Source organism: Esox lucius, chromosome 6 (assembly GCF_011004845.1).
Source record: "Esox lucius isolate fEsoLuc1 chromosome 6, fEsoLuc1.pri, whole genome shotgun sequence".
Classification (NCBI taxonomy): Eukaryota; Metazoa; Chordata; class Actinopteri; order Esociformes; family Esocidae; genus Esox; species Esox lucius.
The window spans coordinates 2,076,252-2,216,374 of NC_047574.1; the positions used below are offsets into that span (position 1 = coordinate 2,076,252).

At 44.3% G+C, this 140,123-nt stretch overlaps 10 protein-coding genes across 27 annotated transcripts in view; 3 read left to right on the top strand and 7 right to left on the bottom strand.

Moving 5' to 3' along the window:
• LOC105027420 (C-reactive protein-like) overlaps positions 1-2,049 on the bottom strand; it is a 7,385-nt gene extending 5,336 nt beyond the window's left edge. The window contains exons 1-4 of the mRNA XM_034292816.1: positions 1,992-2,049; positions 1,816-1,918; positions 1,395-1,676; positions 870-1,013 (exon numbers count right to left, since the gene is read on the bottom strand). Coding sequence (XP_034148707.1) covers positions 872-1,013; positions 1,395-1,676; positions 1,816-1,918; positions 1,992-2,049 — 585 coding nt within the window. The 3' untranslated portion in view covers positions 870-871. The remainder of the gene's footprint in view (positions 1-869; positions 1,014-1,394; positions 1,677-1,815; positions 1,919-1,991) is intronic.
• A 2,498-nt stretch (positions 2,050-4,547) lies between these two features.
• On the bottom strand, positions 4,548-22,028 carry exoc7 (exocyst complex component 7). 13 transcript variants are annotated; one of them, XM_013134046.4, is made up of 22 exons: positions 21,790-22,028; positions 21,322-21,387; positions 20,597-20,781; positions 20,150-20,255; positions 19,494-19,716; positions 18,508-18,675; positions 17,508-17,519; positions 15,422-15,514; positions 14,734-14,802; positions 13,934-14,079; positions 13,202-13,354; positions 9,911-10,009; positions 9,696-9,758; positions 9,150-9,216; positions 7,681-7,719; positions 7,087-7,152; positions 6,858-6,978; positions 6,529-6,624; positions 6,048-6,111; positions 5,875-5,916; positions 5,464-5,597; positions 4,548-5,031 (listed from the first exon to the last, which is right to left on the bottom strand). In XM_013134046.4, the coding sequence occupies exons 1-22, from the start codon at positions 21,847-21,849 to the stop codon at positions 4,929-4,931; spliced, it is 2,175 nt and encodes a 724-aa protein (XP_012989500.1). In that variant the 5' UTR covers positions 21,850-22,028; the 3' UTR covers positions 4,548-4,928. The 13 variants fall into 13 exon arrangements, with proteins under 13 accessions (XP_012989500.1, XP_012989501.1, XP_019903150.1 ...); XM_013134047.4 differs by lacking the exon at positions 17,508-17,519; XM_020047591.3 differs by lacking the exon at positions 15,422-15,514 and having other exon boundaries at positions 21,790-22,027.
• A 1,310-nt stretch (positions 22,029-23,338) lies between these two features.
• tvp23b (trans-golgi network vesicle protein 23 homolog B (S. cerevisiae)) lies at positions 23,339-28,043 on the bottom strand. Its single transcript, XM_010899502.4, has 7 exons — positions 27,912-28,043; positions 26,128-26,207; positions 25,845-25,989; positions 25,163-25,252; positions 24,654-24,779; positions 23,900-24,028; positions 23,339-23,757 (listed from the first exon to the last, which is right to left on the bottom strand). Exons 1-7 carry the CDS (start codon positions 27,921-27,923, stop codon positions 23,731-23,733), a joined length of 609 nt encoding a protein of 202 aa, XP_010897804.2. The 5' UTR covers positions 27,924-28,043; the 3' UTR covers positions 23,339-23,730.
• Positions 28,044-28,978: 935 nt separating this feature from the next.
• Positions 28,979-36,811, bottom strand: trim16 (tripartite motif containing 16). The gene is made up of 7 exons (XM_010899520.5): positions 35,937-36,811; positions 33,094-33,189; positions 32,607-32,687; positions 32,332-32,484; positions 31,515-31,686; positions 30,831-30,926; positions 28,979-30,619 (listed from the first exon to the last, which is right to left on the bottom strand). Exons 1-7 carry the CDS (start codon positions 36,729-36,731, stop codon positions 29,979-29,981), a joined length of 2,034 nt encoding a protein of 677 aa, XP_010897822.3. The 5' UTR covers positions 36,732-36,811; the 3' UTR covers positions 28,979-29,978.
• A 3,719-nt stretch (positions 36,812-40,530) lies between these two features.
• Positions 40,531-51,154, bottom strand: fads6 (fatty acid desaturase 6). The gene is made up of 6 exons (XM_010899501.5): positions 50,604-51,154; positions 44,608-44,774; positions 44,174-44,354; positions 43,650-43,837; positions 41,875-42,054; positions 40,531-41,293 (listed from the first exon to the last, which is right to left on the bottom strand). Exons 1-6 carry the CDS (start codon positions 50,920-50,922, stop codon positions 41,144-41,146), a joined length of 1,185 nt encoding a protein of 394 aa, XP_010897803.1. The 5' UTR covers positions 50,923-51,154; the 3' UTR covers positions 40,531-41,143.
• A 1,198-nt stretch (positions 51,155-52,352) lies between these two features.
• Positions 52,353-60,194, bottom strand: LOC105027401 (Usher syndrome type-1G protein homolog). The gene is made up of 6 exons (XM_010899500.3): positions 59,841-60,194; positions 55,808-56,033; positions 55,409-55,636; positions 54,663-54,824; positions 53,763-54,490; positions 52,353-52,772 (listed from the first exon to the last, which is right to left on the bottom strand). The coding sequence occupies exons 1-5, from the start codon at positions 60,002-60,004 to the stop codon at positions 53,774-53,776; spliced, it is 1,497 nt and encodes a 498-aa protein (XP_010897802.2). The 5' UTR covers positions 60,005-60,194; the 3' UTR covers positions 52,353-52,772; positions 53,763-53,773.
• Positions 60,195-63,823: 3,629 nt separating this feature from the next.
• LOC105027400 (proton channel OTOP3) lies at positions 63,824-73,291 on the top strand. Its single transcript, XM_010899499.4, has 8 exons — positions 63,824-64,412; positions 65,053-65,200; positions 68,534-68,670; positions 68,914-68,972; positions 69,470-69,618; positions 71,408-72,072; positions 72,165-72,332; positions 72,524-73,291. The coding sequence occupies exons 1-8, from the start codon at positions 64,197-64,199 to the stop codon at positions 72,692-72,694; spliced, it is 1,713 nt and encodes a 570-aa protein (XP_010897801.2). The 5' UTR covers positions 63,824-64,196; the 3' UTR covers positions 72,695-73,291.
• A 474-nt stretch (positions 73,292-73,765) lies between these two features.
• Positions 73,766-91,687, bottom strand: LOC105027417 (protein HID1). Of its 5 annotated transcripts, none has more exons than XM_029120492.2 (20): positions 91,460-91,681; positions 89,886-90,035; positions 88,644-88,814; positions 84,630-84,749; positions 83,147-83,253; positions 82,891-83,007; positions 82,230-82,449; positions 81,821-81,877; positions 80,561-80,701; positions 80,188-80,278; positions 79,902-80,053; positions 79,531-79,609; positions 78,664-78,828; positions 78,018-78,109; positions 77,530-77,677; positions 76,354-76,595; positions 75,268-75,357; positions 74,708-74,799; positions 74,337-74,495; positions 73,766-74,173 (listed from the first exon to the last, which is right to left on the bottom strand). In XM_029120492.2, exons 1-20 carry the CDS (start codon positions 91,523-91,525, stop codon positions 74,110-74,112), a joined length of 2,523 nt encoding a protein of 840 aa, XP_028976325.2. In that variant the 5' UTR covers positions 91,526-91,681; the 3' UTR covers positions 73,766-74,109. The 5 variants fall into 5 exon arrangements, with proteins under 5 accessions (XP_028976325.2, XP_028976323.2, XP_028976324.2 ...); XM_029120490.2 differs by having other exon boundaries at positions 82,212-82,449; XM_029120491.2 differs by having other exon boundaries at positions 82,212-82,449; positions 84,630-84,746; positions 91,460-91,680.
• Positions 91,688-93,705: 2,018 nt separating this feature from the next.
• plaub (plasminogen activator, urokinase b) lies at positions 93,706-99,101 on the top strand. Its single transcript, XM_010899498.4, has 11 exons — positions 93,706-93,963; positions 94,116-94,170; positions 94,294-94,395; positions 94,914-95,067; positions 95,279-95,376; positions 95,693-95,743; positions 95,943-96,180; positions 96,947-97,098; positions 97,891-98,031; positions 98,380-98,528; positions 98,704-99,101. The coding sequence occupies exons 1-11, from the start codon at positions 93,898-93,900 to the stop codon at positions 98,875-98,877; spliced, it is 1,380 nt and encodes a 459-aa protein (XP_010897800.2). The 5' UTR covers positions 93,706-93,897; the 3' UTR covers positions 98,878-99,101.
• Positions 99,102-107,221: 8,120 nt separating this feature from the next.
• vclb (vinculin b) overlaps positions 107,222-140,123 on the top strand; it is a 33,982-nt gene continuing 1,080 nt past the window's right edge. Inside the window, exons 1-22 of one of the 2 annotated variants that reach the window (XM_010899496.5) lie at positions 107,222-107,612; positions 120,407-120,477; positions 124,590-124,740; positions 125,036-125,144; positions 125,504-125,626; positions 126,046-126,206; positions 129,979-130,072; positions 130,238-130,385; positions 131,296-131,449; positions 131,679-131,854; positions 132,204-132,394; positions 132,902-133,101; positions 133,457-133,585; positions 134,788-134,937; positions 135,095-135,203; positions 135,464-135,642; positions 135,760-135,883; positions 137,484-137,611; positions 137,725-137,910; positions 138,194-138,397; positions 138,866-138,970; positions 139,222-140,123. The exon at positions 139,222-140,123 is cut by the window's right edge and continues 1,080 nt beyond it. In XM_010899496.5, coding sequence (XP_010897798.2) covers positions 107,445-107,612; positions 120,407-120,477; positions 124,590-124,740; positions 125,036-125,144; positions 125,504-125,626; positions 126,046-126,206; positions 129,979-130,072; positions 130,238-130,385; positions 131,296-131,449; positions 131,679-131,854; positions 132,204-132,394; positions 132,902-133,101; positions 133,457-133,585; positions 134,788-134,937; positions 135,095-135,203; positions 135,464-135,642; positions 135,760-135,883; positions 137,484-137,611; positions 137,725-137,910; positions 138,194-138,397; positions 138,866-138,970; positions 139,222-139,368 — 3,207 coding nt within the window. In that variant the 5' untranslated portion in view covers positions 107,222-107,444 and the 3' untranslated portion in view covers positions 139,369-140,123. The remainder of the gene's footprint in view (positions 107,613-120,406; positions 120,478-124,589; positions 124,741-125,035; positions 125,145-125,503; positions 125,627-126,045; positions 126,207-129,978; positions 130,073-130,237; positions 130,386-131,295; positions 131,450-131,678; positions 131,855-132,203; positions 132,395-132,901; positions 133,102-133,456; positions 133,586-134,787; positions 134,938-135,094; positions 135,204-135,463; positions 135,643-135,759; positions 135,884-137,483; positions 137,612-137,724; positions 137,911-138,193; positions 138,398-138,865; positions 138,971-139,221) is intronic. The other variant, XM_010899497.5, reaches the window with a different exon arrangement.

Here is a 140,123-nt window from a genome sequence, read left to right on the forward strand (position 1 = left end):
ACAAGCTGTAAACTCACTACATTATAGAAAAGTGTATTTCTTCAGTGTATTTCTTCAGTGTCTTCAGTGTCACATGAAAAGATAATCAAATATTTACAAAAATGTGAGGGGTGTACTCACTTTTGTGATATACTGTACATTCCTCTGGCACACCTTGTATAATCCATGGACAATGAATTCATGCACTGCTGAAGAGAATGTGGGATTCAAAAGAATACTAGACAGGCGTAATAACCTAAGTGTGATTTGTCATCATACTGTGAAAACTAAGGATGTTGTTAGGGAAATTATGAACTACAGATTACATGGTCCTGTTCATGTCAGAGCATAATGCTAGAGTACTTGAGTTGCCTTAGACACGTAAAGCCTTCTATCAGTAATCTAGTCGAAGGAGGGTTTTTCAATAATGGAGATCAACACCAAACTTCAAGCCACCCCAACACAGACACAGCCCCCTATATTTGAGTTTCTACCAACAGATCAGTGAAATGTTTCCTGCATGACAGGAAGATCAGGTAAACAACCTCATTAAACACAATTAGACTCCTTGGATCTGTCCATTACAAAAGCCTCTCACACAAAGACTTCATACAACTGATGTTGAGTTAGAGAGGACCAGAATAGAGAAATAATTCCAGAATAATTGCCAATTACTGTATCAGGCAAAAAAAATAAACTACAAACTGTCCCCTGATCTGTGGGTAGGTTATCTACACCAACCCAAATCAGCTTCAAAAGGTTCAGTTTCAAACGGTTCAGTACAGATTCAATCTGCAATATTTCAGTCAACTTTACAGCAAACATGATGCACTACGATTCTAGCCAAGCCTTAACTGACTTCTGTAACATCAGCCATTAAAGAAACTTACATTTATATTTTCACTAATTTCATGTTACAGACCAACATGTACTCCAGCACTACTGGTCCTGTGATCTGGAAGTGTAGGGCCCTCCAGGGGAGAACATTTCCCGGGGTGTTGTTGGTCTGCTTCTTCATCAAACACATCCTGCTCCTGAGACAGAAAGCAACAGGTGGAGTTCAAAGTAATCCTTAGACAGGATGAGGGAGGGAACTTGTCTTAAAGTGCAAGTGATAAACACCCCTGCCCCGCTTAGGAGGAACGTGGACATGAACTTGCAGAAATCATGGACAAAGGCACATATACAGGCATTTATATTAACCACATTGTTGCATTATGACATGCATGTCTGATTAATATTTGGCACACATGTTCAGGGACACAATCAAACCCACATGGATGTTGAGTCTAGTTAGAGTCTCTGAACAACCCAGGAGGGTCATGAGATGGACTAATTTAATGTTGATGTTAATTTCTCAGAAAACCTACATACCCAGCAGTTATATAAACAGTTTAAGTTGTACTCTCACCGGCCCAAGAATGATCCGCTGGGCTCTGACGGCTCCAGAGTGAAGGAGCTTCCTGGCACTGGGTTGACCATCCAGCCACAGTTGCCCAAGGCCAGTCTCAGAGTCCCAGATGGAAAAGAGGGAGTGCCAGGTGTTTTGGGCGAACGCTAGGCCATCGAAGACTGCCGTGCTGTTCTTGGACACCTGTTGAATCTCACTTGTGCCGGTCATCTTGATGACAAAAGCAGCATTTCCGTTAGTGGCAGAGGAGAACAGGACATGGTTCCTTGTGAGATCAGTGAAGAACCTGGAGAACAAGGGCAAGAGGGAGGAACAGTGAGAGGAGGAGTGTTAAGTAAAATCATATACTCAAAACTGCTTCACAAATCATCTAATCTGGTAGGGATTAATTTAACTGAGCAACTTGGTTTGTACATTTAATCTACCTGAAACAGATTGTCACAGCATTGAACTTCTCTCTAGTAGTATTCAATCTCACATTAGCCATTTTCATCTCTTGTGGAAAGGTCAACATTTTACCTGACAGGTCTACAGAGAAAAGCAATTAAGTCAAACATTTTTAGGTTCCTTTTATATTGAAAAAATGATTTCAGAAACTTACCTTGAGTTAAGACACAGCATGTTTTAACCAACACAAGCGCTAGCAGGAAATTCTCCATCTGGTAACACTATCAAATATATCTCTAACAACACCTTCACTTTCACAATGTCAGTACAGAACTGAGAGAGACGTGTGGTGTGTTAACTTAGTCAGGTATAAGTAGTGTGTGCAGTGATCATTAACATCCTTAACGAGAGTGAGAACAAGTGAGAACAACAATGGAGCTAAATTCAAATCTGATGAGTCCTCAGGCTCACCACTGTCTCATTCTAAATTGGGTTAACTGGTTAAATAAAGGTGAAATACAAACATTTAAGAAATAATAAAAGCAATAGACACAATGTATTGCCATGTGTTGATGCTACAAATCAAGATCAGATAGTGATTGGATCATTTTACTCAGGTGATTATGACAACCGCATCTTGAAACATTACCAAGCCCTGTTTGTACTTTGTTCTGGAACATGCATCCTTGGTCCAGATACTGTCCACATTCTGATTGGGCTCACATTTTAGACAGAGGCAAAGGACTAAAACATGGTTTCCTAACCCTGTCCCCTCAGACACAAGTGGTTTAATTAGTAAAGTGCTTGGAAATATCTTACTTGAATCAGGTTTGCCTATTCAGGGGGCTACAAGAGAAATGTGAAATCTCTGGTTGTCCCTGAGGACAGCTTTGTGAAACCCTGGATTATTTCAGCTGCACTGGGTCTCAACGTTCTGAGATACAGTTGGACTGTGTCGATACTAGTCGGCCATCTTGACATGAACTTCCTCCAGTGATTCAATTTCCATCAGTGATTAAGTTTCCTCCTGTGATTCAGTTACCGGTAACAAAGTTGGCTCTTTGACTGGTCCCCTGATGACAGGAAGTGCCAACTCCAGTCATATACAAAATCCCTTCATTTCAGGAGTTATCATCAGGACAAATTGAAGTTGTCCAATCCAAAATCTCAGAAAACTGCAAATGATCCATTTTGCTACAGCAAGACACTTTGAATAAATGAAATTAATTATCTGGATTAGAATTAATGTTCATTGTTGCTACGTTGTCCATTAGGGCAAATTAATTCTGACATCACTGGTCCCCAGGAGCAGAGCCGTCAATGCCTTTCATGGACTCTATGGTGGGGACAGATGCCAGCTCACCAACGGTTGGCGTAACTTCTGCTCTTTTACATGTTTTGGTTGTCATTGGTTTTGGCTCTCCAAGACATTGCTGATTGTTTATGCTTCATCTGACTGAAGACATTTTCAGAGAAGCCCTGTTCTAAGCAACAAGAAGCCCTGTTCTAAGCAACAAGAAGCCCTGTTCTAAGCAACAAGAAGCCCTGTTCTAAGCAACAAGAAGCCCTGTTCTAAGCAACAAGAAGCCCTGTTCTAAGCAACAAGAAGCCCTGTTCTAAGCAACAAGCCGTAGCCAATTCGGTTGTCAACAGGGTGCATTTCTGAAGCCATGAAGACTGGTTAGTGGTCCGTCGTTCACATTGATCAACCCCCAGCTCTCCCCAGCAGCCTGTCGTTGGGTTTGAAGAAGCCAGAGGGACTTGTTACACCTACCTTCAGAACGACCCTGATGAACCCTGGTCCCATCACTCCGTCTCCTGAGTAGGTCAGCAACCCAAAGGCTCCCCCCGCTTTCCAAATGTCACTCGGCTTCTAATGGTGCACCGCTGATGGTAGTGTACTAAAGTGGCATTTGGACCTCACACTTTGTGTCGGGGGAGGGGGGCAGTGAGCGGAGTTAACGACCTGGTAAACAGATGGCTCACTCTGTGTCGTGTCAGGTCAGGCATCCCTCGGCCCGGCTGGCCTAATGTGGTCTGATTGAGGAATCGTGTTCTTCAGTGGCGCTGACAAATCTGCCGGTGGGCATGACGCCGCGTCAGGCCGGCGGGGAGCGTTTTGGTAGACAGGCCGAGGAGACGGATGGAAGCTCTCCTTCCACACAGACCTAGTTTCCAAGGGACATTCTAATGAAACACAGGACTTAGTGTGTTTGCTTTTCTGATTCCTTTCTAAAACTCCATTAAGGAACCAAGCGAGGTGTAGTCCAGAACTTGTACACTGGCTTTCAGAATTGCAGCCATGTTATCTGTGTTACCTCAGGGTTCTCCCAGTCTAAATGTTCTGAGCGGCTCCAAATACTAAACATTAGATAAAGTAGCATGAATTTTGTTCAGGTATCTACAGGAACTGGCCGATGACAGGTTTGAATGGGAAGAGACTTACTATTGAAACTTTTATTCTGAAATGGCCTGGTTACACACAACCACGAGATGTTGAACATTGTAGAGGGATAATGGCTACACCCAATCTGATCAGACAAAGTTAGTCCATCTGAAGTGAATTTCTTAAAAAAAAATACATGGTTCGGAGACAAATCGCAACCATAATTTGGTATAAATGAGAATAGGCACTGGCAATTCCATTTAACTTTGGACAGCACTTTTATTAAATAAGTTGTTGTATACAGAATCACACTTATGGACCGACTCCCTCTACTATACTTTAACATTACTGTATAAGACAACATAAAGAAAACAAACAACATCATTGCAAATCAAATTCAGCTTTATTTGTTTGAGATGCTCACTGATTTGGGATGACAGGTATATTAAACATAAATACATTAACATTTTTTTATACACAACAGAGCCCAGAGTAAAAGACATAAAATAATGGATGTCTTGGAGGAGGGGGGCCTCTGGGTTTATTCAGTGATGGGAAACATCTCAGATACAGAATGAATAAAGCTGATGACTTCCTGTGCTGACAGACAATCATATTAGTTCTACACTCTGTGTTTCTATCTGAATGTTCTGTCGAGTTATATCCTCTTGAACAGGACCCAGGACTTTGTGCTGAGCGTTGTGTGGGCCAGGCGTGAAGTTCATTGGTGGATGTGATCATTAGGGCGTGGTCAGGAGGTGTGGCTCAGGCGGATGTGTCAAATAGCCTGTCAATCATCTCCTCCACCTGCTCTGGGCGGTACTTGTAATACTTCTCAGGGTTTTTGGTGAATGAAATGTTGACATATCTGTGAAGGAAAACCAAATGACATTCAATACTGGTTTTAATTGAATCTCTGAAGTATGACATTGACGACAAATAGCGCATACCAATAAAAAGCCCACCAAAAATTAATTTAATAAAAGAAAATAAAGAAGCCATATAAAAGAGAAGACATATATTCAAATGTAAAGAGAAATGATTGTACAGCTGTGCATATTTTTTTATTTTAACCCTATTTTTCTCCCCTCCCAGTCGGAACGCTGCGACTGGGATTTGAACCCTGGTCACTGTGACGCAGCCGTACTGCCGGGCAGAACCTTAGAACAAAGGGGCCCTAGCTGTCTCTACCAACTGAGCTACTGGAGAAATCATTTTAGCGAGGCTTTGACTAATAAAGCCCCACAATGAGTACCGTTCTTCACTGTAGAATTTGGAGGGGTTGCCCTAAAACCCTGACCTTTGCAGGAAAGCCCTGTAGGCCTCCGAAACCATTCGCCTCTGGGCTTGGCGGATGGCGTCTCTCTGCTCCTTGTCCGGGATGGCCCACACCTTCTGGATCTTACACAGCTCCTCCAGACCGTCGTTGAAGCCCTAAAACCAAGACATCCACAGGCGGAACCTACTGTATTCTGAATATCTTATTGTGTGTACATTATATAACAGTACAGTATATTACAACAGGGTTGTCATAGCTAGCTAAAGAAAATAATGTTGCCATGACTGAATGCTTAGTTCCACAACCCGAAGGATTTCAAGACCAAGGCATCCATTCCATTCACATTTCTGAATTCTTCTGAACCCCCTCTGACTAGATGGCCAGAGAGGTTCTCCCACATCGCTGCAACCAATATGCTGTCGGAGATCTTACCTTGAACTTCTCTTTGATCATCTGGCGCTCTTTGTCTTTCAGCTGCAGGAGGGAGAACACACAGAAAGGTCATTTCCGTCACTTACGCAGATGAAACGGTACAGCTAGCTAACCAGCGCAGACAAAGACGCGTTCCGTCCCTTCCCCAGACAAGCGGCACATCAAGGCCTCACCTTGGTCCCTGGTTGGAAGGAAGGCATGTTCCGGTCCATGATGTGCTCTGTGACCTTCTGCCAGCTGAACAAAAACAAAGGCAGACAACAAATAAGGTAATAATAATAAGCAGAACGGCTTCTGCCACACTCGAGACATTAGTAACCGAGTCCACAAGGCTTCTACAAACACTTTCCCAGCTCTTCTTCTATATTTCTGAAATGAGAATTGAAGTGAAGTTTACCAATTGAAGGTTGATAAAAAAGCTGCTTGATGACATCAGCTAACAGCTTTCTTATTTCTGTTGCTTTGGAAACAGTTCATGCCGAGGTGACCTCTCGAACACATTACTACCATTTCAACCACTACTCTTTACAATCTCTGAACTACTCCTACTTCGATGTACTGGTGAAGGAACCGGCTGTACTGACTCTGGGACATCAGCCGGGCTTCAGCCGGGCTTCACCAGAACATTCTCCATTCAGACGCATCAGTGGTCACCTGCGTTGGTACACCTGGATCTGCTGCAAAATGAGCTCCTGGTAGGAACTCTCAGCCTTCTTCTGAGTTACTGTCACCAGTTGAATCAGCTCTGACCTAGGACACACACACACACAGACACACACACACAGACAGACAATGCCAAATGTAGTAGGGCTCAGTGACTTTGTCAAAGAATAATTTTGCTTTATGGCTTATCAGTATATCAATTTGATGCCTGAATACAGGTGGAACAGGTGTGTGTGTGTGTGTGTGTTCATAGGGCAGGGAGGTGGAACGTGTGTGTGTGTGTTCATGGGGCAGGAAAAATAAACGGGGGCACTGCCTACTTCTCCAGTGACTTCAGGATGTAGTTGTAGTTGTTGTGGAGAAAGACAGCGCTCAGAGCAGAGTCCTCGTACACCTTGGATTTACTAAGCAGATTCAGCTGTAGGTTCCCCAGCACTTTACCTGAGGGAGAACCAAATGAGATTCACAACCAGTGAGTGAAGCGCCAGAGGCTTGAGAAACAACATAACATGCTGTGTCTTTAATTTCCTCCATGAACACAGCACGTACATATGTAGGAGCTGAGGAGTCTTCTGCTGAATTCAGAGCTGTAACTGCTAGCCGACGAGCTGGTCTCTGTGGATCGTAAAACAGGATCAAACATATGATAAATAACCTCTGACTTCCATGTTTCACCGTGTGCTCGCTGACCCATTACCTGGGATATTATATAATCACATCACCTTTGCATTCGTCTCTCTTGATATTTTTGGTGGATTTCAGCGGAATCCTGTTCCAATATTTTTGTTCAATATAGTAGAAACTTTAACTAAAAACACGGGATAGGGAGAGTTTTTCTGGCTGACTTGGTTTAGATTGTAAAGTCAGATCACTCCTTAACAGTAACCAAGGCACTTCGGGAGCATGTTTCACTTCCCTTTACAATCACATGACACATCACTTCTAAATAGAGGCTTACGGGTTCTTTATAACACTGTTAAGCATCCATGAGCTAAATGAAAAACACCATGCTGACAGAGAAGATTTACTGAGTTCATTCCTTCAGGGAAGACACCCTACAGGAGGGTGCCTTCTTAGCAGAAAAGGTGTAAGTAAAAACCTCCACCGTAGTTTGCCCGTGAGACCCATCTGGTTTTTACTTACCTCGGGGGTCTAAAGGGATATTGTAAGTGTCCCCCAGTACTTTAGGCAAGAGAGAAATAATGAGACAAGGAGAAAGAGGCAAAGGTCAAAAGGTTAGAAAATAGATATTAGCGCAGAGTAGACATAGCATTGTTCACAGCCAGACAGCGACGCGGTAAGGGCCTTTATGGGTTAGGGAGCATGTCACAGCGCCGCAGGAGCCCCTTCACAGGCAAGGGTTTTACTGCATTGAAACAAAATGTAACTTCCGAAGCATTTATTTAAACTTTATATGAATAGAAAATGTATGCAATTGTATTTGTGCATGGAAGCCTACAAAGTACCAGAGAAATTGAGATTTAGACCAGTGTTCTTCATCACAAAGCCTGTGGGTGGCTGGCGGTCCCTGTCTGGCAAGTCCCCCACATTACATTAAGGACTGCATTAATTTGTGTTGTAGCAGCATTTACACTGACATCTCATTTAAAGTTAGGGATGAACACATAAGACAGTGATGTGGGAAGCTAATTGTCTGTCACTATACATTAACAAGGGGCTCCCTTTAAAAGCAGCAAAATGCAGTGCAGCAGCCATGCAGTGGAAGAGGATGAGGAAGAAAAGAGATGAAGGAAGAGGTCATTCCAATACATCAGAAATACAGGATATAGACAACAGAAAGAGATGAAGAGGTAATCTCAACTCATCAGAAAGAGGATGAGGAAGAAGACAGGAAGAGATTAAGGTAATTTCAATGCATCAGAGGAAGTTACACAAACATGGAGAAAGTAGAACCAGAAAAAGGTCTGGATAAAATCACAGATACAACTGGAGGTGGACATCAGGTTTATAAAATATCAGCTGGTAGGCACAAAGATGATCTACTTAGTGGGACTGTCCAACCTTGTTCTTGGAGATTTAGCACACCTCATCTTAATATTTATCTTGATGAGAAGCTGAATCAGTATAGTCACAACTGGTTAGATCTCCAGGAACAGGGTGAGAGTTAAAACCTACAGGAGGGTAGATCTCCTGGAACAGGGTTGGAGTTAAAACCTACAGGAGGGTAGATCTCCAGGAACATGGTGGGATTTAAAACCTACAGGAGGGTAGATCTCCAGGAACAGGGTGAGAGTTAAAACCTACAGGAGGGTAGATCTCCTGGAACAGGGTTGGAGTTAAAACCTACAGGAGGGTAGATCTCCAGGAACAGGGTGGGAGTTAAAACATACAGGAGGGTAGATCTCCAGGAACAGGGTTGGAGCTAAAACCTACAGGAGGGTAGATCTCCAGGAACAGGGTTGGGCAGCCCTGGTCTTCTGTTTAATCACAGAAACAGTTAGAGGTAGGGTAGTGGTCTCTAACAGGAAGGTCGGCCTCCGAAATGACATCCAATTCCCACTCCGCGATACACCCCGGCCAGAAAAAGTGCAAAAGATAGGGAAGAGGGTGCAGTTTGGGATGTACCCTAGGGCCTGCTAAGCCCGTCCTACCTTGAGAGGCCAACATGGCCCCGGCTGTCTCCTGGAAGTCCAGCAGCTGCTGAAGGAACAGAATGGCCTGGGGAGGGGGGGGGGGCACATGAGTGTTGTGACGCGGAGAGTCTAACTTCAACACACACCAATCCTGTAAACTCCTTATTGGCTGTCAAAGGTGGGGGAGGGGCTTCCTTTACACCTGCGGAGTACCTGGTTTGGGGGGCCCGTTGCTGTCCCTGTCCACCTGGTCATACTTTTGACCTAGTCTAGAATCAAATAGACTCTGGATTTAACCCAGAGAAATGTATTTATTATTCCAATTGGACTCTTAATATCTCACCCGGCACAGCCAGAAGAGGACTGGTCACCCCTCTGAGCCTGGGTCCTCTCTAGGTTTCTTCCTAAAATTCGGCCTTCTTAGGGAGTTTTTCCTAGCCACTGAAATTCAACACTACTGTTGTTTGCTCCTTGGGGTTTAAGGCCGGGTGTCTCTGTAAAGCACTTTGTGACAACTGCTGTTGTAAAAAGGGCTTTATAAATATATTGCATTGATTGATTTACATTGCTGGTGAGCTCATGAACTGTTCCATCCTTTGGCATATTGTACTCCTTGTCAGGATCGTTCTGGAAAAAAGAAAAGCGAGAACAAAAAATCTTATGAGACCACTAAGAGATGCTGGCCCTGTTGGATGTCCATACATGTTAAAACAGTTCAGGACTATTTGGTGACCAGGTTCAGGCTGTATATAGTAGGGTTGAATAGTAGCAGCGCGGACCTTGATGCTGTCTGCAAACTCCTCCAGCGCTTTAGCTCCGACAGTCTCCATTGATGTGATGAGAGTGGGCAGCTTGTTCTTGGTGCTGGCAGCGGTGCCCTGGAGACACACATCAGTGAGGGACAAATGCCCATTATACAGTCACAGAACCTGACTGTTCCTCATCCAATTAAACTTGGCTTTACGTTCCGAGTTTGTGTCATGTCATGTCATGTCATCTTCTTCCGCTTATCCGGGGCCGGGTCGCGGGGGCAGCAGTCTAAGCAGGGATGCCCAGACTTCCCTCTCCCCAGACACTTCCTCTAGCTCTTCCGGGGGGACACCGAGGCGTTCCCAGGCCAGCCGGGAGACATAGTCCCTCCAGCGAGTCCTAGGTCTTCCCCGGGGTCTCCTCCCGGTGGGACGGGACCGGAACACCTTCCCAGGAAGGCGTTCCGGAGGCATCCGAAAAAGATGCCCAAGCCACCTCAGCTGACCCCTCTCGATGTGGAGGAGCAGCGGCTCTACTCTGAGCTCCTCCCGGGTGACCGAACTTCTCACCCTATCTCTAAGGGATCGCCCAGCCACCCTGCGGAGAAAGCTCATTTCGGCCGCCTGTATCCGGGATCTTGTCCTTTCGGTCATGACCCAAAGCTCATGACCATAGGTGAGAGTAGGAACGTAGATTGACTGGTAAATCGAGAGCTTCGCCTTGCGGCTCAGCTCTTTCTTCACCACGACAGACCGATACATCGACTGCATTACTGCAGAAGCTGCACCGATCCGTCTGTCAATCTCCCGTTCCATCCTTCCCTCACTCGTGAACAAGACCCCTAGATACTTAAACTCCTCCACTTGAGGCAGGCACTCTCCACCAACCTGAAGCGGGCAAGCCACCCTTTTCCGACTGAGGACCATGGCCTCGGATTTGGAGGTACTGATTTTCATCCCCACCGCTTCACACTCGGCTGCAAACCGTCCCAGCGCATGCTGAAGGTCCTGGTTAGAAGGGGCCAACACGACAACATCATCTGCAAAAAGCAGAGACGAAATTGTGTGGTCCCCAAACCTGACACCCTCCGGCCCCTGGCTGCGCCTAGAAATTCTGTCCATAAAAATTACGAACAGAACCGGTGACAAAGGGCAGCCCTGCCGGAGTCCAACATGCACTGGGAACAAGTCTGACTTACTGCCGGCAATGCGGACCAAGCTCCTGCTTCGGTTGTACAGGGACCTGACAGCCCTTAGCAAAGGACCCAGGACCCCATATTCCCCAAGCACCCTCCACAAGATGCCGCGAGGGACACAGTCGAATGCCTTCTCCAAATCCACAAAACACATGTGGATTGGTTGGGCAAACTCCCATGAACCCTCCAACACCCCGTAGAGGGTATAGAGCTGGTCCAGTGTTCCACGGCCCGGACGAAAACCACACTGTTCCTCCTGAATCCGAGGTTCTACTATCGGCCGTATTCTCCTCTCCAGTACCCTGGCATAGACTTTCCCGGGGAGGCTGAGAAGTGTGATCCCCCTATAGTTGGAACACACCCTCCGGTCCCCCTTCTTAAAAAGAGGGACCACCACACCGGTCTGCCATCCCAGAGGCACTGTCCCCGACCGCCACGCGATGTTGCACAGGCGTGTCAACCAAGACAGCCCCACAACATCCAGAGACTTGAGGTACTCAGGGCGGATCTCATCCACCCCCGGTGCCTTGCCACCGAGGAGTTTCTTGACCACCTCAGTGACTTCAGCCCGGGTGATGGACGAGTCCACCTCTGAGCCCTCATCCTCTGCTTCCTCAATGGAAGAAGTGACAGCGGGATTGAGGAGATCCTCGAAGTATTCCTTCCACCGCCCGACGACATCCTCAGTTGAGGTCAACAGCTGCCCACCTCTACTGTAAACAGCGTTGGTAGGGCACTGTTTCCCTCTCCTGAGGCGCCGGATGGTTTGCCAGAATCTCTTCGAGGCCAGCCGATAGTCCTTCTCCATGGCCTCACCGAACTCCTCCCAGGCCCGAGTTTTTGCCTCCACAACCACCCGGGCTGCAGCCCGCTTGGCCTGTCGGTACCCGTCAGCTGCGTCAGGAGTCCCACAAGCCAACCAGGCCTGATAGGACTCCTTCTTCAGCTTGACGGCATCCCTTACTTCCGGTGTCCACCACCGGGTTCGGGGATTGCCGCCTCGACAGGCACCGGAGACCTTACGGCCACAGCTCCGAGCGGCCGCTTCGACAATGGCGGTGGAGAACATGGTCCACTCGGACTCAATATCTCCAACCTCCCTCGGGATCCAGTCGAAGCTCTTCCGGAGGTGGGAGTTAAAGATCTCTCTGACAGGAGACTCTGCCAGACGTTCCCAGCAGACCCTTACAGTTCGCTTGGGCCTGCCGAGTCTGTCCAGCTTTCTCCCCCGCCATCGGATCCAACTCACCACCAGGTGGTGATCAGTTGACAGCTCCGCCCCTCTCTTCACCCGAGTGTCCAAGACATACGGCCGCAGGTCAGATGAGACGACAACAAAGTCGATCATCGACCTGCGGCCTAGGGTGTCCTGGTGCCACGTGCACTGATGGACACCCTTATGCTTGAACATGGTGTTCGTTATGGACAAACTGTGACTAGCACAGAAGTCCAATAACTGAACACCACTCGGGTTCAGATCAGGGGGGCCGTTCCTCCCAATCACGCCCCTCCAGGTGTCACTGTCGTTGCCCACGTGGGCGTTGAAGTCCCCCAGTAGAACAATAGAGTCCCCAGTCGGAGCACTTTCCAGCACCCCTCCCAGAGACTCCAAGAAGGTCGGGTACTCTGCACTGCCGTTCGGCCCGTAGGCACAAACAACAGTGAGAGACCTATCCCCGACCCGTAGGCGCAGGGAAACGACCCTCTCGTTCACCGGGGTAAACTCCAACACATGGCGGCAGAGCTGGGGAGCTATAAGCAAACCCACACCAGCCCGCCGCCTCTCACCATGGGCAACTCCAGAGTGGTGAAGAGTCCATCCTCTCTCAAGGAGTTTGGTTCCAGAGCCCAAGCCGTGCGTAGAGGTGATCCCGACTACCTCTAATCGGAACCTCTCAACCTCACGCACTAGCTCAGGCTCCTTCCCCGCCAGCGAGGTGACATTCCACGTCCCTAGAGCTAGTTTCTGTGTCCAGAGATCGGGTTGTCTAGGCCCCCGCCTTCGACTGCCGCCCGATCCTCTTCGCACCGGCCCCTTATGGTCCCTCCTGTGGGTGGTGAGCCCACGGGAGGGCTCCGAGTTTGTGCATTTTGCCAATTCCCGCGTGCCTGTCATGTGCCCTACCTGTAGTGTGGAGTCGAAGTCTGCCTTGGTCTGTTTCAGGTGCCGGAGGATGGGGAAGATTGTGAGGACAGCTGAGTAGTCGTGTCTGATGATGGCCCGCCGCGCTGCTGAAACAATGTTGTCTCCTTCCAGCATCAGGTTGTCCAGGGCTTCCTAAGATGGAGGTTCACAGACCAACAGTAGCCAGGTTGAGACCCAGCAAGGCACTGGGGATTAGTACATCAACAATGCCATAAAAACACAGGGTTAAGGTTAGGTTAGGGTGAACTTCGAAAGTAACGTCACTGTACAATATCAGAGAAGGCAAAATCAGAAGCGTCAAGCTCATTTCAACAGCCTTATCTATTCAAAAATAATGTTAGTTTGACATTAGAATCAGGAAACCATATGGCAGAATAGGAAACTAAATTATTCTGCAGGCAAATGGGGGGGGGGGGGGTGTTTATCGTGTTGACATTTTTACCCCCGATTTTTTTCCCTCAGGACGCCTCTATGGCCCTCCCTCACAGTAACAGTCTTAATAAAAATGTAAGTGTGGAGTACAACTAGATGAGTATGAAATCATTCTAATTGAAATGCATATGAAAATCTGAGGCGCTGACCGGAGAAAATGAAAGGAGAAAAAAAAAGGTTCAAGGGGGTGTAGGTTTTCTGTCGTCACTGGATAAAAAGTGAGGCCACTGATGAGACAAACGCCTATAGTTCGTTTCCCATCTGTGGCGGAGGCCTGACCTGTATGAGTGAGTCAAAGGTCTTCTTCTGGTGGTGTTCGGGGATGATCTCCGTCAGCAGGGCATACTCGCTCTGGGCCAGCTTCACAAAAGCACTGATGCAGTGAATGTACGAGTCGATCTCTATGTCCAGGACGTCGTCCTTCCCTGAGAGACACACAGTGGACAGTCAGGATGCTGGTGACCAATAAGACCAGCTCAAAAAAAAATATCAGATGTGAAACGATCTGATGTAGAAAAATACTATGAAACCAAATACAGGTTAATACAGAGTTTCCTACACCAAGGTTTCACCCAGAAATGGCGTGCCTGAATCAATTATTCAAAAGCTTGGCAATTAGCTTCTTAATTTAATCAGGTGTGCTAAGGTAGGCTTACATTTTATTTGAAAATCTGGACGGCCCAAGGAGTGATTTGGGAAAATCTTGTTTTAATAATGTTTACTTAATGTGCTACGGTTGTATAACTGGTCCTTCTTTAAAAAGGAGACGAATATTGTCCCTGTACATTATTAGCCCCAGTTGATATTCACTGTATATCAAAAGTACCCCCCCCCCCCCAAAAAAAGAACCAGTACTACCTAATCAGTGTAAACCCTGAAAGGAGACACTGAGTCACTGAACAAACACTGAAACTAAACAATACCAGAAAAAGATTTCAGCTGTCAACAGAGATCCAGTAGCCTTCCTAGCTGTCAATGAAAGTGTGCTGAAAACATAGGGTGCAATGGGCTTGATTACTGGTGGGTGTCTCTCATTTCCCCAACTGGACATTTTTGGAGCAAACCTCCCCCTTACTCACCTGTGGTTGGCCCGTGCTTGTCGGCCAGGGCGTCTGACAGGTGTTTCACCCGCTGGTCATGATCGTGACCTGATGGTTGGGGGGGGGTATAGTTATATAAATCAGGCTTACCCCTGGGGGCCCGGAAGCCAACAGGTAAGCCTGGGTCTCGCCTAGAAACATATACCGACCACCAAGCACCAAGCGGGGAAAGCAGAGGACACCCGTGTTGGGCAACAGAGAGGTCAGGGGAACCGGAGAGTTTGTGTGTTTGTTACGAAGCCTGACTAGTGAGTTAGTGGATGTTAAAGCTTTAGTAGCAACATTCTTTACAAAGACATTGAAAGCTAGAAGTCACACCAGCTTTAGACCAGCTGCTGTTCTAACATATTCCTTATAGTGAAGTTAATTATTGATAACAAAACTAAACATACAAAATTTCAGGATTGATGAAAAAGGAGGCAAATAACATTCACCTTACACTGAAGATGAAACACAAAATTATATTTTTAAGGAACATTTTGTTAATCTGCAGCATCTAACAGCTGTTGTGATTCTGAAGAGGCTCCCGTGGGTCTGTTGTTTTTGACAACACCATCCAGTTAAGCTGGAGGACAGCAACAGACCCGACCCACCAAAAAACACAGTCATAGTGGGATAAGAGAGAGACAGACACCGAAGAGGAGACAACAAAGCCAGAGTGTGTTACCTTCCGCAGGACTGAGGTTAGAGCCCCCCTTTTTCCCATCCAGCCCATGCTGAGAGTACTGTTTGAGAAGGTTCTGGGCCTTGCGTATGGTCCCTGTGCCCACAGAGTGACAGACAAACAGTGCAGAGAAGAAGACAGAGAAAAACCAAGGAGGAAACGGGGGAAAGAAAGCAGAGGAAGAGAACTAGGAGGTGAGTGACGAGGACACAACACCACGCCCCCCCAACACCACCGACCATCCCGGGACTGAGAAGAGACGGGGGGAAGAAGAGGAACTGTGGCCGGCCACCTGCACCAGCACTGAGACACACAGAACAACTACAGCTTCACAAAGCCACTAGGGTGGGCGCATCGGAGAGCTTTCCACCAGGGGGCGTAGCGCGGAGGGAGGGTCACACAGGGTTAGGGTCAACACACAAACAACACAAAACAGCCATCAGGATTATCAATACGTTCATTTCTGGAGTGCTGTTACGGTCATTAACTCACACCGCTCCTGCTGAGGCATTGTCATAGCATGTAGCAACGTGCTAGCATTGTTCCACCATCGGTGGGTACAGCTGTTAAGCTTGTTAAACAGTACAACATCACATCTCAGGGTTAATGTTTTAGCAGGCTTGTTCTCCTTTATTATTAAACTCAATGAAATGTGAGAATTGCTTACATTTTTTAAACAATGGTCAAATAAAATCCATCACCACCATCCATCACAGCCACCAACCCTGGAGAGTGGACGATGGTGACGCCTTTCCACAATGGTATGTCACTGCAAGCTATTCGGTTTCTTTTCACTCGGTCGGTCCAACCAGGAAGTCAGGTGACCAACAACCTCTGTGGGTCAAAGCACCTGCAGGCGCTTGACCCACCGGAGCACAACACGTCAAATACATTTCCAGCCAGTGATTCCTCCCCCACCCGGACAACGCTGGCCAACATGTAAGGCTCCATGGGACTTCTGGCCAAACGGGGCAAGAGGCCTTCTCAGGGCCGGAACCTGGGCCCCTCAGAATGGTCCTTATACCCTCTTTTATGTGGCCTGCAGCACCTTGGAAATGCTTCACTCACGAACCAAGACGGTTTCAAAACCTTACTGTCTGAAGGGGGGCTTATTTCCATCACTAGGCGACCAGAACTGTCAATCAAATAACCTCTGCAATAACTGCAATTAGTGCAGTCTACCTGCTTGCTGGGGGAAGCACTACTGAACATTCATTGCAGGTGCAGAATCATCTTGTCTTAAATTCTCTTGGCTTTTTATAATTGTCTGAAATGTTATTGAAATAATTACTGTAGTGGTATTGTATGTCTGAAAAGGTCATTAGACTTTTAAATAACTTCTGTTTCAAGTCCACAAGTGTAAGATATAACTAAGCTGAATGATCAACGATGAAATAAAATGATTTTAACTATGGGGCGAATGCACTGTTCAAGCATAGGATCATTTCCTGGTTTGGTGGAGCAGGCCATGTAGGGAAATGAAGTATAAATATGTTCAGGCTCTCCAACTACCTGCTTTTTTCAGTTTGGGGATATAAACTATCTAAAAACAAGCTGCAAAACCTTCACTACACCAAAATATCAGATGCATCCTCTACAAGCACAACATTCCAAACACTGGTTGCAAAAAGCGAAGTAACAGCCAGAATCAAAATATCACAGTTGCTTCTGTAAAGGCTGCCTCTTTCTCCTCCAGCCAATTAAATGCGCAAGTGAAGAGTGAAGAACTTAGCTGATTAAAGAAAACAACAATCAGTATCAATCACTGTGAATATGGTAGCAAAGCTTTTTCCATTTCAGGTGGTATGATTCAAGTTCAAAATGTTCTGGGCCCAGTTTTTCAAAGGTTTTCTGGATTTCATCTAGTAGATCAGATTAAATGCATAGAAACAGAATAAACAGAAAGACAAATAATTTAACCAAACGAGATCCTATTCAAACGTGGTCCGCTTAATCTGTTAGCCGCTAACTTTGATAAGATGGACATCATTGACCGGGTGGCGTCGTTTGGGATGAAATGTGGCATCCAGTTAACAGAAGCAAGTGAGAGCAACGAGACGGTACAGGGAAACACACTAAAACGCTTTACCTGGAATGTAGACTGTCATCATCATCATCATCACAACAAACATGAGGGTTATAAAATAAGAGGTGAAGAAGAGCGGTTAGTCAGAGTCATGACGACTCACAGGACCACACAGGTTGTGTACCAACTCACACACTAAATCCTTCATAGTACACTACTGAGACCCACTGATCTCAGTCAGAAGTAGTCAGCTATATGAAGAAGAATGTTTAACATGTGAAACAGCCATAGAAGGGAGAGTCAGGAATACTGGGGTCCATTAATGAGGATGATGAAGATGACAGAGCAGGCTGAAACAGCCAGAATTAAACACGCTCTCTGGGACTGAGGAGAAACACTGAAACGTGTGAGAGACCAGAGAAAAAGCAACAGACGGGGAGACCTATCATCTGATTCTCAACCTTCAGAACAGGGACATTCTGTGCTAAGAGAATGGAATAACATTAATGTGCTTGAAGGCCTACATTTCTTGACGGTAGATATATTCCTGCACACAGTTCAATGTTTGATTAATGTATGGTAGATACAGTATATTCCTGCACATGGTGACTATGATTACAGTTCTACGTTTGATTAATTTATGGTAGATATATTCCTACACCTGATGACAATGATCACAGTTCTATGTTTGATTAATTTATGGTAGATATATTCCTACACCTGATGACAATGATCACAGTTCTATATTTGAATAATGTATGGTAGATATATTCCTGTACATGGTGAATATGATCACAGTTCTGTTTGATTAATGTATGGTAAATATATTCCTGTACATGGTGAATATGATCACAGTTCTATGTTTGATTAATTTATGGTAGATATATTCCTGTACTTGGTAAATATGATCACAGGTCAATGTTTGGTTAATGTATGGTAGATATGAACATGGTGATTCTGGCGTCAGATGAGCTTTAGAATGAGGAGTAGGAGAGACCTTGTAGCAACTGCAGTTACTGAACTAATCAAGACGAGGTTTGCTGGGACTCAGAGGAGTACTGACCGGGTCGCTTGGGAACCTTCTTGGTAGGCGTATCCTTGCGCTTGGTCTGGACGGCGGGGGAGTAGAGAATGCCAGAGGAGGCGGAATTCTTCCGGAAATGATCCTTCAGGCCCTTGATGGAACGATCCAGCTGGTTGGAGCGGATCTGGAAATACACGTTCATGAAGTCTGAGGGAAGAGAGGGGAGGCGCCGTCAAGGTCATCAAGAGACTGTTCACGAAATCCACGTTCTGGGGCATCATTTTATAAAGTCTCCAGGAGGACATAGGAGTCTGTAAAGACAGGAGAAACGTCCTCCATACAACACACCACTGAATTTACAGGAGTGTGGAGGGCTGTAAACACAAACAAAACAAAGGTTTGGTTTTCTAACCAGCAAACTGCCAAAGGAATCTGAGGACATTTCATTTTTCCTAACCAAACCAAATGTCTGTCACTGTTTTTTAACATACAGAGTTATTTTGTTTATAACCAGGTTTTGGTAAAATGCAGCCGCTATGTTTCTGCTCCACCGTGTAAACGGACAGGTTCGGCAGCACTCGGTTGCACTTGTTTTGGTAAAACCATGTGAGGTTATTACTGATGGCACAGACAGACAGAATATATTGGTTGATCAGGAGAGTCCTGAGGCAATGGGACCACCTGATGTGGGTCGGGTTAACAGAGAGAGAGAGGAGCTAGTCTGTTTCCGGCACTTACTCAGAGTTAAGGGGGGAGGTGAGCCTGCCGGGGACCTCCTCTGACCCTTACTGATCCTGTCTCTGTTCCTGTTGGCTGACTCCTCCTCAGAGTCCACCACACTAACACTGGCTTGACCTGTCCTGCAATTCCCCCTGGTGTCCCACCTCCTCATCCACAGAACAGCAACAACACAGTTTTAACTCTACACTACTGTACGGTAAAAAAATTAGAACCATCCTTTACACTTAGAAAAAATAAATCAGGGGGACTGTCGACAGGCCAGTCGGCAGAAAAGGGATCCCTACCCTGGTTGCGTCCATACTCCACCAGCCAGCCAGAGATGCAGATGATGTCCTGGAGCACGGCCTCAGGGAGATGTTCCAGAATCACCTCCTCCTGGACCTCCAGCTCCTCGTCTACGGTGATGGCATCTAGGATGAGGACCGGGGGCACGGGTTTACTGTAGCGTGTCAACAGGCTGCGGAACTCTGCCTCCAGAAGCTCCTTGCCCTTTTCAAAACGAGCTTTCTGTGTGTAGGGAGAAGAGCAGTGAAGAGGATGATGGGAAGTGTTGACAAGTACTGCTCAAGAGTAGTTAAAAAGTTTTAAAAAACATTTCCTTTAGGTAAAAGCATCATTCCGGGCCTATGTTGTCACAGTTCAAAGTAAATGTGACTATGTGGTCTTGTAAGTGTAAATAACTCATTTTTGCCCATAATGGTTCAACCGTTCTACAGTATGACGTACACTCCATTCTGGATGTGTCTCCAGGCCCCCGCCTCAAGGCTCACTATTAAAGTATGTGAAGCACAACACACAATTAAAATCTAAACAGAATTCTCCCCACCGGAACTGGTCGTCTGAATGTATGTTTTATGTGAAGCCAAAGGCCAGAACAGAGGAACAGTTATAACATGGGAAAAGACAGACAGCGGACTATAATATTAAGACTGTTGTGTACCACAGTGTTGAGCTCGGGGCTGTCAGGGTTGTTGTCCTGGAAATATTCCACGGCTTTCTGGATCTTGGCGATGCAGGCCAGGTATTCATCCAGTCTGCCCGTCGGTCTGGGAAACAGAAACAGCGCACCAGATTTCAGTCTTACTCAGTCATACCAACCTTAGACATCTGGTCAGCCTGTAAGCAAGCAGCCTACCACAGCCCTACTGGTTACTGTAATCCCTACTCCTGTACAGGAAGCAATAGGATATGTATGGAAATGACCATCATGTTATTGAGGAGTCCACTCAAACGGGAGGTAGAGAGGGATTATTTGATGACAGAGGGACAAAGACATTTGGGTTAAAGCGTCTCACCCAGTGACACCAGCGGATCATTCAACAGTGTGCAGCTACAGATCTCTTTCTCCACTCACTCTCTCACTCTCTCAGGGGCACCCGCATCTCACCCCTCTTTGATGATCTTGTCGGTGTCCTTGGCAACGTGGTAGTAGCTGATCACATGATCCATGCAGGACAGAGTCTTCTCTACGTTCTCCTGAAGCCTCTGGAGGTTCTCCGTCTGCTTATGAACCGGTATGATCGAGTTCTCCAGCTGCATCAGGCGACTCTCGAACGACGACAGGATGGACACCTGAATAGAAGGATATTCAGGGGGGCATTTAAATAGCCCTTACTCATTAAGGAAATTCAAGGGAGCCAAAGTCCAGGATTATGACAGAAAAATACTTACAAAATGGAAATGTGAAAAAACACACAATAAAATGATCAACTGTTTGCATTATTATATACTGTATACCCACTGATTCTTGAAATATACAACTTGGAAATGGCTCATGAGTTTATTTTAACTATTACACGCCTTCAAACCTGAAACTATGAACATCTAGACTGTAAAGAAACACTTCCCAGCCTTACCAATGGGTTAAACTATCCGTCTGATGTAATGATTATCAGACTTTCTGTCAGGGAATTTACATTTCTAAAGAATCATCGCTGAGCATTACCAAATCACAGGTGGTGTGTCAACATTGCTAATGTCAACATTATGGATGCCAGTGTTACAATGACTTGCATGCTTTATGAAAACGTGCCATTAACTTTCATCCATTGGTAGAGTGAATAGGAACCACGAAGTGTCAACCTGTATGGGGGGTTTGCTTTAGTCACATACCATTCCTTTAGTCAGCTGATCACTCTTCTCCATATTTTCTCGGATGAATGACAGGGTTTCCTGTTCCTGTTATTCACAGATGGATGGAAATATATATTGATTACAATCGTGGTTAGACTATAGAGACCGTTGTCTAAAATAAATACATAATAGTCGTGCAAAATTCTTGAGACATTACCTAGCTTGGTTATGCTGTAATGTAACATCTGTTTATACATCTTTTATTGAGTGTGAGGATATAAGTTGATGCTTTGATGCGGTGTTTCACAACACTTTTACAGGAGTGCTACGACAATTTCACATCTAAAGTGTATATCATTTGATTAAGAGTTACACTGTTAATGGGCATACGAATGGATAGAAAACACAATTAGCTCAAGATAATATCCAGAGTCTAGTTAGTAGTAAGTTGCTAAAGAAACGTTAGCCTGTTCCCGTTTCCTTCCCATCCCATTTCCTGAAACAGACCTGCTTTAGTTTTTCCTCTATCTCCCTCTTCCTTACGGATGCATCCTCGGTCGGGATCATCCTGATTATTAGTTGCAAACAAAGAAAAAAATCCACTAATATGGAAAATAAAATCGCCGAAGCAACTAAATAAAATATCCCTTCAAAATCTCATCAGCTGTTAGGGCGCAATCAACACGAGAAGAATCCTTCCGTATCCGTCTTCTTCACATCGGTCATGAAAAGCGTCCATCTTTGTTGTGGCCGAGACTCTTGCAATAATGTAACACAAGGTGTCACTGTTATCTCTAAAAATGTTGAGGGCTGAACCAACTAAAGTACCCGCATTATACACTCACCTAAAGGATTATTAGGAACACCATACTAATACTGTGTTTGACCCCCTTTTGCCCTCAGAACTGCCTTAATTCTACGTGGCATTGATTCAACAAGGTGCTGAAAGCATTCTTTAGAAATGTTGGCCCATATTGATAGGATAGCATCTTGCAGTTGATGGAGATTTGTGGGATGCACATCCAGGGCACGAAGCTCCCGTTCCACCACATCCCAAAGATGCTCTATTGGGTTGAGATCTGGTGACTGTGGGGGCCATTTCAGTACAGTGAACTCATAGTCATGTTCAAGAAACCAATTTGAAATGATTCAAGCTTTGTGACATGGTGCATTATCCTGCTGGAAGTAGCCATCAGAGGACGGGTACATGGTAGTCATAAAGGGATGGACATGGTCAGAAACAATGCTCAGGTAGGCTGTGGCATTTAAACGATGCCCAATGGGCACTAAGGGGCCTAAAGTGTGCCAAGAAAACATGCCCCACACCATTATGTCGACACCTTTGCATTTCATTCAGATGTTTTTTTACGAAAATATTTTTGCGTTATTTCTCACATCTACATACTTGGCAGACGCTCTTATGCATGCAATTCTGGTTAACGGTCTTGCACAAGGAAAGAAATGCAACAGCCAGGGAAACTTTTTACCTGGAAAGTACTATATGCCAATAACACATTATACAGCAACAACCTAGGAGCATTAAGGATCAGCAGTCTTGCTCGGGGACACCACAACAGGGTTTTACAGGCTTGGGCTTTAGCCTCTTGACCACAAAGCCACCCAGCCACACCAATCTATCAACTTCCTGTCTCTGGTCAGATTGGTTTCTTACACTTTATCCAGTGAAATGTTGAAGGTCTGAAAGCAGGACAACCCAAAACACACTGGAATGGTAAAACAGGCAGGACTGTTCTTGCAGACCCAGGGAAGAATCCAGATAATTTACAACAAGAGCTGAAAACAGCAGTGAGCTCCTATAGTGGGATGAACTGCCAGTAATTACAAGCAGCTAACTGGTGGGTCCATGCATTACCCAACAGGTATCTGGGCCAACAGCTGTGCCACCCAGTAATACCTCCCAGATGTCTATTATGTTGTCCATATCATTTGTGAGGCTGATGTGGAAGTTTTCGGTACAAGGTACTTCGTTCTGAAACTACAGAATAACAAAAACACACAGCAGATTTAGGAAATGTTATAAATGTATTTGCACAAAGATGTCTCAAATAATTTATTTTTGTACATAAATATTTACATGTGAACTTTGATGTTCTGTATTGCTTTACAACCATCTGTATTTAAAACAAACAAAATGTTTTTATAATAAGCATCAGAAAACAGTCCCTCATTGTATAAAGTCTAGGGATAATATGCAGAATAACAAATATGGAAAACAAACGGATCATATGGGATTGCTTTGAGGAAGAACAGTTACAAAGGAAAATAATTTTAGTTCTCTCTTGAAATGGTAGTAAAAATGGAAACTCATTAAAGATAAGCAACGTCCCAAAAGGTTTCTATTATGTGTCAGTTGCTAGTAAAACTCCAGATATACTGTAGCATTCAGAATAATGCAAACATTTGTTAAAATCTTATAGCAGCTGTTCTCTAAGATTCTTCTTGTTTTGTCATTGCCTGTCAGAGAAACACACAAAAGCATAGGCATTAGATACAGACAATCAAAATCCTACTTTAAATAAATGCAAACAATTCTCCTCCATTTTACTTGGCATTTCGATTCGCCACCCATCTTTCCGAAATGTTACAGAAAAGATACCTGCTTAAGAAACTGTCGTCCAAAATAGTTTGTAGCCATGTTCTTCAAACTGGTCCTACCGCCCACTTTACAGCGAACATATCCATACAGATTGGCCCCCTGCAAAACCACGCCCATAATCACCACAGCCTGGGGGAGAGGGGGGGGGGGGTGAAATAAGAACAGCACCTATGACTGACGTTGGAGCAACATCTTCACAGTGTGAGAGCTTTGACAAAGCTGAAACCAATCCAGTTGGTCTGTAGGAGAGGGTTCTGATGTGTGAAATGCAAGCAAGGACAGCAACGGTTCCCTTTTTTAACAGTAACCCAGAGACAAGTCAATTACCCATAATGTTTCCAGTTTTTGTCCAGGTAACCTGACTTACAACACATTCTTATTCACAGCAACAACCTGGGGAATATTTACGGGGAATGAATGAGCCAATTAGAAGCTGAGGATGATTAGGGGACCATGAGGGTCTGGGCTAACATCCCTACCCTCATGATGCCATGAGAAAGAGGGCACCCTACACAAGACAATGTCTCCAATCACTGACCTGAAGCCTTGGGATATCTAATGGGAGTCTTAATAAACACAGATGACGACTGAATCTAGCGTCACCTATTTTATCTGCCCATTGGTTTTTGAAACTGTTATATAATGTCAGACATCAAATCACCTCCAATAACAACTGAGAGCACTAGCAGATCTAACACGGCACTACTTTCACTGTGCTGACACAGAGGGATAAAATGTACTAGTTTTGACCAACCATCCATTTGATCTTGAAGGAGATTAGTGTGCTGAAGGCAAAGATGGCCCAGATGACAGGACAGACAACCAGGCCCAGCCAGAAGATCCTCGACTCGGAGTCTGACACCACGTGCTTTGAATTTGCCTGAGGAGGACAGGATGGAGAGGTTACATCTGTGGATGTCAACAGGCAATCTTGCTGGCCAAGAGAGAACTTGACAATAGCGGGTAATAAGACAGCTTTAGTGAGCACATTCTATGGTGGGGACCTTTGGAAGAACAGGGTTGGAGCTAAAACCTACAGGAGGGTAGATCTCCAGGAACAGGGTTGGAGCTAAAACCTACAGGAGGGTAGATCTCCAGGAACAGGGTTGGAGCTAAAACCTACAGGAGGGTAGATCTCCAGGAACAGGGTTGGAGCTAAAACCTACAGGAGGGTAGATCTCCAGGAACAGGGTTGGACAATAAGTATGTGTAAAGTGTTGTTCAACTGAAGCAAGTTTGTTGGAGGTAGTGGTCATGACCTACCTTTCTAGATTCAAACACCCATTGGCTTTTTCCATCGTCATCCACTTGGTTCCACCACCTGAGTCCCACCAACAACCGGCCCGTGATGTTCTGAAATATGGTAGTTCGGTCAAAACAGAATTCTACTTAACAAAATCGGGTTGACAATATCCTCTCATGGTTATGTTACAGTTAAGAGGGGCTGTCTCCTTTAGGTTGACACTATAGCCCTACACAATATGTTCACAACCCAAAGAAAGGGATCTGATGGTGTTTTTTAATTACTGACATAAATTCAGAACTTCCAATAGTGTCGTTTCTCTATTACCAATTGTAAATTTTTAAGGTAAGAACATTGAAAGAAATCTAAAAGAGTTTGGTGAGAAAATATAAAATCGACATTTGAGAAAGAACGACCTTGGGGGGTTCCAAGAAGCCTGCAACGTGTTAATTTTTCAAACTCAACTCTCATGCAAGCAAGCACGTTTATTTATATAGCACAATTCATACATAAGCAACTGATTGTGTTTTACAAAGATAGAGAAATATAAAAAGAAAAATGTACTAGTATAAAAACAAACAACTTAAAACAATGAATAAGAAAATACAAATAGAACAAAAACAAAATAAAAACATCACTTCCATGGGGAAGCTATAAAAGCTCATGCCAGAGAAGTTCAGGGACTCATGCTTCAGGACCTACCTTAACTGTCCAAAAGTCAGCAGACAGTAACAGGATGATGGAGACCATGCAGCCAATGAAGCTACTGCTGATCATTTCGCAGAACAAGAAGGCCAGGGTGGCAATCACTTTGAAGAACAGGTGGAAGAAAGAGGCCACAGGATGCCTGGAATATATGGGTGAAAGACATCTTACTGTGGCTGATATTCAGTGCTGGGAGCCCAGTTTCAAGATACTAGTTTCTGAGCCGCTGAGTACAATGCAACAAAAACATTGATATTGTTTTTATTTTAGTCAAGCTTACTTTATTTTTGTCTTCTTAGACTTTCCTTCTCTGCCTGTGTCCTCTGCATCAAAAAGGGAGACATCATCATCGTTGTCGTCCTAAAGTACATGGATGACCCCACACACGTTAAAACACTACCATCTGTACGGCTTATTCATGAACCAGACACAGTTCATCAGTACAGCTTATTCATGAACCAGACACAGTTCATTTTCACTATGACCAGTTCTGCAAACAGAGAGAAAAGCAAGTTTGAACTCCTCTTGTCCCTCAATTTAATAAAAATGTGAAATGACTGGCAGTCCCAGTCCTACAAATTTAAAATACATCCAATACTTAGTTTCACACAACTAACATCACTACAACCATTACACGTGTCTTCCAATACTATAAAATGTAATAATTTGAATAAAATAAGATCTAATAGAAGTATTTCCCCATTAACAGATTGTTTTCAAGCTCATCAGAGTCATTAGGAACACTTAAGTGGTCCTCCATGACTTCCTGTTTCACTGGGGTATACATATTAGGTGACACACATGCCCAACTCCCTTATTTATCTATGGACATGGAGAAGGTCTGAGAACACAAAAAATATCAGACAAAAAGATATTGACCTTAATTAATGACTATAAAAACAAAATAGCTACAAGTCTGAAAATGTCAATGTCCACTATTTGGGCAATAATTAAGAAGTTGAAATCATCTGAAGCTATGATGAACCTGTCTTGAAGAGGACCCAGGAGTATTTGTCCCCTACACACAACGAGGGGATTGTTAAGGAGGTCAAATATTCTGCAGTGATGAGAACTACAGAAGTTGAATTTTGTCCCAAAAACTACAATTAGATAGCACATCCATGTGAACAAACCATCTGAATGTCTTAAAAGGCAAAATGGACTCTGTCAAGTAAGAGAATTTAAACCAAAATCTGTCTGGCACTACCTGAGGCTAAAAGTAGGTCGTTGTTGGATCTTTCAGCATGACACAGATACAAAGGACACCTCTAGATTCACAAGCCACTGAAAACCAAATCATGCTGTTGCAATGACTAACAGTCCCCTGACCTAAATCCCATAGAAAACCTGTGGGGTGAAGAGAAGAGCAAAACAGAAGGATCTGGAGAAATTCTGGATGGATCTCAGATAAATGGTTTTGTGGTAAGGGAACTCTGGCAAGGGAAGGGTGAAGAAAGTACTAAATGCAGGTACTAAATGTACTAAAGGCCAATACATAGGATGCTATATAAATTCTTGATTACAATGATTTGTTTTCTCTTTTGAACAATTTTACCTAAATAAAAGGTTTGATTATTAATATTTTCACTGTAAGATCAAGATGATCAATAATCCCCGTGCTTTAATTACAGCTAGGTAACTAAATCTAACAGAGCTCTCTAGTCTTTATTTTATTGTGTCTGTTTTGTCCTGTAGGCTGTAGGCTGTAATTAGCTAGCGAGCTAAACTAACTTGTTACTGTTCTGTTGGTGACAGCCACTTATCTTATTTACAACAATAGAGTAGCAACTGAATTCACTTTACATACGTTCGGATTCAGAGGTCGTTAAATGAACCCTTTTTATAAAATAGACTAAACATTTGAACAAACCCCACAGTGCATGTAGCTAACGTTAGCTAGCTTTTTGGGCAATCTCACATTTATTCTGTCCATGTTGCTAATAGCTAGCTATATCCCAGCAAAACCAGATGCAATCGAAAACCAAACATTTTCGAAATAATACATATGTTTAGAATATTTGAATGACATGATAAAACAATGAAAGTGAACGATTGACGACTCACCAATCTCATCATTGTGAAAATTGAAAATAGGACTATACTTCCGGGTTACGTAGCGGCGTGTGTGTTATCGCCATTCTTCCTAAATTGAATGCAGGGTTGTAGTAAGAACCGTAAGAACCTAATTAAAGGAAATTATTAATTAATATAAATTGCCACCAAACGTGATTACGCCATTGGACGACACCCAAACCAATTACCAAAACCAATTTCAACCATCTATCTTATTTTGCCACAGATGGAAACGTCCATGAAACATGCATGGACATCGAGGTATCCTGCTGCTTGCTTATTTGAGTTGAGCTAAACATTGGGTTCACGTTTCTTATGGAAAGTAATGTAAGCAGGGAAAATGTATAAACCTTGTGCATTTTAGACATTTTAGACAATTGTCACAATTGCAAGTGTTTCAACTGACACTCAGCCTAAACCCCGAAGAGCTTGCAATAATATACAGAAGCGCATGAATTGTCAAACCAAGATAATCTTCAGTAAATTATATTTGGATTCATTTGTCAATTACCATATTGGTTAAAACGCATCAACAGTCTCAAATCACGATTTATTTTAGCGCCTGGCAACACAGACGCTCTTATGTGGGAGCAGTTTTTATACATAGGTTGAGGAACGTAGCAATGTTTTTGTCAGTGTTGCTACGAGCGGGTAACATGAACTAATCAAAAGTCATTGGAGTCTATTCAGAACCTGTATTTTGCCAATGCTGAGTTATAAGCGTTTAAAAGTGACCTGCTGAAGACTTCTCACTCAGGCTGTCATCTCTCAGGCCTCTTTGTATGGCCACCTTATACATAATCTCCCAAAAGCTAGATTTGTGTTGGTTGTCATCCCTTCTTGGACATTTCTCCAAATGCATGTATCTGACAAGATCTTGTTTCAAACTTGAGGATTTAAAATCCCCCTTTATAATCTATGCTGAAAGTAGTTTATTTTCTCCTCAGTCATCTGATCTGTTAGTACCTGGACACGCAGGCACTTGCTCAATGTGAAAACCATCAGAAATTCAGTGAAACTACCGTCAGTGATATTCACATGGAAGAAATTAGTCACACTGCAAATTAATACATCTTTTATTAATGTAAAGACATAACTGTCCTAGAGTACATTCATGAACAGTAACAGCAGTGCAGAAGTTCACCAAATAGTACAATTCAAACATAGTCACATTGTCTAAACTCTTTTGCATCAAATTTAAAGTAATATATAAATAAAATTTGACCCAATGCATTGGAAGAAACCTATCCATTGTCAAGATGAATATAGCTCTGTAACACCAATAAATAAAAACCTCACCAACGTGGCTCATAAGTTGAAATGGGGACTCGACTGCTTGTTGGGCATTGTATAAATCTGGGCATTCAATAACCCAGTGGGTTTAATGATGACTGACAACCATTTAAACAATACATACATAGTACCAAACACTTGTACTGTTCTTACTCCAAGTAGACTATTATAAATGTAAAGCACAATGGCAATTTATTTCCCCAAGCTACTTTCAACAAGAATAATCAATTCAAAAGATCAGCAATCATTTTTTTCTTTTATATATAGTTTTTTCTATTCATTCATTTGTGCTATTTTTGGGTTACGGCTGTGATTTGTTATATATATATATATTCAACATTTGGAAGTATGATGAGAAGCAATGTTCTTGAAATATTTATGGGGAACATTTGTTTCCTTTCCATGTATCACCAATTTCTGGTCGTGGTATGCCCTCACCAAGGGTGCATAAAAAGCAACGTACTTACTTTCATTAAAAAAATATATGTTTAATTCATATTGTAGGTAATGATAGTTCATATTTCATAGAAATCTGTCTGGGAAAATTCGAAAGTCACGACCCTATCCCCCGGCGCGTATGTGCTGCTGCAGCATGGATTCAAATCTGACCTATGACCCTTTCAGAAAAAATCCTCTCTGTCTTTCACCGCGTTCTCTATAATAAAGCACTGAGTGGCAACAACAACAAAAAACACCTTTCAAAACAAGAATGCTTCTTCCATTCTGAATCCAAACTCGGCTAATTCCCCTGCGACACGTTGGTCATCATAGTTCAACGACAGGAATGACTGTGAAGCGGCTTTGGCGTGCCGCCTGAGTGTTTTGGGGTGAGCTGGGGGGCGTGGGCCTTTTCAGGGGCAGTGGTGCTCCAGGCCCAACCAGCACCACCATATTCTCCTTCTTGGACAACCAGAAGGCTGGGTAGAGGGGCTCCCGAAACTCTGCCTTGTATTGGTGTATGAGGGTCATGTTAGCAGCATCGTCCACTCCATAGAAGGCCAACAGGCCGAGGTTGTAGTCCAGGTAGATCCCGAGGCGGGTGAACCTCTCCACCTTCAGGGGTGTTTCCACGTCACTGTGCCAGGCCGAGAAGCCGCGGCCGTTCCACTCCAGGCACCAGGAGAAGTCGTTCCCCGTGATGCAGCTGTTGCTTTCGGTGCCCTTGCGGTCGATGCTCTTGTAGGTCAGGCCAATGTGCGTGCCCTCGCCGCTCACGTCCACCTCGAAGTAATGCCGGCCCAGGTAGAAGCTGTCCGTGGCTAGTACCTGGCGCCAGTGGTCAAAGCGCTCGGGGATGTCGGGATACGGGTGTTGCCAAGGCGAGGTGTTGGTTACCTTCTTGTTTTCCTCAGTAAGGCGGAGAAACCTATGGGTGGTGTTTGCGTCAAAATTTACAGGAGCGGCATCTGAAACCACAGGGGAGTGGATGAGGCAACAGAGTGGAAATAGGACAGGAACAGGATCAGCAACTTAGGCAAGGCTTTCCTCACAGATTTAAATGAACTATCATGTGATACAAGGAACTAGACAAGAGAATGTTATGTTAACATGACGATATGAGTGATTTGAGTCATTGTATTATTTTTTCTGTGAGAAACTTGCAAACAAGAGACTTACACTTGAGGAATTCATCACGCGTTTTCGGTTCTGGCAAAGTCTTTTTTTGTTTGGTTGCAATTATTGCATGGACTGTGGTTTTTATCCCCATCTTGTCTGAAGGGAGAGAAATATAACATGTTTAAGGCTCATAAATAATCACATCTGCCAACTTCCCTTCTGAACTCCAAGGCATGAATGTGGCCGAACTTCAGCCTTGCAAAGCCACCCGTGTCTGTAAGCTCACACGGAAGAAACAGTAAGACACTGTAGCCATCTACATCTGGTGACTTGCTTCTCCTTGAGATGTGAGTCACACAGATGATTGGGGAGTGTCTCTAGTGACACACTGGTGTCGAGCCAGACGGCTTCCAGAATTTGTAAATACAACTGGTCTGGCCGCGTGAGCCACCAGTCTACCATTTATTACCAGAGGTCAGCAATTCAACACACCATGTGGTGACTACGGGACGTTACCTTCCTGGCTATCTGGCCAAAGCTGACGGGTCAGACTCTTCCTCCTGCTGTCACACAGTCACCTGTTCTACCCTGCGCCTGTCTGCTGTCTTGGTGACCCGAGTGAGCATTGTCATTTTGTCCTGACCCTTCCCAGTGAAACAAAGCAGCTTGCAGCACCCTGTCTCCCTGAGGCTGTGTGGTGAAAGCAGGCTTGTGCGCCTCCGTCCACAACTGGACTGGACTCACCATTTTTACAGGTCCCTTTGAGCGTCTCTACGTAGTTGGAGAGCAGCTTTTCACACAGCTCCTGTGTGGAGGTAACAATCACTTTGCTGAAGGAGTTGAGGCGATCCATGAGGCCGATGTAGACCCCAGGTAGGGTGATGTCAGGGCTTTCCTTTTTCCACTCCGAGTACTCCTGTAAAACACACAGCACAGCTCTGTCACCTGTTTTCTACCTCATTGAGCTGTCGTCATTGGCTGCATGTCCATGTAGTGTATGTACAGTATATGTAATGCTGTCTCATGCTACAGAAATGGGAGATTTCTGCCCCTTGTCCAGTGCTTTTACTTAATACACACCTTATGAATATCAAAGTATTGCAAAATAAATGTATTTAGTAGAAAACAGCCTTTTTGGTGTTGCAATGAGTGACATGGGGCTGTGGTGTGGGGTTATTTTAGATACTCCACTCTTTCAAAAGGTTTCAGAGGTTTTCGGGGAAATGTCCTGAGACTCTGCAGTCTAGCTAAAATGAGAAAGCTGTCTGTTTCCATTACTGGGGGGGGGGGGGGGGGCACGTTCTGAGAAGAGCTAGGACTGGGCAGGGAGGTGTCTGGTTGGGGCTGCATGGCCAAGAGACCAGAAGGTAGGGAAGGGAAGGTCCCCAAACGCTCCAAGGTCAAGCAGAGGGCTTGGACCGGATGCCCGCAGAGTGAGCAGGAGAATGGGGTGCCATGGGAGAGCTTGGGAAGCTTGACGACCAGACAGGTTTTGGTGCCTACTGGCAAGTACAGTCTGAGCTCAATATAAACCGCCAAACCAGGTGGAAAACCCCCATACCTGTAAGAAGTCCACATCGTTCTTGTTCTTGTAAAGCTTTTCCACCTGCGTCTGTTTCTTCTTCAGATCAGAGCACCTCTGCTCCAGGTGAACTTTGATGCCGTGGGCCTGTTGCACAGCCTGCTTCTCCTCTCCCTCCAGGACCTCCGTCACCTTTCATATTTAGGTTTATTAGAAGGTCAGGGTTTCAAACGCAGGAACATGGGATGTCACACAGATCAGCCTAAATGCATGCAAAAGCGGATCACTCCAATGGATTGATAAAGGGAGCGTACCTCTTTCTTGGCCCGTTCCACTGCAGTCAGTAACTCTGTAAACTGGCTTTCGATCACCTCACGCACCTCCTTCACTGAATTCTACATGGGCAGAGTCCAGAGGTTTTATTCAGGTGACTTTCCAGATTGCGTGTGTCTTATCAGGTATATGAGCATTGTGGCCGAGATGACGGCTGATTGGAGTTAAATAGAGGTACATTCATGTATCGTCAGGAAAACAGGCGTTGGCAGACTAAGGCTGCTTTCACAACCAAACGCTCCAGGCAAGGAATTCTGTATAGAGTAAACCTTGACAGCATTAAATCCCCTTAGCCACACCTGTAGGCAAACCTGTCAAGTCAGAGGGTGGGCGGTTCCAATACCTAGGGACTGCGTAACGATTGGAGGCGTTTTGATGACAGCCCCGCTGTGACATGACATTGCTTGTGTGTTGATATGTGGGTTATCTGGAATCTCAATGTCTGAGAGGGTTGTGAAACAGTCTTACCCCAATGGAGACGGTGTTGAGTTGAAGTTTGGTGATGGCATTCTCAGCTGCTGTCACTGTCTTAGCCATTTCTGTTTGTTTGTCTCTCAGTTCCCTCTGTGCCGAAAACGAATCACAGAACAGGAAGGTGGGGTTGAAGAGAAAGAGACAATTAAGCATTAATGACTGCCCATGTGAAAGCCACATCGTTGCCATGCTAAATCTATTCCTTATTTGAAAATTCTGTTCAGATAATTTATTACCAAATTCATCTAAGCCTCCCAATATTGGAATTTTGGTGCATTTTAGGGTACAAATAAAACAAATGAAGAAATTGTCAAACAATATTTTTGTATTATTTTCAAAATGTACAACTCCGGAAAAGATTGAGAGATCACTGCACCTTTTTCTTTCCTTTCCAAAAAAGTTGAAAAATAAGGTTTTGAGTGAAGAACAGAAGCGTTCAATTTGCAGTGGTCTCTTAATTTTAATCCTTCTGTTCCTCACTCAAAACCTTCCTTTTAGACTTTTTTGGAAAGGAAATACCTTTTGTATTTTTTTTCTGGAGCTCTATTTGAATGCTTTACACACAGTACATTTCTTACAACACGCTTTGTTTGCTGTTTTTTATAATGATTGTTATTGTAGCTCTGAAATTGGTCAATAAACCAAATTTTTATTTGTATCCTACTTGTGTCCAATGGTCTTTATATAATGTGAAATGTACTGTGTAAATAATGACTGGATTGGATTGAATTACTGTGTTTATTGTATCTCTAAGGCCTGAATTCCTTAAGCACGTCCAGGCAAATCACTTTATTGCAAAATATGCAGCAAATTAGTCATAGCGTGTTGCTAACTTGAATGTCTATTTTTATAAATTCCGGCAGAGATTTTCAGATTTCACAATCCCACTGTACTGGCAGTTTGGCCAAATTGGAGGTCCCTTACATTTCTAAATGTTTATCCTTGATTGCTTTCCAGCATGAGCAGAGTGGTGGGATCTTTATAGTACTGACAAATGTCATTATGAGGTTACATAATAGATCTGGTCCACACGAGGCTCAGCTTAGTGCGATTCTCATATGCTAATTCCTGAGAACTTTGTCATCGTCCTCGTCCGCCCTGTTGACGTAGAATACCTTCCAGGGTGTAGCGGTTTTCTTCCACAGACACTCAGAACTAGCTTGTTCTCTGGTCAGATTGCGCAGTCTTGACATAGTCAGGGACAGAGCTAGTAAAACATTGCAGGCAGATCAGGGACCAGGTCACTGCTCAGGTCTGGGCGTGCTCTCAAAAATCTGACAAAACAAGTTGTTCCATAAACAGGAACTACAGAGTTGTTCAGCCGGTTTGGGTTGTAACCCTTGTGGAGGACACGTGCATGTAAATGACAGGGATGGGTTAGGGGTGGTGCTCCGTCCAAAATGTCAACGGCAATCCCTACATGAAGTCCCTTTGTCCTGTAGGTTTCCTTCTTTGGGCACAGACACGAAAGAGAACCAATTATTTGTCATCTTTTGTGTTGTGCTCATTGCTCATATGCTCATTGAGACAACCCTTGAAGATAAACTGAGGTGACAGAATTATCTTTTCAAGTTGCCAACTCAGCCATTGTGAGGCAGTAACTTTACAAACATGTTTTGGGGTGTAGCTTTCCTGCTGTTTTTTCTGTAGACTCCTGAATCAGCCCAGACAAGTCCTCTGCCTACTTTTCCCTGTTCAGTGTGTCATGTCAAATAATCCCACCCTCATTCCACAGATTCTTTTTGCTCCTAAGAGGTATCAGATCAGGAACAATGTACAGTACTGAATCCTCAGTCATAATATGAGTTTAATTCAGCATGGGACCTTATTGCAGGAATGTTGCACATGAATTGCATAGTGAGTTGTTGGACAACTTTAGTCAAATATTAACTGTCAGGTGTTTTCAACATTCCTTAGTTTACACTGGGAATGGCATTGTTTCTGGTCTTCAAACGACAGCACTCTTTGATTGCACTTAATTTGTGTGTTCTGAAACACGGATCTGTGTTTTTAAATAACTTCACAGACTTGCAACTGTAATTTGCTCTGGATATAAGCGTCTGCTAACGGAGTAATATGTGAAATGTCTGCTGAATGTCTGGAATGAACTGTTAAAACTGGGAGTCAATGGGCTGTTTATGTCATTAAGAGACTATGACGCTGTTCCAGAAGCTTCTCTGTGACAGAATGCCTGAGGAATAGAGAGCAGAGTTTCCAGAATGTACAGGAATGTATGGTGAACATGGTAGGACACCACCTATATGGGAATATCAATTGGAATTAAATTAAAACTAATCCCGTCAGTAGTCATGACAAGTAAAGCCGTGACTATAGAGTACACTCATAGAAAACAAAACAAGAGTGTTTTCAACGCAACAGTCTTCATTGCTGGAGTCAAACCCTGTCCCCATCCTTGGGTGAAAGAAGTGCTGGAATAACCCTGTTAAAGGACCCACAACAAGCCAGTCACTAGATAAGCCACGGTTCAAATTGTGACAGTGACAGTGTGTTAACAAGTAGATATTGATAAGATGTTGTGAACTGATGAAGGACAACTACATATTTAAAAAATGACGCTTGCTTTGGATTTGTTTGTGAACAAAACATCCTATTAAAAGGCAGAGAGTCTGTTTTTATTCACCTCTAGAAAGTTAGATGACCTTTGAACACACGGTGGCCAATGTCCACAGATTACAGCGCATTGATACGGTGTTCAGTCATTTCAGTGGTTTGGCCCCGTACACAAGGTGTTCTTTTGATATCAGCTCCTAAACAAATGTTAGTTCTTTTTAAATATGCAGAGTGCGAGAAGACTGATTAAAAGGAAGGAGAAATACCTCTATCAGCCTGCGGGCCTCCACCACCGGCATGGTGCCGTGTCCACGGTGGTCCTCAGACACACAGTCACGGCAGACACACACACTGTCGGCAGAGCAGAACAGATCCAGGGGCCACTTGTGGCTCTCGCAGGTCCGTCTCTCAATGTCCCTTAGAGGCTCCACCAGGCGGTGGTTCTGGAACTTGGGGTTCTCCAGGTGGGGCCGCAGGTGGGTTCCGCAGTAAGACACCAGGCAGGTGAGGCAGGACTTTAGGGCCCTGCAGGGGCTCGTCTCGATACACGAGTCGCACACCACATCGTCGGGTCCCAACGGCTCCACGGTCACCTGGCCTTTAACCTCTGCCTTCCCTTCCGTCAGTTTTTCTTTCACATCAGCCTCCGTGTCCTCTTTCCCTTTCTCTGCAGGTTGTGGCGGGTCGCTTCCTTCATCTTTCCTTTTGGCTTCCTCTGGATTCTCAGAGTCCTGGGATTCAAGCACATGCTCCTGTACTTTGGTTGTCTCTGCTGTCATTGAATACTGCGCTTGGATCTCCTCCTCTTTGGTCCTGACCAGCAGTGAAGACTCAGTCGCTGTTCCATTGGTCATTTCATGTTTCACAGCGGCAGTTTCAGGCTCAGGTATGGAAGAGGTCTGTAGAGCCTGGGGGCAGCCCTGACCTTTACTCTCCTGGCAAGAACCACAGACATGGTGGCCACAGGTGGCATCCTGGTCCCCCTTCAGAACACCCAGACAAACAGGACAGAAGAGTTTGTGGGCTGGTTTTGACTCTGGTTTGAGTTCTGTGTCTGCCATAACTCTGCTCTCCCTCTGCCTCTCTCCCTCGCCCTCTGTCTTTCTTCCTCTGTCTCTCTCCCTCTGTCTCTGTCTCTCTCTCTCTCCCTCTGTCTTTCTTCCTCTGCCTCTGTCTCTCTCTATCCCTCTATCCCTCTCTCTCTCCCTCTCTCTCACCTAGAGAAGCTTCCTCTTCAGTTGCTGTGGTGTTTTGTTAGCTACTCTGCCTCTACCACCAAAGAGCCTCCCCCTCCTAAGCCACACCTCAACTATATGAGTGTCAACTGCCTCTGCCTCATAGTTTCAACCAGCTACACACACCCTCCTCTACGCAACCTCTGCACTCCCCTTGGCTGTGTTGGAGCAGTAATCAGACTGTAGATGAAAGTCTGGTCGGAGGACGTGTATCTGGCAGCAGAAATGTGGAGTCTGTATTGGTTTTCTAACCTCAAGGCTATGATCAGCGTGGAAGAGTGAACATGCTGCTGGCAACTTTAACAGTTGATTAACTTCCTGTTTTCACAATACTTCGGTAGGAGAAAGCAGGCCTCTCTTCACAGCACATCAAAACAACCACGCCCCTATTAATGCATGAATGTTGACCATGCATCCAATTTCAAGTTAAAGTAAAGATTAAGCCTTATATGCATAATTGAGCGAAATTACAGGATACTTTGAGAATTAAAAACTGATATCAATAAAATGAACTTCCTGTATATGCCAATTACAATAGTGGAGGCATATTGTACAGTACAACAATATGAGTAAAGGCACCGACTCATCTAATCAGCTTTTCAAACATGGCGAAATGTATTGTCTAATGTATTTTGACAAGCACTTTGAAATCCACATCAATAAACAGCTGTTTGATTATTGCAGTCAACTGTGGGCTTCTGAGTGGCTGATCAATATAGTGAATGTGCGCATGATGTGATAAAACATCTAAAGCATTACAAAATCTAAATAAGCTATTGATCAGTGGTTGCTAAATAATCAATGTGTGTTTTAGGACAGTAAAGAGCTAAATCATCAACTGGCTAGCAGCGAAGAAGGCTTCGCCACGCCTCCTTCCGAATATTTAGGTCTGTGTTTTAAAAAGACCTATAATAACAAGGTAATAATAACGTCACGAACCTCAGCTCTGCGTTGTCAACAACTGTGACGTATCCTAATGTAGAGTCCAAATTCCACTGTTCTGGTTGTATCAAGCAGTTCAATTGTAGCCCAATTCATGATACACCATATATAACATTTATATACAACTGACATGATATGTATTCATTATTACATTAAAGCTTGACTTGGGATTTACACTGTGACCTGTAATGTTATTAATGTAAAAAAAAAAATAAAGTAACAATAGCCTGTAAATTAGTTTTCTAATATTTTAACTCCTCGTTCTCTGGCGTCCCAATAGGGAGACACGCCTCATACCAAAAATACCTGAATAAATCCCTGACAAAATGTATTTAAAAGTAATAACAAATTCATGTTAACAACAATATCTACATTTTGTCTACCACTGAACTTTCAACCATTTATAAAGACAATGAAGTTCAAATTGGATGGCACTGTCGGATGTTTCAACTAAGATAACACAATGGCTAGATGTCCATGTCCATTTTCTGTTTTATTTGAGGGAATAGTTGGAAAACAAATTAACATCGTTTTAAGTGAATTGCGTTTTTCTTTTTACTAAAATCCAAGCATTGCCTGCTGTTGATCCCTGGTTTACACTGATTAACTGTATAAAATCAAAATTCTTTACCAAATCATTCTTTTTAAACAGCACAGTTTGTTGAAATAGAAAATGTATTAGCAGTTGGTAAATATCAAACTTCTAAAGATCAGGAGAAATCTAAGCTGATAGAGGCCTTCACTGAAATGTTCCCTACTTTACCAATATGTGCAACATTCAATTTAACGGAACTGATTAAAATGCTGAAAAACAGGAAGGGTTTGGGTTGTGGGGTAGGATGGCTATCAGTTGGCTGCTGCTTTTAAATACAAAACTGTTTCCTTAATGCTACTCCTGCTACACCCACTGTGGACATGCAGTTCGCTCTGCAACTTTTGGTCAACTTTGGTAAAGATGAGCAAAAAAGGCTATAAAAATATGCCATTGTTGTTCATCAGCTTGATCTTATACTCAAAATATGAAAGAAATCTAACCTTTATTAAACAAATAATGTGCAATTATTAAACAAATAATGTATTTCTAAATTAAGAAATAGGTGTACCATCAAAACGTCACAGGCCAACATTTGTGGATGTCACACGGCCTCAGAATCCTGTTCAAGATGCTGAAGACTGTTGGGGGGAGACATTCTGTCAAAACAAAACATCACGCAAAAATGCAATGCTGCCCCTTAGTGGCAGAACTGGACATCACATGAACTTATCCTAGTATTCAGATCTCCAAACTCTATTGGTGACTTTCATCCATTACATGTAATACATGTGTTACAGAAATAGCCCACCTGAATCAACTTGTCTTATTCCCACTATTTGACTTCTTCATTCAGGTGAGTTACTTAAGGGCAACAGAACTTCTCCACTGGTACTTAGGAGCTTTGACCAATACGTGAAGGGGCTAAGAAAATAGTAGATTTTTATGGCTTCAGAGATATGAGTTCTCGTTTATAAAATACTCAAATGCTTGAGGGGGCTGAACTGACGCTGTGCTTGTCTGAGAATCACTGCTTTGTGGTATTTTGACCAGTGTAGTTTGTAGTAACTACTTTGTGGTATTTTGATCAGTGTAGTTTGTAGTAACTACTTTGTGGTATTTTGACCAGTGTAGTTTGTAGTAACTACTTTGTGGTATTTTGACCAGTGTAGTTTGTAGTAACTACTTTGTGGTATTTTGACCAGTGTAGTTTGTAGTAACTACTTTGTGGTATTTTGACCAGTGTAGTTTGTAGTAACTACTTTGTGGTATTTTGACCAGTGTAGTTTGTAGTAACTACTTTGTGGTATTTTGACCAGTGTAGTTTGTAGTAACTACTTTGTGGTATTTTGACCAGTGTAGTTTGTAGTAACTACTTTGTGGTATTTTGACCAGTGTAGTTTGACCTACTGGCAAAATAAACATGAATTGTTTGTACACTCGCATTGACTTCATGTTTTATTACACATCTGTCATTTCAATTGCACTGATTTTATTTATTGATTTATTACACATGTCATTTCAGTTGCACTGATGTAATTTATTGATTTATACACATCTGTAATCTTACTTGCATTGATGTTTTTTATACTTATCTGTCATTTTCAAGGGTAAACAAGGGTGTTCCTTTCAATTAAAGACACTGCAAAAAAGCACTGCATACTCACACACACACACTCACACACTCTCTCACACTCTCACCCACACACCCCATAGCAATAATGACAACACCATCTGCATCATTTGGGGAGATGATTCAGAGGTCCTGATTCACCTACCTCAAGGTAATCAAGTCGATTCAGAGGTTTTGATTAATCTACCTCATGGTAAATCGAGTCGATTCAGAGGTTTTGATTAATCTAGCTCATGGTAAATCGAGTCGATTCAGAGGTTTTGATTAATCTAGCTCATGGTAAATCGAGTCGATTCAGAGGTTGTGATTCATCTGTTTTACATAAGAAAGGAGTGCACAAAGTAAGATGGAGTAGTCATCATCAATGGCAAGAAATGAAAGGGATCTTTAACAGGTAACATAGATGATCAATGACATACAGTATTACCTATATTTAATGTTCACGGGATGTTTATGAACAGTCTGGGTTATGTGTTTTACAATGTCAGACAACACAATTTAATAATACAATATGTATGAAACGTGAAGTGCCTTACAGTGGCTGTTTATTGAATACACACATTACCTGGAGGAGAGATCGTTGGTTTCTATCATGTTATAGTGTTAGATCATGTTAGATCATGCAGATTAATGGTCAGCGTATAATTTTTTACAATTGTATAGTTTTTTCCACAGGAATAATGTCATCATAATCATATGTATTAACTACCATATGTAAAGATTCTCCAAGACTCGCCAAATGAAAGTTGCACTTTCTAAATCCAGTGACATCATCACCCGGCAACCTGTCTAGCAGAAATGTAAAAGGTCTAGTCTTGTAGATGGTTTTCCTGATCTCCATCTCATCCTCCAGCCCTGCTATCTCTCTCCCTCCATCAACTGCACCTCTGGCAGCTCTGGGATGGACAGAAACACCAGCAGTTCCTCCCATTGTCCTGTTGTCCCTGCTCTCTCCCTTTTTCCTTTTTCCTCTTCATCACTGCTCCTTCCTTCCTTTCGCCTCTTCATCACTGCTCCCTCCTTCCTTTCTCCTCTTCATCACTGATCCCTTCTTCCTTTCTCCTCTTCATCACTGCTCCCTTCTTCCTTTCTCCTCTTCATCCCGGCTCCTTCCTTCCTTTCTCCTCTTCATCACTGCACCCCCACCAGCTCCGTGATGGGCGGGGCAAATACCATCAGCTCCTGGTACTTGTGAAAGAAGAGCAGCAGACGGGAGCGGTACGTGTCCTCCTGGTATGGGAGCTCCTTCTCCTTCAGGAACTGAGAGACGATGGGCTTCACCTGGCCACAGAGGAGGGAGGGAGAAGGCTACATCAATAAAATATATTGAATATATTTTTTACAGTAATAATATAGTAACACAGATAACAGCTGGAAGTGAATTTCATTGTTTTGAGGGATATTTAACAGATATAATGTTACAGCACCTTAGTAAACTTGGGATTGCCTTATTTTTGGTACTCAACTACTTATATGTTTTCAGTTATTTGATTAATTTCACATTGTTTTCTGAGTCAGACTGCAAAGAAAACTGTAGATGCTTCTATTGAACACGCCTTTGGCTCCCCCCAGGGGTCAGCTGTGCAATTACAGGCTTGAGGGTGATGTCAACGCAAAGCATGCGGTTTCATATAGTGATTGTAACTATGCAGTGTATGCACATTTTAAAAGGTATGAAATAGGATCATTCCCATTTTAATCTGTTGAATATTAAATAGCACTGACCCTTAACTCTGATCCATATTAGAAAGACACACTGACTCTATCCTAAAGGGATGAATGGCTACCAAAAAGCACTGCACTACAACTGAATGGATAGGTTGCGATTTGGGAGGTTTGTTTGTTCAATTGTTGTATTGTACCTTGAGACACATGTTGTCAGACAGGAATGGGAACAGGTGATGTTCCACGTGACAGCTGATGAGGGAGTGTCCAAAGGTCCAGTCCAGCAGTGGGTTCCGGGGAAGGTTCAGAACTCCGTGGGTCATCTGGTAGATCCTTTTGGGACGCTGGTTTGGGGAGAACATTGGCAGACCAATGTGCTTTTGGGAAAAGAACAGGGCAGTTTAATGGAGGACACAGTTAGGGTGGATGTGTGTGTGGGTGGGTGTCCTTGAGAAAAACTGCTGCCCTGTTTGAAAACACTCACAGCAGAAAAAAGGTAAGAAAAGTTTTTATCAGTGGCCGCCCCATTCAGAAATGTAACTCTACTGGGACCTGAACACAGCAGGGATGGGGAGGGACAGCTTGGGAGGATCAGGATAACCCAGCAGGGATGGGGAGGGACAGCCTGGGAGGATCAGGATAACCCAGCAGGGATGGGGAGGGACAGCCAGGGAGGATCAGGATACCACACCAGGGATGGGGAGGGACAGCCAGGGAGGATCAGGATACCACACCAGGGATGGGGAGGGACAGCCAGGGAGGATCAGGATACCACACCAGGGATGGGGAGGGACAGCCAGGGAGGATCAGGATACCACACCAGGGATGGGGAGGGACAGCCAGGGAGGATCAGGATACCACACCAGGGATGGGGAGGGACAGCCAGGGAGGATCAGGATACCACACCAGGGATGGGGAGGGACAGCCAGGGAGGATCAGGATACCACACCAGGGATGGGGAGGGACAGCCAGGGAGGATCAGGATAACACTGCTGCCAACCCCAGGAACACATGCATAGCAAAATAATCATGTTTTTCCATTGTAACGGAAACTTCTCTGTGGATTTATTATAAGGCAGGCAGGTCAGAGATCAGGAAGTCCACTGAAGAACGACTCCCCTCAGTAGAACATAAGACCTCTCACCCAGCCTCCACACTGGCCTATGATCAAAAACCAGTGTTTAATTTAATCGGACTTCAAAACCCCTTTTCCACAGATTTATACAATAGACTATTTGAAGCGAAAGGCTCCGTCTGGGAAAAAGCTCAATGAATTGTTCTTTTCTACAGCCTACTGGCCTGCCTGTTGACATTCCTGATGGACGCTGTGAGGAAACAATGCCGCTTTGAAAACAGTTTTTCTCTGCAAATGTTTGACCCAAATATTAGCCCCCAAAATTGTAGCAAATTAGTTATCCATTGATGTGTGTGTGTGTGTGTGTGTGTTGGTGCTTGCATATATCAATGTGTGTGTATGTCTCTTCTTGCGTACATTAATGTGTGTGTGTGTCTTTGCCTATATCCATGTGTGTGTGTGTTGGTCCTTGCCTGCATTCATGTGTGTAATGACGGCCATTAGAGGTTTCATTACCGTTCTTCTAGAAGCAGGATATTATGCTAGCGACGCTAACTCAGATTTTCTTTTTCAAAATAAAAGCCATAATTTAAATATATAAGGTAATATAGTTAACAATCTAAATTGTAAATCTAGTCTGTCATTTTCTGTTTAATGTCTGTTCCAATGTTGTTCTTGTCTGTTCTTTTGTACAGGCTAGATTGTTAACTATATTGCCTTATACATTTCAATGATGGCTTTTATTGTGATAAAGAAAATCTGAGTGCTGCTAAAATAACGCTAATGAAACTTCATTTGGCCATCACGACGTGTGTGTTATGTGTGTGTGTCTGTTCTTGCCTACACTAATGTCTGTGTGAGTGTGTGTCTATATTTCCTTACATGCATGGTTCTTACCTGGAAGATATTGACGTGTATGAAGGGCAGGGAGAACATGGCCCTGCAGAACAGCATGCAGAGTAAGGTTCTGTAAGGACTTTGGAAGCCAGAGACATGAATCAACAGCCAGTATTGACTGTAGAGCCCTAGGAACACCATCAGAACCATCCTCAGGCTCTGACCCATCGAGTGTTCCTTCAGCTGACCTAGAACACACAGAGAGTCCCACTAAATAAATGTATTAACTGCCCAGTGAGGCGCTGTGTTGGCTGTTGGCCTCATGACAGAAAAGGTCTTACAGCACCTTGACACTGCTATTATAGACTATTTGATGTCTGTAAATGTGATCTTACAGACACCTTCATACAAGCCACTTGCCACAGTAGCCAATAGGATATGGTAAAAACCCAAGCACAGACCGTGATCTGACAACACGTGGTTTGGAGCATCAGAACAATCACTGGGATATGGACTGACACATTCCTGATTCAAAAACGAAAAAACTTGTCTTTAGATGAACAGTGACCCTGGCCTGACCCTACCTAGTGCCACCAGAGGCGTGATAACAGGGACGGCCAGTGGGGCGATGAACAGGTAAACACTCCGGGGGAGGCTGGGAATTTTCCATGTGCTGGAGTCTCCTAGACCAATCACATTGGTGTGGGCGTGGTGTAACTTAACGTGGCCAGAAACACCTGCCTTCGCCGTGAATGACCCACACACCTGGACGAACAAACAGATACACAAACACATAAAAAGAGTAAAAAATGGAATGCTTAACTAAGACAATAGCCGTCACTTCTAATGATATGAAAGTTGATCGAAGCTCATGACACATTTGTTACCAAATATTGTTCAAGAATCAATCATTTTCAGTCGGTGTCCAATAAAGGATGTCATTGTATGCCTATAGCAGCTTACAGTAATCTAGATTTTGGCAAAAACATATGTAGGGGTCAGTGAACAGCCCTCTGACCTCTATGAAGAACACAGCCCAGACTTTGGCCCAAGCCGGGGAGTCGCTCAGCGAACCGTGACTGGCCAGATGAGTCCCCTTGACGGTGATGACAGCATGGGCCACGCCCATCAACACCAAACCCAGAACAAACGCCACGGCCCGGGACGATCCCAGCAGGAGGAAGGCTGGGAGAGACGTTCAGGGGAAGAGGGGTGAGCAAGGCAAGTTTGGAAACACCTGCTTAGACCTGTGGAACGTAAAAGTTAAACATCTACTGTAGCTTGCTGGGGAGTGAAACAGATACTGCATGAGATAAGTCGGTTCTCCACTAACTCTCCAGCCACACCCATTCTACTGCTGCAACTCTCCAGCCACACCCACTCTACTGCTGCAACTCTCCAGCCACACCCATTCTACTGCTGCAACTCTCCAGCCACACCCACTCTACTGCTGCAACTCTCCAGCCACACCCATTCTACTGCTGCAACTCTCCAGCCACACCCACTCTACTGCTGCAACTCTCCAGCCACACCCATTCTACTGCTGCAACTCTCCAGCCACACCCATTCTACTGCTGCAACTCTCCAGCCACACCCACTCTACTGCTGCAACTCTCCAGCCACACCCATTCTACTGCTGCAACTCTCCAGCCACACCCATTCTACTGCTGCAACTCTCCAGCCACACCCATTCTACTGCTGCAACTCTCCAGCCACACCCACTCTTGGGTGGTTTGGCCCGATGACTGGCACCTGGATTCGATTGTCAGACACTATCCTCCTTTGTGTGTGTGTGAGCGTCAGTGGACCTATAACAACAGAGTGTTTCTAATAGATGACCTGTCCTTCCCTCACTTGTCTCTCTCTCTTTCCATCTCTCTCTCCCTCTCTTTATTTCTCCCAGACTACACAAGGATTATTTTGTAGAAGATGATACAACTAATTACGTTGGTCTAATGCGTTTGGGGAAGAGAATCCAGAAAAATCAGTATACAGTATGTAGCTGTAAAATGATTTGCACCAATTGTTGTTCATGTGCATGTTAGAAACTGTTTGGGCTGGTGACTGGATTGCCTTCTGTAGATAACTTAACAGGAGTGAATGTAAGGTTGTGGGTACAATTCCCGGGGAGGACCAGTACAAATAAAATTTGAAAATGAACTCAGTGCTGTAAATTGACCTGGGTATGAGTGTCTGCTAAATACATTTAACTTCAATGTATTTGTCTATACAATCAGATACCATAAATCTCCGACCTCAGTGGTAACTCCTCAAAACGTGCTCCCAAAGGCCTCTTCACAGTACCCAAGACTAAAACTAACTCATAGAACTCATAGTAAAGAGCCAGGATCACATGGAACTCATAGTAAAGAGCCAGGATCACATGGAACTCATAGTAAAGAGCCAGGATCACATGGAACTCATAGTAAAGAGCCAGGATCACATGGAACTCATAGTAAAGAGCCAGGATCACATGGAACTCATAGTAAAGAGCCAGGATCACATGGAACTCCCTTTCATCCACTATTATTTTAGCAAACAGCAAAACATTAAACAAAATGTCATGGTACAATGTGAAGAGACATAAATACACACACACACACACACACACACACACTATCAATCTAACACTCACAGAAATGTACATGACTTTGCTGGTTTATCAGTGTTGTTATTTGTCATGGAGACATGAACACCTCTCTGTCATTCTCAGTCCTTGGAACACGGTCAGTGAGCCTCTACACCCCCGACGCCTCCCGCTGTTTTTTTTTTTTAGATGAAGGACTGTAATTGGATCGCTACATGGGAGGTGTGTGCGTGCGTGTGTGTTTGTATGTGTGTGTTTGTATGAGTGTGTCAGTGCATGTGAAATGTTTTCTATATTTTTACAACCCAAAAGTCCTAAAAAAGAATTCTACCTCAAAGGGACATTTTGCTGGTCCCCATGAGAAGAAAGAGTATTTTGGGCTACTTTTGGCTCATTGGTAGATTTAGGGTGACATAGAACTAGAGACAATGGTTTCAGTTGTACCTCCATCAGCTTTCTTCTCTAAGCTCACATGGTTGTCATGTGATCATTATTACTTAATTAATTAACCAATGTGCATATAATAATAATAATAATAATAATAATAATAATAGTAATAATAATAATAATAGTAGTAATAATAATAATAATACACATAACAGTAATAATAATAATAATACACATAACAGTAATAATAATAATAATAGTAGTAGTAGTAGTAGTAGTAATAATAATAATAATAATAATAATAATAATAATAATAGTACTAATAATAATAACAGTAATATTAATAATAATAATAAAATAATAATAATAATAATAGCAGTAGTAATAATAATAATAATATAGTTCTGGAATGGATTGTGCAAAACAAACCCATAGCAACCTCAAAGGACCACCCCGGCTGTTCCTCTCTTCAGGAGGAAGGAGCTCCGGCTGGATTACGTTGCTGTTCTATTCATAGCGCATCACATTGTGTTTGTGCTTAGGTTGTCCTTCGTCACAGCTCCTATGTATTTCTAGGAGCCTCAGTGAGAGACGATATGCACCAAGGTTGGTAAAGTATCATGTTGACATGGATATCCCCTCAGGCAGGGGTGGACTGCCAGGTGTCGACAGAGAGCTAGTAACACAGGGAAGTAGTTTCTGCTATGTAGACAGCAGCAACAGAAATGCAGCCCCCACAAACACACATACCTTAACATCATTTACAATCCTGGGGGTGATAGGACTCTCTAACAAGACCTTTGGTCTTTGATCACACTCACATCATTGTGGGAGAATTTTGGCCCACTCTTCAACTGCTATAATTCAGCAGCATTTGTTGGTTTTGGAGCAAAAACTGCATGTTTTAAGTCCTGCCACAGATTCTCAAGTACTTTCAAGGTTAAAGTTTTGCCATCGATCCAAGCATTTTCCAGAATTTTAAATGTGTTCTGGATTACTATCTCTATGCATGAACCTGTTTCTCTTCAGAATCACCTGACTGATCACCATTGATGCTTGCAAGTCCTCCAGGTCCTTATGCAGAAAAGCATGAGAAAAACATCACACCACCACCCATAGGGTTCACGCCTGATATGGGGTCAGTACAGTGGAATGATCAGATTTCTGGAGTCCAAACCTGTATTTGAGAAAACTGAGTTTTCATTGAAGGATGTAGATATGAAAATGGGGTCATTTGGCAGCAGACAGGGGTCAGCATGGGCACCCTGACTGGTCTGTGGCTACGCAGCCCCATACACAACAAACTGAGATGCACTGTGTGTTCTGACACCTTTCTATCAGTACCACCATTAATTTCTTAAGCAATTTGAGCTACAGTAGGTCATCTGTTGGATCAGACCACACGGGTCAGCCTTTGCTCCCCATGTGCATCAATGATCCTTGGCCGCCCATGACCCTGTCGCCAGTTCACCGCTATTCCTTCCTTGGACCACTTTTTATAGGTACTGACCACTGCAGACCGGGAAAACCCCACAAGTGTAGCAGTATTGGAGATGCTCTGACCCAGTCATCTAGCCATCACAATTTGTCCCTTGTCAAAATCACTCAGATCCTTACGCCTGCCCATTTTTCCTGCTTCTAACACATCAACTTTGAGGACAGACTGTGCACTTGTTGCCTAATATATCCCACCCACTGACAGGTGCCATGATAACGAGATTATCAGTGTTATTCACTTCACCAGTCAGTGGTCATAATGTTATGGCTGATCGGTGTACAGTGGATACAAAAAGTCTACACACCCCTGTTAAAAATATATTTTTTAATTATGTAAAACAACGAGACAAAGATAAATCATGTAAGAACTGATTCCACTTTTAATGTGACCTATAATGTGAACAATTCAATTGAAAAACAAACTGAAATCTTCGAGGAGGGAAAAATTAAAAATAAAAACCTTACAATAACCAGGTTGCATAAGTGTGCACACCCTCTTATATCTGGGAAAGTGGCTGTGTTCAGAATTAACCAATCACATTCAAACTCATGTTAAATAGAAGTCATGACATTAATCACAAATAAAGTTCAGCTGTTCTAGTAGGATTTTCCTGACATTTTCTTAGTTGCATCTCATACCAAAAGCCATGATCCACAGAGAGCTTCCAAAGCATCAGAGGGATCTCATTGTTGAAAGATATCAGTCAGGAGAAGGGTACAAAATAATTTCCAAAGCATTAGATATACCATGGAACACAGTGAAGACAGTCATCATCAAGTGGAGAAAATATGGCTTTACCAAGAACTGGAGGTCACTCCAAAATTTATGAAAAGATGAGAAGAAAACTGGTCAGGAAGTTTCCAAGAGGTCTACAGCAACGTTAAAGGAACTGCAGGAATTTCTGGCAAGTACTGGCTGTGTGCTACATGGGACAACAATCTCCCATATTCTTCATATGAATGGGCTATGGGGTAGGGTGGCAAGACGGAAGCCCTTTCTTACAAAGAAAAACATCCAGGCCCAGCTGAAGTTTGCAAAAGCAAACATCAAGTCCCCCAAAAGCACATGGGAAAATGTGTTACGGTCTGATGAAACCAAAGTTGAACTTTCTGGCCATAATTCCAAAAGGTATGTTTGGCGCAAAAACAATCACCCAAAAGAACACCATACCCACAGTGAAGCATGGTGATGGCAGCATCATGCTTTGAAGCTGTTTTTCTTCAGCTGTGGTAGTCAGGGTGGAGGGAATTATGAACAAGAGATTTCAGTTTGTTTTTCAATTGAACAGTTCACGTTATAGGTCACACTAAAGGTGGAAAATGTTCTGACATGATTTATCTTTGTATCATTCTTTTACATCTCAAGAACCTGATATTTTAACATGGGTGTGTAGACTTTTTATATCCACTGTATGTCCTTGAATTTAGGAACGAGGAAATAACAGAGAAATGTCTCCATCGACTGCTTGACACACTCTTCCATTGTAGATCGTGCTTGAGGAGGCACTGACCACACCCCCTTAGTGACGCCAGTCGAGGACTGGGGGGGTGAACCATTTGGGTTTAGACAACAGAAACCCGTCCAGCTCAAACAAAGCCTGAATTCTAGATCGTCAATATGTCTGGGTCCAATATGTTCTGGAGACGAATATTGTTAAAAGCCGTCATTCCACACCAAGTGTAATGACAAGACACTTAAGTGTAGGTCCTTTAAGTTTAAAATGGGTTTATTGGTTAAATAATGTTGCAAATGCAATGTCAAGGTGTGGTGGGTTGTTATATTCCTACATGTGAGGACACGGGACGATGGGGTGCAACTAATCCCCCAAACCTGGACAGTAGCTCCGCAGGACCCCAGCACAAAGCCATAAGCGGGATTTGAACCATGACCCCACAATGACATAGTTCACTTTGAGGCCGTGACTTAACCCTAAGGGCCCTAAGTGGTGCCTCCTACCCTGTGATAATTACAGATGTGTCCATCAACTATGTTGGCTTTCCTCGCCAGTCCAGAACATTCCTTGAAGCCCAGTTTCTGATTGAGTCAACATGCATCATTTGCAAAGGGTGCAGTATCCATGGGACAGTGATTACAATGGACATACAGCATGGACTGAACAAAATTAAGGTTTTGACGTTGTTGGACAGGTGTCTTACATGGTACAGGGTTAAATAACTGCAGTAGAATGGGTTTCATGTGGGACAGGTGTGTGAGGTGTGTGAGACAGGTGTGTGAGGTGTGTGAAACAGGTGTGTAAGACAGGTATGTGAGACAGGTGTGTAAGACAGGTGTGTGAAGTGTGAGACAGGTGTGTGAGACAGGTGTGTGAGACAGGAATGTGAGACAGGTGTGTGAAGTGTTTGAGACAGGTGTGTGAGGTGTGTGAGACAGATGTGTGAGGTGAGACAGGTGTGTCAGGTGAGACAGGTGTGTGAGGCAGGTGTGTGAGGTGAGACAGGTGTGTGAGACAGGTGTGTGAGGTGAGACAGATGTGTGAAACAGGTGTGTGAGGTGAGACAGATGTGTGAGACAGGTGTCCTACCTGGGGGTAGCAGGAGAAATGCCAGGACCAGAACAGAGATGTCGATGCCTCTTCTCTGCCACCAGCTGCTCTCCTTCACTGTGTTCTGGACCAGGTGGGTCAACTCCATCATCAGAGACTCTTTATCTGTCACCTCTCTCGCTCCATCCATCGGTTCTCCACCCTCCTTCTCTGTTACCTTCCCTCCGTCCCGTCTGCAGTTTCCAGATATCCAAGTGTTGCCCTTGAACAAGGCACCTCTACCTCCCCTCGGTTTGACTTCATACTCTTTTCCTCCAGGGCCCCGTTCTTCCCTCCACTCCTCTGGTACATTGTGCATTTCTGCTTGGTCCTGACTGGTGACCAACGGCAGTAGAAGCGGCAGGGATTTCGACGTGTTCTGTATGAACTAACACACTGGCCGTGGCCGTAGTCTGGGGAGAGCAGCAGCCCTGGACACAATGGCTCCAGACTGGAGTTAGCCTGGCAGGGTGCAAAGCCCTACTTGGCAACGGGCCCCTCCTGGGAAATGCAGCCCCTTTACAACTCCTCCAACCATTGTTAAAGCTGCTCCCCACCCTCCCCACCCTCCCCACTACTCCCTTTCCCACACGCTGCGTAAGATGGACTCCCTACCTCCGCTCCTCCTCCGACACACAGTACGCTCCTATTTATTTAGCGTCCTCCTTTTTTGCCCCGTTATGCTCTGTCCTCCGTCTCCTCTTTCAGCCGTCCCAGGAGTGGTGCTCCTGAGGTGCTGTGCCTGGATGGGCAATCAGCCTCGATATAACCGCCGCGGCAGCTCTGAGAAGATCCGGTGAGCCGATCGGGTTCCTGTGTCACACACACACACACACACACACACACACGGATAGACAACTCTATGTGCCCCAGCTGCACGGCACACTGTAGTCCCTCTTCCCCCTCCCTGCCCGGCTGTAACCTTGGCAGAGGTCCTGGGGAAAGCAGGCGGGAGAGGGTTAGCATCTAGCGCCCTCAATGTTAGTCATTTCATGTTGTCAAGAGGGATAGAGATTAGAAAATAATTTAGGAAGACCAAAAAGAGGGAAAGTGACAGCAATAGAGATGGAGAGAGAGAGAGAGAGAGAGAGAGAGAGAGAAGGAGAGACAGAGAGCATAGCTTGCAGTTGTGGTCTCTGCTGGCCAGGATCCAGGCTGCCTGCAGTGTTTTTAATGAGCTTGGGGGATAGGATGGATGTAAGGAAAGGAGTGACAGGAGAGGAGTATATAGGAGAGGAGAAATAGGACAGGAGTGATAGGAGGAGTTTATAGGGGAGTGATAGGAGAGGAGTTTATAGGAGAGGAGAAATAGGACAGGAGTGATAGGAGGAGTTTATAGGGGAGTGATAGGAGAGGAGTTTATAGGAGTGATCAAAGTGTGGATAACAACAAAATTGGTTTTCATTTTGGACTAGTTCATAAATTTCCAGCCCATTTCAACATGTTTTCACTCTAAAATGAACACAACCTAGGGGATATAAGAACACAAGACAACCAGACGGACGGATCTCTATTGGTCCTTACATGGACTCTGGGTCTAGTTCACAGCAGATTAAACTTCAGCAGATGGTAAAAGCCTGGCAGTCACACCAAAAACAGATTATACTTCAGCAGACGATAAAAGCCTGGCAGTCACACCAAAAACAGCCCTTCCAACCGAATGATCTTCACAGCTGCTAAGACATTTAACATAATCAGTATCACAGAAGTACCTTTCAGTAACTGTAATAAAGGTTTTTAATAGTCGTGTTTAAGAGCATATCCAAACATGACACGAATGGCATCCATTCAGTACATAGAAATCAAAGTCATCCACAGTCATCCAGAGGTCCACAGGCTGAACCCCTGGGAAACACTGCCCCCCTCTGGGGATAATTCCCAGTCCGGAGTTTGTGTGCCGGGCCGTGTAAGTATTCGGGGAGTCCCGAGGCCCGGCAGACCATCTGTGTCTTTTATAAAAAATATCCTCTCATGCACAGTGCCAGGACGCTGGGGAATCTACCGGACCCCCTGGACCGTCCTCTGTGTCCACAGACAGGGAGCACCGCCCCCCGATACCATGACACTGAGCCACTGGGAATCATGTCACACCTCATCTGTTCACAGGCCCGCCCACCGCCTATCGTCTTGAATGACGGCGAAGGATCCAAATGTCACCTGGCGTTTGATCTGTGAATGAAACAAACGACAGTATGATGGATTACCTGAAATGACAAGATCCACATAAAAAAAATTATAATAATACTAATAGCTGGTGCTTATTTCAACAGTATCACAGCTTATATGAAGTCCTATCCGTGTGTTACAGTTTCACAGCTTATATGAAGTCCTCTCCGTCTGTTACAGTATCACAGCTTATATGAAGTCCTCTCCGTGTGTTAAAGTATCACAGCTTATATGAAGTCCTCTCCGTGTGTTACAGCCTCTCATGGTGCACTAGCGGTTCTATCACACCTCTCCACTAGATGGCACCATTCATTGACTACACAGCTACAGTCGCACAAAAATAGAGGAAGTCTGCTTCCTAAAACGCCTAATTAAAATGATTAATATCACTAATTCCCTTACTTAAAAGTTGTAATAGTTATATTAACATTAGCGCATAAAAAGGGGACCATAACACTCATAAGGTGCTGCTGGTACATATGAATCCATATATTTTAAAGCTGACAGGGGCCCCATGGGTTTGCACTCCAAAAAACAGTTCCTTAAATGCATGCAAAACAGTGCGTTTTAAATACATCAGTAGGGCATAGAAATATGTTTTGTGTGTGAACAACACTCAATAACAATATAATAATTGTTACATATACATGTTAACCTTGGGAACCACTTTACTGCTATTCCTGCATTTCAGTGGCACATGCTACCTTACACCTCCATTTTGCCTCGATTGCACAGTATAATTGGCATTTGTGCTGCATTTGCCTCATCGCACATCTATGCATTCCAACTGTAACATGCATTATACTCAATACATTTCCTGCCCTCTTCTATTTGAACTTCTGGTTAGTTGCTAATTGGATTTCGTTGTACCGTATTTGAATGGTGACAATTAAGCTGAATCTACTCTAATAATTAATTACCTGTAGTGTCAGTCACTTTGAAATTTATAAAATGTGTAATATTCTTAAAAGGTGTAATATTATATCGTATTACTGTTTGGACTCTCAAAGCTCAGTGTCATCTATGCTCTCCGGAGTCTCCAGGGTGTCCAGCCGTGTCTTGCAGGCCTCCAGCAGCTTCTTCCTGGGTCCCAGCGGGATGTGGATGGAGGTCAGGTCTTGGTCTGAGCAGAGCAGCAGGGCCTCCAGGTCGATCTTCTCCCTCCTGAAGATGGGCATGAACTCCCCCAGGCTCAAGGAAGCCAGGAATGTCTCCAGGGGTCCATTCTCAGGCTCCAGCTCCTCATCCAGGCCCACATTGACCTCCTCCCAGGGCAGCTCCTGCAGGTTCCTCTCCTGGAGGCTCAGAGCGCTGCCGATGCTGTCCACCTCGATGGCGTCGTCCAGGCTGGCCTGGCGCCGGGGGAGGTGGCCGCGGAGACGTACGTTAGTGGCGCGACCCACCGGCTCAGAACCCACCACAGAACCTCCCTCACGGGCTCCCACGCCGAAGAGCCCCCCCGAGATGTAGTTTCGCCTGAACACCATGGTGCCGAGACCGGGGCGGGTGAAGAGGGAGTCACGGCCCGAATCGGCGCTGACCTCTGAGTAGGCGGCCTCATGGAGGCCCGGGTCACTGATGGCACGCGAGATATTGGAAATGGTGTCGGCGCGATCGTCGTCGTAATCGCTGTGGCTGTAATCGGGGCGATCGTGGTTGCGGTGAGGAAACATGTCCCTGATGTTGAGGCGCGAGCGGTCCTTGGAGTTGGCGTACGTGCCCTGTGAAATGAACACAGATGAAGATGAAGATAACCCATTTAAGTGAAGAAAACCCAGGTTTCTCTAAGGGAAATATAATGGGTTTTCCATCATGTTTTGGGGAGGGTGTTTTCACTCGGTTAGCCAGCACTTTGCTGGGTGTTGCGTTTCTGCCTACAGCTATTTATTTTACCTGCTTGAGGAACATGACATCCTGGCCCAGCTGAAGACCAGACAGTGAGCGCACACTCTTTCTGCCATCCTCGTAGATCTTAAAGGTACCGTCCACCTGTTTCTTCTTCTCAAGCTTCTTCTGAATCTTTGTCCTGCCTTTTGCTGTGGAATGCAATGTGGCCTATAAAGAGGATTGCACCAATTAAAACGTGGACTCGGACATTACCAGGGTTTTTTCTGCATTCAAAACTCAAAGGCGACCGCCTTCCCAAAATCTTGCAGAAAAGAAATACCAGTAAAACACTGCAGATAAGGTCACAGTAGAAGGAACATTTTTCCATATTGGCAGTGTTACAAGGTGGTTTGTTTCTTACCCAATTTGGCTATTTTTAATGGGCTTGGGCGGTTTACTGACAATTAAATCTAGCAACCCTGCCTACAGGAACACATGGGTCTTGGCATTGCAGGGATTAGTCTTTTTCAAGTGTGTAGCCACATATTATAAAAAGTATATCACAGAGGGTTGTCTAGTAGAGCCGGGGTTGGGGTACCACCGTTGCCAAATTTTGCCCAAGTCATTTAGAAAATCTAAAGCAGGACATTCAGGTTTTCGAATAGAGACAGCAACCAAACTGAAATATCCTGAGCTTAAAGGAACTGAAGTGCCGAAAATGAAAGGCATAAAGAAAGAATAAGAATAAAATAATTGAAAAAATAAGAATAAAGAATTGACAACAGCCGGGAGGAATGCCTGTGACCCCTGACCTGGCTGTAGGGTACACTGGACGTGGCGGTGTTGAACTGGGGCAGCTTGCGGCTCAGCGTGCTGCTGTTATAACTGGAGAAGCTCATGGCGTCGGAGTTGTCTGACACCACGCTCTCCTTCAGGAACTTCCTCTCCATTCTCTGGTGGTGTTTCTTCTGCATCTTCACACAGTCCTTGATCCTCCTCTCGGCCAGGCGGAACGCTCTGTCTTTTAGCTTGCTCACCAGCTTTCAGGACAAGTAGATATTTTCACCCACAAATTACAGTTTAGGGTGAGATGTCAAAACGAAATTGCAAGCAAAATAATTGCAAACATAACTACAATCAAACATTGAAAAACAAATATATTCAATCAGACACAAATACTCGTCCCAACGCCTCGTTCCTCCTGACCTCACCTTAGGGTTGATGGCTGTCTGCTTGGCAGCGATGGAATCTAAGTAGCGCACACATTCCATGTGGTTCTTGGTGGCGGCCATGTCGAGGGGCGTATGGTAGTCATTGTCTAAACACCACACGTTGGCCCCAAACGACACCAGGAAGGACAGGCAGTTGTGGTGGCCGTTGGCCGCGGCCAGGTGAAGCGACGTGTTCCCCCAGATGTCACAACTGTCAGGGTCTCCTCTGGGCGGCGGGAGAGATGGAGAAGGAAGGAAATATGGCAAAGAGCACAGAATCAAACATAGTTGTTGCTTGCTCTTTGGGGTTCCAGACTGGGTGTCTGTAAAAACCCTTTTTGACAACTGCTGATGCAAAACAGGTTTTATAAAATAAATGGGATTTTTAGTGTGTGTATCTATACTGTGTATTGTTACATAATGGCTGTTCAGATCCCATTATATTATATGCTCCCTTTGGGCCTATATCTAAACTAAGCAACACTAAACTAAGCAACCCAAGATGGCCACATCATTTCTATCATTTTCACCTTCCACTCAGGTCCCACTAATGACCTCTTCTACTCTGCTCAGGCTCAAGTCTAATTCTGCCTTTAAATAAATACATGCTGAAAAAAAAAAAAGGCAACCATTTATCCCACTGAACACAATTAAGCAGCCTATTAACGTACATAAGTTATTTCACTTCCTGCTTTGCGGGTCGGCGCGCCTCCCCTTCCTGTGTAGCCCCCACCCACCAGTACTAGCCCGGCAGTGGTGTGGTTAATAATTAAGGGGGTGTGCTGTAGGCGAAACATTACAGCGTTGGGCTCATGCATTATTCAACACCTAGACTGAGAGTCTTTTCTCTCCCAGACACCCGGAGAAGCTGTGAACGGAGCGTTAAAGGTCACTGTTAAGGCCACGCTCACAGCTACGTTCCAACCCGTTGCATCCCATTGAACACCGCCCTTCATACGTTCCATCCTGAATCCCACTTCCTGACTGTCTGCGGAGGATGAATTGATCCCGGATCAGGTCCTTCCCAGAGACACTGTAAAATCCTCAGAGGGTATAGGACATGGCAAGCCTACTCTCCCCCTACAGATTAGGTATGTTGGTCAGTAACGCACACGACAGAAAACACAGTAAACGTGGAGAAGTGCATCTTCCTTCCCAAAATGGAATCATAGATCACACCTTGGTGTCCATAAACAGGTAATCTGACTAGTCAGGTCTCGGACTCAACTGGACGGTTTCAAACACATCAACCCACAACGGCCCGGTGGACCGAAAACCCATTACCCTACCACAGACAAAGAACATCTAACAATCAAAAGTATTTTATAAAGCCTTTTTACATCCACATAAAATTGATACAGAGTGGCTAGCAAAAGAAACACAGTCACTATCAGCTAGTTGGGGTTAGCTAGCTAGCTGAAGCTTCTGTCCCATCACCCCTTGAAACACTTGCTTTACAAAGTTTGCAACTACTAGGTACACTAGTAGCTGTTTCAAATGTAAAGTAATAAGTCTTGTTAGCCAAGTATAATTTCATCCCTTTTAATACCCAAATCATCTCAACTGAAAAAACTAAATGAGCCAAATAGAACCAAATATTTGGATGATATGCTTCTCATTTAGGGTCTCTCCAATCACTGCTTAAGATCAGACTTTTCTTTCACCTTGTAGATAAGCCCAACAGACGGCTGTGTAAAGGAGGTAACAGGAATGTGCAGGACCTGATCAGTATAGCAAGTAGGTTTGGGCTCTGGCTCTAATATCTAAGTCACAGCTCAAGGAAAACTGCTTTTCCCTTTCAGAAGACATTCTCACAGCTCTGGTACTGACTGCCCCCCAGCTCAGCCCCCCCAGCTCAGCCCCTGGAGCTCAACTACTCCAGCTCAGCCCCCCCCCCCCAGCTCTGTGCTATTGGTGCTATCCATCACCATGACCTTTCCTCTGCAGCCAATATCTATGCTGTTAATATCTACATCCAGAACCATAATGCAGTATGGACCGGTCACTACGGTCCTGACATATCCCAATATCTATGCCGTTGATATCTACATCCAGTACCATAATGCCCTATGGACCGGTCACTACGGTCCTGACATAACCCAATATCTATGCTGTTAATATCTACATCCAGAACCATAATGCAGTATGGACCGGTCACTACGGTCCTGACATATCCCAATATCTATGCCGTTGATATCTACATCCAGTACCATAATGCCCTATGGACCGGTCACTACGGTCCTGACATAACCCAATATCTATGCTGTTAATATCTACATCCAGAACCATAATGCCCTATGGACCGGTCACTACGGTCCTGACATATCCCAATATCTATGCTGTTAATATCTACATCCAGTACCATAATGCCCTATGGACCGGTCACTACGGTCCTGACATAACCCAATATCTATGCTGTTAATATCTACATCCAGTACCATAATGCCCTATGGACCGGTCACTACGGTCCTGACATAACCCAATATCTATGCTGTTAATATCTACATCCAGAACCATAATGCCCTATGGACCGGTCACTACGGTCCTGACATATCCCAATATCTATGCTGTTAATATCTACATCCAGTACCATAATGCCCTATGGACCGGACACTACGGTCCTATCATAACCCAATATCTATGCTGTTAATATCTACATCCAGTACCATAATGCCCAATGGACCGGTCACTACGGTCCTGACATATCCCAATATCTATGCTGTTGATATCTACATCCAGAACCATAATGCCCTATGGACCGGTCACTATGGTCCTGACATAACCCAATATCTATGCTGTTAAAATCTACATCCAGTACCATAATGCCCTATGGACCGGACACTACGGTCCTATCATAACCCAATATCTATGCTGTTAATATCTACATCCAGTACCATAATGCCCAATGGACCGGTCACTACGGTCCTGACATATCCCAATATCTATGCTGTTAATATCTACATCCAGTACCATAATGCCCAATGGACCGGTCACTACGGTCCTATCATAACCCAATATCTATGCTGTTGATATCTACATCCAGAACCATAATGCCCTATGGACCGGTCACTACGGTCCTGACATATCCCAATATCTATGCTGTTGATATCTACATCCAGAACCATAATGCCCTATGGACCGGTCACTACGGTCCTGACATAACCCAATATCTATGCTGTTAATATCTACATCCAGTACCATAATGCCCCATGGACCGGTCACTACGATCCTGACATATCCTCACTCTCCCCCGCCTTTCCTCGCCACTGACTCACCACTGCCTCTCCTCTGCCTCTCTATCCCGGGAGTCTCCACCCACTCTCTCCATCCTCTTCTCCTAACCTTTTCCTCCTGTTATTTGCTAGATGCAGGGTTGCCAAAGGACAAGGTTCTATAAGGAGTACAGAGGATAAACCTGCTCTGTCAAGCATCCTTCTCATTAGATGAAGTATGTAGTGGTTTGAGTCAGGCACACAGGCTACAGCTGATATCCGTCTCCATTAGCCTGTTACATAGCTCACAATGATAGGAGTGTGACACCCTGCTTGTTGACATCGTGGCAGGAGTGGGCCCTTTCAAAAGTCGGTCTGGATGAAACCAGCATTGTGTGCATGGTAATTCAACTGGATCTATTGCCTAGAGAGGGTAGAAGGACACATCCTCCATCCTGTGACCTTTGCCTTTAATTAGGCTGTTTAAATGGAGACATCAAACCGTCCATCAAAGCAAAATCACTACTATGTTACTAGATGTTGTCTTATCAGGACAAAAAAAACACAGACCAGTGTCCAAACTATTTGCATATATTATGGTCTTATGTTTTGGGTTGTTTGGAACGGATCAATTGCTTTAATTATTGACCAAAAATGAAAAAAATTTAATTGAAAATGCATTCATTAAATGAGTCAAGTGCCTTCTTTAAGTGATCTTCGTTCATATATAACATAATCCAGTATTAAACGTCGGAAGTTGCTGCCTGTCAAGAAAAGCTGTAGTCTACAAAATGGCATTTTACAAAACTTCAGTAACTCACCCTCTTCCCACAATTAGCCGGAGCGCGTCCAGGTTGCCGTGGTACGAAGCCCACAACGTCGGGGTCATACCGTCTTCATCCGGCGCGTTCAGTTCCTTCCGAGTGGCCTCTCTCAGTAGGTCCAGGTAGCCATCCCGGGCTGCCCGGTGGTACTTGTCGTTCATTGTACCTACGGCTCCGGTAGCCCGGCTCAATGTCGGTTATATGGCATCAAGGCATTCGAAGCTCTTGCCCTCCATAGGGGCAAGTTTGTCCTCGACCCAGGGTTTTCAATCGGGTCTTCAGTAGCAGCAGAGGGAGGGAAGCCAGAGCTGTTGCTAGGGACACGAGGCTGTTGTCAAACGGGGCGGGGTTCTGAAATGTAGACACGCCTCCTAGACCTAGAGCAGATTTTCTGAGATCCCGCTGTACTTTATGTTCAACATACATTATGTAGTAAATAATTCCAGAGCTTTTTTGTTAAGATGACCAAACAAGTTATGCAACCTAATCGGATCTAAGCTAACCTAACATTTTTAATTCAGGTAACAGTTTTCCCAAAAAAATTGTGGAACTACAGTTACTTGTAATTATTTATATTATCTATAAAAAAAAAAAACATTTAACATACAGCACAGTCAGGGATTGATGTGATCGCCATTTTCCTCATGCAGCGCGACACATCACCTTGATTTGGTCGGGCAGTAGATTGTGGCGTGTACGGTGTTGTCCAACTCCTCTTCATTTAACTTTATGAATATTGGCAGGAATTGGAAATTTGTGCAAGAAAATCCTGAGCATATCAAACATGCTTGTGGAGATATCTGGTGGTGAATATGCAGTCCAGGATGGAACGTTGATATTTTTAGCTTCCAGGTGATTTCAGACAGTTTATGAAGAAATTATTTGGTTGTGCAAACCAGATCAGCTGTCAGGGTAGCTGGTTTCAAACGATCCCGTTGGTGAAGAAGCAGGATTTTGAAATTCTAGGCTTTGAGGCTGGTTATTCGTGGCTCTTCTCTAAAGTGACGCTGGTGGAGGCTTATGTTAGAAATGAACATTAAATTATTTGGAAACAGCTCTGGCTGTTCAGCCGATTGTTCTGTAACAAATCTTCACATTTTACTGCATAGTACAGCGACCCTTTTTTTGTCCCCAGCACCTGTTCAATGATCAGCTTCTTAATATACCACACCATGGCAAAGAAATGCTCTCTAACAGGGATCTAAAGAAATTTGCTTTTCGTGCTTTCTGGGTTCAATCAATCAAATGAAATGTATTTATAAAGCCCTTTTTAAATCAGCAGTTGTCACAAAGTGCTTTTACAAAACATCTGGCCTTAAACCCCAAGGAGCAAACAACAGTATTGTTGAATTTCAGTGCCTAGGAAAAGAAAGAAGGCCGACATTTAGGAAGAAACCTAGAGAGGACCCAGGCTCAGAGGGCTGACCAGTCCTCTTCTGGCTGTGCCGGGTGAACTTATTAAGAGTACAAATTGTAATAATTAATAAATGCATGTGGGCTGAGTCCAGAGTCTATTTAAACCTAGTCCAGGTCGGAAGCATGACCAGATGGACAAGGACAGTGACAACACGGGGGAGGGGGAGGTGTCAGCACAGTGTCAGCTGAAATCATCAGGTATCGTCTTGATCTGCAACACAACCAGGAGGACTTTGGACAGGGACAGCAACGGGTCTTTCAAACCTGGTACTCCTCAGGTGTGGCCAGGACCTCATGTCCTCCTAAGTTTAAAACATCAGGAGACAGGGAAAATTTAGAAAATGCATTCCTTATAACTACAAGGATTTATAGTGGAGAAGGAGAACTGACCCTACTCCCCCAGCACAATAATATAGCAGTGTAAGACCTTGGGAATGAAACAGGAGGGTCCGGTGACACTGTGGCCCTATCTGGGGGAGGCCCTGGACAGGGCCCAACAGGCAGGAAATCAATCCACCCACATTGCCAAGCATCAACCAAAGGGACACCCACCAACCGCAACCACCCTGAATGAGGGCAGAGTATTGCCAGCAGAGTACAGCCCAATTGCACAAGTGTGCAACAGAGAGACAACAACAAGCCAGTGACCCCACCCTCGAATGGCATTGGAGGGAGGGCATCCCAGTGGCGACGAGACCCCACCTTGCAAGACAGCAAGAGTGGACAGTATCAAGCCTACTGGTCACCTTCACACCCCCGGGCCAGACAACACTTAATCATAGACCATGCTGTAGAGATGAGTCTTTAGTAGACAATTGAAAGTTTGCAGTGAGTTTGCATTTCTAACCTTAATTGGCAAATCATTCCACAGCAGTGGAGCTCTATGAGAGAAGGCCCTGCCTCTGGCTGTTTGTTTAGAACTGGTTCTTATACAAAGTTGGTCCCATTGGTTCATGACTCATGGGACCAACACTTTAGTTGCATTTGTATTTTTGTTTAGTGCATTCCTTTAGGCTAAATTTAAGGATTGTATGTTCTATTGCATATTTCACTGCTAGTTTGGGAAAGTTCTCGTCAGATTTAGATTTTGTTTGTTTTGGTTGCTAAGTGGGAAAGCTACATTGATCAGGCTACACCTCACTTTGTATAAGAACCAGTTCTGCCTGATGAGAGGTATTTCTTTGGAATGCTGAATTCAGAATACTCAGATAAATCTACAGAAGGTATCAAAATATATGAACGAGAACTCACCTCGTCTGGCTCCAGTATTTAATATTTTCTAAACTGATTAGAACCAAATCTCAAAACAGATTCATTAGGGTACAGAAAAAAATAGACACTGATTTATCAAATCGATCCCCAATTATCCAACAACTATTGGTTTTAGTTGTTCCATTTAAAACGTTGCTGAAATTGCCATCTAATTTCATAGACATTGCAATTTCTAAACAGCTATAATAAAGGTGAGTTGTGGACTCTGACTGTCAGCGTATTTTAAATAGCGTATTTTCTTCAACTTGATTTTGCACAATCGCTGAAGCGAAAAGGTTCAACAATGATCCAAAGTCATTCGGGTACGAAGCCCGGAGCCAGGCGACGTCCCTGCTCTAAACGCTGAAAATGAAATGTTTCCCTTGCTGATGAGTGTTGCGTATGAGCTTAACAGGAGTGTGCATTCTTATCTTCAGGGTAGGGAAATATTCAGACGTCAGCGTCTGGTTTTGGCTTTGATCAAACAAGCCGTAACAGGCTCTGAAGGTTCTCCCCTCTCCCTAGGTATATAGGACCCGGCTTAAGTCTAGCTTTTACTGCAACTGAAGTAGCTAGATAACTGCAAATCTTGAGTTGCGGGATGTTGCGTAGATTATACATGTATTAGTTGACGAGAAAATCGTTTTCTGAGCGCTAACATAAATATTAGCTAATTGCTAATTCAGTTGGGGTCAAAACTAAAGTTATATCCACACACTCGACAAATGTACAATAGCCTACATGTTTACTAAACTCAAGCTCATACATAGCATTTGAAGAAGTGCAAATAACAATTTCTGTAAAAATCTAGTCTTTTTGCATAACACTGCTGCTGTTATACAGACAACCCAATTCTGATGTTCTGAACAAGTTATTTGACAAAAATATTCTATTTGGGATGGCTGTGTGAATAAAGCCATTACTTTCTTGCTTACTTTGTTTACTTTCTAAATGTAAACAACTGGTGTTGCTTTCTATTCAGCTCTCTGCCCAATGCACAGATAGCTTTAAAAAAAAATTTTATTGGAACAAATGATAGCATGAAGGTCAAACTACAGAACAATTCTCAAATGCAACCAGATATTTTGCTAGTACTGCACTACTTTTGATGAGCCCGGGTTAAAAGTAATGCACTATAAAGGGAATAGGGTGGTTTTTGAGGTACACTTTTATTTTAAAGGGGAAGTTCTTAAATGTGCCCTTATTTCCACTCTGTGCTAACGGTCACCCCCTCCCTACCCCTTTAAAGGTGTGCCTCTTTAGTCACAAATATGGGATAATGACCACACCTACACAACCCAAGGCTCAGCATACTTTCTAAGTAGTGCGTAACATTAGAACTTTGGCCTGTGGGTCTTGGTTAAAGGAAGTGCACTACAGACACAAGTGTGCAACAGAGAGACGCAAGCTTGAGATTACAGGAGGATTTAATGTACTGTAGGTTTCATCAGACTTAAAAACTCACACTTAGTTGACTAGTATTATGAGGGAGACGGAAAGAACACAGGAGAGTCCCGGATAATTGAATGACTGAGAGAGAGAGAGAGAGAGGGAGGGAGAGAGAGAGAGAGAGAGGGGCACAGGTGTGTCAGTATGTGTGTGTGTGTGTGAAAGAGAGAGGTTGTAAAAGGAACTGCAGTGTGGATATTCTGGTGGCAGGAGGTGGTCTATTCAGACTCAGTAAGTATGGATTCAGAGCCTGGAGCTAAAACGACATTGGACACTGTGCCTGGAAGTCAGCACCAGTCTGAAGAGGATGAAGAGGGTTCTGGGAACCATACAGAGCCGGAACCAGTCGTTTTGTGGATTACCAGTGGGCGACATCTGACCTCTGGGCTCTTTGGCCTCAACATTGTCCTTCTTGGAGCCGCTCTGGTGGCCGGTCAAGCCTTCAACCCTCAGGTAAATAAATGAAAAGGCACTCAATGCGCAACAAGGTTATGTTTTATTTTTATTCATATTATTTATTCTTGAACTTACAGCAACATGTTATCCCAAAGCATGGACGCAAATCCGTTTTTTGCCAGACTGCATAACTAAAATAACTCTAGCTCTGGTCTCAATTCTCACGTTTAAGAAAATGTGGCACCCTAAAATGTGAAGAAAAAAGGTAGTCTAACACGTTTCGTTAGTTAAGCCTTCATCGTGCTTGAACAAGCATCAAGCTGACAGCCCACCTGTTATCTGTTCTACTACCAGCTCTGTCTCAGAGTTGCTTCCAGAACATGTTTTCTTTTTGACATAATCCCTATACGTTGAAGATATACAGACACACAACAAATTCATTAATCAGTCATACATATTTTATCAAAACTTTTTTACATCAGCATCTGTCACAATGTGCTTATACAAATACCCAGCCTAAAACCCCATAAAGCAATCAACAAGAAACTGATGCACCAAGACCTATTTACTAGCAAGAGACAAACCTGTATCTAACCAGATGAACAATGTTGCTGTTTTTTGCATGAGAACCTGCTGCCCTTTTTCAGTCTGCTTTTCAAGTCTTGTGCGATTCCTTAACTGAGAATTCAACCTCCAGGGACTCGCACACCAGGAGCCCCAGATCTTCATGCTGCTGTTGATGGGCTTTAGCCTGGTCTGGATGTTGTGGTACCTCCTGTGGGCCAGGCGGAAACCCGGGGTGATCCTCCATAAGGACCACCATGCTGGGGGAATCACAGTCACAGGTAGGCCCCTTGGATGGTCAGGACTGCGGTCTACCTGTGACACCTAGGAGCTCACGGTTTCTTCACTCTTCTTTTGAATAGACAGGTGTATACAGGTCATACTTAAAGAGCACCAGGCTACTGATTTGTTATTTAAAAAGGAAAATGGAAGAATGTGTATTGCATATATACTGTGGATAAAATGACACAAGGTATATGGTAAAACTGCACACTGTTTTAATATGAGGGTGTCATAATTCATATCAGCTGAACAATTCAGAAATTAGAGGCATCTGACTGGGTTTCTTCTATGGTGATGCTCTGCCAGGCCTATTCAGCAGACATCTTTACATCCAGCAGTTGGTTTCAAGACACCATGGTAGAATGGAGGAATAAATTGTTGAGGAAACAATAACATGATACAATTTTGGGAAAGACGGGCTGATCTATATATCTGCAGAGTAGAGATTCATTTGATTGACTACAGACACCAGTGAACAGTGGGTGACGTGAGAGGTTGTTTGTTGTTTTCTTTTTTGTTTCCAGTTGGGAGGGTGGGATTGGTGAGAACTGGGTTAATAAATAGCTATTTTTAACATATGTAGTCTGAAAAACAAGGTTTATGAAATTCACAACTTATGGAGATGTGAAAAAAACATTATTACCATCTTCAAAACAGAATTTGATGATTCTGTAGTAGCTGTATACAGTTACAGTTTGTGGTGATCATGAGTCATGTTTCTGGTAGGCCGATGACAGATGATGTGCATACAGGTGAACTGTTCTCACATAAAGCGTACTGTTATAGGGAGCAGGGACCATTCATTGCTTAAAGTCTGTGGGATATCATTTTGAAATGCCAGATCAAAGCTGCCCAACCCTGTCCTGGAGAGCTGCAGCCCTGAGGGTTTTCTTTCAAACTGCAGTTGTGACTAACCAGATTTTTCTTTTCATCCAGCTAATTATTACAATAATAAAAGACTTACAGGACTGTAGTTCTCCAAGAAGAGTTGGAAAGCCCTTTGTTAGATAATGTGTGATATCAACAGAGAGGTGTACATATACACACATATATATATATATATATATATATATATATATATATATATATATATATATATATATATTATTTATTAAAACACAATATAAACTGCCTTAGTTCAACTTTCAGTTGCTTAAGACTTTTGCAGAGTACTGTATATAATGACATCTGTGTCAAAGATGTGAAATATACAGTATGTGTTGGTTTGAGAATTTATGAAATTGCGTATAACATTTACTCATCATCATGTGTCCATTAAGAAAAAACACAGAATTCCGTAAATCTCTGTGGTAAGTACTAACTTAGGACTGAAATTAGAAGATTCTGCAATTAGAAAAGCAAAGAAGTCTGTCAAGACAGATGTTTGGCAAACATACCGTGCATTTCCGTAATTGAACAGAGGCTCTAATCAGAACATCATCTTAAGCTTGGTGGGACTACCCCACAACCCAGTGATAGTAGGTGCACTTTACACAATTAAGTAAAAAAAACACACGTGGCAGGACCTGAGCTGGAGTAGGAATGTAGGTTTGAGCATAGCCTTAACATAGCAGTTCAAACAATTAATTAAAATAATCTTCTGTTTTTAATTCTGTCCCTGAGGAATAAGGTCACAAACAATGTTATAAAATAAAAGACGGAACAATGTTACATTTGGGTACAAACCAAAACAAAGACGGAGCAGATACATCGGGGAAGCTTGAACTTTAATAGGGTTCGTGTTGAGGGAAAACAGGTGCAGGCAATAATCAAAGAAAACAACGGCAGACTGCCATGACAGAACGGGACACCACTATCAAAGAAAAGTAAATAAACTGATCATGAGAAGTTGGAGCTGCAGGCCTACTGTTAAACGTCTGTGCAGTTTTCATTATTTATTAATATCACCTCTTGCTGAAAAGAATTGTATGCAATTAACTTTTCCACATATTATTTTGTGATATGGATGTCACAACAATTGATACCTTTGTTCTAATTCGGTATAATTTCCATTTTCAACTTGTTTAGTAGTATCGATTTTACTAAAGAATAATTGCACACGTCACAAACATATTGTGTAACAAGAAACCAGGCAAGCCTAGTTCAGCTGGACCGCAATAGAAAGTATTGCCCTCCTGAGACTCGAACCCAGGCCACCCACGTGAAAGGCCATGTCTCTAACCACTACATCACAGAACTCTACATTCTATGGGTGTCAGCCTCTATCCTGAACAAATCCTGTTTTGCCACAGGCCGTTTTAACAGCTAATTGGACATTTGTGAATGATATTAATGCAGTTAAACTGACTGACTTTTCTTACTAAGTTTAATTCCAGCAGAAATAGCATCTATGAGCTGTTAACTTTTGCCACTGGCCGTTTGAACAGCTTATTAGCCAGTAATATAATTACTGGTATCTAACATCTTAGGAATAATCATAAGAATTGAGCAATTACTAGCGAGACTGAAACAGTCGCAATGTAACCGGTATACAATTTCGGTTTTAGCCAGCAAATTTGTCATCTATACGGACTAATTCGCAAGGAGACACGAACCCGGACCTATAGTTCACAAGTCCACTTCTCTAAGCACTACGCTATTTAACTAAGGGTAGTCTGTCAGTCACTCACTCTGTCAGCCAATCACTCATTCAGTAAAAGACATTTGTTCTTAGCCGGCTCCACTTACGCGGGCCGGCAAAAACTTGGCAAGAACAGAAAAGGTCTGCATCATCATGGCGAATGCAACACCATCTCAATAACCTGCGCTAGTCGACACTAGAGCAGGAGCACAGTGTGGAGAAAAAAGACGTTACTTAACATTCAGTCTCCAACACCAACGAGTTGTAAAAGGTGACAGGAAGTCATACCCTTGGTACATGCCCTCATATATAGCGTCTTTCAGCCAATCGGCTTTCAGGATTCAAGCCACCCGGTTCATATAACAGTATAACTACAGTATATTCAGGACGCCATGTGAAACTTTGGCTGAACTGAGATGCCTGTTTCTGTTTGTCCTCTGTCTCCTTCTCCTGTCAATGGTCCTGATACTGTTTGTCCTCTGTCTCAGTCTCCTGTCAGTGGTCCTGATGCTGTTTGTCCTCTGTCTCAGTCTCCTATCAGTGGTCCTGATGCTGTTTGTCCTCTGTCTCCATCTCCTGTCAGTGGTCCTGATGCTGTTTGTCCTCTGTCTCCGTCTCCTGTCAGTGGTCCTGATGCTGTTTGTCCTCTGTCTCAGTCTCCTGTCAGTGGTCCTGATGCTGTTTGTCCTCTGTCGCTGTCTCCTGTCAGTGGTCCTGATGCTGTTTGTCCTCTGTCTCCATCTCCTGTCAGTGGTCCTGATGCTGTTTGCAGCCTTCAGTCTGCTGCTGCATATTATCAAGATAGGCTACTATTTCATGATGAAGGATTGTCAGCCGGCTGTTAACGTCTTCGCCCCCTTCATCGAGGTTCCATTTCTGGGGCTACAGGTAGTCGTCGATCATTGGCCTTTATTTGAACTACCACCTTATTTTTCTCTGATTGATTTATTGGAATTGTAAAGATTTCAATTAATTATCCGACTGCAAGTGTTTATTAATTAACTTACATTTGAAATAGCTAGTGTCACAGTGACTGCATTTGTTTTTGTTTGTACACTGTGTATACATTGTTGTGTTTTGAAGTTGTCTCAAACTAGACATCATTCATGTTTTGATTAATGTCTTCTGCAGACGTATTTGCTGTGGGCTCACTCCAAAGACTGCATTCACAAGCACAAGATCATCACCAGGTGCAGGCCACTTAATATAATTCGATTAAACACATTTGTCCACCTTTCATCGCGGTATATTGCATTTCCATTTTTCCCAGGGCCTTCATAGCAACCGGGAAACACAATGGGACTGGAGTAGTTATCGTAGTTATTTACTTCTGTGGAACAAGATTCTTGTTGACTGTTAATGCTTGACTGAGCATAGTTTTTTGTGTCTGTGTGATCCTAGTTTGGTCATCACAAGGCTATTTCTAGCATACGAGTTAGTTTTAGGGCGGAATAAAAAATGTTGGTCAGTTTTAGGTTTAGTCATAGAAGGTTATGTTCAGGCATTAGAGTCAGGTTAGGTTTAGGCGTTTGGGTCAGGTTATGTTTAGGCATTATGTTTTAGGTTGAGGTTAGGGTTAGGTTAAGGTAAGGTAAGGGTAAGGTTTTAGGTAAAATAGGGAAATAGTTTTCTTCCCCACAAGGATAGAAAAACAAATCTGTCTGTGTGTGTGTTCATACCCCATTAGGTCTGGCCTGATGGTCATTCTAAGTGCAGATCTACTGCTTTGGCTGAATGCAGTGACAGAAGACTCCATCCATCTAGAGATAGAAATGGAGAAAGAGGAAAACGAGAACCTCAACAACTCATCTGACACTGTAAAGACACCAGAATCAGGTATATAGTATCTGCACTGTAGAAACACTAGAATCAGGTATATAGTATATCCACTGTGGAGACACCAGAATCAGGTATATAGTATCTGCACTGTAGAAACACTAGAATCAGGTATATAGTATCTCCGCTGTGGAGACACTAGAATCAGGTATATAGTATCTCCGCTGTGGAGACACTAGAATCAGGTATATAGTATCTCCGCTGTAGAGACACCAGAATCAGGTATATAGTATCTCCACTGTAGAGACACCAGAATGAGGTATACAGTGGTGTGTAGACATTTTATATCCACTGTATAGTATCTGCACTGTAGAAACACCAGAATAAGGTATATAGTATATCCACTGTAGAGACACCAGAATCAGGTATATGGTATCTGCACTGTAGAGACACCAGAATCAGATATATAGTATTTCCACTGTGGAGATACCAGAAAGGGATATTTTGTCCAAGATTCATATTTTTGTCTAAGTTCACTTACCAAACGATATTCCTGAAGACACACAGAGTAATTTTTTAAAACGATCCATTATTCAGCTCTGTCCCAGTCTATAATTAGCGTTATTAGCATTGTCAAAATTCATGAATGGAAACAGTTTGTACCGCTATCGCAAAGCTGCATTACAATTTTTCCTGGAGCTGTATATGACTGTGTATGTCTGACTGAATACGAGCAGGAAGAACATTTTTCAGAGGATGGAGCTTTATACTTGTTCTAACCATAATACACAGATGATGAATTGACCAAAATTTTTACTTGGAGAGCAGCTAAAGGGGGTGATGGTGAACCCATGAATCCCCAACCCTTGCTCAGAATATCCGGAGGCAATGTGTACTTTGTGTATTATAACACAGCAATCAGAAGTATTACTTACAATCTGTCGTCTCCACGGAACCGGGTAACTTGGAATTGCATTCGCCTTTATCCATTTGTTAATGAACGTGGGTCACGATGCTCTATAAAATGTATAATTCAATTTCAAACCCAAAACCCCGGGGGCAAACAGAGTGGTCAAGGTGTGATCAGACAAAAGTCAATCAAAACAAAGTAAATCCTGAAGTTTAAGCTCTAGGATAAGCTACATCGTGAACATGGAGGCATGCTAGGATCAAAGAAACGTTAGAAAGCTGTCACAAACTCTTGAACGGGCTTCGTATTTCGGTGATCGGGAGCTGGGAGGAGTGCTGTGTTTGTTGTGATTGGGATCTGGAGGATCTTGGGATCTGGAGGCTGTTGATGTGGTTGAGAGATGGAACGGTGAACAGACCTTACAGATATGGCAACAAGTGAAACCTCAAGTCTCCTCTCCCACGTCCCTTGTGCCTTTCTTATGACCGCTGCATTTTCCAAAATTACAACTACTATTCTGATGTCCACCAACAAAAATGTGCCAGCTAGGTGAAGCAACATATCTTCACATAGCTTGTTAAGTTCAGTTCACGCTCACTTCGATGACATCACTGCCGAAAAACAGAAGCTGTGTATGATGGCTATAGGAAATATTTCGCTGGAACCGTTTTCATTCATGAATTTGGACAATGCTAATAATGCTAATTACAGACTGGAACAGAGCTGAATATCTTTTTATTTTTTAAATGACTATATGTCTCTTCAAGGACTAACTCTTGGTGAGTGATATAAGCTACAACAGGGTTTCTTTTTTCTATGGCATACTGTTGTTTCTCTGACATTCGGTTGTTTCGTAATCCTATTTGCTCAACTGAATGAACACTGACGAAAATGCCTGTTTAGATCCAAACACTTGTTTGTGAACTCGTCCGATTTCAGCCGGGCTCGTCAACCAGACGCTGTGCGAGTGCAGCGCGGACAAGATGTGCCTGATCCTCCGGAAGGGTTACGAGGTGCTCTATCCCTTTAACATGGAGTACTACCTGATGGCCGGCTGCATGCTCTACGTAATGTGGAAGAACGTGGGCAGGCGAATAGCCCCTGGGGCAGTACCTCACCAGGCCCAGAAACTCACCCTGCGTATCGTCCGGCAGGGTGGTATCCTGTTCGGGCCGCTGTTCGGGGCCCTGGTCCTCATCGCCGGCGTGGTTGTCTTTATTCTGTATCAGTTCTGGGTCAACCACCGACAGCAGCGGCCCATGGCGTTCCTGCTGTTCTACTGCTACCATCTCGTTGTGATGCCCATCATGTCGCTCTGCTCCCTGGCGGGCATGTTGATCCAAAAGCTGGAGAGACGGGCGAAGGAGACAGGACACAATCCCACCCGCAGCCTGGACGTTACCCTCCTGGTTGGAGCAGGCCTGGGCAAGCTCACCCTGTCCTACTTCTCCCTGGTGGCGGCTCTAGCCGTGGGGCCTAGCGAGTACCTGGGAAGACTGGACCTTTCCTACTCTGTCCTCTGCTTGATTGAGCTCCTGCTGCAGAACGTATTCATCATCGAGGGGCTCCATCGGCACCCAAGCCTGGCCAAGGCAAAAAGAAAGGGGAGCATCACTGTGTTTACTCTGCTTTTATTATTTATAAATTATTCCTCTTCCCCTTCAGAGATATTAATGTCTTTTATGCCTCAAAGCAGGTGAGGAAGGACATGGACAAAATGAAAGAAATACAAGGGATGGTTCTTCTGGACAGAGGAGAGACATCAGCACCACCTGACAAGCCTGCAGGGGATGATGGGACAACTACCTGGTATAAAACAGCCACACAGGAAATCTGTGCCTTCCTCATTTTCTCCAATATAATGGTGAGTAATACTGAGGTGGTTATGTCTGGGCTTATAGGCTCATATGTAGAGCAGTGTTTACTTAGCCTGGTTCCAGATCAGCTGAGGGATATGTAGGAAAACACACAGATCTGGGATCAGACTTGTATTCCCAGCATGTCATTTTACCGGATCATAAAACGTCCTTGTTTTTCCATGTCTGTTCTCCTCAGCTGTGGATCATCCCAGCGTTTGGAGCCCACCCTCAGTTTGAGAACGGACTGGGGAAGGAGTTCTTTGGTTTCTCAGCCTGGTTTGTCCTGGTAAACCTGGGGCAGCCCCTGGGGGTGTTCTACCGGATGCACTCTGTGGGAGCCCTGATGGAGTTACTCATCACAGCCTGATGGAGGGAGATGTTGGGAGTCTGGGGGAGAATCTCAGTTTCCTTGAAGCCTCACAGCCTCTGTCCCCACCTCATTTTTAAATTGTCTGGATGGGAACGTCAGATGCCTCCGGGATGAATAGAAGCCAACTGATTATAGTATCTGACCAGCAACCAAAAGCAAAAAAAATAAGTCAGTGAGCAAGGCAGTTTTGCTTTAAATGAGAATGTTCTGATCATACCTAGTGAAAGTATGAAAGACAAAAAGCTGTTTGGGGGTGGGGGAGGAGACATTCCCTGAAGTCCTGTACTCTTCTCACATTGTTTCACTTGAGTCCTATCCTTCACTTGAGTCCTATCCTCCACCATTCACTTGGGACATAAGGCCAGAATGAGATCCCATCATCCAACATCCTTGGTGAAATGTGGACTAATGACCAGCTAAATATACAAGCACTAGAAAAATGGGGCATGTGCAGTTTTTTTTGGGCATTAATTAAATATGCACTTATATTCATTATTGATGTAATAAATGGTTTATTACATAAAGAAAATAAATGCATATATGCACATACTTTTTTCCTGACAGGTAACATTCGATTTGTCTACTTTCTCCGGTCCTTAACAAAAATATTGACATGAGGAAATCACAGAATACAATCATATACAGCAGTGCATTGTGAAATACGATACTACTGCCTCATTCAGTCAGTTCACTCAATCCACCTTCTCTCCACCTTTTTAATTAAGCTGCATCCTTTAGTAGGTCTTTCTATGATTTTATCTGTCTCTATTTCACATTTTTGCAAATGAAAAGGAGCTTTACATCAACAAAGCCATTAAACAACAACCCCTGTAAAAAACATTTACAGACACACATGCATATGCAAAGGCAATACACTAAAATGAAAAAAATAACAGAAATTACACCTCCAGTTCAGTGACGTGTTTCAGTTTGGCAAAAAAATACATCCATCTAGGTAGATGTGAAGAAATATACTCCCTTAACAGCACAGAATACACTTTATATAAGAGAATAGAGGGTTGAGGGGCAGATATTTTGGCAGTTGTGGAGGCAGATTTTGTCCAGTGGTACATTGACCGTGCTTTATTACACATCGTCCTTGACAAGAAACAAAACACAGAAATCCTGTCACAGTTCATACATCCACATCAGGTCTCCGTTAATACTTGTCAGTTCTGTTCCTTGTTCTCCTCTTCCCCATCCACACGTCGGATCAGGTTTGAAGACGCCAGTTTGAAGGACAAAGATTTTGGTCGAAGTGGGAACCATCCAGACAACCAGAGACATACCAAATGGCTCACTCTAACCTATACAGGGCACTAGATTTGGCCAGGGCTGGGACCTGAAAGCTAGGCCCTGGCCAAAAGTAGTGTGCTAGATAGGGGACATGGTGTCTTTTGGGACTCCCCCAGTTAGACCCTCTGGATCTCAAACAGTCTGACGTCAGTGTCATACCAGATTGGAGGATCCACGTTACTGTAAGAGAGGGGACACAGTCAGTAAACATCATTCCAGTGACCATGACAACCACCTGTGAATGACACTCAGTGTTTCAGCATGTTGACACATGGATTGGCGTATTCACCACGGTATTCATTACTGCCAGCGTGGGTACGTACATTTGGCCCCAGCTGCTTACCGTAGGTAGATGACACCCCACATGTATGTGCGGAACCACATGGCGGTGCCGGCGTTGGCCTGGTACTTCCTGATCAGGATGGGGTGTGGGACAGGCAGAAGACCCACCAGGGTGCCATGGTGCAAGAACCTCAGGATCTCAGACTCATCGGTCAGACCCCTGGAGGACATTAAATACACACCATCGTCTGATCAGACTCATACATCAGACCCCTGGAGGACATTAAATACACACCATTGTCTGATCAGACTCATACATCAGACCCCTGGAGGACATTAAATACACACCATCGTCTGATCAGACTCATCAGTCAGACCATGCACGCACACACACACACACACACACTTCGTATCAGGGTGGCCCTCTCTTACTTGTCTATGCAGATCTTCTCCACCTGAGGTACGAGGACTTGTAGAAGCCTCATGATGGTCTGCAGGGGAAGTTTACTCTTCCAGGAGACCACCTGGTGGAGAAGACATTACAGAGGTCATGTCTTGTCAGGAGGTAACTACACAGTCACAGCTTTCAGAGATCAGGTATACCAGCATCAGAATGTGAAATGTTTACATGAAATGTGAAAGGGAAGGAGAGAAGACAGTCCCCCACTCACATTCTAATTTCGACTGAAAGAAGACACTCCCCCACTCACATTCTAATTTCGACTGAAAGAAGACACTCCCCCACTCACATTCTAATGACGACTGATAGAAGACACTCCCCCACTCACATTCTAATGACGACTGATAGAAGACACTCCCCCACTCACATTCTAATGTCGACTGATAGCTACTTCATTGTGTAAAGGTGTCCTGACTAATACTGGGTCTTAACGTGACTGAACTGTCACTCTGGATAATAGTGTCAGCTAAATAATATCTTATTTAAATGGGGGAGGGGGGGTTCCAGGTCTGGGGGGAGGGGCGTCTCTTACCCAATCAGGAGTGGGGTTCCAGTATGTGGCAGATGAAGACACACTGGACAAACGACTCCTGGTCAGCTCCGCCTCTACCTGAGAGACCTCCTGGGAAGGTATAAGACAGGCACCACTACTCAACAAGCTCAGTAGGTTTTTTCTTTGCAAACATTTAAATGTCTATGTGTTACAAAAATCAGTTGGAAGTAACGATGAAGAAATTTGGCCTCCTTTAAAAAGTATTACATTTTAATGTGGACTGGAAACAACCACATTCTCTCTTCAACACTTCAGAAAGTATATTGGGTTCAGAGCTCCTACCTCACCGTCTCATCATTCAGAGCTCCTACCTCGTCGTCCCTCCCTTCAGAGCTCCTACCTCATCGTCTCTCCCTTCAGAGCTCCTACCTCACCGTCTCATCATTCAGAGCTCCTACCTCACCGTCTCTCCCTTCAGAGCTCCTACCTCGTCGTCTCTCCCTTCAGAGCTCCTACCTCGTCGTCTCTCCCTTCAGAGCGCCTACCTCGTCGTCTCTCCCTTCAGAGCGCCTACCTCGTCGTCTCTCCCTTCAGAGCTCCTACCTCGTCGTCTCTCCCTTCAGAGCTCCTACCTCATCGTCTCTCCCTTCAGAGCTCCTACCTCATCGTCTCTCCCTTCAGAGCTCCTACCTCATCGTCTCTCCCTTCAGAGCTCCTACCTCATCGTCTCTCCCTTCAGAGCTCCTACCTCATCGTCTCTCCCTTCAGAGCTCCTACCTCATCGTCTCACCCTTCAGAGCTCCTACCTCATAGTCTCACCCTTCAGAGCTCCTACCTCATCGTCTCTCCCTTCAGAGCTCCTACCTCGTCGTCTCTCCCTTCAGAGCTCCTACCTCGTCGTCTCTCCCTTCAGAGCTCCTACCTCGTCGTCTCTCCCTTCAGAGCTCCTACCTCGTCGTCTCTCCCTTCAGAGCTCCTACCTCATCGTCTCTCCCTTCAGAGCTCCTACCTCGTCGTCTCTCCCTTCAGAGCTCCTACCTCGTCGTCTCTCCCTTCAGAGCTCCTACCTCGTCGTCTCTCCCTTCAGAGATCCTACCTCATCGTCCCTCCGTTCAGAGCTCCTACCTCATTGTCTCTCCCAGAGTTGGATTCTGTGTCGCTGGGCGCTGCTATGGCGCTGGTGTCAGCTGCAGACTGTGGAGAGTGTGTGTGCTGGTCACCGGCCGTATGAGGCTGGGGGGTATGTGTGGGTTGGGGAGTGTGTCTGTGCTGGTCAGTGGTCGTCTGTGGAGAGTGTGTGTTTTGCTGGAGACAGACCATGGTACCGTCCTCAGATACCTGAGCCTTTTCAGTGAGCTTGTCAATAGCTACAGGGCAAAACAAAAACATAACATCAACAACACAGACCCTAAGAAAGCAGATTCATTTCTATGAATTAAACATTCAGAAACATGGGTTATGCTAATTATGATATCTGTTGAAAAAGACTAGAGCACACACGGACACCCGGCAAGACTAGAGCACACACACGGACACCCGGCAAGACTAGAGCACACACAGACACCCGGCAAGACTAGAGCACACACACGGACACCCGGCAAGACCAGAGCACACACGGACACCCGGCAAAACCAGAGCACACACGGACACCCGGCAAGACCAGAGCACACACACAGACACCCGGCAAGACCAGAGCACACACGGACACCCGGCAAGACCAGAGCACACACACAGACACCCGGCAAGACCAGAGCACACACACAGACACCCGGCAAGACTAGAGCACACACGGACACCCGGCAAGACTAGAGCACACACAGACACCCGGCAAGACTAGAGCACACACACGGACACCCGGCAAGACCAGAGCACACACACGGACACCCAGCAAGACCAGAGCACACACACGGACACCCGGCAAGACCAGAGCACACACACGGACACCCGGCAAGACCAGAGCACACACGGACACCCGGCAAGACCAGAGCACACACGGACACCCGGCAAGACTAGAGCACACACGGACACCCGGCAAGACTAGAGCACACACAGACACCCGGCAAGACTAGAGCACACACAGACACCCGGCAAGACTAGAGCACACACAGACACCCGGCAAGACTAGAGCACACACAGACACCCGGCAAGACTAGAGCACACACAGACACCCGGCAAGACTAGAGCACACACAGACACCCGGCAAGACTAGAGCACACACAGACACCCGGCAAGACTAGAGCACACACGGACACCCAGCAAGCTCAGACCATAGAAGACATTAACATCCCCTGGTGGGGGTACCTGGCATGGCCACAAGGCTGGCTTTGAGTGTCCCTGGTTCAGCTGGGATAGCTGGTCGAGACCCCTCCATGGAGACAGTCTCCTGGGAGTTGGTACGGGAGATTCCGGCTGACGTTGTTTTCTGTTTCTTCTTCTTCTTCTGTAGTGCCTTGTTATGTGAATGGAGAGATGAACTCAACAAGTAAGGGTTCAATCTAGCATTTCACAATGGACCCATAACACACTTTGCATCATTTAGATGAACAGTAGGGAATGATGATAATGAAAAGGTCTCAAATCTGTCACCTGGGACAGTTAATTCAACCTAGTGGCTCCCCAGGACCCAGTGTGACAGCCCTCCGCGCCCCAAAAGCCGATATCAAATCTCCATTGGACCTCGCGTTCAACTGACAACTAAGTGAATTTCCTCTTAATGTTGACTGCTGGCTTTAGCGAACGTTTATTGTTTTGTGTACAACAGTGGAGGTTTCACCACATGCTCCCTCTACCTTTTGGATGGAGTCCGGGTCAGAAGACAGATTGGCCAGTTGGTGGAAGACGTTGCGCTTTCGGATGATGGTGTAGACAAGGCTGCAGTTACCTGGGAGGAGGAACAAACAGTGGAGCAGGTTTACCATGCAGAGGTTCAGCCTACTCCTCAGGGACATCTAGAAGTTTCACAGTAGCCCTGAACAGTCGCACCTGATTCTCTCGTCAAGAGCTTGACGATAAGCTGACAAATCTTATCGGGTGTGCTAATCTGGATAGATGAAATACATGAAACGGCTATGGACCGCTAAGGAGAAGGTTGAATACCATACATGAATCATGCTTGATGTATTCCCATTGTCCATCAACAGATGGCACTGTGTTCCTATTCTGCCCATGCAGTACAGGCTTGCTTTACTATTGAGTAATGTCAAGCAACATTAAACTAGAGAGCCAAAGACCCAGGTCACTGTGATCCTTACCATCCAACCAGTACTGAATGATGTTGTAGACTAGAGAAGGCCTTGCCATCCAACCAGTGCTGAATGGTGTTATAGACTAGAGAAGGCCTTGCCATCCAACCAGTACTGAATGATGTTGTAGACTAGAGAAGGCCTTACTATCCAACCAGTACTGAATGATGTTGTAGACTAGAGAAGGCCTTACCGTCAAACTGATACTGGATGATGTTGTTGAAGACCTCGAGCAGGAAGAAGACCAGATGGTGGTTCTGGGAGGAAGAGAACAGGAACCAGTTGGTGGAGAAGGCTTCCAGGAGGTGGAGCAGTTTGTTGGCTGCCACCATGGACAGGCTCTTCAGGTAGGGAGACACTGGAGGTTGGAGGAGTAGCGCAGTCAGGACACCGCAGTAACCATAGGCAACAGGAGGAAGCCATTCTGACACCCACATTGTGTGAGACCGTGTATGAGTGTCTCTGTGACCTCAGCATTCACTATGACAGTGTGTCTCTGTGACCTCACCATTCACTATGACAGTGTGTGAGTGTCTCTGTGACCTCACCATTCGCTATGACAGTGTGGGAATGTCTCTGTGACCTCACCATTCACTATGACAGTGTGTGAGTGTCTCTGTGACCTCACCATTCGCTATGACAGTGTGTGTCTCTGTGACCTCACCATTCACTATGACAGTGTGTGAGTGTCTCTGTGACCTCACCATTCACTATGACAGTGTGTGAGTGTCTCTGTGACCTCACCATTCACTATGACAGTGTGTGTCTCTGTGACCTCACCATTTGCTATGACAGTGTGGGAATGTCTCTGTGACCTCACCATTCACTATGACAGTGTGTGAGTGTCTCTGTGACCTCACCATTCACTATGACAGTGTGTGAGTGTCTCTGTGACCTCACCATTCACTATGACAGTGTGTGAGTGTCTCTGTGACCTCACCATTCGCTATGACAGTGTGTGAGTGTCTCTGTGACCTCACCATTCGCTATGACAGTGTGTGAGTGTCTCTGTGACCTCACCATTCACTATGACAGTGTGTGAGTGTCTCTGTGACCTCACCATTCACTATGACAGTGAGCAGGCAGTCGAACAGGGGCTGCAGACGTTGGTGTCCACCTGTGATGATCTTGTGGAAAATCTAGTCAATGGGAAACAGCCAATATAAGATGTAAGATTCATCACCACATTTTAACCCTGGACAAAATTCCAAATTAAAGGGCTTTTCTCACTGACACAAATTTAGAGAAATAATTAAATGTACATGATACATTGACCTTTTGTCTCTTCTCCATAACAAACAGGTCACGACTGTCAAAGATGCAAAACCACATTTTTGGAGAGTCGTCCGGCTATAATTCTTATTTCAGGGCCAACATATAATGCCGATTTTGGACTAAAAGTGATTCAATTCAAACATTTAAAAAACTCACCACAATCAGCAGGTCAGCGTGGGTCCCAGTGAACACAGGGATGTCCATGGGCACCCGAACTGTGTAGGGTTTATTCAGACGCACTCCAAAGTTCCTCTCCCCACTCAGCAACAGCAAAATGAACACACCAATGTGCATCAGGCCCACACGAGCTGCGTGCGTGCACACACACACAGTACTTTAGACAAACACACACAAATAGAATACATCTAGTGTAACAACCCCAAAACATACAGTGCATTCTGATCCTGGACACACACACACACACACTCACATACACACTCACACTGGTCAGCCCGTGCGTCATTCAGATAAAATAGGATAGGCACCAGGACATCCAGAACATCACTGCTCTTTAACACAAAGAACAGGAACTTCTGAAACAGAAACGAAAAATTATATATTTATTTAGATGTCTTTTAACACAAAGGTCCTAAGAGTATGAACTACGATGTGAATGTATTTGTTAAATCCTAAACACAAAACAACAACGGACAATTATTTTACTTTATAAACTTCTTAGTGGAAATAAGTTTATAATAATAATAATATATAATAATAACAGATGGTGATAAATGAGTAGCAGAACCATACATGATCTAGAACCATCTCCATGAGAACAACGTTTTGCTGAAGACAAAAACTGATGAAGACACTACCTTATTGAAATCACAGAGCTTCCAGAAGAGCACCAACAGCTCCTGGTGGAACTGGATCTTCTTGGTGGAGTTGGGCAGGTAGGTCTGGATCAGGGGGTTGGTCAAAAGTCTTGCCACGCCCTTCAGGATAAAACTGAAGTCCTGGGGAAAGACAAAGGACCAACAACATCAGCCACCTATCAGGACAGAAGACCTTCTGAGGTAACATGTGACTACTTCATTTACTGAGGACTAAAGACAACATCTCAATGTGTATTGAAGTAGAATGAGAGGTGATGTAGTAAGTCTGGTTCTCAAGTCTATTCAGCTCAAAAATAATTATTTAGTTGTTGGGAATCAACCATAAAACATCTCATACAGGCACCTAAAGAATCTACCATCAGCAGAAACTGCACTTGGACAGACAACTCCCAGTTTGTTACCAGGTGAACAACATAGTCAGTGATTGTATGTCTTCCAGGCCAGGGGTCTGATCAAAGCTGAGCACATGCGTTGAGCTTTACGGTGCGTTGAGCTTTACAGTGCGTTGAGCATTACAGTGCGTTGAGCTTTACAGTGCGTTGAGCTTTATGGTGTACCACTGTCACACCAGGAGTTTCTCATTGCTAGTGTAAATAAGAAATTGTATTTAAATGTTATGTAAATGTTTTTTAAATTAAATAAATAATTGTTGTAGTCTAGATAAGGTCTTGGTTCACAGAGACTCAACCTGTACCTTGAAAGGGACAGGTGAGACCAAGGCCTAACATCTGTGCCCTGTAATTACTGTCCACACTAGAAATACAAATTCATAAAGCCTAGATACAGTCATCGAATGGCAAATATGTGGTACAGTTTAATGCCTTATCTGAAGGTAAAAGACAATCACACCATCTTCCCATCCTGAGACAATAAAACGTTAGAAAGACATATCTTAGTTCAGCATATTGAATTACATAGCATTGGAATTTACACTGGCGCGCTCTAAACGTACCACGCAGGATTGTGGCCATCAATCTCCGGAAAATCTATCAATGCGCATTGCACACACTTGATGTGGTTCTGACAGAATTATATTTACACTCATAAAACTCAGATGGGGAGGAGCTCTATCAAAAATGTGGCACTTGATCCCTCAGAAGGTGACATCTCAAGTTATCGACATTTACAAGTTTACAAAATTATCCAAGTCTTCATCGATACGTCACAGAAAATATACCGTAACATAACAAGCCCTTAGTGCAACATGACCTCTGACCTCTGACCCATCAAGACACCCACCTCGTCTCGGTGGATTCTGGAGAGGTAGTTTACAAACAGATTATCAGGTCCCACAGGCTGAGAAGGGAAGAGAAAAATAAAAGGGTTGAGTCCTACACACACTTCACATAGAGGTGTCCCTATGAAATATGACAATTAATCACCATGAGTGAAAGCCTGACCTTCCACAAAACTAAAGACGTCATTGATATTAAAAAGCAGGTGTTCTGTATTTGAACAGTAAGTAGTGGAATGGGTGTCAGCCGTTGAAAATATGAAAGAAAGTCGACCACTGATTGGCCAGCTCACCCTGCACAGGAAGAGGACATCATCCTCTATAAGTAAGTAGCAAGCCTGTTTTAAACAATCTGATCAATTTTCTTGTATTTTTAAATTTTATTTTTTAAATTACCCGATTTTGTGAATGTACCTCGTGGTCCTCCATGCCAGAGGTGGAGCTGGAGAAGTCGGCGCTGGGCCGGGCCGGCCAGGCACCGTGCTCCAGGGCCACTATGAGGATCTGAACGGCTTGCTCCACCAGAACCTCCCGGGGGTCTGAGAACATGAGGTGGTTGTAGGGGATGCCGTAGCCGACGGGGTCGTAAGCACATACCACGTTGAGGAGAGACGTGAAGAGAGGCAGGGCGTGTCTGGGAGGAGGATGAGCAGAACACACACACTTTAATGACTTGGATTGAGGTGTGTGTACGTGTGCGCGTGTGTGTACTTTTCAATGGTACTAAATTGCCTAAACTGTCCTTTACTCTATTCAGTATTTTCACTGTTGATGTGGTCCTTACTGTTTTGCATCGTTACGTCAGCATAAAGTGTCAGGTTCTCTTTGCTGCTGTGTATATCACAGTACTTCTTAATTATTATTCCTTTCCCTTTCTCTCCTCAGTTTCCATGACCACAACCCACTCGGCCGGACCTTTCTCTGTGTGTTTTAGATCTCTGGGAGGAGTCCTTCTTCTTCTGACCATGTAAGGCGTTCAGTGGGCCTCAGAAAAAGACTATGACTTGTTCAAACTAAGATTGGTCCTCAGACCAGACTAAGAGGTGGTTCCTCCTGGTGCTGAAGAGTGAGTTACCTGTTGTCAGTGGAGCAGAAGAAAGTCACCCAGGGGTTGAGACAGAGGTTGTCCGTGGAGGGAGGCAGGTACATGGCCTCTGAGAAACAGGTCAGCAGCAGTTTCAACAGCTCCGTCCTGAGCAGGACAGTGGAGATGGAAAAACATTCAAATATCCTCTCAAATCAGCCGCTAGGCCCCGTCTAACTGAATCCACCTGCCCCCCCCCCCCCCTTATCTACATCGTAACACAGCGCTGGGGGTTCAGGTGTCTCACCTGTTGAGGTCGTGGGTGTAGTTGAGTTGAGGGGACTGAGCGAACCCTACCCCTGCCTCCCAGATGTACTCACAGCTGTCGATTGACTGCATGTCCTCGGCGCCGTCCTGTGTGGAAGAGGAGAACCCTGATGTGACCTCCAGAACTATCGAAACAACATCCTGGGAAATGTTACTGGGAAAACATTGCACAGCGATCGGTTCACTACGACACACGTTCAACAGGAAGCATCGTTCACTGCAGAGCGTGTCATGTATGAGGATTTCTACAGGTCAAACAGGATGTCAGTCACTCGTATGGAACCCCTAGAGGGCAGAGGTCACAGAGGACAAGGCGGGCCTCGTTGTGGACCGGGCTTCATAATTACAAAGTAGACAGCTATTCCCAGACTGGAATATTGCAACATGGTACAACATTAGATGTCAAGTGAGATGGAAAGCCTTATCAGTGTCCAGAGACGGGTTCCTGAGACAGCTCGGCGCTGTGTGTGGCTGTGAGCACCCTATTCCCTACAGTTAGTGCACTACGACTGACCAGGGCTTTGTCCTAAACTAGTGTACTACAAGAACAGTTTGCTAGTGGGGACACGCAGAGGTTGGCAAACGCACGTTCCACCATGTGATCTGACCAGAGGCCTGAGCCCTCATATGACTGGAGCGGGTTACTGTTCAACACCTCGGCAGAGATAAGGCAGACATTTGAATACACTGAATACAAGTTCAACTCACAACACCGTTTAGGAACTCTCCAGATATTACCCACTCTATCTGAATCTCCCTGTGAAAGTGTGAGACGTGTCTGGGTGTGTGTTTAAATGTGAGCACACGCTGCCCTGCCCTTCCCTCTCTCAGGCCTGCCAAATGAGCCCTTCTAAACCACATTATACAGGCCTGGACAACCAGAACACATCGCCGCTGGCTCTTCTCCCTGTCAGTTCCATGCCACTCTGCTCCCCATTTCTCACACCGCCAAGTGTGGCATGTCGTGGGGGGGGTTGAGTGGTCATGTGGAGGAAGAGCGTTTCATTTCACGTCAAACAACACCGAGGCACCTACAGCAACACGGATGTGTTTGTTCAGTGACTAAGGAGGGACTACCAGCCTGACAGGCCTCATTTCGCAGCCCATTTGACAAACACGGCCCGGGGCCACACCTCGCCTCACTGAGGGCTACAGTCACTCATTAACTCTGGAGTCAACACCAGTCTGGCCCGTGGAGCTGAACACAGCAAGAAACCATTACTGAGCTCCAACGGGACATTCTGTTCACTTAGGACCCAAAACCCCAAAGTCTAACTGGAGGTTGTGTGGACGTTGGGGCAGGATCTTGTTAATCTGCACAGATCCTAAGTTGCAATTTGGCCCCTCAGAAAAACAGAAGGTTGAGCATGACAATGCTTAAAGATCTGTGTTTTAGGTAAATATAATTTTCTTCCACACTGCCTAGGCAGATTTTTTTATAGTTTTTGTAGGCGGTTACTCACTGGGCTGGTCTTGTGGTGGCTCTGGATGGTGAAGTCTGGACAGAAGAGCAGGTCAGCTACAGCCAGGAGGAGAGACTCTGCCAGGGGCCTGGATCCATCATCATCATCACCTTCATCCTGCTGGGAAACAACAATCTTCATCACCATTCACAGACACATACCATCTCATCACACTCAAAGAAAACTTATGGTTTCCTTTCTATGGGTGACAGATTTCCAAGCAAACAATATGAAAATGGGTATTTTTCTGTGTGGATACTATTACTAAACTTTGCATTGGCACTGTTCTTCAACTGGATATATTTAAGTATAATATTTTCAATCGAAATTCATAGAAGTAGTGTTTGTGCAAATGGTTTACTAAACATCTCAATCTTTAGCTTATGTTAAGAAAATCAGAGTAATTGGATTTGCAACTCATCAGTTAAGAAAAGAAAACTGACCACCAAGAGCAAACACAATAATGTTTTGAGAATATTTTATACCAACCAAAGCCCGACCAGTTAAGTTCAGTAAGTACTAGAGAATGCCTCCTGACTTCCTGCTATAACAAAAGTTCAGCACGGATTTCCCACTGCAGTTTGGCATTCACCAATACAGTTTCTCACAGTAATTAAAAGGTTATTCAATACCTCCCTGATTCAACCATTTACGAGGAGAGAAAACAGAGGCACAATATAAGCAGTGTCCAGGCAGGCTGAGGTAACTGGAGACCCAGCTGGTCCAGTCACCGAAAACCCCCCTCACAGAGTTCCCTCAGCCTGGGCCAGCAACCCCAACACCAGAGAGCACGGGCGGGTTTTTACTCTAGGATTTTGCTAGTCCTCCTCTGTGTCCCATTTCTTTTATTCTGAAAGTCTCCTTGGTTTTAACCAAACATCAGTAACCCATTCTGTGATGCAGCGTCCAACACCATGCCTGACGATGAGGGGGCATTTGCTCATTAAAGTCCTACTAGGGTGTAGTTTTGGATTTATCCCAAACATCCATGCTAAAAAAAGCACATTTATTTGACGTGTTCCTTTTTTTGGGGGGGGGGGGGGGTTCATTAAGTGCCTTGTTGTATGTAGCGGGAAATGTTAGAAAAATTAGCATTCTGTATGTTTGTATTGATCTTTTCAAACCTGATCTGCAGCTCAGCTTAGAAGGACAACTGTACATTTGATCCGTCTGGATAGTTTAATTGGTCCAATTGCTTAAATACATCATCCACAGCATAATGATTAACTTGACCAAACTTAACAAGATAATGAATGTTTGATTTTGTGGTGCTTGTAAATGTAATACTTAACTGAAGGACCTTACAGATGTATCTATAGGCGATAGAAGAGGGGTCAGTCACTTACCTCAGCAATTACATTTTTGCTGAAATAACGTGGACAAAAGAATGTTTATTAACAGAACTGTACTCTTGTACAAAGATTACTGTAGATGGCTAGCTATAGCTATACAGTACAGTGCCTACAATAAAAACAATGACTCCAATCTAATGGTGTCGCAATATACCGTTAGTGACGATAACCATGATATTCAAAAATGAAATATTGATGTTATGTTAATAATACACATGATACCGTATTCACTAGGCGAAACTGAAGTTCTAAATAAAAGGCAAATTAATTACTTTAAAATCATTCAATGTGATTTTCTGGATATTTGTTTTAGATTCCGTCACTCACAGTTGAAGAGTACCTATGATAAAAATGACAGACTTCTACATGCTTTTTAAGTGGGAAAACCTGTAAAATCGGCACTGTATCAAATACTTGTTCTCCCCACTGTACATCACCTGGATTGCCAGGTGTGTGTGTGTTGCTTTCCTGGAGAACACACGGCACCAGGATGCACTATGGGAAGAAGGCAAGCTGGCGGAGGCCATGTGATGCTTTGGGCAATGTTCTGCTGGAAAACCTTGGGTTCTGCCATTCATGTGGATGTTACTTTGAAACATACCACCTACCTAAGCATTGTTGCAGACCATGTGCACCCTTTCATGGCAACGGTATTCCCTGATGGCATTGGGCTCTTTCAGCAGGATAATGTGCCCTGCCACAAAGCAAAAATGGTTCAGGAATGGTTTGAGGAACACAACGAGTTCAAGGTGTTGACTTGGCCTCCAAATTCCCCAGATCTCAATTCAATCGAGCATCTGTGGGATGTGCTGGACAAACGGGTCTGATTCATGGAGGCCCCACCTTGCAACTTAAAGGATCTGGTGCTAAAGTCCTGGTGCCAGATACATCAGCACACCTTCACAGGTCTAGTGGAGGCCAATGCTTCGACGGGTCAGGGCTGTTTTGGTGGCACCAACACAATATTAGGGAGATGGTCATAATGTTATGGCTGATCAGTGTTTATTGTTGTGCGGCGGCTGAAAAGTACACAGTGGAAATATTTCTGAGAGACAAAAATTGGAATGTCTGAGAGGGGAATTGAACCGGGGTCAAAATATTGAAGGGTGGAGATAATCCCACCAGACCACAGGTCTACCTCCATATAGTCTGACCACAGGTCTACCTCCTTAGTCTGCAAATGCAACTTTTATCCCAGCCATTACATTTTTACTGAAATAATGTGGGCAACAAAATGTTTATTAACGGAACTAAAGTGTACTCTTGTACAAAGATTACTGTAGATGGTCGTCCAACAGTTGAATAGTTAACCACTACACTATGTGGACTACGAGGAAATCGAAAGCATTGGCTGAATCTCAAATCAAATACTACAAGTACGTACTTTGCGGATGGCGGTGAAGTACGTAGTGTTTTGTATATAGTACGCTAGTATGCCAATATTGGGACATACCACCTCATCAGAAAACTGCATCTCAACAATATTTTGTGAAGCATTAACACCACGCCAAGTTTGAATATTTAGCTAGACACCATTAATAATTTGTTAAACTAACGTTTCTTATTAAGTTTACCTACACCACAAATACCATATATGAACTGTATGGCTTTTATTAGCCAGTAATAGGCCCACTAGTAAAATAGTCACAATATAACCATGAGCAGTTTTATTTTAGGCTTACTATGTAACATAACTACTGAAGCCTTCAAGGTTTTTGTCTATCCTGAACAAATCCTAATGCATACTTTGTTCTGTCGGAGGCGTGGCTCAAACACTGTCCGCCCGCATTAAGGTCCATGTCTCTAACCACTACGCTATTTAACAGGGGCCAGTCAGTTCCTCTGACTGGCTCCGCTTACGCGATCCAGCAAAAACCTTTTTTTTTTTATATTTTTCATTTTAAAGCAAAACATTTTTTTAAAGGGGGGTAAAAAAATATGCAAGGGGAGGGGGCACAAGTTAAAGCTAGATAATTAAAAAGCTAAATGACTTAAATGTTGTAGAGACAAGGCAGGCATGATGATGAACCTTTATAGACAGAACACAACACATCTAGCCTGAGACAGGCAGTTAAAGACTCAGTCAGCATATTTTGGCCACTAGCTGTAAAAGTGGTGCTGTTTAGTCAGAAAGGGTCCCCAAAATGTGAACTTGGAAAATCATGGCTAACTGGTACATTATAGTGATTCAACTTTTAAAATATACATTTAAACAACATACTACACATCCAGCCCAAAATGGGGGATCTGAACATTTATTTTGTTAATCTCAAAAGTCCAAGACTGCATCTTTAATTAAACAGATTGATTAACAGAAGGCTCCTTGACTCAACTCAAGCATTCAGTTTGCAGTCTAATATCTCCAGACTAGCAGGAAGACCATGTACTCTCTCCAGACATTCAAAAGACCATGTATCTGTCTAATTCCCCAAGGACCGTCCAAAATAATGAACTGAAGGAAAAAGCTGAGCCACCCAGATTCCTAAATTGGTCATGACCACTAACTAACCCATATGGACACTGGGTTTGTTAGGAAATCACAACTTCAAATAGATTCAGTGCATTTCCAAATGGCTAGGATGGCACTTCTGGGCCAGGGGATTCCTGAACCATGCCGTTCTGGCCCATTCACCCTGTGCCATAACTAGTACTGTAGTCTTACCCTAGCTCGTCCAGCGCCGGGCACGGTGGACCAGAAGAACCCTCTCCAGTCAGCATCTTCAAAGATGTACGGCAGGATACGGGTGAGGAGACGAGTGCAGTTCAGGACGATCTGTCTCTGTCTCTCAGAGGGACAACCAGAATCAGCGCCCTGGACAAGCTTCTCAACTGCCTGGTGGAGAACAGACAACCAGAATCAGCGCCCTGGACCAGGATCTCAACCGCCTGGCGGAGAACAGGCACAAGAACATTTCCACTTGGGCTCTATTTTACCTCTTACAGGGTCATGAGGATCAAGACACCATCCCACTTACAACTGCCCATCTGCTGCAATATGCCCTTTGACCCCTTAACTGGGAACAACAAACACTGACATTCCATTTGCAGCGCCCGTGGCCAAGGTAGGCAACAAGCCTCTGTTTCAATACAGGAGAGAAAAATGTGTCGGACGCTCCTCTCCAGCCGTTGTCAGGGAACCAGGCACTCAGCAGTTCTTCATCCAGTGGAAATGCACGGTGTCTCATGCTTGGGAGTGTTGGGATAAGACAAACTCCCATTCCATCCTTTTGACAGACAGGTTATATTCTCCTGCATTCTTTAACCAAGGTCCAAGCTGGGTGTTTAGCTGGATCAGCCCATTTGAGGTCACACTTACTTGGCAACCTCAGTTAGCTTGAACTGCAGGGTTCCAGCCCACCAGTAGGAGTTGCAAGAGCACAAGGAGTTTCAGTCATCCCTGTCCAAGATGCCTCCTTCATCCTGGGTGATACTCCCCAGTATGCTGTGCCCCATGAGACTCAAAACTTATAACCTTTTTTGGTTTTTAAGTTACCCCATATGGAACAACTACACAGTGCATATGGGCTGGAAATGCCCCAGAGGTGTATTTCCAGCCCGAGGGGTGTTTAGAAAAACACGTTTTAGAAACTCCCTTTTTGGATGGGCGGGCAGCCATGCAAGAAGAAGTAGAATGGCTTAGGTTGATGTGCCTTGGAAGTGGCAAGTTGCCATCTTCAAACCATCAGAGTCCGTTGAAGGTTTCTGGTCATAACTACATTTGTAGATCATTACACTGGGGAGGAAAAGAAGGGAGCACTGGCAGGAAAAACTAACGAGACCTGTCTACATATATATAAATGTATTACAGAATACAATTAATGTTACTGTACACTGTGCTGCATTCCTTTCATTATCAAACGAAAAGGTTAACACACAAACACACACACACACACACACACACTACCTTGTAGCAAAGGGTTGCCAGGTTGGATGGGGATTCCTCCCTGACGGCTCGTATCTCTGCCGCTGGCACCAGAGCAAACACATCCTGCACAGTGGTGGAAGTGTCCGCCCAGAACTGGTCCCAGAATGCATCGTCCGTGGCCTCCACGGGCTGAAGGAGTGGAGGCAACAAACAGGGATCAGACAGGTTGCCCATTGTCCCACACCAAAGGCTCTGCAGATGCAACATCAGGCAAACGCAGAGCAACGGAGGTCAAGTGCAATCGGATCCTGTAAACATCCCCCACAATGACGGCATTGTGAAGAACTACTCAATCTGCACACTGCAATTGAGGCTATCATGTGGTTTCAAAACGTAAGAGGACTGCGAACATGATTCAGGGCCCATCGTGGCCAATAGCTAGCTGGCAGTGTGACGCTCAGACCCACCCACCCACAGGCACACACACACAGCTTCATCACAGCCCTGCACGTCACTACAATCTAAAAGGTTGCGTCAGCTCCCTATTGATGTGCACAGTGGTTGTGATGCTGCCATGTTCCTTCTCTATTAATTCCTGCATTATTCATTCGCCACCCTGCTTGGCTGAAGCTGGCAGGAGGACAGCAGCCAAATGTAGACAAACAGGGAGGGATGATTTCACCTGGATACCAAATAAACTTAGTGATGGACAGAACATCACTTCTGATGTAGATTCTTCATGCAGTGTGACTTTTGGTGGAGGAGTTAAATCTGTGTCAGGGAAACCAAAAAAAGAAAAACATGATGAATGGGGTTTTTGTTTTGCTCTACAGACAATAAGTTCAACTATTCCCATTGTCTTTTCTTCTGGATTTGCTTCTGGGATAGATATTAGGTTATAAGACGATTGCTTTGGTGACGGAACAGATACCACAACTGTGCACTTTAGACTGACGTTTATTTGTCTAACTTTAATGTCTTGCAGATCGCCTTAAATCAGCCACCGCGTCTGAGCATTATGACTCATTCAACAACTGCGTAATCAGAAAGCTAGCAGTTAATGATATTTGGACAGCCTTTTTTCCTTCTTAGTGCTGAATAGTCCGGTAAACCGAACTGAACTTAAAGCAAGAGAAGAACGAATGTAGGCTATTAAGATCTGCATCTCATCATAGTTCTGTGAACAGGATCCAAGAATTACTGCACCTGTTACCAGGCTCTTAGCGGTGTTAATTACAGATGTAAAATTTAATTAAAATTCATCACAAAATATAAACATTTTATATTTATTTAATAACCCAAATTCGCAGTAAAGTATATAAGAACACAGAACCCTACAAATAATCTAGTTTCAGTTTATATAAACAATAGAAAAACACAAATAACATAGGCATACGTTGTAAATAAAAGTTAGCATTTATCCAGTGGTGTAAATACTGTTTTTGGACAGCTTTCTTCTATTTAGAAGCCTTTTTATGGCGGTGCGTCAACTACAACTCAAGACTACCATCTGGTACATTCGAATTGCTATTTTTACCTTGACCGAAACAGTTTACAAATGTTGAAATGCCCGAAGTGCCTTAACCGAATTTTTTAAAATTATTTCAACAAACCTGTGTTTTGGTTGTAAGTTGTATCACAGCTTTTCTGAAGTGGAGTTTCGAGTCACCGTTGCCCATTTTCTTCTAGACAGCCACCTGTTCGCTTCGTCTGAAGCGCCTGTGTACGGTGAACGCTCGCGCGTTGTCGCGTGGATAATCTCCCTCATCCGCCACCTCCTCTAGCTGCCCTCGATACACAGTCGGGAGGATTTGAGAGAAGCAGGATCCAGACACGCTGACTTCCGGGATCCATATGTACATATTTGTTTTACTTTAAATCTTAGTAGCAATCTACTGAAGTAATTCCTTGACTATTTTCTTAAACTCCTGAAGATTTAGCTCAACTGGGCTTCAACTTGCTGCCTGTACATTTGGCTGAATGTATTAGGCCTAATAAAAACCATCAGAATTATTATCATGAACATCTATGTATGACAAGGCAATAAGTGTCCGTCACTGTCCATCACAACTAACTATTTTTAACATCCTCATTTATTTTTTAACATCCTCATTTATGAAATGTAACTTCATAAATGAGGATGTAGGTATTTTCATTATTATCTTTATTTGTTCATCAAACCAATGAAACGTGGATAACCACCTAGGAAATGTCTGCAGAGTATTGAAGAAAAATGACCATATACATGGACGGATTTAAAATAATAAGCTTCTATTATACAGTAGCCTAAATTGTTGTATAACTTATCATAATGAATCATTGTTTATTTGAAGTAAAATAGTGTCTCTTGGTGGCAAACCCAGGTACAATTATAAAATTGACCCTGCCATAACCTAGAGAGAATCTTGTATTTAGATTTTTGCATTTTCTATAGTATCTGCCTTCTCAAACCTAAAACTATTGGATGAGAGGATTAGATTGAAAAAACCTTTTATTTACTAATTCAATCGGTTTTGAGAAGGAAGTGAGAGAGGACAAAAGGTTTCCAGGAAACAAATTTGACATTCTGCCATAGAATCTGCGCCCGCCACGGAATATAATTCTGGAATTACAAACAACACTGCTTACGGAGGTATGGAAACCAATGATGTGTACACTGCACGGAAACACATACTGTTTATCCGCTAGGTAGCGCTTTAGACTAAGAACCTTCGTGTAGCAGTGATGGTGATGCCAACAAAATGTATTATTTTCAGCTGCTAGCCTCAAACAACGCAAATGGAAATACACACACATTACGAATCTGCTCTCCAACTGCCTTACTTTACCACGATACACGTTATCAAATGAAACGTTGTGATACGTGCCCTAGCACCATTTGAAGAGTCTTGGGTCAAGTATTTTCTTTTGACATCAGTTCGTGATATGTCCGCTCCATTTACATCTCAATGTATCTCTGCTATCTTTGATTAGAATATATTAAAAATGGTTACGCCTAGTAGTAATTGGTGCGCAAAAAGTGCAGCATTCTATGTATAGACACATCTACTGTATGTTGCATTCAAGGCTTTCAATATAGGTCAACGAGAAAAACATCTTGCTTTCATTTAATTTTATAAGTTCAAGTAGGTTTTTTTAGATTCTGTGGACAATGGAAATACATCTGTAGGAGTGTCACAATCTTATAAACAACCCAAAACAAGAGTTTTTCCTCTGTGTATATGTGTTTGAGCAATTTTGGTTTCCTTTGTTGAGAGCAAGTCTGGATATAAACTAAACTGATACTTTGTCTAGATGGTATCACAAGCTGAAACTAAACAACCAGATTGGTTCCAGTTCTCTCATTGCTCAACATAATTTGTCTGGGAGCACTGCTAATCTGGAAGTTGGCAACAATGTTATAGGTTTTCAATTGCTTTACTGGATTGTGGAGTCACCAAGGGGTAAACTCAAAGAAACCTGACATGCAAAGATAAAGAGACTGACTAGGGAAATGTAATTATTCACCTTGGTTCTCGTTAGATATTTAGCCTATAATCCTTGTCTGTCTTGAATAGTAAAACACAGCGTAAAACCAGAAACATTACCAAATACCAGTTTATGAAAGCAACAAGGCATCTCTGGTGTTTGTGGTATAACATCCCACCACTGGTGCCCTTCTAAAGGGTAATGCCACCAAGTGGTTTATTAAACATTTACCAGACCACCCTGTGCTTTATTGTCACTGCAAACTGGTATTACAGGTCTTTGAGAGAAATAAAAAACAATTCAGTATGAATCATCAATGACAATTTAGTTTTCCTGTAAAAATGTATGTCTTTGCATATTTTAAACGTGCCACATAAAATCTGCCCAGCCTGTCTCCGAGCTTCCCCTAACCAATCAAATCCGCTCCTCACACTACATAAGTAGATGTGCCTCCTAGCAGAGACACATTTCCCCTGTTTGAGATTCAAGCACTACTTCTGAGGGACCTTGGCATTCCGGCCTGCAGCATTTAAAAAAGAAAAAATTGCAAGTAGAGCCTACAATATTTTACCGGTAAAGAGAAATGGCAAAGTGTACTTTGTTGCTGATTTTGACAACAGCCATGTCGATGGTGGCACAGACAAAGGCGGTAAGGAGAACTCAAGTGATGTTTGTTTTTTGTTAAGGCATTGGGAGCTCATTTTGCTTAGAAATATTTGCCTGATGCATGTGTTAAAGGGATGGGAAACATAATCCACAGAAAAACAGCATCTGGCTCTAATAACAGATTTGAATTCACAGGGTTCGCTCAGACTGAAAAGACTGACTCTTTTAGATTTTCCCAATCGTGGATCAGGTACATCAAGCTCGATACCGCCAAATATATACCACAACAACATACAAACAATAACATCAAATCCAGTTTGTCTTCACTTTACAGAGTTCCTCACTCTTGCCCTTCATTTGTTTTTGTTCTTAGATGGCTTCTGCCATCATGGTGGTACTCCTGTGTCCTCCTTGTTTGGGAAGTACTTTTTCTGCTTGTGTTCAGCTGGTTACGGTGGCAAGCACTGTGAGCTAGGTAAGCACTGTGAGCTAGGTAAGCACTGGGAGCTGGGTTAGCACTGGGAGCTGGGAAAATACTGGGAGCTAGGTGAGTACTGTGAACTAGGTAAGCACAGTAAGTCAGGTAAGCATTGTGAGCTATGCATTCACTGTGAGCTAGGTAAACGCTGTGGGATAGACATTCACTGTGAGCTAGATAAGCACAGTGAGCTAGGTAAGCACTGTGAGCTAGGCATTCACTGTGAGCTAGGTAAACACAGTGAGCTAGGTAAGCAATGTGAGCTAGGTAAGCATTGTGAGCTATGTATTCACTGTGAGCTAGGTAAACACTGTGAGCTAGGCATTCACTGTTGGCTAGGTAAACACTGTGGGCTAGGCATTCACTGTTTGCTAGGTAAGCACTGTGAGCTAGACATTCACAGTAAGCTAGGTAAGGATCTCAATTGGTTTCTCTCTCACACATTAAAGTCTGTCTGGTGCTTCGAATTGATAAAAATATAAATCTGCCATATTGTGTTTTTAATTTTCCTTTAGATACATCAGCCACCTGCTACACAGGGACAGGGATCTTCTACAGAGGAAAGATGTCTCAGTCAGAGACTGGACGTAGGTGTCTGCAGTGGGACCGACCAACCAGAAAACACCTGACAGAGTCGGATATCAACTCTGGGAGACACAACTACTGCAGGTAGAAAAAGTATTTTATTCAAGATTGCACTCCAGTAAGGCTTTTCTTTGGATCCCAATCTCACAAAAAATATTTTGGTGCTCTATTGTATGTAGGAAATTAGTGCCTGTTTCAAATTTTACCTCAGATGTTCTGTAAGATCCTTAGTGGTTCTTAATCCTACAAGGACATAATCTTTGATTGAAACAAATCTACTGTTCTTTTACCTCAGGAATCTGGAGTACAAATGGCGTCCGTGGTGTTTTGTCCTGAAAGGGGGCAAGAGGGTGCAGGAGTATTGTGACATTCCTCGCTGTGGTTTCCAGACAGGTGTTACTTTTCAGTCAGAACTAATTTCTTTCAAATCATTAATAATGATCAGAATATATGCAATTTAGCAGACACTGTTATTGCATTGACTTACATTCATGTGCGCACGCATTTTTACCTATTGATGGGCTGGGCAAAGCTATGCTCTACTAACTGAGCCATACAGGACCACATTCAGTTTGTTGTTTTTTTAGGGCTCTGGTTGTGAGTTAGTATAACTTTTAACCATACAATGTTATTACAATGATATTACTAGGTTATTACGAGGTCACGCTGTTCAATAACGTAAAATTGTAACACATCCAATATCTTGTAGGTCCACTTGCTGCTGGCCATATATTTGCTGAGCCTATTGTACCAGTAACAGGTGACATCAACTGTTTTTTCTCCCATACAATATGACAGTAATTAGAAATATGCAATGGAACCATCTGAAGCCCTGATTTCATGTTATTTGTGTCAGGTTTTCATTACAATTTCAATGTGCAATTGAGCATCTTAAATCTTTTTTTCAATGTCTTTTCTAACTGGTTTTCATTACAGTTGGTTTGGATTTCCTTTCACAGAGTCACCTCTCATGGAGTCCCATATCACAGAGTCCCCTCTCATGGAAGCCACATGTGGCCAGCGTCTTGGGAAGCAAATGAAGATCGTTGGAGGGACAGTTGCTGCTGTGGAATCCCACCCATGGATTGCAGCCATTTTCTGGAAGGGCAGGCAGAATACTGAGAGGGTGTTCCGATGTGGAGGGAGCCTGATTTCTTCCTGTTGGGTGCTGACTGCTGCCCACTGCTTCCCTGATGGGTAAGAGTCAGTAGTAACATCTGATGGGTAAGAGTCAGTAGTAACATCTGATGGGTAAGAGTCAGTAGGAACATCTGATGGGTAAGAGTCCGTACTGACATCTGATGGGTAAGAGTCAGTAGTAACATCTGATGGGTAAGAGTCAGTACTGACATCTGATGGGTAAGAGTCCGTACTGACATCTGATGGGTAAGAGTCAGTAGTAACATCTGATGGGTAAGAGTCCGTACTGACATCTGATGGGTAAGAGTCAGTACTGACATCTAATGGGTAAGAGTCAGTACTGACATGTGATGGGAAAGAGTCAGTAGTAACATCTGATGGGTAAGAGTCAGTACTGACATCTGATGGGTAAGAGTCAGTACTGACATCTGATGGGAAAGAGTCAGTAGTAACATCTGATGGGTAAGAGTCAGTACTGACATCTGATGGGTAAGAGTCAGTACTGACATCTGATGGGAAAGAGTCAGTACTGACATCTGATGGGAAAGAGTCAGTAGTAACATCTGATGGGAAAGAGTCAGTAATAACATCTGATGGGTAAGAGTCAGTACTGACATCTGATGGGTAAGAGTCAGTACTGACATCTGATGGGTAAGAGTCAGTACTGACATCTGATGGGTAAGAGTCAGTACTGACATCTGACGGTATATTAAGGCCATGCAATTAGTCTGTTAGTACCACCAGTATGTTAATACCACTTTCATCTGTGCTGTAATGTAGAACTGCTACTTCACTCTTGTTGTGTTGTGTCCTTCTTACACAGTTCTAAAACCATGGGCCACAGCCTTTTTGTCACTCTGGGGAAGACTGCCATCAACGAGACCGATGTCACCAAAGAACAGACTTTTCAGGTGGAAGAAGTTATTGTTCACAAAGAGTTCGACAACAGTGAAGGCAATTTCAACAATGACATTGGTATGTTGAGGACAACCACAGTTTTCTTTGCTAAGAGAGTCAGAAAGACGCAGAGGACAATAAACAGCTCAGTTGGGTTTTTAAATATTCCTAATCGGGTCCCAAATCTGTTTCTTCAGTCATTTATTACTTTTTGTCAGAAGTTGTTTTGTCAACTTTGTTCCACAGACAGATCTGTGACACAGTTAGGAATGTTTTTATTAATAATTAATGAACTCCAGTCTCATTGTGGTGAGTCTGTTTGCTGTTTGAGTCTGTTTGCTGTTTGAGTCTGTTTGCTGTTTGAGTCTGTTTGCTGTTTGAGTCTGTTTGCTGTTTGAGTCTGTTTCCTGTTTGAGTCTGTTTCCTGTTTGAGTCTGTTTGCCGTTTTAGTCTGTTTGAGTTTGTTTCAGTCTGTTTGAGTCTGTTTGCTGTTTGAGTCTGTTTGCTGTTTTAGTCTGTTTCAGTTTGTTTCAGTCTGTTTGAGTCTGTTTGCTGTTTGAGTCTGTTTGCTGTTTGAGTCTGTTTGCTGTTTGAGTCTGTTTCCTGTTTGAGTCTGTTTCCTGTTTGAGTCTGTTTGCCGTTTTAGTCTGTTTGAGTTTGTTTCAGTCTGTTTGAGTCTGTTTGCTGTTTGAGTCTGTTTGCTGTTTTAGTCTGTTTCAGTTTGTTTCAGTCTGTTTGAGTCTGTTTGCTGTTTGAGTCTGTTTGAGTCTGTTTGCTGTTTTCATGGTAGAGTTTCAAACTGAGGACCTTGTACCTTGAGACGTGGCTGAATTCTGATTGTGATGTGTTTGTTGGATGTTTCCCATCTAGCTCTCCTGAAGTTACAGCCCATAGATGGCCAGTGTGCTGAGGAGACCGGCTCCGTTCGGACTGTGTGTCTGCCTGCAGCAAACTGGGCCCTGAGGAAGGGTACCTCCTGTGAGATTGCTGGCTACGGAAAAGAGAAGGAGGGTAAGGATGAGCTCCAACACTGGAACCCCTGTTCATGTATCAGAGAAGGGCTTGATATTATCCCTTCCAAATGTCCACTCCTTTCCTCTGGTGAATCTTAGTAGAAGTAGGGAGGATCATCTACCAGAACGCATGGCCAGTTTTCATAAGGCATCTCCGCTTGGATGAATGGTCAGGTCCCCTCTGGCAGTTTGATATCATGTAATATGTAACTTGGAAACAGTTTTTGGAAATGGCCCAAGATGTGCAAAACAATCAGTCAAGATTCCCAATGCTTTTTACCTGAAGAAAATCACTTTATTCACTGTTAAGATCTAACCGATTTGTCATATCTGTCCCCTGTTTAAGGTTTATGGTACAATTCACAATATCTGAGGGAGGCGAAGGTTGCCCTGTTGGCCCGGGATGTGTGCTCAGATAAAGAGTATTATGGAAACATGATCACAGAAAACATGGTCTGTGCTGGGAAACCAGACTGGAGTCAAGATGCGTGCAAAGTATGTTATTGTTTTTAACCCTATCGTAATTCACCCATTGAGTATTTTTGTTCTGTATTTTGTTTGTATAAAATAATGAAAATAAAATAGACTAGTAACAAGGTTATTATGATGCTACAAAAAACAAGTATCGTTTTTTTTTTCATTTTTCACTAAGAGTCTCCTCTCTCCACAGGGGGATTCTGGGGGACCCATGGTGTGTGAGGTTGACAACCGGATGTTCCTCTTTGGAATCGTCAGTTGGGGAGAGGGGTGTTCCCGAGCCTTCCGGCCAGGCGTGTACACAGCAGTGACCAATTACAATGACTGGATAGAAGAGAATACAGGCCTATCGTACGGAGAGCCATGACCTCAGGCTCTATGGACAAATTCATATCCCGTTCAGTCTCTTCCTTCAGACTAAACGGAATTAATAGATATCCTGTTTGGTGTCAAACTTCAGGCTGTATGGAATGAATTCACATCCTGTTAAGACTATATTCAAATATTTTATTGTGTTGTATAGTTGTACATAACAAAATATGTTCTCCGGACATTATGTATCAGTTTTAATAAAATATATTTTTTAATGTAGTTATATTGTTACTTGACATTCAGGAGGTTCGTCCAAGGTTGTATTCAAGTCTGTTTCTACTCTGTTACCAACTCCTTGTTCATCATTATAATGCCAGATATGTTTCATAAAGACTTGGCAAGTGACCCAACACAGACTTGCACTCTGAAGAGACTTACTGACCCTTGACAGTTTGCTATGACGAATCTGGGAAGCTCTTATTCCAGTGACTCACCCAGTGACAGCTTCTGTTATGGTCACCACCCAACCCCCCGTCCAAATCGCATCCAACCCTGACCACCTACACCGCCCACCAGCCATGTTATAGTGATGGATCCAGAGCTTGTCTGGACGAGAGCTTAGCGTTAAACCTCAACTGGTACCGTCAATGCCTTTTTAAGTAGTCAGTTGGGTGGACGGAATTCTTGTTTTGTTAGCAATGCTAACAACGCTAACAACCCTAACAACCCTTACAACCCTTACAACGCTAACAACCCTTACAACGCTAACAAACCTAACAACCCTAACAACCCTTACAACGCTAACAACGCTAACAACCCTTACAACGCTAACAACTCCAACAACCCTAACAACTCTAATAACCCTAACAACGCAAACAACCCTTACAACACTAACAACCTTTACAATGCTAACAACTCTAATAACCCTAACAACGCTAACAACCCTAACAACTGTAACAACGCTAACAACCCTAACAACTGTAACAACCCTAACAACACAAACAACCCTAACAACCCTAACAACTCTAACAACTCTAACAACCCTAACAACTGTAACAACTCTAACAACACTAACAACCCTAACAACCCTAACAACTCTAACAACTCTAACAACTCTAACAACCCTAACAACTGTAACAACCCTTACAACACTAACAACCCTAACAGGTGTGCTGGTTTGTTGGTCCACTATACAAGTATGATTCATCATATCAGTGCACTGTATAGAATAGGTTGCAATTTGGGACAGATAGGTTGCAATTTTTGGGGGGAGACTTTGGTGTTATTAGTGCCTTCAATTTCTCCCAATGTTGTTATAGACTAAAATGTATTTTCCATCAATCTATACACAATATCCCATAATGACAAGGAATGTTTTTTTATTTGTGCCACATTATTGAAAATAGAAGTTGATTGGAGTTCACCTGTGACAAATACAATTAATCTGACATGATTTAGAAATGCACACACGTCCATATATGGTCCTATATTTCACAGTGCATGTCAGTCCAAGGACCTCTCCCTGGAATGTGTCAACACATCGATCTGGGGAACATTATAAAAAATAGCTAAAGCATTGAAGTTTCCAGGATGTGAACCAAGAAATAGACGTTTGGAACCACCAACACTCTTCCTAGAGCTGACCAGTCAGCCAAACTAAGTACCTGGGCAAGAAGAATCCAATAGTCCCAACAGACCCAACTCTAACAGAGATTCATTGTTCCTCTGCAGAGATGGGAGAACCTGCCAGAAAGACAACCATTTCTGCAGCACTCCACCAATCAAGTCTTTGGAGTGGACAATGTTGAAGTGGCTTCTAAACAAGTCTGTTAACGTCTGTGGCCAAGCCAAAGCCCGAACTTGAACCACATTGAACATCTGTAGACCTGTCCATAGTTACTGTGGTGCAACATTGCTTCCCATCCAATCTGACAGAGCTTGAGAGGATGTGAGAAATTGCCCAAATCCAGGTGTGTAAAGCTGGTAGAGGCATAGCCAAGAAGACCTGAAGTCTTCGCTGTCAAAGTTGCTTCTACAAAGTACTGAATAAAATGTCTGAATATTTGTTACAGTGTGGTGAGTTACTGCAAGTGAGATTTAGGATTAGGGGATGAGGAAAATAAATAGCGTGGACCTGAAAAATCTGAAAGACTATCGTGCTTGTATGAATGTGTGTCTAAGTTAGTGGATATAACATGCAGCAAAGGGATTAAAGGAAGCCCTCCTTACAGGAAGCTACTAACAGCTCTGCGACAGCTGGTCGTGACCAACAGGCCTTGCTGTTTTTTGTTTTGATGGCTAGCTATAGGAATTGGTCAGAGAGAGGAAAGTGTGGGAAAGAAGGGGTGTAGAACACATCAGTCATGACAGGAATTAGTAACAGAGCTGTGGTCCCTAAGGTTACGTTAGCTTACAATGACCTCAGTCATTTCCAATTTCAGTCAGAGACTTTGAGATGGAATAAGAAACAAAGCAAAACTAAACTATATTTCAAAGGCGTTCAGCGACACCTACATCCAGTGCCGGCTCTAGGCTTTTGGGGGCCCTAAACAAAATTGAATTTATGGCCCCCTCTCCCCTATCGGTTGGGAGCTCCCTAGCAGTCGGAAGGCCCCTAGCGGTCGGGGGCCCTAAGCAAAATTGAATTTGGGGCGGCCCTGCCTACAGAGAAATAGAATCATATGCTGCCTCTGTCCAGAGTCAGGTAAACAAAAAGGTTATTTGAGTTTTGCAGAGGTCAAACAGCACGTTGTTTTACTAAAACATGGTTGTTTTCCAGTATTCCAATATTGTATTCAAATGTTATTTCATGCATTTCACCACCAGAGGGTGACAGATGTTAAGTTTTGTTAGCATTAAAAGGCCAAAAAACATCACCTGATAGCTTGGTGTTGTGAGGTTCTGTTTTGTTTTTGCTGCTGTTCTTTAACATTGCCTGCCTTTGCTCTGATTGTTTTCACCTGTTTGTTGTTTAGTCCCGTTAGCTCCCTGTTTAGTTTGCCCTATTCTCTAAGCCCTTTGAGCCGTTGAGTTGTTTTCTTTGTGTGTACCTGCCACCATTCTGGGTTTTTACCTGCCACCAGTCTGGGTTTTTGCCTGCCACCAGTCTGGGTTTTTGCCTGCCACCAGTCTGGGTTTTTACCTGCCACCAGTCTGGGTTTTTACCTGCCACCAGTCTGGGTTTTTGCCTGCCACCAGTCTGGGTTTTTGCCTGCCACCAGTCTGGGTTTTTGCCTGCCACCAGTCTTTGTTTTTGCCTGCCTGCTGGTTTCTTGGTTTTTACGTGCCTCAGTTTCATCATCTAACCCAGATAAATACAGAGTTATGGAAACCTAACACCTAGTTACATCTATTTGATCATCTCAAATGTATTTCTGAAACCCCTTTTTACATAAACATTTCTTACAAAGTGCTTATACAGACACACAGATTAAAAACCCTAAGAACAATGCAGATGTTGGCAAAAACAAAGGCAGGAACCTAAGAAGAAACTAAGAGAGGAACCAGGCTCTGAGGGGTGGCCTGTCCTCTTCTGGCTGTGCTGGGTTGAACAGAGATCATGAGTGCATGGAAAGATTGTTCTAGAAGACATACAGATGTTCCTATACTGTAAAAGGTACATGTAATTTTACGGTAATTTACTTTGAAGTTTAAATGTAATTTTCTTTAGTTCACAGTGAATGTACTTTTTTTTTTTTTTTTCAACACAAACCTTAATTTAATATTAGTCTTGTAAAATAACTGGAAAAGTATGTTATGAGGAAACACAAGAATTATCAGTTTTTCCACAGTCTTTGATTTGCTGTTTACAAAAATAAACTGTATAAATAAAGAGTATTTCTTTTTTATTATCCATATCCCAGCATGCTTTGCGGCATTTCATTTTGTTCATGTTTATGTTTGTTGTAATTGATAAGAAGGTGACAGAGCTTTGTTTTTTGTGCCATCTTATTCTTTATGTACAGTGTTATGCTTTGGAAAGGTTTTGGGGATCATGGTCGTGTTTGTTTGCTAACCATAGAAATTAAGACAATTCTGTTTGTTTTGCTTCACTGCTTTATATACAGTTTCATTATTTGTGACAAAGCAGAGCTCTGACCTTGTGCCTGGTGAACCTTGGGACATTGTCAAAATATTAATAACTGATAAATACAAGAAATTTGATAGATTTCTGAAAGCGATAGATGACAGCAACAAAAGGGAGAATTTGGGTGAGAAAATTGGTTCTTGCTGTGAAGTTACAGGCATGGACTTTATTTTAGGTTAATTTCCACATTTCTACAAATTAATAATGTATTTTGTTTTACAATACAAATCTGTTTTTTTGTATTTTTCTGGCTTCCCATCTGCCAGAAATGTACCGAAAACCCTGGAAGGAAACGGGGATGGCCCTAGAAGGAACCCGGGGACGACTCTGAATGGATCCGAGGATGACCCTGGAAGGAACCAGGGATGACCCAGGAAGGAACCTGGGAACACCCAGGAAGGAAGCAGGGACAACCCTGGAAAGGTGTATTGTATTTACAAAACGGCTCTGCTCCCGCCGGCTAAAAAAACATTGTAATTCCTGAATTAGAATTATTAGTTACTGGCAGTGAGGTAATAAGGAACTGAAATATCTGCATGGAGCAATGGAGCAGCAGTCCTGGAGTTCGTGGTGTTGTTCTACAGTGTTGTAGGTGTTGTTCTACGGTGTTGTAGGTGTTGTCCTTGTGGTTGGTGTTGTCCTACAGTGTTGCAGGTGTTGTCCCTGTGGTGTAGGTGTTGTCCTCGTGATGTAGTCCTATGGTGTTGTAGGTGTTGTCCTACAGTGTTGCAGGTGTTGTCCTTGTGGTTGGTGTTGTCCTACAGTGTTGTGGGTGTTGTCCTTGTGGTGTAAGTTTTGTCCTTGTGATGTAGTCCTATGGTGTTGTAGACAGGCTGTGCAGTGTGCTCTTCAACACCATGTATTTTAGATTACATGGAAATGACCACTACATGCTTGCTGTGGAAGTTTACGCCAAAAACATGCCAAAACTCCAAGCTAAATACAGATCCTGAAATATGGTTTAAATTTGTGATTAAAATGCTGTTATATTTTAGGGTCTTTGATTTATCTTTGGTATAAGCAGTGAAACACTCCCCTCGAGCAAGAGAGCAGGGACAGAGCCACCAAACGCTTGAGTGTTTACATGAGGTCTTAAACACAGCAACTTCCTTGATTCTTTCTTTTAAAGACTCTTCCTTTTTAGGAAGTTGGCCGCTGCTTCACGGCCCCCTCCTGGGAATCTGTGGGAATTCCTTCACTGGTGTGGTCGGCCATTGGCTTTCAACCCGTGAATATTGTTAGTTCAGGTTGTAGTGGGGAGTGGAATTCGAGAAATGTGTAATGCTACACATAAGTTGCCAGAAACAAAATAAGTACTTCAAAGCCATACCCAAAACTGGACATGCTTGACTTATGTAACACTTTGCATTAGTAGGAACATTTGTTTAGGGGTGGTTAACTCCAGCACCCCAGGGACTTGATTAGTGTCATTATTCTGCCCAGCTGTATTTCATACATTCCTGAAGATGCGGATTGCATTCTTTGAATAATTAGTTGTTATATTGGAGTTAGATATGAAGCCATGGGTTGGAAATAGAAGGGTAGCAGCGGATCTGGGATATCTGTAGATTAAACTCTACCAATAAACCTGTATTGACAAGATTCTCAACGTCTCTGCCCTTACAATGTAAGTTCCTGTCCTGGCAGCGGATAAGCTCAGCACTGCTTTAGCCCAACTGAAACACATGGGCCTGTTTTGTATAGATTCCAATGAGAGTTAAACCACTCAGGTCTAGTGATTACTGTATGATGTACACAATTGAAACATTCTGTAAATGTCCATTCTTGTCGTTGCCCCTTTCCTCAGTTGTAATACATTTGGTGTAACTATTAACTTGACTAGCTGGCAGGCTGTGCAAGCATGAGGAATATGAAGTTCTGTGATGTGCAAATGTTTAACGTGCAGCTTTGTTTGTTTGTTGGTTAGCTAAGTTTTCTTTCTTTAGTCAATGTTGTTTGGCTAATATGAAGTTTATTACATCTGAGCTTGAATTTATCATGTGTCATAAGTTTTCAAATTGTATTTGTTCTCTGTAGTAGCCAATCCCATAACATTTCTGCTAGACTCCTCTTACAAAATGTACATAGGAAATGAGAATCCTATAGGGTTTTTCAAGTCTAAAAAGTTCCAAAACTAATCCACATGGACTGAATTTGTCATCTCTGTTAAATGGAGCCAAAGTGTGTTGCCTGCTGAAATGTAAAAGTGAAACAAAAACAAACATGATAAAGACACATTCAACACAGAACACTGAACTTAAAACACATAACACTCAGATCTGTGACCAAGCGGATGAAGGACAAAATCAAATGTACCATGATCAGTTATCAGTAACAAATGTATGCACTCACTCTTGCTCTGGATATGAGCATCTGCTCAATTACTTAAATGTAAATGAAGTCTGGACCTTAGGCTCAAGTAATCCGTCCTGGGATTGGAATCAGATAGCAGGCAGACTAGAACACTGGGCCAGATGTTGGAGGTTGCTGGTTCAAATCCCAGAACTGAAACAGTAAAAAAAATTATTCTTGAGTAATTTAAAACCATCTGTAAGTTGTTCTGGAATACAACTTATTCTAAATGACTAAAATGTAAATAGTTGTCTTTAATCAGGCCTTGATGGTAGAGTGTAAGCCACTCCTCAAAAGGTCAAAGGCACCTGACAGCCAACTGAGAGTCCTTTAGGTGCCATCTGGCAAACTCCAAATGTGATGTCATGTGTTTTTAAATGAGGAGTGGCTTCCATCTGACCACCCTACCATAAAGTCCTGGTTGGTGGTATACTGCAGAGATGGTTGTCCTTCTTTCACCCATCTCCAGACAGCAACTCTTGAGCTCTGTCAGAGTGACCATTGGGTCACCTCCCTGACCAAGGCCCTTTTGGTCACCTCCCTGACCAAGGCCCTTTTGGTCACCTCCCTGACCAAGGCCCTTTTGGTCACCTCCCTGACCAAGGCCCTTTTGGTCACCTCCCTGACCAAGGCCCTTTTGGTCACCTCCCTGACCAAGGCCCTTTTGGTCACCTCCCTGACCAAGGCCCTTTTGGTCACCTCCCTGACCAAGGCCCTTTTCCACCGATTCCTCGCTGCGGCTGGGAGATCAGCTCTAGGAAGGCTGTTGGTGATTCCCAACTTCTTCCATTTAAGAATGATGGAGGCCACTGTGTTCTTGGGGACCTTCAATGCTGCAGAAATATTTTGTTAACCTTCCCCTGTACCTAGACACAATCCTGTTTCAGTGCTCTACAGATCATTCCTTTGACATCACAGCTTAGTTTTTGTTCTGAAATGTGGGACCTTGTATCGACAGATGTGTGCCTTTTCAAATCACGTCCAATCAATTGAATTTACCACAGGTGGACTCCAATCAAGTTGTAGAAACACCTCAAGGAGGATCAATGGAAACATGATGTACCTGAGTTCAATTTCACATGTCATAGCAAAGGGCGTTCATACCCATGTTAATGTGATATTTCTGGGTTTTATTTTTAAAAACATTTCCCAAACTTAAAAAAAAAAACTGTTGTCATTATGGGGTATAACGTGTAGATTGGTAAGTGTTGTAATGTAATTAAAAGCAGAAAAGGGCTCTGACTACTTACCGAATGCAAAGCATCATGATATACAGTAATATGCAATTTAGGGGACCTGGTTTTGGCTCGATAGCACCACTTTTACAACCAGTGGCCAAACATCTCGTAATGCATCTTAAACTGCATTTGAAATGAGGTTTAGGTGTTGAGCTTCTGTCATTAGAAATGCCAGTGGTCAGGGTGCAAAACAATTCTTGATATAAGGTTTGCCATGATAATACTGCCATGGTAATGTTTTTTTTCCCCATTACATTCATGTTTCGTTTTATTATGAGTATTGTAAAATGTGAAACCAATGCAGTAAATTATGTCAAACAAAGGAGGTGTGGAAAGAACTGTTAATTTTTTGTTTTTTTAATCAAATTAGTATATTGCTAGTGTAGAATCTTATCAAAGCAAATTTGTTGTTGGGATATTATATTCTTCTTTTTTACTATTGAGATAGACAGAGGTACAGTATAAATCTCCAAACAACTTTGAATTAACAGTAGTGTATGTCCATGTTGGTTGGAATTCTCTCCTCCACTGAAGAGATATAATGCCCTTTTTAGGGCATGAGAATGTATTACGTAATTTGGGGGAGAACTCGCGTCTCTAGCAAACTCTACTACTGGAATACAGGCGGGGCACATCGTGAAAGAGTGACATCCGCCTGTGCCAATCGCTTTGACGGTGACATGCATGCTATTTATCTCATTGGTCTGGGCGCGGCCATTGGATTTATTGAGGTTTAGGTTGCTCACTCATCCCGAGCTGCGGTTGAAGATTCTCTCATAGATGGTTGTGTGGGAAGTAGTTGTGTTCCCAGAGAGTGAAGCTGTCCTGGGGAAAGTGTTGGAGTTACCGTAGACTGCTAAGGACGAGAGGGAGGGAACTTTTGAAACAGCCAAACCGGGCTTGCCTTTTTTCTCTTGGATAGAAGAGCGGACTCAAGTTTTCACCATGCCGGTTTTTCACACAAAGACGATAGAAAGTATCCTAGAGCCGGTGGCTCAGCAGATATCCCATCTGGTGATAATGCACGAGGAAGGTGAGGTGGACGGGAAAGCTATCCCGGATCTCACCGCCCCGGTGGCTGCGGTGCAGGCGGCTGTTAGCAACCTTGTCCGGGTAAGTGAAAAGTCCCAAAGGAATGCACTGACGTCGGGTGGGTTACCTGTCGCTCGCTTCCTGTAGGTTGCAGTATGCAAGCCAGCTTCGATTTAATTTCACTGTAATTCTACGTTCAAAATTACCGCTGCTTATTATTTTTTCGTCCACTTTGTCAGTTGGCAACATTTATTTATTTTAGAGGCATAGATAAAGCCACAATTTATCAAGTTTTGTTGGGAGTCCTTTCACTTGGCCCATAGGAGAGTGACGCCCTTTTCCCCTTGAACATTATGCCCTGCCAAGGGCAACCAAGGGTTAACTGGCATATCCCGACCTGGACACACATTCTCACTTACATTTTTTACCCTGAAACATCAAGTGATCATCCACAGAAGTTTACTTTAACGATTCTTAATAATAATAAAAATAATTTACATGTTGTTTTCTTCTCTTTGAGTAAGGGCAAACCCAGCGTATGAAAGTTATACGCATGTCATTATCATGTACTTCCATATACTATCATATACAGATGGCAGACCGATACGTTGTTGTCTGAACATAGCCTATTCTCAGACATAATGACTAATGGGAGATATAAAAATAACCCAAATATTTTAACCGATTTCCTAATAGTTTTTGCTTTTGCTAAAACTCCCAGAGCAGTTTCAGCTGTGGTTTGGTCTAGAGTGTAAATAGAATCGAAAGAGGTTTGAAGCATTGTGGCAACAGAAGTGGTGTTCCTCAGAACCACTTCACAGCGTAGATGGCTGACTCCGCTCAGTAGAAGGCAACAAGCTATGCCTGCATTCTATGTGCTTATTTGGTAAATGACAGTTTAGAACGGAATCTAATCGCAATATAATGGATTCTTTCCTACCAGCAGTGCAATTAAGTATTAGTGTGTCTTTTTTTTGTCTAAATGTGACCATACTACAGAGGAAATGACCAGTGGACAAATGACTAGTGGCATTTCCTCTTATAGCATGTAGAGACCATAGCTGAGATGATCACTACTAAAGTGAGGAAGGAAAAAAAAACTATCAGGATCCTTACAGCCATTGTGGTTTCAGAAAAGGGAAATTACAATTTAAAATGCATCTTCCAAGTATTGTAGCAGCCCACTGATAACAAGTAGGCTGATCGGGGGGAGGGAACTTGCAGTTGGAGTTAAGGTTGGAGAACTGCACCACAGAAATCTGTCTGTCAAAACAGAAGTCTCTCAATAAATTTGACACTGACAGAGACGGTCAGTCCCGGCTATATCTAGTCATTGCTATTTTGTGCGACTGTGCGGTGAAGCTAAGAGGCCCAAGAATTTGGACGGTTCTGCTGTTGTACGGTCATCTCCCCCCGGGAAAAAAAACATTAAAATGTATCAGCTCAGAGGTCAGAGTTGTGTTCAGTAGTGAAGGAGCATAAATGTGGAGGAGGCCCGTCAGAGTATTTGAGCTTTAGCAAGCGACATGCTTCAATGTGCCAATGAATCAGCTCAGTCCACCGGGTAGTTTCTTCAACTTACTTGGAGCTAGAAATGTTTAATAGGCTTAAATAGTTGAGGAACTTCATTTGCATCCATTTATTTGACAGTGATCCATTTTTACGTGACTTGTCAGTCTTCTGTCAGAATGAGTACGCTTGCGTACGGTTGTCTGCAAACTTCAATTGTTCCCCAGTTGACACCCCCTCAGACTTCCTTCCTCAGTCGATTATTCATCTAGATTATAACAAAAGTACTTTCAAACCACGCTGCATATTCATGATACTAATGTGTGCTGAAAATATTGAAAGTGAAATCGTAGCCATATGGTGGCTCTTTCTTAACAAATGTGCTTCTCTTTACGCACTGAAATGAGACTGTGATGGGTGTTTGCACCAATCAACCGCCCACTTTTGCTCAATCCTGTCCATGTAAGGTTGTGATGTAACAAGCATGTATGTGTTTCTTCAGAGTACCTCTGTGTTGGCCTGGCTGTGGGGGTTTAAACCAGCCTTTCTGTCCTGTGTTGCGCAGGATACTAAAAGACGGATCCTCATTGGACCAGTCTTAATGCGTTGGTGAAATCTGTGCAATCTGATCCCTGCCTGCATTGCCTCGGCTGTGATCGTGCATTTTTGTTGGCTTGCCGACACTGGAACCCACACTCTGGTTGTTTCCTGTTACCCTAGAAACTGCAAGTGCCCCTGTTGCGGTTGTAGTTCTTTTGAAATGAGGCCGTGTGTGTGACCTCCGTTGTATCGCCGTCACAGGCAGTTAAATCGTTCTGGACACTGATTTACTGCTCTTATAGGAACATAAAACCCAGCCGACCCAGGTTGAAATGCCACTCGATGCGTTGTTCGAATGCTCATCGTCTGCTGTAGCTAGCTAGTGGTGCCGTGTGGGCGTGGCTTCTAGTTTGGACAGTTCAGTTCGGCACTTAAGCCGGCATGCTGGATCACGTCTCAGTATGTCATTGTTTCAAATCCCACGCCTCTACCCTGGCCTGGTGACGGGTCTTTCTTAGAGCCAGCGCGCTGTAACTCACCTCCCTGGCCGCTCGAGTCCAATGGCTCTTCCCCAGGACGTTTCCACTGAGGGACTCTGCCAAAGACAAACATTCACCTCATTGTTTCTCCTCCACACAAATACGCGTTTGACAGACCTGTGGAACCATTCCCTCACGTCTGTGTCTTGAACGATGGTCTGCCTTGGTAACCATTCAGAATCCACCGGTCAGTCCAAGGAATCTCTTGAGCTCACAGCCGTGACCTGCTGGATGTCTGAATTCCAGTTTGATTGTTGAATAGTGATTCGGTACCTGTTTAGGTTGTTGGTCTCTTCATCTGACCGTATCGCCTGAGAAAGTGCTCTGGTTTGTTTTGGATTAGGACCTCACTGAGATGTGTGTAGGTCTTTCTGCAAGCCCACTGCTGTTGAGCTTTTAATGGGCCGTCATTGTGATTGTTTACCAGCATGAAAATCCCATTATTCCAGGTGCATGGAGATGAAAAGGTCAGTCTTTGAAATGAGCCAAGATGTTCTCACTGTGAACCCATATAGAGGACACACCTCATCAGCTGTCAAGGTCTGTGGCTCATTTGACTGAAATACTTTGAAGTGGAATCCCATGATCACCACGAACGTGCAACCTCCTCCAAAAACACACTGCTCTTAAAAAGAGATCTGCCCTTGTCTCAGATGACAACTAATCGCAACTTTAATTAAAGCGAGGCTCAGGTGTGGAGCAGGTCTATTGGGGAGCGGGACAAGGTGCTCTTTCTATTTGGTTGTCTGTGGTGTTTGGCTTTTAAAACCAATGATTAGTTTGCCAGCTGGGACTTTCAAGATGGAAGGTGATGTGTCAAATGGATGATTTAGTGACTGCAGTTCCTCTTCAGTCTGTAATGTTTAATATGCCAGTGGTGTCCATTGCTGAAGTCTGTCTTCCCTGTGTAACTGGAGCTCAGTGGAAGGATAAAGCACCATCACAATCAATCCAATTAGGTGTGGCTGACGGGAATTTTAGGAATTTGCAGAGGGCAGGAATTTGTCCCAGAGTGTTCGTGGTGGGGGGTGTGTAATTCTTTAAAACCGGGCTTTATTGGGGCAGGGCTGTCTGAGTTCTGCAGATGAGTGCATGAACAAAAGTGTAGATTATATGCACAATCTGTTCATTAGATCAGTCTTTGAGAACTTGTGTGGATGAATTCAGTATTGATGATGAGTATTGATTGATTTGAATGAATCCCGAAATAAAGATTTTAAATCCCAATATAACCAGTGCTCCTCTGTCTCATATTCAAGCTCACATTAGTTCAGAGAGCTGTGAAGGATGGCCAGAATGCAACAGAATTGAGTAAGCAGTCCTATGTTGCAACAACTACATGTGGGTCTATTGTAGAAGGCCTGCTGTTATGCACTTGAGTTCCTTTATATGCTCTTTGGAACAGGGAGATGGAATGTCTGCAGCAGGTTCAGGGGCTGCATCTGGACTTGGAACTGAATGTGTGGGTCTACAGCCTGGTCTGTTCTGAGACAGAGGCTGATATCAGTATCAGGCACAATGTAACAGACCTCTAGCGAAGACTGAGGTGGAGTCTGAGGCCTCTAAGTGGTGCGAGGCCTTCCTGTGGTCAGTGACGTATTCCTGCTGAATTGATAATGAGCCTGAAGTTCTGAGTCACGTCATTTGTGAAATGACAACTGTGGTGTAAGTTCCATAGAAACCATGATCTGAGGTGAGGGTGTGATTAGTGACTACTTCTCTACCCTGCTAATTAAAAGCATTTTTGCAGTTTAGCAAATCTCATCAGAATCAAGTCTAACTGGGGTTGTTCGTTGTTTCTCGATTGCTTAAAAGCATCGGTCAGTACTGAAAACACAATAACAAAACTCTTCACACAGTGTGGATTACCAACATGCATCGTTGCAAAACAGTTAATCTCACCCCCAAAACTCACTAAAACCACCAAAACGCTTCGTACATGTTCCACCAAAACACTGGCAACAATTCTCACTCAGAAACACACACTGTCCCTCATAACACACTGACCTAAAAAACACTAACAACAGGCATCAGTTCATGCAGTGGGGAGAACAAGTCTTTGATACACTGCCGATTTTTCAGGTTTTCCTAACAGTTTTGAGAACGGTGTGTAAGCATTTGAGAACATGTGCAGTGAATATATTGTTTTGTAGGTGGTTGAGTTTGAATGAGAGAAGAGTTCATTGAATGCATTTTGTGTGAAAGCAATGAGAAATGATTCCCAGTTTGGTTCACATACACTTCTGTTTGGCTGACTGTGGGAAGAGTTTTGTTGCTGTAACTTTTGTAGTGTTTGATGCTTGTAAGCAATCGGGAAAAACCGTAAACAGTTCTTGATTTGTTACCACGTTTAATAATTAGTGTGATTTAATGGTGAAATGAATATGTCTAAGTGAAATGGTTTGAGATCTTAACAAAAGAAAAGGCTTCCTTTCACCTGCTTGTCCAGCTTTCTGGAAATTCACTCATGCTACTTGATCATTTGAATGGAACGTATGCTGATTCCGGGGGTGGGAGGGACGTGTGTGGATCATTGGGATGAGCAGGGATGAACAGTCCTTCCTCCCTGTTCGCTTCATCAAGCAGATCTGCTATGAAGGCAAGGGGAACTAGTGTGTAGTCTGAAAAGGTATGTCAGGAAACCACCAGGATCTTTGTGCTATTTGCGGTACACATCAGCTGTGGTGGCGTTGCCTGTATGCAGTAGCGCCCTGTGTTGCCGTGGCAATGCAGAAGTCATAGGGCGTGCCGGTGTCAACTCAACTGTGCAAAAATATTTGGTTTAAAGGGGCAACTCTGTAACATTTTTAATGTACTACTACCATGAAAACAAGCAGAAATTATCTGCAAATCTGCAGTTAATGTTTTAACTTAATGTTGAAAATAATATCTTTCTACAAATTTAGTGTCTGCTGTATTCCCCATTTAAAAGGTCCTGTTGGTCCATCAGTTTGTGTTGACTTGTAGTCTCCTTACACTTGCTTTAGACACTCAGTTCTGTCCTTCCCACCCTAAAGCACCCTGGACTAGCTAATGCTCTGCCGGTCTTGTTTGATAAGGGAAGACCAGTAGATGACAAGTAATGTTTCAGAGGCAGTATTCTTCACAGTGCTCCTTTAACCACATGTGATGGCAGACGAGGCTCTTGCTGCATACTAAATATTTAACTAATCATCTAGTTGGAAGAAATCAATCAGTTTGCTTCTCAGGCAAACCCTTCATGCACCTTGCATTCTGCCTGCGATCGACAGCCAGCTGGGCACGCCATTTTGAATACTTTCTTTCAATGACGCCACCGGCGCAGGCAGCTGTTAGATGTCGATGAGGACACTCAGACCTGATAGCTCTTCTGGAATGTTACCATGTGAAGAATCAGCCTAGCGTCTGTTTGGGCCAGGCGCCAGATCGGAAAGCCAGTCTCTCCCTCTGCCTGCCCCTGCCCGAGTCCTCCAGGCTTTGAGAGTGGCCTTTCTTCTCTCTGGGTGCATGTCAACAAAGCCCCCTCTGTTCTGACTGGTCCGGCCGCTTTATCTACCCACTTCATGATGTAGTGGTTTCCTCTTCACATCCCAGCTCGGCTCCGCTCTGTTCTGTTGGACGCGGTGTCTCGGACGTCAACTTTTCTACTCCAGGCTGGCCTGCAGAACGAGCCTCCAGAAGTGTAGTATTTGACAGCAATGACAGCCAGTGAAGGGATCAAAATATGAAGTTGAGATATAACTGGAACAACGGTTTTGAAATGATGAGTTACTTAAGAAGGCTGCGTCGGCCTTGACAGGCTTCTGTGGTTTTAGAAATGGGTGTGTTTACTATTTACAAATCAGTCTGTTGGTCACAGAAGCTCTGAATACTGCCACAGTGAACGCCACACCCTTGGGTTGGAAAAGATTGCAGTTATGATTCAGCATTTGGTTGAGCCAGCCTGAATCAACGTTAGACGATGGGGGACGTGAAGCGAGAAACCGAGTGGAGGCCTTGATTCAGGTGGCATGACAAGGACGGTGTTCAACTTGGTTTAGGTGGCAGACAGCGGGCTATTTTTATAGGAAGTTGTTTGGATCAGGGCTGTTGTTGGGAAACAGATGGGAGGAAGGAAGGAATGGGGAGGATCAAGAAGAGTCATGCTTCATAGTTAGGTCTTATTACTCATTGCTTAGTGGAAACGAACAATATACTTTTTGTTTCTATGCATTTTTGGCTGCTGTGCCTTTGCAAGTCCTTTGGTGCATTTAGCCAATAGTTATCTTTCCTATCATTAGTCTTTACTCCGTTCAATCATCTTGCCTGAACTTGCCCTAAACCTGTACAGGATGCCGCTGTGTGGAAATGTTTTAACGGTGACTGAATACTATGATATCATGAATACAAACTGAGCTAATTCCTCAACATGCTATTCCGTACATTGACAGTGTAGAGCCAGGCTTATAATCACTGTCTTCTACCTGGGAGTTACTTTGTATTGTAGCGGTGGCTCAGAGGAGTAGGGTTACGTGTGAAACCAGTCTTCTTATTCGAAATGGAACCCATATGTATGTGTGACCTGGTTTCAATACGACCCCTTTAGCAGGAGATCTGCTAGGTGAGTCATGCTGGACAGAAGGATTCATGGGTGCTATGAGTCGGCTTATTTGGCTCAGTTCCTGTTCCAGAGCTGGTGCGTTTAGCGCAGATATTCAAGTTAAAGTCCATGAAGTGGTCTAGCTTTATGTCGGATTGGGAAATGCATGAGCAAATATGTTTTAAGGTGACGTGAAAACACGGAAGACTTCTGATTGGACAAGAGTGACTCAAAGCGTGCATCAAGAACAAGCTGTTCTGCTGTTAGCCGTACAGTGTCAGAGAAGGGTTTTATGAGACGAGAACGGTGCGTCTTTGCAGGTCTGTCCCAGGAGTCCTTGCATTGAAATGGGTTAATTTCAGTGCCAGTGCATAGGACCAGACTCGTAATTTAAGCGATCGTATTTTCCCAAAACTCCTCTCGGTTTGTACCTATGCACTGGAGTTGAAATCAACTCGTTATGCCCGTGAGAGACCAACAAAGACGCGCTGTTTTTGTAGCCTACAAAAGACAAGGTGCCTTTGTCTGGAGTTACTTTTTGTTTCAGTAAGAACAAACAAAAGTATTAGTATTGCAAACAAAATACTTAATATTGAAAGCAAAACATCAACTAAAAAGTATTGAGATCATATATATTGCGAAAACAAATTCATTGAAAATGAATGCAAGTAAATCTTTGAGAGGGATTTTTTTCTTGATTTCGCGATTGGGGTAAAACTAATGTTTATGGCTGACGTTTTTTTCTGTCCTTTGTTACGTTACTCAGGATTTTACTCTCGTTTTCTTTTTTTGCGGTTGCGAGTTTTTGACACAAATTTTACGGTGGGCGGGTTTAAGAGAGGAAATCCATCTCCATTGGTCAACCTGACTGGGCAACCGCTCCAGTCCGTTTATCTTGTAGGCTTGTTACATTAATAGGTAGACGACATATCGTGCATGAGTGGACAGTTTGTGTGGATACACGTGAAATAAGCGCAAAAGTATGTTGACTAAATAACCTAGCCCGGATATATTTGCCTAATAATTGTTTGTGAGCATTTTTTCATTTTGGATACTAGTTATTTAGGGTTTTATTGTCTGTCTGTTTAGGAGGTCCAGAAGACCTAAACAGGTGGCTGGAGTGGAGGAGAGTGGTGACAGACAGCCGTGGAAGTAATGTTCACATACCACATGTATCTCATCCTCACTGAGTTTCTGTAACAGATGATATAAGTGGCCTAGATATTCCGTTAGTTAAGCCTACATTTACTTGGAGATGTGGAGGTGCCAGAATCGTTGTGGATTGTGTCTAGTTTATCATAGGGGGCATAATATAAAATAATATTAATGTGTTAGTTGTGTCCCAATTCTTCAACCTTTTTCCATAACACTTCCTTGCATTCGTTTTCCAATATAATAGGTCCTTCCTGTAAGACCTATTATCGGGTATATCCCTCAGTCCCTCCTGTCACTGATTAAACACATATCTTTTTATACATTAGGAGGATGCAGGAACACACCTTGGAGAAGAAATGGCCAAATTGGATGTGTGCTCTCTCAACCCCCTCTATGTCTAGTCCAGTAGTTAAAGTAAGAAGTGATGTACAAGCCACATGGTAGAGATAACATCTATTATATTTATTCATATCCTTCCCCAATGACACAAGTTTCTTTAAGGGGGTTGGTGATCTACAGTTGGACTGAAATAACTGTAGTTATTTTGGGAGGGAAAAACACCACCACTTTTTTATTTGCTTCATACCAGACATTGTGAATCTATTTGGTATTCAAACACTCAGAAAACTATCAGACGTGAGTGGGACAGTCAAATAACACCATTGCTATGTGCAGGCAACCCCAGCAAATTCTCCATCCGATACCTTCCTGTATTTGAGATGCTGCTTGACAAGCTGCCCTCCATCAGTCAGGTGAAGATGCTCTCGTATGTGAAGAAGCGAGGGCTAGATGTGAAGAAGCGAGGGCTAGATGTGAAGCAGCGAGGGCTAGATGTGAAGCAGCGAGGGCTAGATGTGAAGCAGCGAGGGCTAGATGTGAAGCAGCGAGGGCTAGATGTGAAGCAGCGAGGGCTAGATGTGAAGCAGCGAGGGCTAGATGTGAAGCAGCGAGGGCTAGATGTGAAGCAGCGAGGGCTAGATGTGAAGCAGCGAGGGCTAGATGTGAAGCAGCGAGGGCTAGATGTGAAGCAGCGAGGGCTAGATGTGAAGCAGCGAGGGCTAGATTGGCAGCAAAATGGCAAAAACAAATGTGTTGCCGTGAGCCCTCTTTTTCAAATGGTCTGTATTACTACATTCAGAGAGGGATTGTATGAATGCATACTTTGGTTTAGGATTATGAGTTGTGTCCTGATTCATTACTAGGTCAACATGTGTACTAGTTTTGATGGACAGCAAATGGACATCTGTTCCTGTGTTATGACAAGTCATTCAATTACTCAATATGACAAAAATTGCGACATGCTGTTCATGTGAACAGAGAGAGTGTTAGTTTTACCACATGTGGCGCAATGGCTGTGGAAAAACTCATCAGCTGGCGGAACTTTGTTTCCAATGTTATGACGTATAGTATAGTATATTGCTAACTGTATTGATGAGGAAGGGGTGGGCAGAATTATCAATTATCACTGAACTGTGTCGAATGGACAGTCCCTTTGTTTACAATACCCTAGTAACAAGTAAAGTAAGGTTTGCTGCAAATGTAACTACTATACAGATTTTTTCTGCTGTTACGTTTCTTCCAATATAATGTTTTTTTTTTTTATTGCTGCTGCCTATTTTGGCAAGGATGCTCCTTAAAAACAGATTATTTTTTTATCTCAATGAGCCTTTCCTGGTTAAATACACAAGTGCTGGAAACTATTATTGAGGAAGCCAATTTGAACCCTGTAGACTTTTTCTTGAACACAAGGACTGTGTTACCTGTAGGAAAGTCTCAATCATCGATCTCCAGGTACACTGTAGGAATAACCTTCTGTGTGTGAATATAACATGAATAATGAGTTTCAGTGTAAAATCAATCAATCAACTAATAAAGCACTGTTATTTCAAGACTCTATATGCCCATGTTTTGTAAGCTGTTTTACCACAGATTTACTTTGTGAATGTTGTCTGCTGTGCCTCTTAAAATTGTATAACTAAAATTAATACATACTGGCCGTACTGCATAGCTATGTTTACATTATGATTTTAGGTTAGTTCTGTTCCACAGCTAACTAGCTAAATTATATCCCACTGTCATTTGTATGTATCAGCTTTCTAGCCAGCTTCATCTTAGCCTGTTAGATATCTAACATAGGTGCACAAGATGATTTTTCAGTGAATACGATCAACATGTCTCGGTCTTATCGGGCATGAAGTATAAACATTTGATAAAGGAAATCTGCCATCATGCAGTGTTAAACATAAAAACAGAATAATCAAGATCATTCATGTAAGTAAGGCATAGGAGACATCCCTGTCTAACCCTAACCCATTTAAAATGAGGGAATCCTGAATACTGACTATTTCAGTGACCAGATGTAGCTGCAAACAAAGGGAGTCTACACCTATCAGCAATAACATTATGACCACCTGCCTAATATTGTGTAGGTCCCCCTTTTGCCACCAAAACAGCCCTGACCCGTCAAGGCATGGACTCCACTAGACCTCTGAAGGTGTGCTGTGGTCTCTGGCACCCAAGACATTAGCAGCAGATCCTTTAAGTCCTGTATGTTGTGAGGTGTCAAAAGTTGCTCAATTCCTTATGCTTGCCCATTTTTCCTGCTTCCAACACATCAACTTTGAGGACAGAATGTTCACTTGCTGCCTAATATATCCCACCCACTGAGAGATGCCATGATTACGAGATTATAAGTGTTATTCACGTCACCTGTCAGTGGTCATAATGTTATGGCTGATGGGTGTATGAGTGTTATTCACGTCACCTGTCAGTGGTCATAATGTTATGGCTGATGGGTGTATCAGCGTTATTCACTTCACCTGTCAGTGGTCATAATGTTATGGCTGATGGGTGTATCAGTGTTATTCACTTCACCTGTCAGTGGTCATCACAGGCTGATGGGTTACTTCAGGGGTACACAGTTTAGGTCAAAAATCAGCAGATGACCCTGTTACTGAAAAAGGCTGAGAATCAGCAGACAAATCAATGTCATTCTGATTCTGAGGGAGACCTACTGTTTGGATCAGTCTTATGTTTCTTACAGCCAACAGCATTAAATGTACAGTGTCTAATAAAGTCCAGTACCAAGACAGCGTTCTGGTCGTCGCTACTAGCAACAAACAACTACAAAGAAACTCCTGAAGGATACTGTTCTTGCTATTCAGAGTTCACAGCCATTTCTGAAAAAGCGATGTGGTCAACACCCCTCCCATTCATTCATTGGTCCTGTGAGAGTGAGTTGAGTATGTTCATAAATTAAGCAACAAGGCAGTTGTCAGGCTAAAAGGGGAGCAACTGTAAGCTGGCGGATAACATACACCACCCTGGCAATCCTCCCTGACCGGCTCTGAACCAATGCCAAAAACAACCATGCAGCGTTCCAGGGGGTCTCCACGGCCATTAGAGTAAAGGTTAAGGGAGCAGGAAATCCCGTTTAGATGTGCGACGCCAGAACAGGACCAAAAGGTGGCCCGCACCAAGGTCCCATTAATTTGTCTCCCTGATTTGAAAACAGCCACTGTTGCTCATGGCGCATTTCCACTGCATGGTACCACCTCGTCTCGCTGCGACTCAACTCACTTTGGGAGCTTTTCTACCGCATAGTACCAGCTCGACTCGGCTCTACACGCCTCGCCTCGTTTTCCACTGCAGATACAGTGGATATAAAAAGTCTACACACCCCTGTTAAAATGTCAGGTTTTTGTGATGTAAAAGAATGAGACAAATATAAATAATGTCCGAAATGTTTCCATTTAATGTGACCTATAATGTGAAGAACTGAATTGAAAAACCAACAAATCTTTGAGGGGGAACATTTTTAAATAAAGACCTTACAATAACCTGGTTCATAAGTGTGCACACCCTCTTATAACTGGGAATGTGGCTGTGTTCAGAATTAACCAATCACATTCAAACTCATGTTAAATAGAAGTCATTACGCACCTGCCATCATTTAAAGAGACTCCGATTAATCACAAATACATTTCTGCAAATATTTTTTCTTAATAATGTAATTGCGTTATTGGGAGTTTTTGACACAAATTTCACAGTGGGTGGGTTTAGGAGAGGTAATGCATCTCCATTGCCTGACCGGGCAAATTCAACAGCTCCAGTTCATTTTCACTTAAGGCTTGTTACATTAGCCTGTTACAAGTAGACATGCTATAGTGTATTGAACTTTAATTTGGGTTTCTGCAAGTAAAAAATATACACCCAATCATGCTTTCTTATACAAATTGCTAGTCGTTTATTTGTTACTCTATGCATACTATGAAATTGCTTTATCAAATTCATGGAGACCCGCTGTCTCTTAAGTAAATTAATACTTTGTCCAGGATAAGGCCTTTGAGTCCAGGAACTGATGTAAACAAACATTGCATAGTAAAACCTGAATATATGACGTTTGGCAGACATTTCTTTTAAAAGCAGTTTACTGTTTACATGCGTTCTGCATCGGGGGGGCCTCAGCGGGAATCAAACCCGTGGCAACGGTCTGCAGACTGAGGTACTCTGAACCACACAGGCATTCTTCATGTGGACTAATGTGTTCTCTTTGTGTTCTTGTTTTGTTGTAGGTGGGTAAAGACACTGTCCAGACAACTGAAGACCAGATAATGAAGAGAGACATGCCTCCAGCTTTCATCAAGTAAGTAGACCAAGGACGCACAACTCTTAGAACCGGCCATGGCTAACCCTTTCTCTAACTCCGTTTTTGAAGTGGGATTACCTTATGTACCCGACCGGAACCGTCGTTCCCTTATGTACCCGACCGGAACCGTCGTTCCCTTATGTACCCGACCGGAACCGTCGTTCCCTTATGTACCCGACTATTAAATTATCCTATCCAGTTACGACGTTATAGATTATCTTTTTTGAGAACTTTTCTTCCCATCTACTGTCTCTTTGGATTGCTTGCATTGTCTAATGCTCTCTCTTTCTCCCACTCTCGCTATCTTTATCTCTCTATATCTGTCAGTCTTTTTATTTGTCAGTCTCTCTGTCTCTGCTGCAGACATAATGTCTGCTTTTAGAACCTAGGCCTGCAGGCCAAGGTCAGGTATGGTATGTTAAGTGCCTCAGAGACAGTCCTACTCTCGCTGGTCTTTTATAAAAGTATGCCTTGTCTGACTCCCAAATGGCACTTTAGTCTCTCTAATAGGGCCCTAGTTTTGACGAGGGTCCTAGGTTAGTGGTTATGGTTAGGGCTGGTAGTGTTGATAAACACTTCTCTGGGGTTCTAGCTATATCTGGTGATGCTGTAGTCAGTTCTATTATTAATACTCTGCTGGGGCGCCGTCTTTTGCACTGGCCGTCTTTTGCACTGGCCGTCTTTTGCACTGGCCGTCTTTTGCACTGGCCGTCTTTTGCACTGGCCGTCTTTTGCACTGGCCGTCTTGTGCACTGGCCGTCTTGTGCACTGGCTGTCTATTTGCCCTTTGTGTTCTTGTTTGCCCATGGAGCAGCTGGGGACTAACAGAAGAATCAGTAAGGAACAGTGGTCTGTCTTCCTTAGACAGCTGGATGTGATTAACCTCATACAAACCTAGTCCCCTGGTGAAAACATGCCACTGAATGTACAGTATTTGAACTGCACAGCAGTTTGGACGTCTGACGTCTATGTCCCTTTGTCATCCTACTCTGATGGTCCTGTCAGCGTTTCTTCAGCTGTCAGTGTTACAGCAAAACATCCTTCTCTATTACCTATTACTATTCATATTATTCATCCACATGGTATTATATCTTTATAATAATTGTCCTGCCTGAATTCAAGGGGTGTCTTTTATATATTTTCTATATTCTTTCCTCTTCTATTACTTCCCTTCTAGGGAGGGGGGTGGGGGTCACAGATGAGGAGCCATTTGCCGCTGTAGGTCACAGGGTCACGGTGTGCTTGGTGCCGCAAGGTCACTTCACCACCCTGTCCACATCCGTCAGATAGGCAGGCTGGAATGTGTCTCCTTACACATCCGTCCTCCTGTCCACATCCATCAGATAGGCATGCTGGAATGTGTCTCCTTACACATCCGTCCTCCTGTCCACATCCGTCAGATAGGCAGGCTGGAATGTGTCTCCTTACACATCCGTCCTCCTGTCCACATCCATCAGATAGGCATGCTGGAATGTGTCTCCTTACACATCCGTCCTCCTGTCCACATCTGTCAGATAGGCAGGCTGGAATGTGTCTCCTGTCCACATCCGTCCTCCTGTCCACATCCGTCAGATAGGCAGGCTGGAATGTGTCTCCTGTCTACATCCGTCCTCCTGTCCACATCCATCAGATAGGCAGGCTGGAATGTGTCTCCTGTCCACATCCGTCCTCCTGTCCACATCCATCAGATAGGCAGGCTGGAATGTGTCTCCTGTCCACATCCGTCCTCCTGTCCACATCCATCAGATACGCAGGCTGGAATGTGTCTCCTGTCCACATCCGTCCTCCTGTCCACATCCATCAGATAGGCAGGCTGGAATGTGTCTCCTGTCCACATCCGTCCTCCTGTCCACATCCATCAGATAGGCAGGCTGGAATGTGTCTCCTTAAACTATACATGGATTTTGTGTGTCAGTGTGTGTGTGGCAGAGACCCCACAAATGCAAACATTTGCCCAGTTGGACAACCCTCGTTCCACTTGTTTCATTAGTAGTTACCACAGAGTGAGGGAGAGTTGTCTTCGGTGAACTGGAAGCTGTTGTCTTTCCCAGACCTCACCGGATCTTACCGCCTTCCAGCACTGTGGAAAAACTGACCATGAGGGGGTGTGAACCAAACGGCTGTCTAATCCCTACGTAGCGTCAACCAAATGGCTGTCTAATCCCTACGTAGCGTCAACCAAATGGCTGTCCAATCCCTACGTAGCGTCAACCAAACGGCTGTCTAATCCCTACGTAGCGTCAACCAAACGGCTGTCTAATCCCTACGTAGCGTCAACCAAACGGCTGTCTAATCCCTACGTAGCGTAGAACCAAACGGCTGTCTAATCCCTACGTAGCGTCAACCAAACGGCTGTCTAATCCCTACGTAGCGTAGAACCAAACGGCTGTCTAATCCCTACGTAGCGTCAACCAAACGGCTGTCTAATCCCTACGTAGCATAGAACCAAACGGCTGTCTAATCCCTACGTAGCGTCAACCAAACGGCTGTCTAATCCCTACGTAGCGTCAACCAAACGGCTGTCTAATCCCTACGTAGCGTCAACCAAACGGCTGTCTAATCCCTACGTAGCGTCAACCAAACGGCTCTCTAATCCCTACGTAGCGTCAACCAAACGGCTGTCTAATCCCTACGTAGCGTCAACCAAACGGCTGTCTAATCCCTACGTAGCGTAGAACCAAACGGCTGTCTAATCCCTACGTAGCGTCGAACCAAACGGCTGTCTAATCCCTACGTAGCGTCGAACCAAACGGCTGTCTAATCCCTACGTAGCGTCGAACCAAACGGCTGTCTAATCCCTACGTAGCGTCGAACCAAACGGCTGTCTAATCCCTACGTAGCGTCGAACCAAACGGCTGTCTAATCCCTACGTAGCGTCGAACCAAACGGCTGTCTAATCCCTACGTAGGGTCGAACCAAACGGCTGTCTAATCCCTACGTAGCGTCGAACCAAACGGCTGTCTAATCCCTACGTAGCGTCGAACCAAACGGCTGTCTAATCCCTACGTAGCGTCGAACCAAACGGCTGTCTAATCCCTACGTAGCGTCGAACCAAACGGCTGTCTAATCCCTACGTAGCGTCGAACCAAACGGCTGTCTAATCCCTACGTAGCGTCGAACCAAACGGCTGTCTAATCCCTACGTAGCGTCGAACCAAACGGCTGTCTAATCCCTACGTAGCGTCGAACCAAACGGCTGTCTAATCCCTACGTAGCGTTGAACCAAACGGCTGTCTAATCCCTACGTAGCGTCGAACCAAACGGCTGTCTAATCCCTACGTAGCGTCGAACCAAACGGCTGTCTAATCCCTACGTAGCGTAGAACCAAACGGCTGTCTAATCCCTACGTAGCGTCAACCAAACGGCTGTCTAATCCCTACGTAGCGTAGAACCAAACGGCTGTCTAATCCCTACGTAGCGTCAACCAAACGGCTGTCTAATCCCTACGTAGCGTCAACCAAACGGCTGTCTAATCCCTACGTAGCGTAGAACCAAACGGCTGTCTAATCCCTACGTAGTGTCAACCAAACGGCTGTCTAATCCCTACGTAGTGAACACATTTTGTGCAGTATTTCAAGGATAGCGGGCTATTCATGACCGGGCTCCTTTTGCCCTAAAATGTGAGTGGAGCGTTGAGTCTGCAGACTGTGTTGTAGGATGTCAGGATATCTGTGGGAAACGGAAGGTGTCGGTTTGGAGTCTATACATGGTGCTGACGGGCAGGTTTCTTCACGGAGTCTCCTCAGAACTCCCCCAGGAAATCCACTCCGTAGGCTTGGTCTGCTTGTCTTGCAGTATGTGAGGGTGGTTAGGTGATTTTTCAGGTGTGAGTTTAAAACACGAATCCAGGTTATAGTGTTGGCTGTATTTCTCCATGTTGACACAGCTGTGTCACTTCCATCCACACTAAGTTGTAGTAAACCATCCGTAAAGGCTGAATGGCTTTCACTGACAAGCTCCTCATTAGCGAGAACCAGCTAACGCCTTATTGAGCACTGTTGTATTAGTGTTATATTGTTATTGAGGAGTTTTATAATTTATTGTTATATTGTTATTGCAGTGTTTTATTTTATTGTTAAGTGGCTGACTTTGACATTCTCTGTTTTTTAGGGTTGAGAACGCTTGCACCAAGCTGGTCCAGGCAGCATCCATGTTGAAATCAGACCCCTACTCTGTTCCCGCTAGAGACTACCTCATTGACGGCTCTCGGGGCATCCTCTCTGGCACCTCGGACCTCCTGTTGACCTTCGACGAAGCTGAGGTACTGTGAAGGAGCCAGTGGTTCTCAACTGCAGGCCTTCGGATCAGCAGTACTGCTGGTTTTCCTTCTATCCCTCTAATCAGGAACTGTTTTAGACCTTGGACACCAGGGGAATGTCATTTACCGGCTGAATAGAAAACCAGCAGCAGTCTGTCCTCAGGCTGGGTGTTTAGAACCAGGAAGTGAAGCCCAGAGTACAGGACTATAGAGTACAGTACCCTAATCCCCAAATATGGTCTGAATGTTAAGATATATTTATCAATATAGACATTCTTGTTTCCTGATTGAATTGCAGGTTCGTAAAATCATCCGCGTGTGCAAAGGCATCTTGGAGTACCTGACAGTGGCCGAGGTGGTGGAGTCCATGGAGGACCTGATCACATACACAAAGAACCTGGGACCAGGTCAGAGGTCAAATTACCCTTCACATCTTATCTAGAGACATGTAGTCTTCAGGGACCTCTGATCAAGGCAAGTGTGATGTACCACTTGAAAGAAGAGACACACAGACACGCGCGCACGCACAGGAAAATGGCCCCTTCATTGCCTCAGGCCTTTGAGATTTAATCTGTTGACCAGATGAATTTGAGACAAATTTGCTATTTAGTTGAAGGTTATTATAGTGAATCGGTTCATTTTTGTATTGAAATGTTTAGACTTACTGTAAGTATCTCTGGATAAGAGCGTCTGCTGAATGACTAAAATGTGAAGAATTCAGAGATTGATGTTATGTTAACAGTGTGTTGTTGTTCCTGTTGTCCAGGGATGACGAAGATGGCGAAGATGATTGATGAGCGACAGCAAGAGCTGACCCACCAGGAACATCGTGTGATGCTGGTCAACTCCATGAACACCGTCAAAGAGCTGCTGCCTGTACTCATTTCTGGTGACTATCTCCTCTCATCTGAGGGCTGCCCAACCCTGGTCCTGTGGAGCTTACGTCCTATAGGTTTTCTCTCCAGCCTGATTCTAGTAATGAGCTGGATGCGAAGAGAAGTCAGATTAGTCACAACTGGGGTTGGAGTGAAAACCTAAAGGATGGTGGATCTCCAGGAACGTGGTTGGGAAGCCCTGATCATGGGTGATGAAACCTTCTAAGTACGCTCTTTTATATTTTTCATGTTGCTTACAGAAGTACAGATAGAATATAGAGAAGATGGCCAGGAAAGTTTTTAAAGGTGGGTCTGGAACCCTCACTACCAGCAGGCATTCAGAGTCAGTGGTTTTTAAACGCTAGACCAGAGTGATGTGGGGTGGTGCTCTGGCCACCATGACTGTTACTGAGGGATGTGGTGGTCTTGTCAGGGATCAAGATCTTCGTGACGACCAAGACGTCTGGGAGCCAGGGAGTTGAGGAGTCCCTGAAGAACAGGAACTTCACCTTTGAGAAGATGAGCGCTGAGATCAACGAGATAATCAGGGTGTTGCAGCTCACTTCCTGGGACGAGGACGCGTGGGCCAATAAGGTAAAGGGCTGGAGCATGTGGCACACACCCACAGGCTTGTGATTGGCCGGCGCAGGTTAAAGTTGCCCACTAGATGCTGATCTTGGTTCAGTTTAGAATCTCCTCCCGCCAACTGTTAGTGTGAGGTCTGGGGGATGCTTGCGTTTGATCTGCTTGAAGCTCGTATTTGGCTGTCTCTTTGTCTCATGCACATATCTTGACCACGGAGAGCTGCTTGTCTGTGGCGTGGCAGAGGGGTCTCCCCTCTGCCCATGCACTCACGCGCCACTACATTACTACTCTGGCTCGGGAAAGCAATGTTTTCCCGTGTCAGTTTGCTTGGATGTGGATTTGCAAACAAAGCAGCGACTTTTTGAGACAAAGTTTTGTCTTCTGAAAGATCCACTTGTGCTCCTAGTGCTCACCTACACATCCAGACTCCCAGAATGCTGTGGGAGAAAATCACTCTGCTGCCTGGACAGGCTGAAGTGTGATGTTCATCAACTGTTTAGTTCAGTTAGACTCAACGACTCAATGTTTATTACATTTCTTTTGGACAAACCCATTTAAAGGGTGGCTGATTTATAAAAAAAAAAAATGGGTTTCTTACTTTGCTACTTTATGATTGGACATGAGCCCCACAGACACATGTCACTCATTCCCATTTCAGCAGGTACCCATAGGCTCCTCCCCGTTCTCTTCTCTTTCTCCCATTCTCCCTTCCTTCTCACTCTCTATCTCTCTCCCTTTCTTCTCACTCCCATTCTCCCTTTCTTCTCACTCCCATTCTCAAACTTCAGCTCTTCCTGGTTAGCATGCTCAGTCAGTCTTTGCCTGCTGTACTCTGTCATCACTCAGTCTTTACTAAGCTTACTATTTTTTATGTTGCCTCTTATTTTTTATTTCTCCAATGGTCTTTACTGTTGTCTGGTTAAACATATGTATTTCTTTTGTTCTTCCCCCTTTTTCTTTTTACCATTCTGTTATCCCCCCCCCCGGTAGAAGGTAAGACTCTCTCCCCCACACCTGTCTTGTGCATTTGACAGCATGTCCGGGACGGCTCTCTGTGTGTGCTGACGTGACGATGAAGCGGACGTCTTGTGCCATGCGGTTGTCCTTGCGTGATCCTGTATAGTAGATGAGTGCTAACGGTAGAGCTACAAGGCTACTGTGTTAGCTAGGCAAGCTAGCAGAGTGTGGATGATTTGCGTTGCATTGTGACAGTTGTAGCATTAGCAGTGCTAACGGAATGGAATGACATACTGGGAGAGATGTGCTGCAAGTTCTAAAAATGTGTGCATTTAAAAATGTTTTTCTTTCAATATTTAGCGTCTTTATTTTTCTTTTTTACGTTTGACAGCATTCAATGAACGGCCAATCTGAGTCCCTTTCTCCTATATACGTTATAGCCAGTCTGTGAAAAGATATTTTAGGTGCCCTATTGGATCAATAGTATTGATAAATAACTCTCCAGAGTCCTTTAACATTGATTAAAGCCTACTCTGTCAGTCTGACTGCTTTCTTAATCAACTTTACAGTAAGGGGAAGATTTGGGATCACCAGTTTTGGGAACACTATGTCTGTGTTCCTGGATTTGAAAGTGCTTTCAAAGCATGTTCTCGAACAATGCTTTTTAGTTTTTAGTCCATGCTTATTCTTGAAATATCCAGGAACTGGTCCTATTCAGTTTAGATGAATCCTATAATTCTGTACACATCTTGCGTTATATCTTTTCCCTTTGGAGAATGGTACTCAGATCAAGCTGTCACAATTGTTGACTGATGGACTCCATCATGGTCTTGTCATTGTGTTAAAACTTTGACCGATCTAGCTAGGTTCCGTAAACTCCTCTAATATCCTCTGTCCTCGATCCCCAGTTCTAACCCAGTACTAACTCCATACTAACCCCCAACACAAGGGCCTCTCGTATGGATGGAGGCTCAGTGGGTGCTTGTGTTGTGAAAGCATTGGTTTCTCTTGTCGCCTGCCTTCACCTGTAAACACACCTGCTTACCGCTCAGGCTGGCTTCATCACAGAGGAGGCAAGACTTAGATATGGTTTCAAACCACACCCTATTCCCCAAAAAGTTCATAGAGCCTTGGGAAAAGTAGTGCGTTATATAGGTAGTAGGGTGGTGTTTGGGACTCGGACCGTCACGCTGCGGTTTACTACGGGGCTAAAAGCACGCTGCTACAGTGACATCACTCTGCACCATTTGGTTTTGTCGAGGCAACAGTTTCACTTCCTGTTTTCTAAGCTTTCCTCTGAAACCCTCCTTGATCTTCTGGTTAATACACATAAATCCCACTAATGGATTTATGTCTGAACGTGTTACTGTCATCCTTCTCTTTGAAGTAAAACAGTTTATGGTTATATTGATGGATGAACTGCACCAACAATGAAGACATTCCTCTGGATTTTGACTTAAAAAGCGTAGTTCACATAACATTGTGGAACCTGCCATGGATTGATTGGAGTCATTGTTTTCATTACTGTATAGCTATTAGCTAGCCATTTACAGCAATCTCTTTCTAATTGAACGTGTTGAATGTAGTGTAGCGACCCGGTTATACCTGTTGTTGATTTGGATGTTAACTAATGTAGGGAACTAGTTTCAATATCCGACCAATTGGTTTGACAATGTAGAAGTAAACAGACACCACGTCTCTATGAATGTACCACGTGCAACAACACCCGCTGTTTAAATATCATAGTGGTTAAAGACAGTCTGTCACATAGGAACTGCAGATGGAATCCAACCAGGGACAACAACATTCATCCTTTGTAATCGTGGGCTGGCAGAATTAGGCTTGCCTGGTTCCTTGTTTAACATTTGCATAGATGTATTTCAAGGTTTGGGTCAAACTGCTTCACTAGCTAATTGAAGTGGAACTGACAGCATTTGAACTGCTTTTTTATTTTAATTAGATCTGATGATGTTTAAATGCTCTTCGTTTCACTTTAACTGCTTTTTAGTAACAGAACCAGAGATCAGACATACTGGACTTACTGAATGTAAAATAAACGACATGAACCCACACGAAGGACATTCACGAACCCTGAAGCCTGTCACTCAACTTTCTCTCCAGGTCTGTCATTGCCTCATGTTGTGTCTCCATACTTGGCCAGTGAATGGGCTCATTGTCTCCCTTGACTTTGGTTTTCCATCCCCTCAGATCGTCCCAAATGACATCCTAGTCCCTCATAGTAATCTGGAGTGAGTGCACTATGTTTGGACTAGGGGTCGTTTGGGATACACATGAAGACTGTGGAAAGGGATTTGATTTAAACAGCATGTGCACACTTCGGGCTGAGTGTTGCCAGAGGTTACGGACTGGACTCTGTCCTCCGCGTAGGCGGTGTGTTAGCGTGGTTGTGTACTGCCGGTGGTGATCATGGAGCCGTGCAGTTGTCAGGTTGTGATCCATGTGTTTGGTCTGTACGGATGCTGAGCTCATTTCCATCAATCGTGGTCACATTAATGGTTTCCCACGAGCAGGAGTGTTCTGGTGTTCTGGTCAGACCTGTTAGTTGACACACCAGAAGACCTTCTGTTAAATGACAGAAGGGTTTCCCTAAAAAGGAGTGATTGCTGGACTGTTATTTGAAAATGTCCTTGTACTGCATATCCCATAATAGTTCAAATAAGTAAAACAAATGTGATAATTTGAATCATCCAGTGTTTTCAACAGTATGTTCTAGTGAGGCTCTAGACTGCATTTATTAAATTTTTTGATTCCACTTCCTCTACACTTTTACTGTTGTTGACTTCTGACCCTGTTGTTGACCCTTAAGGACACGGAGGCCATGAAGAGAGCTTTGGCGCTCATCGACTCTAAGATGACCCAGGCCAAAAACTGGCTGAGGGACCCCAATGCCCCACCAGGTAACCAAAACGTTGAATATTTACTATGTTTGTTCATAAGTCAACTAGACAGAAGATTAAGCTGCTTCTACTGGACCGGAGGAAAGTCCAGGAAGTCCATCCTTGTTTACTAAACCAACCAAGTTGTGGTTTTCTTTCTAATCCTCCCTGTCTCCTGATGTTCAGGGGATTCAGGAGAACAGGCGATCCGTCAGATTCTGGACGAGGCTGGGAAGGTGGGAGAGCTGTGTGCCGGGAAAGAGAGGAGGGATATCGTGGGCACGGCCAAAACCCTGGGCCAGATCACCGACCAGGTGTCTGAGATGAGGGCCAGGTATGAGGCCTACAACTTTGCTGCTACATCACTCAATAGCAATAAAACAGAGTCTTTAGAAAAACCCAGAATTGACATGATCTTTGGAATCTGGGCACTCAGTGGACCATATATAAACTTCAATGCACATGTAATCTGCATATCTGCCTACATAGTCTCCACTTCTTTTGGCCCACAGGGCCCCCCAGGGGATAAAGGTAGTGCAGTATGTAAGGAATAGGGTGCCATTTGGCACACACTCTGTGATCAGTCAGTGGGAGGAAGCAGCCTACAGGGTGGTCATCCCATTACAGGGGCTACAGAGTAACTGACACCCGTCATATCAGATGACCGAGGCCCAGAGACGACACTCCGATTAAAAGCAGCTGTCCTCACTCCGCCTTGTCAGTCCATCGCCTTGTCAGTCCATAAGCCTTGTCAGTCCATAAGCCTTGTCAGTCCATAAGCCTTGTCAGTCCATAAGCCTTGTCAGTCCATAAGCCTTGTCAGTCCATAAGCCTTGTCAGTCCATAAGCCTTGTCAGTCCATAAGCCTTGTCAGTCCATAAGCCTTGTCAGTCCATAAGCCTTGTTGAACCGCCGCCTCGGATGAACAGCTGGCCTCTCTGCTCTTCTAGGGAGGACAAGAAATCTCACAATTGTGTATTATTCCCGTATGAAGCGATTAAACAATGGACACGGGTACACAAATTAATAGAGGGAAGGCGAAAGGGCACAGGTCACGTCTTTTAATCTCCCTGACCAGCAATGTTTTCTTTACCTTAAAGCAACTGGGAAGTGCCAGAATCCTCGGGGAATGAGCGGGGTATCCAGCCATGCTGGGATTTCTGAAAACACAGTTTGCTTTGAATGTTTCTGGAATTGTGCAGCCGTCTGAGGTTCCGTGTCACCTTTCCCCCATCCGTCTCCAGGGGTCAGGGGGCTTCTTCTGCAGCTTTGCAACGGGCTCAGCAGGTCTCCCAGGGGCTGGACGTTCTCACTGGGAAGGTAGAGAACGCAGCCCGGAAACTGGAAGCCATGACCAACTCCAAACAAGTCATCGCCAAGAGGATTGACGCTGCTCAGGTGGGACCCCTAAATGTGTTCTCTGGGCCGCGACACTGCTCTGGCCAGAAAGTATATAGTCTAAATCCCAATGACCCGGAGAGGAATGGAGCATTCACTTCTGTTTTGTGGTTGTTGAGATCGTATGTTACCACCGACCCAGAGTTCCACATAGCCGTACCTTTGAACCGCGTTGTCATGCTTACTCTTAAACCAGGCTAGTTGACCTTTAATCCCTGTGCCCCTGCAGAACTGGCTGGCAGACCCCAACGGAGGTCCTGAGGGGGAGGAGAACATCCGGGCTCTCCTGTCTGAGGCCAAGAGGATCGCTGACATGAGTGAGGACCCCAAAGAGAGGGACGATATCCTGAGGTCCATCGGAGAGATCGCAGGCCTCACCGCCAAGCTGTCAGATCTCCGGAGACAGTGAGTCGTTTACGTGTCACCAGCCGCGCCCTCGTAGACCTTGCCAGTGATCAGCTGTTGTGATGTCAGGCGATGACGTTTTGGATGTTTGGTTGGAACAGTTGTTAGTCACATTCCTCGGAGGTTAAATTAACCACATGAGTCATGTTTGTTTGCTGGCTGGAAAGGAAAGCCTGAATGTAAAAACTGAATTTGATTTCCAGCTCACTAATAAAATGCCACAAGCTCAATAAAAATGTATGCAGTGTTCCTCTTTCGCTTCCCCCCAAAATACCCTTCTTTAAAGAGCCTATGAGGAATGTCCTTCCAGATCTCCTTACTGTCATTCATTGACCTCTCACTTTGACAGTGGTAAAGGTGACAGCCCGGAGGCCAGGGCTTTGTCCAAGCAGATCGCCACCGCCTTACAGAACCTGCAGTCCAAGACCAACAGGGCAGTAGCCAATAGCAGGCCGGCCAAGGCCGCGGTCCACCTGGAGGGGAAGATGGAACAGGCACAGAGCTGGATGGAAAACCCCACCATAGACGATGGGGGAGTGGGTGAGTCCTGCTTCCAGGTCAACCCCCCCCTCCCCGAACTTCCTCTTCAGTTCTGTTTCATTCCTTCTCTCCCCGGCTCTCGCTCTCGCCAAGCCTTCCCGACTGCCTGTGTCTTTCGAGAACTCTCTTCTACTCCCTGTCTCTCTCTCTCTGCGGTGAACGTTAGTCCAGACTCTGTGTGAACATGTCTGCCGGGTGTGTTTGTCTCTATGCTACGTTCCATTACTCTTGTCATTGTCTCTTTGGCTTGTCGGCTCGGAGGCCTGGATAACCTCCTGTACTGTTTACGCAAATACTCCAAGGCCTGCTAGAGAATTCTCAGAGAAATCATTACCAGATAAACTGTATAACCGTATATATTAATTAATATAGCACAATAGAGTTCTACTTTTAACCTCCCGCTGTGACCCTAGGCAAAATATGAACTGACCTATGACGGATCTCTTTGTAGGCTGAGACGGTGTGTTTGGTGTTGTGTTTGGTATCTGACATTTTGTCCCTCCCCAGGCCAGGCAGCTATCCGAGCTCTGGCATCAGAAGGCCGTCGCCTGGCTACTGCCCTACCGGGTCCTTACAGGCAAGAGCTGCTGGGAAAGTGTGAGCAGGTGGAGCAGCTCATGGCCCAGCTAGCCGACCTGGCGGCTCGGGGGGAGGGCGACTCCCCACAGGCGCGCGCGGTGGCCCAGCAGCTTCAGGAGGCCCTGAAAGTAAGTGGGGTCACTGTCCCTCTCGCCTGTTGACTCTCACAGGTCCAACAGACACCGGTGTGGGGAAGTGCGCCCTCTCCTGGTGGAAATAACCGTTCCAGAGTAATGCACTCTCCAGTCAAAGAGCGGTCCATTAGGACTACGGTTCTGTGAAGTAGGCCAGTATAAATGTTCTGGTTTATTAAGAAATGACGAGCTCATTTGGAATAATCTGTTAAACACTGCAACACAAATTAAGGCCACTTGACCAAAGAGAACCCAAGAGCCTGTTGTGAGAACTACGGTTCTCCCACGGGTCTGCCACAGCTCCCCCCGATTGCTCACTAGCTCCTGTTGTGTGGTCTTGTCTCCTCAGGACCTCAAAGGAACGATGCAGGAAGCGATGACCCAGGAGGTGTCGGACATCTTCAGTGACACGACCACGCCCATTAAACTGCTGGCCGTGGCGGCCACTGCCCCCTCCGACGCCCCCAACAGGGATGAGGTGGGGTTCCTTCCTGTCTCATGGCTTTCACTGTGGCTCAGTCATTTGTAGTGTCTCTGGGCAGAGCCGTATATTAAAGCGGTGAGGTAGGACATTGTGGTATGTGGGCAATATACCACACCTATTCTAGGGCACAACAGCTTGACATCACACGGAGCCTATTCATGGTATTTTGGAAATATATCACAAACCCATGACTTATATCTACACAATTAGGACAGTGAAAAGTGATGTCATGTGGTCTCATACCAAGACTTTTGACCAATCAGAATTCAAACCACCCAGTTCTGCACATGGGGCTGAACAGTAGATGGCTGTTCTGATGTATGTATGTGGTATACTGAAGCATAAAGCCTGAGATTTTAGTTTCTACCTAGGTTGCAACTTATCATAAAATAAGAAAATATGGAAGAAATGTTTAATTATGTTTGTGAAGAACTGCGCTCTTCATAACATTGAGTCAATAAAGCTGTTACTACGTATCTGCGAAAGTGCTGTTCTGAAAAAGAGATGTTTTGGCATGCCTTCATACAGGCTAAGGTAAAAGTTAATTTATCAAGCATGGCCGACAGTCTGCGAAGTCAATGACACTAGTGGTTTCTCTAGGTATTGGTTGAGACTGTCGTGCCACCTCTTTTCATTCAGAGTTTCGAACTAGCTTTTCCCCATTACAAAATCAATAATTATTTTATATTATAGAAGAAGGTTGTGACAGAAGCTACATACATTCAGCGTTACCGGTCCTATATATCTTCTAATGTGTAGTCCGGTTGCAACAACGATTTGCTTAGGAAAAGGTCAAGTTTGTTTCTCAAAGGCTGGCGTGGTTCAACCACAAATGTGACATCCACAGATTTCGATTTGGTTTTATTTGGCGATTTTGCTGCCATCTTCCCTTAGCTAGCTACTGTTGCACAGAAGGCAATATTCTCTAGAGCACCTGAATAAATCCCTCCCAAGCAACACATTTTATTAGGTTGTGTTTTGAGATGTTACTGGAATTTTTTGTTATCCCACCCCTTTGCAACAGAAGTCCTATAGGTATTCCCCAGGCCTAGCAACAAGCCAGGCCAGGTTTCAGAGGCTAACGGCCTATATATATATATATATATATCGGCGCAATGCAATTACAACAGAAAAATAAATGTTGCCATGTCTGTGGTAAACAGGTTTCAGCGTGTTCTAAACATTTGTTTTATTAGGTGTTCAACGAGAGGGCTGCCAACTTTGAGAACCACGCCAACCGGCTGGGGGCCACCGCTGAGAAGGCTGCTGCTGTAGGAACCACCAACAAGAGCACGGTAGAAGGGATCCAGGCAGCTGTCAAGTCTACACGGGACCTCACTCCACAGGTACAGTCTGTCTCAGGTCTAAAATAAATGTTGACGCAATGCCCCTACACAGATATTACTACCTGACTATTTCCAGCGTGCGTGCGTGCGTGCGCGCGCTTGCCAGAGAGGCTATTGATCAATTGGATGACTGACTGATGCTAGCCTGTTGTCGTAGGTCGTCTCTGCTGCACGTATCCTACTGAGAAACCCCGGCAACCAGGCTGCGTACGAGCACTTTGAGACGATGAAGAACCAGTGGATCGACAACGTGGAGAAAATGACAGGTGACGTGTCGTCTGCTGTTGGTCACGGAGTTCGAACCGTGTTTCCCTCCCTTGGAGACAGGAAGGATTGAAATGACTTAATTCTTCTGATTATGCACGTGGCCTATCAGGAAGTTGGCATCTTTTTTCCAACCCCTTCAAAACACACATACTGGTTGGATGGAGGGGGCTTCCATATTAGAGTCCTTCAGGAAGTTGTAGCGGGGTAGGTCAGGTAAGGGCCAAATGTACTGATTACATTTTTCTCCTTTAATCTTCAGGTTTGGTGGACCAGGCAATAGACACTAAGTCCCTGTTGGACGCCTCTGAGGAGGCCATCAAGAAAGACCTGGATAAGTGCCGTGTGGCTATGGCCAACCACCAGCCTCAGATGTTGGTGGCTGGGGCGACCAGCATCGCCCGGCGGGCCAACCGGATCCTCCTGGTGGCCAAACGAGAGGTACAGATCAATTTGATTCAAACATAAAATAATGAATCATTCAGATGTATTGTAGTTAAGCTTATACAACTCTTATATTCTGTCTAAAATGTCGACTTCGGTACGTGTTTTTCCCAGGTAGAGAACTCTGAAGATCCCAAGTTCAGAGAGATGGTGAAGGCTGCGTCTGATGAACTCAGTCAGACGATCTCTCCAATGGTGATGGATGCCAAGGCCGTGGCAGGGAACATCACTGATCCAAGTAGGTTCCAGTGCTCCTTCACTACACTACTGTTACATGTGCCTGCCTGCAGGTGTCTGTCTGTCTGCCTGCATGTCTGTCTGCCTGCAGGTGTCTGCCTGTCTGCAGGTGTCTGCCAGCCTGCAGATGTCTGCAGGTGTCTGCCTGTCTGCAGGTGTCTGCCTGTCTGCCTGTCTGCAGGTGTCTGCCTGTCTGTCTGTCTGCCTGCCAGCCTGCAGGTGTCTGTCTGTCTGCCAGCCTGCCTGCAGGTGTCTGTCTGTCTGCCTGCCAGCCCGCAGGTGTCTGTCTGTCTGCCTGCCAGCCCGCAGGTGTCTGTCTGTCTGCCTGCCAGCCCGCAGGTGTCTGTCTGTCTGCCTGCCAGCCCGCAGGTGTCTGTCTGTCTGCCTGCCAGCCCGCAGGTGTCTGTCTGTCTGCCTGCCAGCCCGCAGGTGTCTGTCTGTCTGCCTGCAAGCCCGCAGGTGTCTGTCTGTCTGCCTGCCAGCCCGCAGGTGTCTGTCTGTCTGCCTGCCAGCCCGCAGCTGTCTGTCTGTCTGTCTGTCTGTCTGCCTGCCAGCCCGCAGGTGTCTGTCTGTCTGCCTGCCTGCCAGCCCGCAGCTGTCTGTCTGTCTGTCTGCCTGCCAGCCCGCAGCTGTCTGTCTGTCTGTCTGCCTGCCAGCCCGCAGCTGTCTGTCTGTCTGCCTGCCTGCCAGCCCGCAGCTGTCTGTCTGTCTGCCTGCCTGCCAGCCCGCAGCTGTCTGTCTGTCTGTCTGCCTGCCAGCCCGCAGCTGTCTGTCTGTCTGTCTGCCTGCCAGCCCGCAGCTGTCTGTCTGTCTGTCTGCCTGCCAGCCCGCAGCTGTCTGTCTGTCTGTCTGCCTGCCAGCCCGCAGGTGTCTGTCTGTCTGTCTGCCTGCCAGCCCGCAGCTGTCTGTCTGTCTGTCTGTCTGCCTGCCAGCCCGCAGCTGTCTGTCTGTCTGCCAGCCTGCAGGTGTCTGTCTGTCTGCCTGCCTGCCAGCCTGCAGGTGTCTGTCTGTCTGCCTGCCTGCCAGCCTGCAGGTGTCTGTCTGTCTGTCTGCCTGCCTGCCAGCCTGCAGGTGTGTGTCTGTCTGTCTGTCTGTCTGCCTGCCAGCCTGCAGGTGTGTGTCTGTCTGTCTGTCTGCCTGCCTGCCAGCCTGCAGGTGTGTGTCTGTCTGTCTGTCTGTCTGTCTGTCTGCCTGCCAGCCTGCAGGTGTCTGTCTGTCTGTCTGTCTGCCTGCCAGCCTGCAGGTGTGTGTCTGTCTGTCTGCCTGCCAGCCTGCAGGTGTGTGTCTGTCTGTCTGTCTGTCTGTCTGTCTGTCTGTCTGCCTGCCAGCCTGCAGGTGTCTGTCTGTCTGTCTGTCTGTCTGTCTGCCTGCCAGCCTGCAGGTGTGTGTCTGTCTGTCTGTCTGTCTGCCTGCCAGCCTGCAGGTGTCTGTCTGTCTGTCTGTCTGCCTGCAGCTAGCAAACATGATCTAATACTAATTAGTAAGCCCAATCTGTCAATTTTTGGATGTCTGTCTAAATGTGTTAAGGTGTGGTGCTCTCTAAATTTGTAGATTATGCCATAACCGGCTATATCTACCACCTCCTGTTCTGTGGTATCCAGGTCGGCAAAAGGGCTTTCTGGACTCTGGTTATAATATCCTTGAGGCAGTTGCCAAGGTGAGAGATGCCTTCCAGTCTCAGGAACCAGATTTCCCACCACCACCACCTCCAGATCTGGACCAGCTGCAGGTAAGTCCCTCTGTCACATTTGGGTCAGCGGTTGTGTTCTGTGTACTGATGATGGACAGGACTGTCTGCTATGAAGAATAGAGGAATGCCCTTTTGCCTTCTGAACGTTTCAGCTGTCCGATGAGCCCGCCCCACCCAAACCCCCCCTACCCCAGGGCGAGGTTCCTCCACCCAGGCCTCCTCCCCCAGAGGAGAAGGACGAGGACTTCCCTGAGCAGGCGGTTGGAGAGATGGTCAGCGAGCCCATGATGATGGCTGCAAGACAGCTCCACGAGGAGGCGCGGAAGTGGTCCAGCAAGGTGAAATAAAAGAACATAGTCAGGTCACATCCAGTCAGGTCACATCCAGTCAGGTCACATCCAGTCAGGTCACATCCAGTCAGGTCACATCCAGTCAGGTCACATCCAGTCAGGTCACATCCAGTCAGGTCAAGTGCGGTCAGTCTGTCACTCCTGTCGTGACAGTGGTCTCTAGGAAGTATGACATGACATACAGCTTACATGCAGAATACAAAATCCCACGATCAACGGACTCCACCCCAACTGTTCCAGTCACTGCTTTGCGTTTGGTGATGTCTTTCAGGGTAACGACATCATCGGCGCAGCCAAGCGCATGGCCCTGCTCATGGCTGAGATGTCCCGTCTGGTGCGTGGCGGCAGTGGCAACAAGCGCGCCCTCATCCAGTGTGCCAAAGACATCGCCAAGGCCTCGGATGAGGTCACCAAGCTGGCCAAAGAGGTGGCGAAGCAGTGCACTGACAAACGCATTCGAACCAACCTGCTCCAGGTCAGTTTAACTGGTCTCCTTTCATGGTTTCTATGCCATAACTTCCATAAGCTAAAAGCCGTTAAGCCTTCGTCTGGTTTTCGTCCGGTCCGATCTTCTGACAGATGTTACCTCTCCAAGTCCAGTGGAAGCATTATTTTTTTTTTGGAGGAACTGTGCCAACAAGGACAAGAGGAGTGTAATATTTGACAACATAGAACATTATTACAGGCGTTGCTCTTTCTGTGCAGCAGCTTGTTTTGGAAAGCAAAATAAAAGACAACCTTTGTACTAATGTAGTACTGGTAATAATAAAAATGGATTGAGAGAGTTTTACCTTACCCTTGTGATTCAGATTAGTGTTTATAATCTCAATTACATTCCACCATTTTCTTTTTCTACATCTCTTTGTCTGGTTTCTTTTGTTGATGGCTGTATAATATACACTTTAAATCAGCCTGATGTGGAACTTAAATTTCTGTGTTTCAGGTATGTGAGCGTATCCCTACCATTAGCACACAGCTTAAGATCCTCTCTACGGTCAAAGCTACCATGTTGGGTCGTACCAACATCAGTGAGGAGGAGTCGGAGCAGGTAGGTTCAGAGTTCACCAGGCTGCACTCGTCAACCACCATACCCTGTGGCTTTGTAATCACACTGTAACACATTGTTGCTGTTAACAAGTTGAAAAGGAACTCCAGTTTTATTTAAGTAATAAAAATAAAAACCTAACTCTTAATTTGAAATGAGAAAATATACTGAAGCAGAATGTCACCTTGGAGACAGTATGCTGGGACCAGCATAATTACGGTGTTCACCAATGTGTATGGCCTTTATTTTTCCAGGCTACGGAGATGTTGGTTCACAATGCCCAGAACCTCATGCAGTCTGTGAAGGAGACGGTCAGAGAAGCCGAGGCAGCCTCCATCAAGATCCGAACGGATGCCGGTTTCACCCTCCACTGGGTCCGAAAGACCCCTTGGTACCAGTAATGGACCAACTGTTTGTTCCTCTGCCTCTCAAATAGCTCTGTATTCCCTATTTAGTTCACTATTCTGTTCCGGGCTCGTATGTCTGAAATATTAGGGCACTATTCAGAGATTTGGGTGCTATCTGAGACAGGTTTATTCTGCTGAAGACCCAGCCTGTTAAGGAGAAAACAGCCACACCCATTGGGCTATTGATTGGACGGACACTTACTGTAGCCACTAATTTAATGCTATAATGAAAACATCCTGCCTGATTGGATAGAATGAGTTGATACTGAACACAGTATTTATCGGTCATTGTCAATCCCATGACAGTTTGGTGTACTATAAATGAAGGGACTTTCTGATGCAACTTTGACATTGTTTAGAATTTTTCTTAGTAAGATCTTTTTTTTTCTAATTGTATGTAACAAAATAAAGTGAAATTTGTTTTTAGTTCTAAGGTTAAATCATATATATTTGACTAAGGTTGTTTTTCCCCCATTTCCAGTAAGATAAATGGCTATTATTAGAAGTGAGATATACAGAAGCCCATTGCAAGAAGGATACCTCCAAATTCTATTGATTATCAAGATTGTTTTTCTTAAGTCATTTTTGTATCTTTATACTGGTTCTTTATTTCACTACTTGCATTCTGCAGCCATTCACCTTTGCTAGTATTAAGCCCATCCGATCTGAACTCAATGGGAGTTGGTTGAAATATCTTAATGCTCAGCTCTACACGCAACTATATATTATTATGTGGTGTTGTCTGTTTA

What these genes read in the sequence shown, in the direction of transcription:
- exoc7 (XM_013134046.4), bottom strand. Translation starts at nt 21,849, where the DNA reads ATGATCCCGACCGAGGATGCATCCGTAAGGAAGAGGGAGATAGAGGAA. An exon ending in ACTCCTCAGCTCCTACATAT is followed by an intron (nt 6,979 to 7,086) that starts GTACGTGCTGTG and finishes GTTCTCCCTCAG; the next exon opens with GTAAAGTGCTGGGGAACCTA. An exon ending in ATCCAGGTGTACCAACGCAG is followed by an intron (nt 6,112 to 6,528) that starts GTGACCACTGAT and finishes GTTTTTGTTCAG; the next exon opens with CTGGCAGAAGGTCACAGAGC.
- tvp23b (XM_010899502.4), bottom strand. An exon ending in CTGACTTTTGGACAGTTAAG is followed by an intron (nt 25,253 to 25,844) that starts GTAGGTCCTGAA and finishes ACCATATTTCAG; the next exon opens with AACATCACGGGCCGGTTGTT. An exon ending in CCTTCAAGATCAAATGGATG is followed by an intron (nt 24,029 to 24,653) that starts GTTGGTCAAAAC and finishes CCTCTCCCCCAG; the next exon opens with GCTGTGGTGATTATGGGCGT.
- trim16 (XM_010899520.5), bottom strand. Translation starts at nt 36,731, where the DNA reads ATGGCAGACACAGAACTCAAACCAGAGTCAAAACCAGCCCACAAACTC. An exon ending in AGGCCCGCAGGCTGATAGAG is followed by an intron (nt 33,190 to 35,936) that starts GTATTTCTCCTT and finishes TTTTCGGCACAG; the next exon opens with AGGGAACTGAGAGACAAACA. An exon ending in GCGTGATGAATTCCTCAAGT is followed by an intron (nt 30,620 to 30,830) that starts GTAAGTCTCTTG and finishes CTGTGGTTTCAG; the next exon opens with ATGCCGCTCCTGTAAATTTT.
- fads6 (XM_010899501.5), bottom strand. Translation starts at nt 50,922, where the DNA reads ATGCACAATGTACCAGAGGAGTGGAGGGAAGAACGGGGCCCTGGAGGA. An exon ending in ATTTCTCCTGCTACCCCCAG is followed by an intron (nt 44,775 to 50,603) that starts GTAGGACACCTG and finishes CGTCTCTCCCAG; the next exon opens with CCTTCCTCCTGCTGGGATCG. An exon ending in GGGCTGTGTTCTTCATAGAG is followed by an intron (nt 44,355 to 44,607) that starts GTCAGAGGGCTG and finishes TTGTTCGTCCAG; the next exon opens with GTGTGTGGGTCATTCACGGC.
- LOC105027401 (XM_010899500.3), bottom strand. Translation starts at nt 60,004, where the DNA reads ATGAACGACAAGTACCACCGGGCAGCCCGGGATGGCTACCTGGACCTA. An exon ending in CGGCTAATTGTGGGAAGAGG is followed by an intron (nt 56,034 to 59,840) that starts GTGAGTTACTGA and finishes CCCGCCGCCCAG; the next exon opens with AGGAGACCCTGACAGTTGTG. An exon ending in ATGTCATGTTCCTCAAGCAG is followed by an intron (nt 54,491 to 54,662) that starts GTAAAATAAATA and finishes TTCATTTCACAG; the next exon opens with GGCACGTACGCCAACTCCAA.
- LOC105027400 (XM_010899499.4), top strand. Translation starts at nt 64,197, where the DNA reads ATGGATTCAGAGCCTGGAGCTAAAACGACATTGGACACTGTGCCTGGA. An exon ending in AAGCACAAGATCATCACCAG is followed by an intron (nt 68,973 to 69,469) that starts GTGCAGGCCACT and finishes ATACCCCATTAG; the next exon opens with GTCTGGCCTGATGGTCATTC. An exon ending in TGGCCAAGGCAAAAAGAAAG is followed by an intron (nt 72,073 to 72,164) that starts GGGAGCATCACT and finishes GCCTCAAAGCAG; the next exon opens with GTGAGGAAGGACATGGACAA.
- LOC105027417 (XM_029120490.2), bottom strand. Translation starts at nt 91,525, where the DNA reads ATGGGCAACGGTGACTCGAAACTCCACTTCAGAAAAGCTGTGATACAA. An exon ending in AACTTACAACCAAAACACAG is followed by an intron (nt 90,036 to 91,459) that starts GTTTGTTGAAAT and finishes CCACTCCTTCAG; the next exon opens with CCCGTGGAGGCCACGGACGA. An exon ending in CAGCCTTGTGGCCATGCCAG is followed by an intron (nt 76,596 to 77,529) that starts GTACCCCCACCA and finishes TTTGCCCTGTAG; the next exon opens with CTATTGACAAGCTCACTGAA.
- plaub (XM_010899498.4), top strand. Translation starts at nt 93,898, where the DNA reads ATGGCAAAGTGTACTTTGTTGCTGATTTTGACAACAGCCATGTCGATG. An exon ending in TGGTGGCACAGACAAAGGCG is followed by an intron (nt 93,964 to 94,115) that starts GTAAGGAGAACT and finishes TTGAATTCACAG; the next exon opens with GGTTCGCTCAGACTGAAAAG. An exon ending in TTTTCCCAATCGTGGATCAG is followed by an intron (nt 94,171 to 94,293) that starts GTACATCAAGCT and finishes TTTTGTTCTTAG; the next exon opens with ATGGCTTCTGCCATCATGGT.